The sequence below is a fragment of the Rhopalosiphum maidis genome, chromosome 2 (assembly GCF_003676215.2).
Source record: "Rhopalosiphum maidis isolate BTI-1 chromosome 2, ASM367621v3, whole genome shotgun sequence".
Lineage (NCBI taxonomy): Eukaryota > Metazoa > Arthropoda > Insecta > Hemiptera > Aphididae > Rhopalosiphum > Rhopalosiphum maidis.
In genome coordinates this window covers 31499441-31621723 of record NC_040878.1, presented here as the reverse complement: position 1 = coordinate 31621723, position 122283 = coordinate 31499441, and the positions used below count along the sequence as shown (strand labels likewise).

Genomic DNA, 122283 nt, shown 5'->3' with positions numbered 1-122283 from the left:
AAATTTATTTTTGAACACCGAAACTTAACACGCATCGTCACGCAGGTGTATCGCCTAAACAGTTTTCTAGCAAAAAAACACGATATTATCGATATTTATTTTTTATTAGTACGGCCCGCGGTCACTTTTTGACGATTTTCACCAAAAAACCTAAACATACGTAGTTTAAACGGTGAAGGGTGCTAAAAACGACTATAAAAACGTTGTAACATGCATAAGAGGCCGATGATCTATCTTATGATATCAAGAAAACAACGAAAATCCAAATACATCGTACTTAAATTCGATAAAAACCATTTTTTTGAAAAAAACTGGTATGTAAGTTTTCGTGAAGAAGAATTTATTTTTGGAATCCAAAACTTTACACGCATCATCAGGTGTATCGCCTAAACAGTTTTCTAGCAAAAAAACACGATATTATCGATATTTATTTTTTATTAGTACGGCCCGCGGTCACTTTTTGACGATTTTCACCAAAAAACCTAAACATACGTAGTTTAAACGGTGAAGGGTGCTAAAAACGACTATAAAAACGTTGTAACATGCATAAGAGGCCGATGATCTATCTTATGATATCAAGAAAACAACGAAAATCCAAATAATTCGTACTTAAATTCGATAAAAACCATTTTTTTAAAAAAACTGGTATGTAAGTTTTCGTGAAGAAGAATTTATTTTTGGAATCCAAAACTTTACACGCATCATCAGGTGTATCGCCTTAACAGTTTTCTAGCAAAAAAACACGATATTATCGATATTTATTTTTTATTAGTACGGCCCGCGGTCACTTTTTGACGATTTTCACCAAAAAACCTAAACATACGTAGTTTAAACGGTGAAGGGTGCTAAAAACGACTATAAAAACGTTGTAACATGCATAAGAGGCCGATGATCTATCTTATGATATCAAGAAAACAACGAAAATCCAAATACATCGTACTTAAATTCGATAAAAACCATTTTTTTGAAAAAAACTGGTATGTAAGTTTTCGTGAAGAAGAATTTATTTTTGGAATCCCAAACTTTACACGCATCATCAGGTGTATCGCCTAAACAGTTTTCTAGCAAAAAAACACGATATTATCGATATTTATTTTTTATTAGTACGGCCCGCGGTCACTTTTTGACGATTTTCACCAAAAAACCTAAACATACGTAGTTTAAACGGTGAAGGGTGCTAAAAACGACTATAAAAACGTTGTAACATGCATAAGAGGCCGATGATCTATCTTATGATATCAAGAAAACAACGAAAATCCAAATACATCGTACTTAAATTCGATAAAAACCATTTTTTTGAAAAAAACTGGTATGTAAGTTTTCGTGAAGAAGAATTTATTTTTGGAATCCCAAACTTTACACGCATCATCAGGTGTATCGCCTAAACAGTTTTCTAGCAAAAAAACACGATATTATCGATATTTATTTTTTATTAGTACGGCCCGCGGTCACTTTTTGACGATTTTCACCAAAAAACCTAAACATACGTAGTTTAAACGGTGAAGGGTGCTAAAAACGACTATAAAAACGTTGTAACATGCATAAGAGGCCGATGATCTATCTTATGATATCAAGAAAACAACGAAAATCCAAATACATCGTACTTAAATTCGATAAAAACCATTTTTTTGAAAAAAACTGGTATGTAAGTTTTCGTGAAGAAGAATTTATTTTTGGAATCCAAAACTTTACACGCATCATCAGGTGTATCGCCTAAACAGTTTTCTAGCAAAAAAACACGATATTATCGATATTTATTTTTTATTAGTACGGCCCGCGGTCACTTTTTGACGATTTTCACCAAAAAACCTAAACATACGTAGTTTAAACGGTGAAGGGTGCTAAAAACGACTATAAAAACGTTGTAACATGCATAAGAGGCCGATGATCTATCTTATGATATCAAGAAAACAACGAAAATCCAAATACATCGTACTTAAATTCGATAAAAAACCATTTTTTTGAAAAAAACTGGTATGTAAGTTTTCGTGAAGAAGAATTTATTTTTGGAATCCCAAACTTTACACGCATCATCAGGTGTATCGCCTAAACAGTTTTCTAGCAAAAAAACACGATATTATCGATATTTATTTTTTATTAGTACGGCCCGCGGTCACTTTTTGACGATTTTCACCAAAAAACCTAAACATACGTAGTTTAAACGGTGAAGGGTGCTAAAAACGACTATAAAAACGTTGTAACATGCATAAGAGGCCGATGATCTATCTTATGATATCAAGAAAACAACGAAAATCCAAATACATCGTACTTAAATTCGATAAAAACCATTTTTTTGAAAAAAACTGGTATGTAAGTTTTCGTGAAGAAGAATTTATTTTTGGAATCCAAAACTTTACACGCATCATCAGGTGTATCGCCTAAACAGTTTTCTAGCAAAAAAACACGATATTATCGATATTTATTTTTTATTAGTACGGCCCGCGGTCACTTTTTGACGATTTTCACCAAAAAACCTAAACATACGTAGTTTAAACGGTGAAGGGTGCTAAAAACGACTATAAAAACGTTGTAACATGCATAAGAGGCCGATGATCTATCTTATGATATCAAGAAAACAACGAAAATCCAAATACATCGTACTTAAATTCGATAAAAACCATTTTTTTGAAAAAAACTGGTATGTAAGTTTTCGTGAAGAAGAATTTATTTTTGGAATCCAAAACTTTACACGCATCATCAGGTGTATCGCCTAAACAGTTTTCTAGCAAAAAAACACGATATTATCGATATTTATTTTTTATTAGTACGGCCCGCGGTCACTTTTTGACGATTTTCACCAAAAAACCTAAACATACGTAGTTTAAACGGTGAAGGGTGCTAAAAACGACTATAAAAACGTTGTAACATGCATAAGAGGCCGATGATCTATCTTATGATATCAAGAAAACAACGAAAATCCAAATACATCGTACTTAAATTCGATAAAAACCATTTTTTTGAAAAAACTGGTATGTAAGTTTTCGTGAAGAAGAATTTATTTTTGGAATCCAAAACTTTACACGCATCATCAGGTGTATCGCCTAAACAGTTTTCTAGCAAAAAAACACGATATTATCGATATTTATTTTTTATTAGTACGGCCCGCGGTCACTTTTTGACGATTTTCACCAAAAAACCTAAACATACGTAGTTTAAACGGTGAAGGGTGCTAAAAACGACTATAAAAACGTTGTAACATGCATAAGAGGCCGATGATCTATCTTATGATATCAAGAAAACAACGAAAATCCAAATACATCGTACTTAAATTCGATAAAAACCATTTTTTTGAAAAAAACTGGTATGTAAGTTTTCGTGAAGAAGAATTTATTTTTGGAATCCAAAACTTTACACGCATCATCAGGTGTATCGCCTAAACAGTTTTCTAGCAAAAAAACACGATATTATCGATATTTATTTTTTATTAGTACGGCCCGCGGTCACTTTTTGACGATTTTCACCAAAAAACCTAAACATACGTAGTTTAAACGGTGAAGGGTGCTAAAAACGACTATAAAAACGTTGTAACATGCATAAGAGGCCGATGATCTATCTTATGATATCAAGAAAACAACGAAAATCCAAATACATCGTACTTAAATTCGATAAAAACCATTTTTTTGAAAAAAACTGGTATGTAAGTTTTCGTGAAGAAGAATTTATTTTTGGAATCCAAAACTTTACACGCATCATCAGGTGTATCGCCTAAACAGTTTTCTAGCAAAAAAACACGATATTATCGATATTTATTTTTTATTAGTACGGCCCGCGGTCACTTTTTGACGATTTTCACCAAAAAACCTAAACATACGTAGTTTAAACGGTGAAGGGTGCTAAAAACGACTATAAAAACGTTGTAACATGCATAAGAGGCCGATGATCTATCTTATGATATCAAGAAAACAACGAAAATCCAAATACATCGTACTTAAATTCGATAAAAACCATTTTTTTGAAAAAAACTGGTATGTAAGTTTTCGTGAAGAAGAATTTATTTTTGGAATCCAAAACTTTACACGCATCATCAGGTGTATCGCCTAAACAGTTTTCTAGCAAAAAAACACGATATTATCGATATTTATTTTTTATTAGTACGGCCCGCGGTCACTTTTTGACGATTTTCACCAAAAAACCTAAACATACGTAGTTTAAACGGTGAAGGGTGCTAAAAACGACTATAAAAACGTTGTAACATGCATAAGAGGCCGATGATCTATCTTATGATATCAAGAAAACAACGAAAATCCAAATACATCGTACTTAAATTCGATAAAAACCATTTTTTTGAAAAAAACTGGTATGTAAGTTTTCGTGAAGAAGAATTTATTTTTGGAATCCAAAACTTTACACGCATCATCAGGTGTATCGCCTAAACAGTTTTCTAGCAAAAAAACACGATATTATCGATATTTATTTTTTATTAGTACGGCCCGCGGTCACTTTTTGACGATTTTCACCAAAAAACCTAAACATACGTAGTTTAAACGGTGAAGGGTGCTAAAAACGACTATAAAAACGTTGTAACATGCATAAGAGGCCGATGATCTATCTTATGATATCAAGAAAACAACGAAAATCCAAATACATCGTACTTAAATTCGATAAAAACCATTTTTTTGAAAAAAACTGGTATGTAAGTTTTCGTGAAGAAGAATTTATTTTTGGAATCCAAACTTTACACGCATCATCAGGTGTATCGCCTAAACAGTTTTCTAGCAAAAAAACACGATATTATCGATATTTATTTTTTATTAGTACGGCCCGCGGTCACTTTTTGACGATTTTCACCAAAAAACCTAAACATACGTAGTTTAAACGGTGAAGGGTGCTAAAAACGACTATAAAAACGTTGTAACATGCATAAGAGGCCGATGATCTATCTTATGATATCAAGAAAACAACGAAAATCCAAATACATCGTACTTAAATTCGATAAAAACCATTTTTTTGAAAAAAACTGGTATGTAAGTTTTCGTGAAGAAGAATTTATTTTTGGAATCCAAAACTTTACACGCATCATCAGGTGTATCGCCTAAACAGTTTTCTAGCAAAAAAACACGATATTATCGATATTTATTTTTTATTAGTACGGCCCGCGGTCACTTTTTGACGATTTTCACCAAAAAACCTAAACATACGTAGTTTAAACGGTGAAGGGTGCTAAAAACGACTATAAAAACGTTGTAACATGCATAAGAGGCCGATGATCTATCTTATGATATCAAGAAAACAACGAAAATCCAAATACATCGTACTTAAATTCGATAAAAACCATTTTTTTGAAAAAAACTGGTATGTAAGTTTTCGTGAAGAAGAATTTATTTTTGGAATCCAAAACTTTACACGCATCATCAGGTGTATCGCCTAAACAGTTTTCTAGCAAAAAAACACGATATTATCGATATTTATTTTTTATTAGTACGGCCCGCGGTCACTTTTTGACGATTTTCACCAAAAAACCTAAACATACGTAGTTTAAACGGTGAAGGGTGCTAAAAACGACTATAAAAACGTTGTAACATGCATAAGAGGCCGATGATCTATCTTATGATATCAAGAAAACAACGAAAATCCAAATACATCGTACTTAAATTCGATAAAAACCATTTTTTTGAAAAAAACTGGTATGTAAGTTTTCGTGAAGAAGAATTTATTTTTGGAATCCAAAACTTTACACGCATCATCAGGTGTATCGCCTAAACAGTTTTCTAGCAAAAAAACACGATATTATCGATATTTATTTTTTATTAGTACGGCCCGCGGTCACTTTTTGACGATTTTCACCAAAAAACCTAAACATACGTAGTTTAAACGGTGAAGGGTGCTAAAAACGACTATAAAAACGTTGTAACATGCATAAGAGGCCGATGATCTATCTTATGATATCAAGAAAACAACGAAAATCCAAATACATCGTACTTAAATTCGATAAAAACCATTTTTTTGAAAAAAACTGGTATGTAAGTTTTCGTGAAGAAGAATTTATTTTTGGAATCCAAAACTTTACACGCATCATCAGGTGTATCGCCTAAACAGTTTTCTAGCAAAAAAACACGATATTATCGATATTTATTTTTTATTAGTACGGCCCGCGGTCACTTTTTGACGATTTTCACCAAAAAACCTAAACATACGTAGTTTAAACGGTGAAGGGTGCTAAAAACGACTATAAAAACGTTGTAACATGCATAAGAGGCCGATGATCTATCTTATGATATCAAGAAAACAACGAAAATCCAAATACATCGTACTTAAATTCGATAAAAACCATTTTTTTGAAAAAAACTGGTATGTAAGTTTTCGTGAAGAAGAATTTATTTTTGGAATCCAAAACTTTACACGCATCATCAGGTGTATCGCCTAAACAGTTTTCTAGCAAAAAAACACGATATTATCGATATTTATTTTTTATTAGTACGGCCCGCGGTCACTTTTTGACGATTTTCACCAAAAAACCTAAACATACGTAGTTTAAACGGTGAAGGGTGCTAAAAACGACTATAAAAACGTTGTAACATGCATAAGAGGCCGATGATCTATCTTATGATATCAAGAAAACAACGAAAATCCAAATACATCGTACTTAAATTCGATAAAAACCATTTTTTTGAAAAAAACTGGTATGTAAGTTTTCGTGAAGAAGAATTTATTTTTGGAATCCAAAACTTTACACGCATCATCAGGTGTATCGCCTAAACAGTTTTCTAGCAAAAAAACACGATATTATCGATATTTATTTTTTATTAGTACGGCCCGCGGTCACTTTTTGACGATTTTCACCAAAAAACCTAAACATACGTAGTTTAAACGGTGAAGGGTGCTAAAAACGACTATAAAAACGTTGTAACATGCATAAGAGGCCGATGATCTATCTTATGATATCAAGAAAACAACGAAAATCCAAATACATCGTACTTAAATTCGATAAAAACCATTTTTTTGAAAAAAACTGGTATGTAAGTTTTCGTGAAGAAGAATTTATTTTTGGAATCCAAAACTTTACACGCATCATCAGGTGTATCGCCTAAACAGTTTTCTAGCAAAAAAACACGATATTATCGATATTTATTTTTTATTAGTACGGCCCGCGGTCACTTTTTGACGATTTTCACCAAAAAACCTAAACATACGTAGTTTAAACGGTGAAGGGTGCTAAAAACGACTATAAAAACGTTGTAACATGCATAAGAGGCCGATGATCTATCTTATGATATCAAGAAAACAACGAAAATCCAAATACATCGTACTTAAATTCGATAAAAACCATTTTTTTAAAAAAACTGGTATGTAAGTTTTCGTGAAGAAGAATTTATTTTTGGAATCCAAAACTTTACACGCATCATCAGGTGTATCGCCTAAACAGTTTTCTAGCAAAAAAACACGATATTATCGATATTTATTTTTTATTAGTACGGCCCGCGGTCACTTTTTGACGATTTTCACCAAAAAACCTAAACATACGTAGTTTAAACGGTGAAGGGTGCTAAAAACGACTATAAAAACGTTGTAACATGCATAAGAGGCCGATGATCTATCTTATGATATCAAGAAAACAACGAAAATCCAAATACATCGTACTTAAATTCGATAAAAACCATTTTTTTGAAAAAAACTGGTATGTAAGTTTTCGTGAAGAAGAATTTATTTTTGGAATCCAAAACTTTACACGCATCATCAGGTGTATCGCCTAAACAGTTTTCTAGCAAAAAAACACGATATTATCGATATTTATTTTTTATTAGTACGGCCCGCGGTCACTTTTTGACGATTTTCACCAAAAAACCTAAACATACGTAGTTTAAACGGTGAAGGGTGCTAAAAACGACTATAAAAACGTTGTAACATGCATAAGAGGCCGATGATCTATCTTATGATATCAAGAAAACAACGAAAATCCAAATACATCGTACTTAAATTCGATAAAAACCATTTTTTTGAAAAAAACTGGTATGTAAGTTTTCGTGAAGAAGAATTTATTTTTGGAATCCAAAACTTTACACGCATCATCAGGTGTATCGCCTAAACAGTTTTCTAGCAAAAAAACACGATATTATCGATATTTATTTTTTATTAGTACGGCCCGCGGTCACTTTTTGACGATTTTCACCAAAAAACCTAAACATACGTAGTTTAAACGGTGAAGGGTGCTAAAAACGACTATAAAAACGTTGTAACATGCATAAGAGGCCGATGATCTATCTTATGATATCAAGAAAACAACGAAAATCCAAATACATCGTACTTAAATTCGATAAAAACCATTTTTTTGAAAAAAACTGGTATGTAAGTTTTCGTGAAGAAGAATTTATTTTTGGAATCCAAAACTTTACACGCATCATCAGGTGTATCGCCTAAACAGTTTTCTAGCAAAAAAACACGATATTATCGATATTTATTTTTTATTAGTACGGCCCGCGGTCACTTTTTGACGATTTTCACCAAAAAACCTAAACATACGTAGTTTAAACGGTGAAGGGTGCTAAAAACGACTATAAAAACGTTGTAACATGCATAAGAGGCCGATGATCTATCTTATGATATCAAGAAAACAACGAAAATCCAAATACATCGTACTTAAATTCGATAAAAACCATTTTTTTGAAAAAAACTGGTATGTAAGTTTTCGTGAAGAAGAATTTATTTTTGGAATCCAAAACTTTACACGCATCATCAGGTGTATCGCCTAAACAGTTTTCTAGCAAAAAAACACGATATTATCGATATTTATTTTTTATTAGTACGGCCCGCGGTCACTTTTTGACGATTTTCACCAAAAAACCTAAACATACGTAGTTTAAACGGTGAAGGGTGCTAAAAACGACTATAAAAACGTTGTAACATGCATAAGAGGCCGATGATCTATCTTATGATATCAAGAAAACAACGAAAATCCAAATACATCGTACTTAAATTCGATAAAAACCATTTTTTTGAAAAAAACTGGTATGTAAGTTTTCGTGAAGAAGAATTTATTTTTGGAATCCAAAACTTTACACGCATCATCAGGTGTATCGCCTAAACAGTTTTCTAGCAAAAAAACACGATATTATCGATATTTATTTTTTATTAGTACGGCCCGCGGTCACTTTTTGACGATTTTCACCAAAAAACCTAAACATACGTAGTTTAAACGGTGAAGGGTGCTAAAAACGACTATAAAAACGTTGTAACATGCATAAGAGGCCGATGATCTATCTTATGATATCAAGAAAACAACGAAAATCCAAATACATCGTACTTAAATTCGATAAAAACCATTTTTTTGAAAAAAACTGGTATGTAAGTTTTCGTGAAGAAGAATTTATTTTTGGAATCCAAAACTTTACACGCATCATCAGGTGTATCGCCTAAACAGTTTTCTAGCAAAAAAACACGATATTATCGATATTTATTTTTTATTAGTACGGCCCGCGGTCACTTTTTGACGATTTTCACCAAAAAACCTAAACATACGTAGTTTAAACGGTGAAGGGTGCTAAAAACGACTATAAAAACGTTGTAACATGCATAAGAGGCCGATGATCTATCTTATGATATCAAGAAAACAACGAAAATCCAAATACATCGTACTTAAATTCGATAAAAACCATTTTTTTTAAAAACACTGGTATGTAAGTTTTCGTGAAGAAGAATTTATTTTTGGAATCCGAAACTTTACACGCATCATCAGGTGTATCGCCTAAACAGTTTTCTAGCAAAAAAACACGATATTATCGATATTTATTTTTTATTAGTACGGCCCGCGGTCACTTTTTGACGATTTTCACCAAAAAACCTAAACATACGTAGTTTAAACGGTGAAGGGTGCTAAAAACGACTATAAAAACGTTGTAACATGCATAAGAGGCCGATGATCTATCTTATGATATCAAGAAAACAACGAAAATCCAAATACATCGTACTTAAATTCGATAAAAACCATTTTTTTGAAAAAAACTGGTATGTAAGTTTTCGTGAAGAAGAATTTATTTTTGGAATCCAAAACTTTACACGCATCATCAGGTGTATCGCCTAAACAGTTTTCTAGCAAAAAAACACGATATTATCGATATTTATTTTTTATTAGTACGGCCCGCGGTCACTTTTTGACGATTTTCACCAAAAAACCTAAACATACGTAGTTTAAACGGTGAAGGGTGCTAAAAACGACTATAAAAACGTTGTAACATGCATAAGAGGCCGATGATCTATCTTATGATATCAAGAAAACAACGAAAATCCAAATACATCGTACTTAAATTCGATAAAAACCATTTTTTTGAAAAAACTGGTATGTAAGTTTTCGTGAAGAAGAATTTATTTTTGGAATCCAAAACTTTACACGCATCATCAGGTGTATCGCCTAAACAGTTTTCTAGCAAAAAAACACGATATTATCGATATTTATTTTTTATTAGTACGGCCCGCGGTCACTTTTTGACGATTTTCACCAAAAAACCTAAACATACGTAGTTTAAACGGTGAAGGGTGCTAAAAACGACTATAAAAACGTTGTAACATGCATAAGAGGCCGATGATCTATCTTATGATATCAAGAAAACAACGAAAATCCAAATAATTCGTACTTAAATTCGATAAAAACCATTTTTTTAAAAAAACTGGTATGTAAGTTTTCGTGAAGAAGAATTTATTTTTGGAATCCAAAACTTTACACGCATCATCAGGTGTATCGCCTAAACAGTTTTCTAGCAAAAAAACACGATATTATCGATATTTATTTTTTATTAGTACGGCCCGCGGTCACTTTTTGACGATTTTCACCAAAAAACCTAAACATACGTAGTTTAAACGGTGAAGGGTGCTAAAAACGACTATAAAAACGTTGTAACATGCATAAGAGGCCGATGATCTATCTTATGATATCAAGAAAACAACGAAAATCCAAATACATCGTACTTAAATTCGATAAAAACCATTTTTTTGAAAAAAACTGGTATGTAAGTTTTCGTGAAGAAGAATTTATTTTTGGAATCCAAAACTTTACACGCATCATCAGGTGTATCGCCTAAACAGTTTTCTAGCAAAAAAACACGATATTATCGATATTTATTTTTTATTAGTACGGCCCGCGGTCACTTTTTGACGATTTTCACCAAAAAACCTAAACATACGTAGTTTAAACGGTGAAGGGTGCTAAAAACGACTATAAAAACGTTGTAACATGCATAAGAGGCCGATGATCTATCTTATGATATCAAGAAAACAACGAAAATCCAAATACATCGTACTTAAATTCGATAAAAACCATTTTTTTGAAAAAAACTGGTATGTAAGTTTTCGTGAAGAAGAATTTATTTTTGGAATCCAAAACTTTACACGCATCATCAGGTGTATCGCCTAAACAGTTTTCTAGCAAAAAAACACGATATTATCGATATTTATTTTTTATTAGTACGGCCCGCGGTCACTTTTTGACGATTTTCACCAAAAAACCTAAACATACGTAGTTTAAACGGTGAAGGGTGCTAAAAACGACTATAAAAACGTTGTAACATGCATAAGAGGCCGATGATCTATCTTATGATATCAAGAAAACAACGAAAATCCAAATACATCGTACTTAAATTCGATAAAAACCATTTTTTTGAAAAAAACTGGTATGTAAGTTTTCGTGAAGAAGAATTTATTTTTGGAATCCAAAACTTTACACGCATCATCAGGTGTATCGCCTAAACAGTTTTCTAGCAAAAAAACACGATATTATCGATATTTATTTTTTATTAGTACGGCCCGCGGTCACTTTTTGACGATTTTCACCAAAAAACCTAAACATACGTAGTTTAAACGGTGAAGGGTGCTAAAAACGACTATAAAAACGTTGTAACATGCATAAGAGGCCGATGATCTATCTTATGATATCAAGAAAACAACGAAAATCCAAATACATCGTACTTAAATTCGATAAAAACCATTTTTTTGAAAAAAACTGGTATGTAAGTTTTCGTGAAGAAGAATTTATTTTTGGAATCCAAAACTTTACACGCATCATCAGGTGTATCGCCTAAACAGTTTTCTAGCAAAAAAACACGATATTATCGATATTTATTTTTTATTAGTACGGCCCGCGGTCACTTTTTGACGATTTTCACCAAAAAACCTAAACATACGTAGTTTAAACGGTGAAGGGTGCTAAAAACGACTATAAAAACGTTGTAACATGCATAAGAGGCCGATGATCTATCTTATGATATCAAGAAAACAACGAAAATCCAAATACATCGTACTTAAATTCGATAAAAACCATTTTTTTGAAAAAAACTGGTATGTAAGTTTTCGTGAAGAAGAATTTATTTTTGGAATCCAAAACTTTACACGCATCATCAGGTGTATCGCCTAAACAGTTTTCTAGCAAAAAAACACGATATTATCGATATTTATTTTTTATTAGTACGGCCCGCGGTCACTTTTTGACGATTTTCACCAAAAAACCTAAACATACGTAGTTTAAACGGTGAAGGGTGCTAAAAACGACTATAAAAACGTTGTAACATGCATAAGAGGCCGATGATCTATCTTATGATATCAAGAAAACAACGAAAATCCAAATACATCGTACTTAAATTCGATAAAAACCATTTTTTTAAAAAAACTGGTATGTAAGTTTTCGTGAAGAAGAATTTATTTTTGGAATCCGAAACTTTACACGCATCATCAGGTGTATCGCCTAAACAGTTTTCTAGCAAAAAAACACGATATTATCGATATTTATTTTTTATTAGTACGGCCCGCGGTCACTTTTTGACGATTTTCACCAAAAAACCTAAACATACGTAGTTTAAACGGTGAAGGGTGCTAAAAACGACTATAAAAACGTTGTAACATGCATAAGAGGCCGATGATCTATCTTATGATATCAAGAAAACAACGAAAATCCAAATACATCGTACTTAAATTCGATAAAAACCATTTTTTTGAAAAAAACTGGTATGTAAGTTTTCGTGAAGAAGAATTTATTTTTGGAATCCAAAACTTTACACGCATCATCAGGTGTATCGCCTAAACAGTTTTCTAGCAAAAAAACACGATATTATCGATATTTATTTTTTATTAGTACGGCCCTGCGGTCACTTTTTGACGATTTTCACCAAAAAACCTAAACATACGTAGTTTAAACGGTGAAGGGTGCTAAAAACGACTATAAAAACGTTGTAACATGCATAAGAGGCCGATGATCTATCTTATGATATCAAGAAAACAACGAAAATCCAAATACATCGTACTTAAATTCGATAAAAACCATTTTTTTGAAAAAAACTGGTATGTAAGTTTTCGTGAAGAAGAATTTATTTTTGGAATCCAAAACTTTACACGCATCATCAGGTGTATCGCCTAAACAGTTTTCTAGCAAAAAAACACGATATTATCGATATTTATTTTTTATTAGTACGGCCCGCGGTCACTTTTTGACGATTTTCACCAAAAAACCTAAACATACGTAGTTTAAACGGTGAAGGGTGCTAAAAACGACTATAAAAACGTTGTAACATGCATAAGAGGCCGATGATCTATCTTATGATATCAAGAAAACAACGAAAATCCAAATACATCGTACTTAAATTCGATAAAAACCATTTTTTTGAAAAAAACTGGTATGTAAGTTTTCGTGAAGAAGAATTTATTTTTGGAATCCAAAACTTTACACGCATCATCAGGTGTATCGCCTAAACAGTTTTCTAGCAAAAAAACACGATATTATCGATATTTATTTTTTATTAGTACGGCCCGCGGTCACTTTTTGACGATTTTCACCAAAAAACCTAAACATACGTAGTTTAAACGGTGAAGGGTGCTAAAAACGACTATAAAAACGTTGTAACATGCATAAGAGGCCGATGATCTATCTTATGATATCAAGAAAACAACGAAAATCCAAATACATCGTACTTAAATTCGATAAAAACCATTTTTTTGAAAAAAACTGGTATGTAAGTTTTCGTGAAGAAGAATTTATTTTTGGAATCCAAAACTTTACACGCATCATCAGGTGTATCGCCTAAACAGTTTTCTAGCAAAAAAACACGATATTATCGATATTTATTTTTTATTAGTACGGCCCGCGGTCACTTTTTGACGATTTTCACCAAAAAACCTAAACATACGTAGTTTAAACGGTGAAGGGTGCTAAAAACGACTATAAAAACGTTGTAACATGCATAAGAGGCCGATGATCTATCTTATGATATCAAGAAAACAACGAAAATCCAAATACATCGTACTTAAATTCGATAAAAACCATTTTTTTTAAAAACACTGGTATGTAAGTTTTCGTGAAGAAGAATTTATTTTGGAATCCAAAACTTTACACGCATCATCAGGTGTATCGCCTAAACAGTTTTCTAGCAAAAAAACACGATATTATCGATATTTATTTTTTATTAGTACGGCCCGCGGTCACTTTTTGACGATTTTCACCAAAAAACCTAAACATACGTAGTTTAAACGGTGAAGGGTGCTAAAAACGACTATAAAAACGTTGTAACATGCATAAGAGGCCGATGATCTATCTTATGATATCAAGAAAACAACGAAAATCCAAATACATCGTACTTAAATTCGATAAAAACCATTTTTTTGAAAAAAACTGGTATGTAAGTTTTCGTGAAGAAGAATTTATTTTTGGAATCCCAAACTTTACACGCATCATCAGGTGTATCGCCTAAACAGTTTTCTAGCAAAAAAACACGATATTATCGATATTTATTTTTTATTAGTACGGCCCGCGGTCACTTTTTGACGATTTTCACCAAAAAACCTAAACATACGTAGTTTAAACGGTGAAGGGTGCTAAAAACGACTATAAAAACGTTGTAACATGCATAAGAGGCCGATGATCTATCTTATGATATCAAGAAAACAACGAAAATCCAAATACATCGTACTTAAATTCGATAAAAACCATTTTTTTGAAAAAAACTGGTATGTAAGTTTTCGTGAAGAAGAATTTATTTTTGGAATCCAAAACTTTACACGCATCATCAGGTGTATCGCCTAAACAGTTTTCTAGCAAAAAACACGATATTATCGATATTTATTTTTTATTAGTACGGCCCGCGGTCACTTTTTGACGATTTTCACCAAAAAACCTAAACATACGTAGTTTAAACGGTGAAGGGTGCTAAAAACGACTATAAAAACGTTGTAACATGCATAAGAGGCCGATGATCTATCTTATGATATCAAGAAAACAACGAAAATCCAAATACATCGTACTTAAATTCGATAAAAACCATTTTTTTTAAAAACACTGGTATGTAAGTTTTCGTGAAGAAGAATTTATTTTTGGAATCCGAAACTTTACACGCATCATCAGGTGTATCGCCTAAACAGTTTTCTAGCAAAAAAACACGATATTATCGATATTTATTTTTTATTAGTACGGCCCGCGGTCACTTTTTGACGATTTTCACCAAAAAACCTAAACATACGTAGTTTAAACGGTGAAGGGTGCTAAAAACGACTATAAAAACGTTGTAACATGCATAAGAGGCCGATGATCTATCTTATGATATCAAGAAAACAACGAAAATCCAAATACATCGTACTTAAATTCGATAAAAACCATTTTTTTGAAAAAAACTGGTATGTAAGTTTTCGTGAAGAAGAATTTATTTTTGGAATCCAAAACTTTACACGCATCATCAGGTGTATCGCCTAAACAGTTTTCTAGCAAAAAAACACGATATTATCGATATTTATTTTTATTAGTACGGCCTGCGGTCACTTTTTGACGATTTTCACCAAAAAACCTAAACATACGTAGTTTAAACGGTGAAGGGTGCTAAAAACGACTATAAAAACGTTGTAACATGCATAAGAGGCCGATGATCTATCTTATGATATCAAGAAAACAACGAAAATCCAAATACATCGTACTTAAATTCGATAAAAACCATTTTTTTGAAAAAAACTGGTATGTAAGTTTTCGTGAAGAAGAATTTATTTTTGGAATCCAAAACTTTACACGCATCATCAGGTGTATCGCCTAAACAGTTTTCTAGCAAAAAAACACGATATTATCGATATTTATTTTTTATTAGTACGGCCCGCGGTCACTTTTTGACGATTTTCACCAAAAAACCTAAACATACGTAGTTTAAACGGTGAAGGGTGCTAAAAACGACTATAAAAACGTTGTAACATGCATAAGAGGCCGATGATCTATCTTATGATATCAAGAAAACAACGAAAATCCAAATACATCGTACTTAAATTCGATAAAAACCATTTTTTTGAAAAAAACTGGTATGTAAGTTTTCGTGAAGAAGAATTTATTTTTGGAATCCCAAACTTTACACGCATCATCAGGTGTATCGCCTAAACAGTTTTCTAGCAAAAAAACACGATATTATCGATATTTATTTTTTATTAGTACGGCCCGCGGTCACTTTTTGACGATTTTCACCAAAAAACCTAAACATACGTAGTTTAAACGGTGAAGGGTGCTAAAAACGACTATAAAAACGTTGTAACATGCATAAGAGGCCGATGATCTATCTTATGATATCAAGAAAACAACGAAAATCCAAATACATCGTACTTAAATTCGATAAAAACCATTTTTTTGAAAAAAACTGGTATGTAAGTTTTCGTGAAGAAGAATTTATTTTTGGAATCCAAAACTTTACACGCATCATCAGGTGTATCGCCTAAACAGTTTTCTAGCAAAAAACACGATATTATCGATATTTATTTTTTATTAGTACGGCCCGCGGTCACTTTTTGACGATTTTCACCAAAAAACCTAAACATACGTAGTTTTAAACGGTGAAGGGTGCTAAAAACGACTATAAAAACGTTGTAACATGCATAAGAGGCCGATGATCTATCTTATGATATCAAGAAAACAACGAAAATCCAAATACATCGTACTTAAATTCGATAAAAACCATTTTTTTTAAAAAAACTGGTATGTAAGTTTTCGTGAAGAAGAATTTATTTTTGGAATCCGAAACTTTACACGCATCATCAGGTGTATCGCCTAAACAGTTTTCTAGCAAAAAAACACGATATTATCGATATTTATTTTTTATTAGTACGGCCCGCGGTCACTTTTTGACGATTTTCACCAAAAAACCTAAACATACGTAGTTTAAACGGTGAAGGGTGCTAAAAACGACTATAAAAACGTTGTAACATGCATAAGAGGCCGATGATCTATCTTATGATATCAAGAAAACAACGAAAATCCAAATAATCGTACTTAAATTCGATAAAAACCATTTTTTTAAAAAAACTGGTATGTAAGTTTTCGTGAAGAAGAATTTATTTTTGGAATCCAAAACTTTACACGCATCATCAGGTGTATCGCCTAAACAGTTTTCTAGCAAAAAAACACGATATTATCGATATTTATTTTTTATTAGTACGGCCCGCGGTCACTTTTTGACGATTTTCACCAAAAAACCTAAACATACGTAGTTTAAACGGTGAAGGGTGCTAAAAACGACTATAAAAACGTTGTAACATGCATAAGAGGCCGATGATCTATCTTATGATATCAAGAAAACAACGAAAATCCAAATACATCGTACTTAAATTCGATAAAAACCATTTTTTTGAAAAAAACTGGTATGTAAGTTTTCGTGAAGAAGAATTTATTTTTGGAATCCAAAACTTTACACGCATCATCAGGTGTATCGCCTAAACAGTTTTCTAGCAAAAAAACACGATATTATCGATATTTATTTTTTATTAGTACGGCCCGCGGTCACTTTTTGACGATTTTCACCAAAAAACCTAAACATACGTAGTTTAAACGGTGAAGGGTGCTAAAAACGACTATAAAAACGTTGTAACATGCATAAGAGGCCGATGATCTATCTTATGATATCAAGAAAACAACGAAAATCCAAATACATCGTACTTAAATTCGATAAAAACCATTTTTTTTAAAAACACTGGTATGTAAGTTTTCGTGAAGAAGAATTTATTTTTGGAATCCGAAACTTTACACGCATCATCAGGTGTATCGCCTAAACAGTTTTCTAGCAAAAAAACACGATATTATCGATATTTATTTTTTATTAGTACGGCCCGCGGTCACTTTTTGACGATTTTCACCAAAAAACCTAAACATACGTAGTTTAAACGGTGAAGGGTGCTAAAAACGACTATAAAAACGTTGTAACATGCATAAGAGGCCGATGATCTATCTTATGATATCAAGAAAACAACGAAAATCCAAATACATCGTACTTAAATTCGATAAAAACCATTTTTTTGAAAAAAACTGGTATGTAAGTTTTCGTGAAGAAGAATTTATTTTTGGAATCCAAAACTTTACACGCATCATCAGGTGTATCGCCTAAACAGTTTTCTAGCAAAAAAACACGATATTATCGATATTTATTTTTTATTAGTACGGCCCGCGGTCACTTTTTGACGATTTTCACCAAAAAACCTAAACATACGTAGTTTAAACGGTGAAGGGTGCTAAAAACGACTATAAAAACGTTGTAACATGCATAAGAGGCCGATGATCTATCTTATGATATCAAGAAAACAACGAAAATCCAAATAATTCGTACTTAAATTCGATAAAAACCATTTTTTTAAAAAAAACTGGTATGTAAGTTTTCGTGAAGAAGAATTTATTTTTGGAATCCAAAACTTTACACGCATCATCAGGTGTATCGCCTTAACAGTTTTCTAGCAAAAAAACACGATATTATCGATATTTATTTTTTATTAGTACGGCCCGCGGTCACTTTTTGACGATTTTCACCAAAAAACCTAAACATACGTAGTTTAAACGGTGAAGGGTGCTAAAAACGACTATAAAAACGTTGTAACATGCATAAGAGGCCGATGATCTATCTTATGATATCAAGAAAACAACGAAAATCCAAATACATCGTACTTAAATTCGATAAAAACCATTTTTTTGAAAAACACTGGTATGTAAGTTTTCGTGAAGAAGAATTTATTTTTGGAATCCGAAACTTTACACGCATCATCAGGTGTATCGCCTAAACAGTTTTCTAGCAAAAAAACACGATATTATCGTTGGCCTACCGTATTCGTGTGCGTAAATTATTTAGTCGGTGGACCTCCGTTCATGGCACGCAGATAGTCTACATAACATTATTGAGTATACGTCCCGATACCCGATTTATATATAGCTCTGACGCGCGGTGCACCACTGCTGACCGCGCCGTATAGCACTTTGTTTCGCACGACTAGATGACGCTGTGCCGCGGGGGTGACGTCTAATGTCGCTGCACCTGGCCCGTTTATTGAGCATCGTATATTGAGAACTCGTGGCGAAATGGCTCTTTTGCGTAACCCTGCAATATACCGTTGCTCGTGTGTCGACGAATGTGGATTTCAATATCTCCAACGGAACTCCGTCTTTTGGGCTATCCGGAATTTTCCTCCGCCTCACGCTATGCCGACAGTGGTCGCGGTAGCAACACTATTTTCGGTGCTATAGTCGCGGCCGGCCGCCGGTCATTGTTGGCCGTCATCGGTCTCCCGGCCTCGGCGTCTGACGGTCTGCGTTGTTGTTCGGTGATGTATTTTTGTAGCCGCGTGCCGGTGGCCATCGACCACACCACAGCCCGCGTTGGATTGTATTGCAATAACTGCGGTGACCTCTGAATTATTATATCGCGATGGTGGTGGTTTCTGTTTCGACGATATTATAATATATAGAGATCGAACCGTGACATCTGCGCTGCATAATATCACGTGACTTGTGTATAATATATATATTTTCTAAAATCTCGTTAAAAAGTATCCGCGATCGCCAAATACAATGGCCTCGTGTACTCGTGTGTGATTGATTTTGGTAGGTATAGGTAAATCTGTTAACTGGATTTTAGCTTTGATAATTTCGTCTCGTCTATCCGGTTAGTAATTATTTCCGTATCGTGTTCGTCCGTTAGCCATCAAACAAATGGTATATACTTATACGCGTAATCGCAGATGTGTATACTGCATGCATGTATTGTAATATTTTGACAACAGTTAATTTCGATTTTACCGGAAATTTATTCGTCTTGTACTTTTGGGTAGTCTATTAATATAATAATATTTTAATTATTTTAATTGTATGCTATATTGATGCCGCTACGGTATATTACGCGGGATATTGCCGAACCGGTGGCGTGATGGGATCGAAGCTATATAGGTTTAAGATTTAGGGGTCTTTCCAGCCTTTTCTTAGTATAAAATAACTTTTTTGAAGTTAGCTTTTGATGAGCATGCCTTTTCAATAAGTTTCAAAGTTAGGTTTTAAATTCACAAAACAAATTCTTCTTAACTATCAATCTCGATCATAGCCTACAAGTGAAACTAGATCACACCTCAACAGTTGAACCTACTACATGAAAAAGAAAAAAAATTATAAAGAATTGTTATTTGTTATAATAACAATATGGCGAAAACATTTAAAATGTAAAACGCAAATGTTTTGAAAATCATATTATTTACTATTTTTTTTATTTGAATAATTATATGAGTCTGTCATTATTATTTACTACTGATTTGTATATAGCCATAAAATTATGATAACAGTTTGATTAGGCATTAATTCAAATTTTTTTTCTGTAATTTTAAATTATACTTAAACGTTTTAAACACCGCATATCGTCAAATACTTTGAGTTTAGTAAGCCTATAGGGAATTATCCTATCCTATACTGGCTTGATTCATACCTATCAAAATATTAATTTATTAAAATCTCGTAAAATAATTATAACTTTGTATCAGTAATTTTCCTTTTATCATTTTACACTACATAAATATGTTTTATTTTATTAAATTATATTGTATTGCATTGTGTCACATTAATTACATTGTATTAATTTGTATTAGGTAGGTATATTAAAGTACGTTGAATTTTAAATTATCTAAAATTTTCAGTTAAATATGCCATGAATTCAATCTACGACAGTTGTAGAAAAATCTTTATTCTTAGTATCCGATTTGAGTCTCTAAAAAAAATTATATCCTAAAACCGAAGAAATAATAAAGGTTCCAAACCCTGCGACCGCACTGGCTTTACTATAGTACTGTACACAATTATATGAGCCTCTTCAACTTCAACATCTTTTACTAAATCGGTTCAATAAAAAATGGACTTGAATTTGACTTGTATACATTTATGCAATGCAAAACACTTCTCTAAAAAACTAAATATATAATGATACATTTTATAATATATATATATAGAAATAAAGGTATATTATTATAATTTCGTCTCATCACGGGCAGTTGTGGCAATTTAATAATAATTATGCGAACTGCAACGCTATAATACGGTCCGACGCGATTATAATGTATACATTTTTTTCTCTCGACATTCTGTCAGGGTCAACTCGGTAGCACAATCTAGGCGTTTTCCTTTCTTGTGGTTTAAGAAAAAAAATATATTCACATTGAACACGGACGTGCCACTCTCTCGTATTATACATGAAAAAATATAGTACATAACAATCAATCATATTATATATTAATATTGTGAACCGATCGGTAAGTTTAGTAATACACTTCTATATAATATTATTATTATTGTAATAAACAGGTATTATAGTAGTATTACTCATATTAAGTAGCAAGTACATAATATATTGTACAATGGTTTCCACATATCGAGCAATCAATTTCTGCTCAATTTTAACACACTTTTTTTAACAGTTTTAAAAACGAATGATAACAATTGTCTTCTTGAAAATTAAAAAAAAAAATGTTTAAACTTATGCCATTGAGTTGTAATTTTCCAACTATTTTATGAAAAAAAAAAAACATGATTAATATATTGATTTGCCACAGGCCCATAGTCCACCAATAAGATACTAAAGGTGATACGGCCGATACGGGACTTCTGAGACTACTCTGTATACTGCGTATAACTATTATTCATTTGCTCTACTCCTAGTAGTCGCATAGTACATACACAGAGGCCGCGAAAAAGTGTACTCAAAATATCAACATAAATACGCACTCTGAAACGCAATAGAATCTTCTCGAGTTAAATAATTAATAATAATAGTACTTACTGGTTATTGTCTAAATTATTATTTTGTCCTTAACGCGTATTTGTATGCCATATAGTTATTATTACAATAATTGTCACATGAGTCCAATCCACACGGATTTTAGTTGAATATATTATATACGATAAAGCATGCGTCAACGATCTAGCTTATGTAGATCATCTCAGTCTATAATTGATCCAGCTCTATAGTACCAGCCCTTATTCTTCAGTAAACCCCGATAGAAAATTCAGTGTAGTCCGAAATTGGAAGTGTGTGCTACAGATAATAAATAATAAATAAATAAGACTTTTTTTTTATTAAATACACCTAACCTTTTATTAAATATAAATAAATCAAAAATACATTTGGAGATTTTTATCAAATTATAATATTATTTTGAAAACTAGTAGAAGGTCATCGGACTCATCGTTATTATCAGAAACTTATACCCAAAATAATTTTTTATTAAAATGAGGATTTAAATTTATAATATAACGAATTTTACAATTTTTAGTATCAAAATTATTTTTGATAATAGTTTATTAATTTATTATTATTATTATTATTATTATTATTATCACTTCTATGGCCCTATATATATTTTTTGTAGTTTGCTTATTAATTAATTATAATATTATACTGTTCTTTGCCTATAATTTATTGTATATATATATTCTGTGGACTAGTAAGAATTAAAATATTTGTGTCGTTGAAAAGTAGCATTTAAAATATAATTAAGGTTGACAAGGGGGGTATGGGGGGCGAAGTCCCTCACGGACCTGTGTCAGGTAATTGTACACTTGGAACGCAGTTTTTAAATCGTTGGATTAAGCTCCTTTACTTAATTTTTCCCAATTCAAGCACTGCGTACAGTAATTACAAGTTACAAAATTATATTACGTTACATTGCTATTGTATGAAATTAGTAAGTGTGATATACTATAATATTTTCGTATAGTTTAGAAGATAAAAACGTGCCATTAATTGATTAATTTTATAATAATTAATATGGTATAAATGTAAAACATGACTCAAACAGATTACTTATTACCTATCAGTAGGTACGTGTTAAATCATATGGTTAGGTATTATACAATATATTTGTATAGAAAAAATAAATATTATAAATTGTGAGGTTCTTAAAAGATAATGTATATGTGTAAAAACGTATATTTTAATTGCCTATTTATATCATTTTTGAGCAAGAAGTTATTTAATTATATATATAAAAAAAAAATACTTGACAAATTTAAAAAAATACGGTATAATATGGCAACGTATAAAAATTTATATTTTAAGAGGACACCATACCCGCATGTGTTGTCTCTGTCTTACTAACGTACATCATAACAAATTTTCGTTCAGCAGAATACATTTTATGATGTTAACTTTAATATTACAGTAAATTTACCTATTATCAAATTTAAAGGTAAGAATATTTTAATACAATATATAAAGATAATAACATATGCTTTTATTGATATTATCATTTTAAAGTTAGTTATGAACATTTTATAGTTGTAATATTTTACATAGCTATAACTCACTTTAAAATAATAATATTAATAAAAGCATACGTCATTGTCTAGATAATATTCTTACCTTTAAATTTGATAATAGGTAAATTTACTCTAATATTAAAACTAACATCATAAAATGTATTCTGCTGAACGAAAATTTGTTATGATGTATGTTAGTAAGACAAAGACAACACATGCGAGCATGGCGTCCTCTTAATTCAAAATAAACATTTTACGTTTCATGTTTTCGTGATTTTGATGAATTTTACAAAAATTATTAAAATTATTATTTATTATTAAATATTACCAAAAAAAAAAAAAAACACCCTCTAAAAAAATCCTGGCTATATAAATTAATTATCTATTTTATTATAATATATATTTGTAGACGAAGAAACCTTTGACCTAGCCTTGTCGAGTCGATAAACTCGTTATCTTTATTCTTTATACGTTTAAAGTTTAAAAATGGATCATGAAAATCATAGACAATAATATTATGATTATTGTCGTTCGCACACAATAAACTACAATAATAATAAAATATAATATCTTTTGAATGTTTAATATTTACTAAAACAACGTCATAATTTAGGTACTGTCATTCTCATAGTATATGAATATGATTCAATAAATTCACATAAATGATTAATAATACAAATGTCATGATGTGTTATATTATTTTAACGTTATTAACTTACTCATAATAGGTAGCTATTTAGTATTTATTTTTTTTATTTAGTACAAATTACAGTGAGTTCGGCAGTAATGACGTTAATAAAGATCGACCTGTACAATAACAAAACACTTTCCCAATCCCCACCACAACCGCAGTACCAAAATATTGGAACAAGTTGACGAGACCTTGTCCATGACGTCGACCTGATATCGTTAACGCGGTTACGGTCGCGGTGGGGTGGTCGTTGAACATATGTTTAGATAACAAAGACCAGAGATAACGGCGATGTTATTGTTGTAGTAAATGATTTTCCCAGACTTGTGTGTACGCGTATAGTTATTATTATAGTTATTAGTAGTTCATGTAATGAACTAGCAAACGATATCAAATTATCAAGTCGTCTTCTTCATTTTAATGAATATTGAATAATAATCTTTATTAATAATATTCATAAAAATTCGTAAACTTTCGGCAGTGTCACCGTCGAATTGAAAATTTCCCGCCTCCGAAAACAGTTCATTAGGCGACGTTCTCGTGCTGATAAATTGGTGGACCCGTTGTCGGCCAGCTAGCAATCTCCGTGAGGTTATGCAACAGACGACCGACGTGGAATCCGTCTTCAATTGCTAAATAATATAACGTGACCGTCGCTATGTCCAAGACGTCCGGTTCGGCCGCGTCCGGCTCGTCATCGTCGTCGTCACAACAACAAACGTCTGGAGTCGCCGCTGTACCGGCCGAAGATAATTTTGATTTTCTGTTCAAAATCGTGCTTATCGGCGACTGCGGCACCGGAAAGACATGTGTCGTTCAGCGGTTCAAGAGTGGAACGTACGCCGAGAACCAGGGCAACACCATCGGTGTCGATTTTTCCATGAAAACCATCAAGATTGACGGCAAGAAAGTCAAGGTAATTTATTCGTTTCTCCTGTAACGCCGTTCATAGATGTCTGTAATAACAACAAAACCATATGTTGTACTTACCGTAGTTTTATGTTATAGCTTCAAATATGGGACACGGCCGGCCACGAAAGGTTTCGTACGATCACGCAGAGTTACTATCGCTCAGCTAATGGGGTTCTACTAGGTAAGTCTTGGTGATATCCACAGATATATAAACATACATATGTTTATTATATATTATAGTACGTTTTACCGCTTTTTCATCATTATATTATCATATTTTACAGTGTATGACATCACGAAACGTGCTACTTTCTTGAATCTACAAAGATGGGTTGAAGAAGTACGTCGATATACTTCGTCTAATGTCTTACTTGTGTTGATTGGTAAGTATTTACATCAAAGTCTAGTTCTTAAAAAGAATATTACACTTACAAGTAGTGTTTAATCATTTCATCATAAATCATTTACTACACAATAATATAATATTCATTGTTACTTTTAACAGTTTAGTAATTATTTAAAAAATTAGTAAAAACAAAAGAAATAATAATACAAAATTACCTAAGCGTATAAACTTTCAATAGTATATTACATATTTATATTTTATACTTAAAACTTATACTTGCAATGCTAATAATGTCTGTATACCTTGATTATGTCATTACATTACAAAAATAAATGGTTTCATTACTATGATAAGTTATTAATCTATAAAAACAATGAATTCTAGCAACTAACTCAGACAAGATATGATAGATTAGTCTTTGTGATAAATTGTCATTTGGTAAAATGATTGTAATTGATTGTTTAAGGTTAATTATTTATGATAAATTGACTCATATCTTTTGTAGATTTTCATAACAGTATTCTAACATTCTAACATTCTAACAATTAATGCAATGCTTTTAATTTTCAATTTATATAGGTAATAAATGTGACTTAGAGGAGAATCGTCAGGTAGAGTTGTCTGAAGCAGACGCCATGTGTGAATACTTTCCAGAACTATTGTCTGTTCTAGAAACGTCGGCTAAGGAAAATAAAAACATTGAAGAAGCGTTCGTCACGATTGCCTCTGAACTTAAGGTAAGTGTTAAGATTTTATTGTTTGTTAACAGTCTGCTCAATAAGAAATTTTACAGAGACGTCATGACCAAAGTGCTCATATTGAAGATGAACCTAATCCTGTCATTAACTTAAGTGAAGGTGAAAATGTTCAAAAATGTAAAGGCTGTACATTGTTATAAGGTAACATTGCAGCATGGTACAGTAGAACAAATCAATATTTGATCATTATTATTCTAAAACCTGATGACGAACATGTGTAATTAATTAATTATACGTTCATAATCCTATGGTAACACACTTGTTTAATGTGAAACATTTAAAGTTTTATTTAGATTGTATTAAAAAAAAAAAAAAATTATGTGGATAGGGACAGACCATCCCTGGATTTTTATACACGTTTATAATCCGCGTTAATACTGTATTTAATTTTATCTTTCGTAACTTGCAATAACTATATATGTACTTGAACCTCACTTTGTTAATCATTCAATCATGTACTATAATATAATATTAAATAAGATTCTCGAATAGTTTTATGGGGGACCATGTTTTTTTTTCAAGTATCTCCCCACATGGTCCATAGGTATATATTACTGAAATTATTTTTATCAGTTTAGAATATTATATTATAGAGTATCAATGATGTTTTTTATTAGCAGCTATTATATTTTACGATATTGTGTACATGATATTATTCATATGACATTCATGTATCCCTATTGATATTCTGTAAATAGATGTATGTCCATATCGAGAATTTTAGAAATTTTTTATTTTTCTTCTGTCTAATAATATCATTTCACAAGTGATTATTTGAATTGATTTTATTTATTATATACGTGTTTTTCTTCATAAATTTAGTTATATATATATATATATATATATATGTATGATAATTGATTATATGTATTTATACATACATAAATACATATACGAGTATACATACATTTGTATAACATTATTACCATCTTTTTTAAAAGCACCTCTAATAATATGGTGAAGGTATTTAAATATTATATAATTATTTTTTTTATTATTATTATTATGTGTAGTGAGAGTAGGGAAATATTAATAATTCTATTATAATATGCTTAATACTAATAACTAGTCACGTGAAAAATGTATGAAATATTTTATTGTAGCAGTTCCTTTCATTGGTTAACAATTGTTTATAATTATGATAATTTCCCCTCTACAAAAATTTGTGATTTTTAATGTTTTATATGAGATGTGTGGTGGAAAATTATATGTACTATATGTATCTAAAAGAAATTATTATTGTTTAACTTTTTCAACTTTATAGATATTTTATTATCAGTACCTAGCTATTTTTAATTCTAAAATATTTATTTATATATTTTTTTTTAATTATTTCAAATTTTAATTTTTTTTTAATTTTTTTAAATTTAATTAATTTTTTTTTTTACTTATGTCTACATCAATTGTATACCTGTAATAATTTTGTATGCTGTTTTGTTTTACTTGTACGGAAGTAATGGCTACCAATAACCATGATTTGGAGATCAAAAAACAAAGAATTCAAATAAGAGCTCGAGGCGGGAAATTATATGATATTATAATAATATTGTCTTTTTACATTGATATTACAATATTTAATATATTGTATGACTAACAACAATAAAGATTTCTTTTTTCGATATTAAATACTAGAATATCAGATTAATACCTAATTACTAAAACATTGAACATTTAGAAAAAGTTGGTCATTTATGATAATTCATTATTTTAAATATTCTTGTTCGCTTATGAAAACAAATGTTTATTTCTTTACCTACCTCACCTTATTGTGGAGGTCACTACAATACAGTCGTTATCTGTATAATGGCCAATCATCAACATTTTATTATTATAAGTATATGTTTTACACAATTTAGTATACATACAATCAATGAATATTAATATCCGTATCAATTAAACAAAATAATATCTTTTACTGTATTATTGGTATTATTATTATTAAATATTATTAATTCATAACAATAATTGCACAGCTTTGATGTTCTACATAGAATGACTACTATAAATGTTTTTTATGATTTTAAATCTCGTTTATAAATTGTTTGGAATAATATCATACTTAAAGCCAAACATTTAAAAACTACTTAAACATTAACTAATTTAACATGTTAATAGAGTATTATATTATATAAATAAAAAATAATTTACATAATAATATATTATAGACTATTGTAATGTGATATATTCATATCTTGTAATAATAATAACTAAAACTATTGTGGATAGACACAGTTTTTAGAAAACATATATAAATTGTAAACATAATAACATGACGAATGATATTATATTAATTATACCATAATATATTGTGTAACAGTTATAATAATACTATATTTTGATATTTTGTAAATCAAATTTGTTAACATTGGCAATATATTATACAGTTCGTTGATGATCATTCAAAATAAATTATGATGATAAGCCTATCTCCTTATTAATTGTGTACAGATGAGAAAACATAGTAACCAATCGAAAATGTATTAAATATGATATTTTATTAACCATAGTTAATACACGGACTTGAGAGTTAAAATACATTTTGTGCAAATGATATCAATGAACGGCATATGACACATCACTTTGTCACTAAAACTACATAACTATGCTCTACACCAATATCAATACATATATCAATCTTATTATATAAAATGTAAATATCGAGATCTGCTGGATGCGTATATAATATATTAAATATAATAATAGAAAACAATATGGAAAATATTTTAATCAGGTTGTGTAGTAGGTATCTTAGTTTTTTAACACGGTTTTTACAGATTATATTAAATGACATTTATTTTTAAATTTATTTCAATAATAATATTGTTATTAATAGAGTACACCCAATATTTTAATTTCAATTTTTAAAGCAGAATACTTTTCTTGACATTTATATGTAGTATGTACTTTAATAAAGTAATATTTCTAACCATTAATTATCTAAGGGTAGGTATAATATACAGTCTAAGTAGAATAAGTAGATGGACCAAGTAGGTGCAATTAGTTATGTAATATGCAGCATTGATTTTACTGGGCTTGGTTACCACTTACCTCTGACAATTTAGTTTTAAACTGTAAATATAATAATAAAAAAAAAAACGTAAATAACCTTGATTATATAAAAACAATAAATCGTATTTTTTAAAACTGGTTGTGTAACATGTATATTAATATTAGAATATTATAAATATTAAAATCGACCTATGTTTATACGTCGGTAGATAACGATAGAGTTGACCATCAAGAGAATCGTTCTGTACACGCATGTATTGGATGTAAGCGCGAACGCAGGGGACAATTTCGGGGGTAGGGGGGTTAAAAAAATGTTCTTAAATACCACACTATTCATTTTTAGTTCAGGTAATTTATTTTTTGTTCCTGATATTTCAAACACCCCCCCCCCCCTGCGTTCGCATTTGATTGGATGTATTTAGCCACACGAGTATGTACTATTATATAAACTTCCGACACGACTGCACGAGGAGAAGAAGAAGATTTCACAGTACCTTCACAAATTATGTGTATGATATTGAGTTTTCAAATCGCATATGATATATTAATATAGACAATAGGTAGGTAGGTACGCAGTAACGAGCGATTCGAAGTTTTGTAGATCTACGGAATTCCGCGCACACTAGACTGGCGTGATAATATAATGCGATTTAGATAATTTAATGTAAGTAGTTGGTAGTCGGTACTTAATAGGTAACTCATCATTAATGATTATAAAATAAATTATATTATCAAGACGAACGTACAATAATGTAAACGATTAATATGTAAATAAATACGATACTACGTGTTGTTTTCGAGACGGTACCTTGACCGGGCTTGGCTGCTGTTGTTACCTGCGCAAATTGTTGCAGCGCTGTTTGCTCATAGGTGCTTTTACCGTATATGTATTATAACCGTTGAAGAGTGGTGCAGGCGGAAGAACGACGTGTACTACTACCAGTTCTATCTACCAATGTCAACTCGATTACTCGAGTCCAAGCATATAATATTATGAACTTTGCGTGTTAATAAAAGCCAACCAAATATGCAATGAGAATAAAAAAATAATAGAAATAAACAATGCGGGGTAACGTAAAACCGTGGCTAATGGCTATAGACTTATAAGTTCTATGACGTATGAATCTATAAGGTATTGTAATACATTGGTGGAAAAACGCTGTGGAAAGGCGTTGACCAACATCTAAGTTTTTCCATAATGGCCGAATTTGAGCTCAGATTGAACCATCTGCTTATTGTGTCCTTACATTTTTCGTTTCTCTCGTTTTCGTAAGAACTCGCGCAGCAGTAATTAGAAATTATGCAGTTGACAAGACAGATGCAACAAAATATGTTCCTCCATTACTTTATACATTATTCAATATAGTTTATTGTTTGCCGTTCGCTCCCACATCAACAAATGTACATTTACGATTAAGCGTTAAAAACGCCTTATAATACGATAGAGGACAAATGTCCATAATATTATAATGCGTCATAATCTCAGAGTGAGAAGCACTTCGTAATAAACGGATGTTTTTTCCATGTGTCCGTAACCTGCAATACAGCGTAGGAAGTTCCATAAAATATTAATTCATTCGTTTAACTTGAAAAAATTCTGGCTTGGAATAGATGAAATATGTATTCTTAGTAGACGATTCCGCATTGCATCACATAGGTAGGTAGGTACCTATTATTAATAGGTATATGATTAAATCATTAGACAACCGTCATTGTATTGTGCAAGGGTGTATACGAGGGGGGTTTTGGGGGTCCAACCCCCCCCCTGAAATAAATTCGAGTAACGAGGAAAAAATTGTTTTGTTATGTTGCGGCATAATTTGTATTGCTATATTTTGTAAACCCCCCCGAAATTTTTTTTTTGTTTACGCGCCTGGTATTGTGCATTTTAAACTTTTATAAAAGTCCTCTATAGGGGAAACAGCTAATGATAAAAATTATATGATGCCCTACTGATAAATAAGTACCCATAGTCAAAAATTAAATTCGAATTGAAGTATTCACTACTCTTGAATCAAAGTAGGTAGGTCGAAAGACCCGACGTCCAGCTGAAGGCAGGGGCGTCATTTGGGGTGGGGGTTAGAGCGTGTGGTTTCTTCAATTGATTTTTACTATTTATGTTGATGCAATGATTAGGTGCATAATGTATGGAAATAATTGAAAACAGGATAATGTACATTGTACATATACGTATTTTATTTTTATATGGCTCGGTGAAATTTCAAAATGGCCTGCTTGAAAACTTGTACACCAGAAAAAAAAACTTGAAATTACGCACTGGCTGAAATTCTGACGAATCTGGCATTTCTGGCTCCTCGGGTTACTCGCAACAGACATAACTATTAGTCTATTAAACACTCATATTGAGTTATTTCTACGCTATTATAACAAATCATTTGTTATTTATGAAATGTTCACGGATCACACACTAATGTATAAATAATAGGTAATAATAATATTTATGGTAAATAATAAATATAAAATTATGTATTAATATTGTAAGCAAGTTTAAATTTGTCCAGTATTTTACATTTATAATAAAGCAGTTTGACATTTAAATTTAAACTTGATTTTTTTGATTCTTTTTAGAAATATTTATTATTTCAACATTATCGAAACCATTGTGTATAAAGCTAATATTTATTTTATTTTTTTAAAAATTAAAATAAGAAATATTTTTTCTATTTTACCTAAGATCTAGTTTTAACAACTAATTCTACTTCGGGCTCAATGCTACCTCCACAATTTGAATATCAAATCCTCTTTGATAAAATTTAAAATATAGCCAAACATATATAAGTTCATTCGAAAGTCATCATCGCAAAACTTGGTTGAACAATTTTTCTAAACTGCACACTTTTTTTAAATTCACCGTTATCATCAGATTGTCGTTAATATCTCTATATGTTTTCTATGATTTTATAATGGGACTTTAATAAAAAAAAAAAAAAATTCCATTCGTCCTATGAAAATCTATTATTTTCGCGATTAAATAATTTCATTGTTGAAATGTTGAATATACAATGTGTAAATGTCAACATTACAGTGGGTAGGTACCTACAACATAGTTTTATAGTAGTCATAGTACCTACCGTGAACTTTATACGTCGAAGGTTGGAAAAAGATTGCAAAAAAATACAAAACGTGGTTTCTTGTCGTCTATAATCATCTATTTATATGTCTATTAGTTCGAAACAAAACTTTCGGGACAACGGATCCCAAGGACGAGCTATACTTTATAAAATCTGTCCAGAGTATATTTCGGTTTGGTCGAATACTCCGGCGGGTCTAGTGTGTGCGTGGAAGATACCTAAAACCTAAATTTTAAAGAGTATTGTTTTTTTTTTTTTTTGACGGATTTTCAAAATATTGACGACATTCTGAGTGCGATCAGCTGATGTAATAAATTTTACGATTCCCGAACACAATTTGACCATCAAATATATTTTATTAAAAAGTACCTACATAGTACACCTGCAATCCGTATAGTAATCGCTTGCTGCATAGCAGTGATGCGATGTGATATTTAAATTTTAAGTTATTCGTGACGTATATTCGCCTTTATAAATAAATTATTGTTGTGTTGCTATGACTTATAACCGTATAAGTAGGTACAGGCACGAGGTATTTATAATACTTATATAATATTATTATATTGTTATTGTGTACTACCCCGGTTATTATAATTACTAAATTACTACGAGACGACGGACACGAGAGTACGACTAGTACGAGACCATCTACGACCTGTGTTGGTATTATTACTGGCATACACCCGTTTTGTATACACGTAGAGTCGAACCACCGCACATCACACACACACACACACACACACACATATATATATATATATATTATATAACTATATAAGTACCCAAAGTACCTACTAACTAGGTACCTATAGTCTATACAGAGCGCAGCGTAAGTAGTGTACCAAAAAGTCCAAAAATCTACATCATTAAACCGTACAACGACAAAAAATAATATTATATTGTCGTTTTACTTGCCGTTAATTCATAAAATTACTATAATACGTTATGAAAATATTATATCATGACGTAATACATAATGGCATTATAATGGTTATATTATGATGTAACCGTCGTGTACTCGTGTATCGTGTACGCCAAGACAAGTTTAAATGTTTAATAATATACATATCATACGACTATTATTTACATATATCGTGTGTGAAGTGAAAACAGTGCACTATATACAAGGATATAAAAACGTGAAATAAGTAGGCGAATAGCCCGAATAGGTACCTCCAAATCATTACCCTCAATGGCCTTAATACATTTAATATTTGTGTATAGAGTGGTCTCGCTGTGTTTGTTCCAACCTACTGAGGTCTGAGACCGAGACTCTGAAAATGTAATTTTTTTTTTTTTTTTGAATCGCGATTCTTAAGAATACGATTAGTAGGGAAAAACTATCAGCTTAAACACGATGATATAATACAGGAGACCGCCGCCCGCGCTATTGAAAATACTGAACAGTATACGCGTATGTGCGCGTCTCTGCACAGACAATCCGCGAAAATGTAATTTACCAACGGACAACAATTATTAATTTTTCGCGTTTTTTCGAAAATCGGAGAACTGCCTAGCTGCTGCAGTATAATACATGCAATATGAACTGCTGTAATGTACGTGTACATTCATAGTATACAGCACATTTCAAAGTACAATTATTCTGTTGGCGTGATCACACGACTGACGGACTCGGCGAAACGCTCTGTATATTATGGTATATCACATAATATATAATATGTAATGTTGGGACAACAACAACGGTAACAACAATACAATAATACGATGCGGACTGTGACCTTTGGGTGGACGTGCGGTGTACTGTATAGACACAATGCGTTATGCGATCGCGGTAATAATGACTATTATGATATATTATTACTATTACCACAACTGTATACAACAATCATAAAAATAATAACATCGTATTACGCTGCAGGATGACGTGTAATGTACGACATGTGTACGCGTCCGTCATAAAAATAACGGACAAGTCGTAAGTAGGGTGCCCTACTACATATTATGTCTAAATTAAATTATATAATTTCGAGAACGGTTAAAACGCGACGGAAGAGGAGTAAAAACGTATTTGACGGACGACGGCGACGTACGTTGAAATTTCATTCCTGCAGACGGTGTGCTTCGCAATTGACGTTTAATACCGATTGAGTCCGCAGTAGTGGAATGTCGCAGCGTATTCAATAATAATATGTAGGTAGTAGGTGTCTATTCGGAGCTATGCGGAAAAATTACGAAAAAATATATACACAAAAAGAGCAGATAAATACAGTTATTTACGACGATGTAATATAATATAATGTAGGGCATCTTCCCACATAGTTAATGACTTATAGCGATAATAATAGTAATTTATTAATGTAATTAATGCATAACGTAAATCTATTTTTATGTCGCGGAGATGCGTGGAAGTGTTTGCCGGAAGGATCTTACTATGATATTCAATCGCTCACGTATATATCAAAGGATAATATGCATTGTGTAGTCTGCACTCCGCAGCATATATAGCACACTATTATACACTATACACGTGTTGGTATTGTTATGAAAAACTCTGCGACGCTGCCTCCGTTATGTTATAGCTATTTTCAGTGCCACGTTAAGCTATGTTGCCGCCCAGGGCAAATTAAAATATACCGCCCTTAAGAGAATTACAATTCAAAAATTTGCCGCCCCGTCAAACATCATAAAATTCGCCGCCCCGGGGCGATTGCCTCCCGTTAAATGCGGCTCCGGCTATATTCTGCCATTTGATCGCGCACGTCACCGATATCGGGATCCTCGCGAGAATGTAACTAAACCACAAAATGTTTCTGTTATAATACATCGCATTATGTACGCAATCATTATTTTGACTTTATACGAGTTTGCCATAAAAATGTATGGTGTTTTTTTACCCGTGAGTGGTGACTAGTGAGTAACATTCTTTCAATGAATTCTGTATATACGATTGAGCTTGAGCCATTATCTTAGTCAGTAAATCATTATCTATACAGATATAGGTATTATAATCAAACTTAACTGATTAAACTTTGACTATAGTTAGAATTGCGCATAATATTTGTATAGCATGACACACGACAAAATGTAATCTACGAGTACTTAAATTAATATTATAAAGCAGTTTGTACGAGTTGAATACCCTAATCTCAGAAACTACTGGACCTATTTCATTATTCCAATATAAATTATATGAATAGATTCCTTGAGACTCGGAGGATGTTTTCTTATTTCAACCCCTATATAGGTCATTAAAGGGTGGTTCACTAATGAATTTCGTTTTAGCTCACGAAAATTCAATAATTTTTCGTTTATATTACAGGGTTGGCATATCTGAGAGTATCCTTTCACGTGGTAGAAATGAATTCTACTATAAGTGGAGGGAATACCGCCATAGCTGTTTTTAGTTTTTCCGCGCATAATAGTATGTGTGATGAGTTTTGGATGTCGACCAGAATACAACGATCTAGAACCAATACCCAAGAAAATATATAAATAATAAATACGATTATATTTACTAATCATAAATTCACTGAAATTATATTCGCGAATTTTGTACTCGTAAAGTCGTAAATTGACGACAAGGAAAATCTACATTTTCTCATTCATTTTAATATACGGCAAGACAATAATAATATTATTGTATCGCAATTGATCAACATTATATTTTTACACGATAAGTTAACAATATTAAGCACCTTAGGTTAGAACCATCCGATGAACTATGTGCATGTTGGATGAATATATATTTAATCTATCTAAATACCGGGTGCTAAAATCAAACACGCGGCTACAATGTTATGTGACTATCGGGTTTAAAAGTTCTGTTAAATATTTCTTGGATAATATGGTTAAACAGTCGTTAACGTAGACTTAGTTTCTAATTTCCGTAATAACATTCGATCAACCATTAACCAATATTAAATCTAGAAAATCGATGACGCGCCTTTCGAAAACTCGAAATAACACCCTCCTCCATTTTTGCCTAACACCCCTTTTTAAACAAGTTTTTTTGAAGTCATGATCTTATAAGAAACTACATTAATTTCATTTAATAATAGTATTATTAAATTTGTATCTATCGGTTCAACATAATTTCTACATCGAAATAATTTATATGATTTACGATACAAATACGATTAACCTAGCTAGTCTGAAACTACGATTCGGTGTATTATAATATTTTATATAATATTATGTGACGTACAATAATTTTCTGTATTACATGATAAAATAATTATAAGCATATTAGTGCTTTATTACTACTTATTATAATAAGCACTAATAGACTATACATATAATTATATAAATATTTTCTAAAATATATTTCGTTTATCGATGTATTAATAACCAGAAATACGACGCATCCCAAACGGCTCCCGTCCATTGTTACCTTATTCCAAAACGACTCCCGACGAAAAAAGTTTTCAAACTGGTGAATTCTCAAATTGTTAATGAATTTTACAATTTTTATTTCAAAAACAATAATTATTAATTTTGTCATCTATTTAGTATATTGAATAAATTATGCATGTTGATTGTTATTATTTTTTTACTGTAACATGTATGACGTAGACATTACTATCGAGCACTGTATACCGGTATATCGTATTTTTAAATTTAAAATATATAAAACTAAATACTGAAAAGATAAGATATATTGATAATATCGAAAATACCAAAACATTGAACATAATTTCTATACCGAAATTATATATTGTACGTACTTATTTACTCGGCAAAAATATTCGTATGGAGTATATTTTAAAAAAATTGTGCCAAAAAAATGTATCTATAATTTAAATTTTTGATTTTTTTAAATATTTTTATATATACTTACATGTTTTACATTTTTTTAACTTTTAGATTTAATTCAAAATAATACAATAGTATATGCTTTTTTATATAATTTGTATAATTTATTTAGTGTTCACCAACAAATTTTTAACCATTCCTCTTTTGAGACAGTCTGTATGAATAAATGAGGAGGAATTTATGTTATAAAATACCGGAGCCGTTTGGGAATTTACTTTTTTGTAAAACGGGAGCCGTTTAGAAAAATGGCTAAATGAGCCAAATGGGCTAAGTCCCTGAAATAATATCATATTTTTGATATCAATACAACAAAACAATATATATCCTTGTCTACAAATTTCAAAGAATTATAAAGGTTAACGAATAACACTTTATTATGTATTGGTCTAATTAGTATGAAGTATGAGTCTAAAGAAATATGTTGACTAGACATTTAATAATAATATAATAAAGAAAAAAATATATTAATACATATCGAAAAGAACTATAATATTGATTTTTGACGTATATTTGTTTGTTTGTTTTTTTTTGTAAAATACATAATAATACCTTTACTACTTAAAATGAATTTATAGTTAAACGTTACACATACAATATAATTCTAAGTAGGTTCTATGTAATATATATATATAATATAATATAGTATTATATATAACTACATGTACAGTATAATAATTATATATCTATGACCTATGTACATTGTACAGTTCGTTAAGTTAATTTATGTAATGATTCATAAGGACTTAGACAAAAAAAGAAAATATAAATACAAATATTCGCGTACCTATTAATTCTATGTCTTATATTAGATTATAAATTATTATAATAATACTATTCTACCGACTGTAATAATATTATATTATGTTACAATAATATTGATGTGGGTCGAATCCTTCATCTCATGACGATAACTCGCGAATAATAATGTAAATTTTATTCGATAAAATTCTGAATAAATAATATTTATCATTAAAATATTATATAATATAATATTAAATTACATAATGTATAGCATTACAGCCGGTATAGTTATATTTTACAAAAGTGTCTAATAAATATATTATAATATAATTGTTTTAGTCTGGACTTAAATACTTTCAGGGTATGATATTCAATTATTATATTATTATAATACTACTTCAGTTATAATTGTACTTAAAATGTATAGGTAATAATGTATTATACGTGACTGTACTTTTAGTAGATATAATATTATTATATATAGGTGTGTATATAAATCGCGTGATATTATATATGTAATATCGATAATTTAATTTCGCTAAAATATATATTATATTATAATATTTTAATATTAGCATATATGTGTATAATTATTATAGGTATGTATATAATATTATATGTTGTGCATTAAATTTTTCTAAAGGAATCATATCACGTTTCGATAGTCAATTTGTCTCGTTCAAATTCCATCGATGACTACGTTGGATGCGTTCACGTAATTCCAATTGCCGTTGAATACTTCTAGAAAAAAAAAAAATATTATTATAATAAATTAAATTTTGTTAAGTATCAATTGAAGCAAACTAAAAGCAGTTGAACAGCTGCTGCGGGTAGTTAGTTCGTTAAAAGGTATAAACTTTAGAAATACGCAATCATCGTATATTAGGTATATAATATTATCTATATTAAAAAAAAATGAACAATCTATGCATATATATAGCATAATTATGAAAATATTATGATACAACTAATATGAACGGTATGAGGGGCTATCCGGTGATAGAGCCACACAACTGGTATTCTATTATCCCTTATGTATTAGTTATTTAAAAGAAAAATATGCTTTTACAATTTGTTCATAATTCAATTAATTAGTATGATTTTATGTGCGGCTTATGAAATATACTACGGACAAACTAAATTATAAATTATTTCCTGTAATCGGTAACGGTAAGAAGTGTCAAGTGTTTCAGTGTTTGTCTTGAGAAGTTTTGTCATGAACAGATAAATTACTTAATATATTGCCTATACTAAACCCCTTAAAAAGGACCGATTTAAACCATTTTACAACCAATAGATTAATAAAACTTTCGAAATAAGCAATATATGAAACTACTAATATTAAAATAAAAAAAATACATAATTAAATAATATTGACAAGAAACGAAATTATGATCAAAATGTTAGAGTATGATATAAAACAATCAATGTACTGCAATGATTATGGTATGAACGACACACATTAAAATATATTATATATTTATATTACACATAATACATTGTGGTATTTTGTTTAAGGAAAAGCGGTGACAATAAAGTCTTCAGCCGAGTTTTGTTGGGTACGATGGTACGAAGCCAGTAAAAGTTATACTTTTTAAAATAACAATAAGTACTTATTAGTTATTGGTCAGTAACTACTTATATTGTGCATATAATCAATCTTTAGGCTTATTTATTTTCAATTATTTAACTTAGTAACTTTATGGTCCTAAAATCGAATTTGGCTAAATTAAAATTATTTAAACCTTTAAATTTATAATGTTAAATTTAATGTCATATTGAACAGTTCTAAATATTTTATAAAAATATTACTACTGTTGAATAATAACAATAATAATATTAATAATATAGAATTCTGTTCGTTGCGAACCGTTCATTTATAAACATTTAAATTAAATTAATGAAATGGTTCTCATTTATTCAATTTTGATTTTAGTTCCATTGTTGTTATTAAGTTAAAATGATTTTAAAAAAAAAATGTTTACCCAAGTATAATATAAAATAAGTGATGTTATTAATTATTATAATAGCAATATAAATATTAAAATAAAAATTCTTCGTTGCATGTGTATATCAAAAGAGTTAATCATTTGAAATTCTATGCTATTCTACGAATATTATGTATATTAATAAGGTACCCCCTAGCTAGCTTGTCAAAAGAGTTGATTTAGTTCAACGTAATTCGGCCATGAAAATAAATATAATATTACCTACCTAAAAAAACTAATCACACTATATATATATATATTATACCTATATAATATTATAATATATACATACATTGGCTATAAAAATGACTAAATTTACAACATCAAATTTTTATACTTCAAATGATTGAATTTATGCTGCGTTTAAAATTTTTGTTATTTGCGAACCATTCGTTCGGCAATAACAAGTAAAGACAAGCAAATTATGGCACAGAATATAAATTTTATGTCTAATAATATTACATTATTATAAGTTGTGTATAGACGAGAAGTGTATAATTATTTATTATAATACATTGTATATAGTTCGTTGTAAGTGCGAAACTTAAGAGGACGACACACCCGTATGTGTTGTTCCCGTCTTACAAAAGTAGGTACAACATAACAAATTTAAATCACTGATGTATTATTAAAGGTTATTAGACAAAATTGGAACTGCTGAACACAAATGTTCTATGTTTTACGATTGTAAGACGGAGACAATACGTGCGGGTGTTCCGTCCTCTTAACAGTCTTAAACTCTTAACCACCCACCATAATACCAACGCTGGTTGCCAGCGGCGGTTAATCGACTGCTACAGGCTGCAGCTTAAGGTATAATGTTTCACAAATATTTAACGTCCCCTCGAAGGAGTACGCTGTATAAGGTTCGTCTGTGTCTGAAAATACACGCCTCTGACCGGAAGTGAATAAATTTAAGATGCAAGGCGACACGGTAAATGACTATAATGGTGTATAAATAAATCATACAGTTTTGGTGGATAGATTATAATATATACATATTATCTATACATAATATATATCTATAGACTGTAAACCCTTAAGTTACGGTTGCATTACTCTTTTGGCTGTCGTCTTGATTTATAGTCAATACACACCAATAAATGGGTAAATGTTACGTATATATGCATAGTATGCGTCGATTGTTTATAAAACATTGAAATGATGGAAAGGGAACGAATAACAATTAGACTTATCGTAATCCTCGTATGATGATATATGTATAATATAATATGCTTACAGTACGTGGAAACTGGTGTGATCGTGTGGAGAGTAAAACAAATACATTTAGAACTTTTCGGTGGCGGCGGAGTTGAGTGAATAATTCATTTCTACAGAATTATACCCATATTCAGTAGCTCGACGATTAACAATTTAATAATTAATATCACCATAGGTTAGGTAGTATAAAGCTTTGCCATAAATAACAAAAATCGACGGTTTGAAATATGGTATACATTTGATGATCATGTATTATACATTATCGTGTCCATTTGTATTAGGTGTAATATTATTTCCTCCACTTATGTCTTTGTCTTATACTGTTTTAACTTTAACTCTTTTACGCCTTTTAGCATACAGCTTCCGGTTGAACAGTGGACCCTATCATAATATAGTAGGTTACATGGTTACATGTGGACTTAACCGTAAATACAATATATTGATAAATTTTAAAATAATCCTCGTAGTGCCCTATTAATTATAACTATTGAGTAGGTTAATACTTAGCTATTAGTTATTATGATGCTGTATGATGAAAATGTCGGTAATATATAAGTCGAGAACTTACCCGTTTCGCCTTCTGGGCACGGTCCCGATGCCTTGGTCTCGATCACTACACCCGTGGCGCACGCATCCATGAACATTTGACACCAAGAGTGGTATGTCTTATCGTTGCTACCGCACACCTTTCCGCTCGTATCCTTACGCTTTCCCGAAGTTTCCGGGTCTGGGCACGATAGGTTGCACGTCACACACCTCGGACGTCCGGTCTTTTTCTCGACTAGACATTTTTGACCGCTCTTGCAGCTTACCGTAGCACACGTGGCAGATTCTAATATAGAAACATAGAAACATATACTTGAGTTATTACCACACTACATACGCATTACATCATATATGTGTATAATAGTAAAATACGAAAAAGTCAAAAAGATGGAGAAGGCACAGACATATTACTTCAAATATAAATTAAGTTTGTTATTTATGTCCAGAGAAGTTTTCAGAAATTTGGCGCCCGAGTGTTAATGTTTTATCCCTCCCCCCTCCCAAAAATATGACTTTTTTCCTACCGAGAATACCGGAACTTACTTTCCGGTGACCACCCGTTATCGTTATTCTTTTTGAAACTTTCTAACATATTTGCTTTTAATGTATTCACTTTTTTAATTCTTGATGGAAAATTGACTATTAAATCAAAAATTTCCATTAAACAATTTTTAGTCATTAGATGAAACTACTCTTTCATATTCATTCCATAAGAGTAACTAAAGAATTAAATGGTTTATTGATGGTTATATATCAATGAAAAAATGAAATATCTCAGTTTATTTGTCTAAATTCACATACTACAATACATTTGAATTACAATTACACTTGAGGCTTTATACATCAAATAATTAAAAGAACTTATTGTTTCCACATTGAGTTAAACGAAAGTTAGTTAAAAAAGAAAGCAGATTTTAAACTTTAAAGTGTTTAAACATTATGTCATCTTTATAAATTAGTCACAATTAATATAAAGTATTTTATTTATTAACTACTAATTACAAAACAATAAATATTTACAGTTAACATTTTTTTTTGCGAGCTTTAGATGAACTATACTCATTGATTATGCCATCATATTCTAAACTTTTTGTAATGTCTGATTCAATATTTAATATAGCGATACTGTTTAGTCATTCATCAGTTATCCTCGACTGTAAATAATTTTTAATTTTTTTAGTTCACTAAATGATATCTCTGGAGAGTAGTTTGATACGGTACAACATAGATTTATTCTTAGGACAATATTTACATATGTGTATACGTCTTCAATCCTTCATTTTTGTGTGTTAGACACATATCTATAATTGATTTTGGCAAATGTTTCTTAGGTAAAGTATTAAGTAAGTAAATAACTATGAAAGTGTATATACATTCGTTTGAAAATGAGTAAATTTGCGTTCAACAGAACACATTTTATATTGTTAGCTTTTATATAGGAATCAATTTATCTATTATTAAACTGAAAGGTAAGAATATTATCCAGAACATGTGATATACTATTGATATTATTATTTTAAAGTGAGTTATAGCTATATAAAAATGTAAAATATTACAACTTTAAAATGTTCATAACTCATTTTAAAATTATTATATTAATAAAAGCAAATGACATTTCTTAGACAATATTCTTATCTTTAAATTTGATAATAGGTAAATTTACTCAAATATTAAAGTTAACAACACAAAATGAATTCTACTGAACGAAAATTTTCCATGTTGTATATATGTAACACAGAGACAACACATGTTGGTATAATTTTCTCTTAACTATTCAGCTTTTTCTCTAACTTCACTAATACTTAATTCGATTATATTAAAGAAGAATGAAAAAATTTCGTTAACTAGGTCATATGCAATTTTTCTTTTTCTCAATTCATGAAGTGCCAAGTATTATAATTTTGGAATATTGTTGATAAAAAAATATATATATTAGCCAATTTATATTATTGTTCATTAACAGAAGATGGGTTATGTAAAAACTTGATGCCACCCCTATAAAAATGACGCCCGGGGCGATCACCCCTTCTGGTCTTTTAGCCCCCCTAAATACGCCGCTGCTTATATTTGTATATAACATTATTATATTCATGAAAACATCTCTCGAACACCTGAAATTATAATTATTAGTGTTATTGGATTAATATATACAGTAATAATATACAGATCTGAAACTTAACTAACAGACATAATAATATGCAAGGAGTCAACAATTAAAATATTATTTTAAATCTGGTTACTTTTTTTAGTGATGAATAAGATGACGGGATACGGTTTTGGCGTATTATCAGCGCATGTATTATAGAAAATGTGTAGTAGTAAAAGTTATATTTGATTTATTGTTTTAAGAAAAATGACGGGCTTCTGGCAGTGTCATCGTGTTAAAAAAATATACACATATTAATATATTATTGTCGTGTAGTGAGCGCTCCATATATTAAATAACCGTAAACAACGTAGATATATAATTATGTATACGAAGTATTTTGAGTTTTGACGGATGTATAGTTTTGGCGACCAAAAAAAGTAGCAACGTCAAAATATATGACAGCTGTTATAATATATGATCATATTATTATACTCATTGCTGCTGCATGCAGGAGTATTTCTCAAAAACGTCACTATGATAATTATCGTCAAACACTAAATATGTGTTTCATTCGTGTTCGAGAATTTCACATTCAGGTGACCAAAGTATAGTCGTATAATATACAAGGTGTAGTCGACTCATGCAAATACTCGGCGGTTCGAAACATCTTAAAACCAGCGCACTTAAACTGGACACGAGTTTATCGAGTGATTACTAAAATACATATACCTATACTCAACCCGATGCCCGCAATAATTGTAGCGTTTTATTGCCCAGTTTGTGTGTAGAGTGGCTTATTGACTACCTATTATTTTTTTGCATTTACTCGCTCCGACGCGTTAAAATTCCCCGAGGTCAATAACGTATGGCTACGCATACGTTGTGCGCAAGTAAAATACTGTCCAATAATTATTATATTTTTCACGGAGACGACGACCGGTAAACGAGACGTCGATCGGCGCGACTGACTTACGTTGTACAACAATATATAACAATAACAAATCGCAGTTGAAAAAAAATCGCCTCACTACAATGTTTCGTGTGTACGGAGTGGTATTAGGAGGTATGCACACGCATACATACCTCCTAATAACGATAATAATAATAACGTACGCGCGTTATCTGCACGCGGGACGACTTGAACGAGTCGTCATCGTCGCGCAGTCTTGTAAGGTGTATATTATAATAATACATTATATAAACGCGCGTAGGTATACACATTATATTATAATGTATTAAACGTAATATCCGAACAATAATAATAATAACATTATAATAACGACAGTAATAATTGCCGTTTCTCCCGGACGAGACAGACTACGCGTACACGCTATTAAAAATGTCGATGGGACCGTTCCTTCCATCAGTTTAGCGGCATCAAAATACAAGAGTCCGGGTCAGAGTTTTTTAGTTTTTACGCGTCGCGCCGCCCGCCGTAGGTACTTTATATTATACACCCACCGCCACCGCCACAACCGCACTACTTCTTGTCGGCGCCGTCCGCCGTCCACCTACGCCTCCGCCGCGCGCCGGTTATGGTAATACGTCGGGGATGTATAATAATATTATAATACAATGTAATATAATGTTGTTATTATATAGGAAGTCGTCGAGCACATACGCCGCGGCGGCGGACGGCGTTAAATTTAACTCTTGGATGGCGGTCAACTGCAGCGCGGCTATTACGAGTCATTACCCGTGCATATATAATAGTAATAGTACTATAACACTTATAAGTAATAATATAACAACAACAACAATAACAATAATAATAAATAACTCCGGTATTACGCTCAACGTTGCCCGTAACTCGCGAGTAAATCTCCCAACTTGAATTCCCCCCCCTCCCAATCACCGCTGAAACACTTAAAAATATTCTATTTTTATACATATTGTATGATCGTTGAAAACTAACGCTGCGATACACGTGAGTCAAATCTTATAGTCACTGCGATCAGAGAGGAAGGGAGAGAGAGGAAGTAATGGGTTTAAAAGTACAGTCGCCCACCCATCTCATTTTAGATTTTTAATAGCATGAAAAATTAGATTTGAAAAACTCATCGAGTTATCGATTTGAAAACTTGATTTAGATTTTAAACTGTAATATATCATAAACGATTAATCAAATTTAGGGCTTTCAAGATGAGCATAAAAAAGTGTGTATGATGTATATACTTCAGAAATTTAACGATAAGGTTAATTGTCTAATGCATTGGCAGCCAGCCAGCAGATTCATGTGGATTATAAGCATTCAAATTTTAAAAAAAGTATCTTTAACTTTTTTTCAATGTGTTACTCATTATACTTCTAAATTATATATGATTACTAATTATTAGTTATTACTATATTTTAATTTACATGATTATATATTACTTTTTTAAAAATAATTATTTTTGATTCATACAAAATAAAGGTATTTATGACTTAGGTCTCAAACTAGACTTTGTTTTGTTTTTTTTAAATTACAATTTTGAATATTTTAATATCATTTTTATTTCTTGAATATGTTGAATTTATATTAACTATTAAGTACAAGTATATACCTACCTATATTGCTATAGGTATTAACTTAAAATTTGTTTTCATCTTCTCTCCCTCACAAACTTTAAATTTAAATATATAAGGATGATTCTAATAGGAAAACACTGATTTTCGAAAAGATAGAAAAAGTTGCGGAAACATTACTTAAACTGAGATACACATAATTTATTTAACAAAACATCAGTCAATGGTTAATATAACAATATTTATATGAGACATGTATATAATAATACACAATAATAGCATTATACAACGAGCCTTGCGCGAGTTTATGTTACTTTGTATTAAATTAAATAAAATGTCGAAGTATTAGAAAACTGAATTGATATAGGTTTTTCTGTCAGCGCATTTCAATATATTATTATTTATTATGTATAACGATTTTCATTGCGTATTAATTACAGAACGCATATATTTATATTTTAAACAGTCACACGTGACTGTACGAGTAAGTAAACTTTTTACGTACAACTGTACAATAATTCACAACTATTAGATACTACATTTTTTTTTAATTTGAATACATACTGTAAACTTTTTTAAGTGTGACATAATTTATTTCCGCCATAACGATAACGTTTATTTGATGAATTTTCTTCAACTATACGGGTAATATATAGGTAATAATAAATTATTAAAACAATATATAATATCTATAAAGAAGAGGCGGTCAGTCTGTGGAAATATTGTTACTCAGCCACTCAGGTTAATTGTGAACGAGTATTTAGCAAATTAAAAATTATCAATAATAATCGTCTACGCGCTTCACTATCTAATGATCGCTTGAATGCTTTTTTATTAATTTCTGTAAAAAAAGAAATATTAAATGATTTAAAGTTTGAAGATAATTTAGACATCATTAAAAACTCATCTCATACTTTATCTATATTATTATCGTACACATAATTACATAAATATATAAATATAAGATTTAATTTGTCATAATGCTACTTGGTGTTACTGATTTGTACCTATGTATTAATATATTTTACATTTTCTTTGTAATCATCACAGAAAAAGTTCCTAAATCCTAATTCTTATAAAATGTTGGTAAAGGTAGAAATACAATATTGAGAACAATTTAATATTTTGTTAGTGTAAGTTGGGCCATTAAATGTGGGAGAATGGACCGATTGCGAGAGAATAGTGGGCCGAAACCCTTCCAATCCAGCCCTGAAGAGACCTAATATTATATTAACATTTCACGTTAAGCAGATAGTTAAGTCAGCCGTATAGACATGTTGACATCCTATCGTCTAGATATTATACCTGTAATTATATGTTGGTAGGAAAACCGAAAAACATAACAGTTATTGTGATTATATGTAAATCATTAATTTTGATGAATAACATTTTTAATTTATGACTATGAGTGTTATGGCCATCCCATGTTGTATAAAATATAATATGTCCAAATGAACGGTTGTATTCAAAATTACTAATAGGCGATGAAATCACATATAGCAACAAAAAATTACCAAAATCAACGTTGAATTATAATATACCTATGCAGTATCGTCATCGTTGCATGACAATATAGTTGGCGGAAACGAATTATTATAGGACCAGATGACCAGTCGTTTGTAATTTGTATATAATAATATATACTACCTTAAAACTCGTAATATTACTGATAATTTTACCTACACATATAGGACACAGGACTATTTTAGTAATTGGATTTTTGGAAAAAAACTTGAAACGGATGTTGGAGTAAAACATGACATTGCAGCGATACAATCTACATGAAATTTTGTGATGTAAATAAAAACTCAATGTTAAATGTAAAGATCATCTTCAACTGTGCAGAAGGTGACTTGATAATAACTATAAATATGTATTTAATACTTGTTGTATAATAATTCATAGTTGTACAATGGATATTTTTATACAGAATATTTTTTTAAGCACGATCTTCAATAATGCAGTTATTCAAAATCTGATTATTAGAATTTTTAAACATACTTAAGATCATATTTTCATATTATTGAGATTGTTTTGTATCTACTTCTACAGTGATATCCCATAAAGATACAAACTTCTGTTTTCTAAATGAAAATTCGTCCTTTCTACTTTAAATTATTTGGCGGATCGTGTTTTCGAAAATGTTGAATATCGAAATTAAAATTGATCTATTGAATAATTTCAAAATTTAGTTTTCGAGCTATTCATATTGATTTACTAACAATAATAGGTTTTGAGGATCTTTACTATGTAGGTGAGATAAAAGTTTTATTTATTAATAAAAATGAACAGTTTGTAAAAATTTCCCGATTATACTAGATACAATATTACATCTGTTTTATATAATTTTAAAATAATTTTTAAGAACTTCTTTCGAATAAACTAATTAGTAACTGAAAAACTACTTGTTAGAATTTTGAATTAGGTGCATCGATATTTTCAAAACAAAAATACCCATTAACCCAATAAAAATATTCAGTAAAATTGATTTTAGTTTGAAAAACAAAAGTTTATATTACCACAAGACCCTCCTTAAGTAGAAGTAAATAGTAAAAAAATCTATAGAAAACTTTTAAATATAGTCCTAAAGTATATTTAAAAATTTAAAAATCAGAATTTTAATAAATAATTAATTAATTAAAAAAACGGAAGGGAGAGAACAATATATTCGATGAATCATTCTGAATAATATTAGGATAATTATTTTTAGTTTACTCTTTTGTCTTGGACACCGAAATAAATCGACTAAATTTTAATATTTTATCAAAGAGATTGGAGAGCATAATGCAGGTTGAATACTCGCGGTTAATAGCATTATAACACATTATCGCATCGTATATTGTAATATATATGTTGATATCTTAATCCTTTGGTAAATAATTCTCTAAGTGCAAACGTGCAGTAGTATAGTGCATAATACATTATGTTTTAATGGTATATATTGTGTCTTTAGGAATTAATACGCATCGTGATATTTTGATTATTTGTTTATAACTGTTATTAAATTAATATAAATATTGAACATTATTAATTATTTATTATGACTACAATTTGGGGCTACACTAAAGGTTAGAGAATTTCATAAATATTTATAAACCCCTAAACAATAAGATTTCTGCTTAAAATCACACTTGAAGACCCACTAATATAAAGTTGTTTTTGTTACGTGTTATAAGTTATAACTTAAAGATTCTAAGCATTATTGTGTTTTGTTTTCTTGTTTGGGAAACTGTACATTTCAGAATAATACGAACTACAAAGAGATAAAAGGTTTTAAGCAGCAGCATGTTAATATATGTAGATTAAAAGTCTATTTATTTTGCATTTTAGAAAGAAGATATTTCGAATACTCATATTCCTTAGTTTACTAAGGAAATTATCAACTTTTATAAAGTAATATATATTAGCAAGTAGAACACGTAATTTATTTTCATGACAATCTACTTATTTTTGATAAATCAACAGTGCACTTGTCGTATACACAATTTCAAACGTTTATTATCAAATGCATTTTAACCAAGACATATATAATATAAAATAAGTCAAAGTAGTACACTGCAACATTGAATTCAGGGATGTGGCGTATACGTCCAAAATTCGAGTATAATATGACGTATACTATTAAGTGTTGTAATCGTAGAGAAATTACGATCGACGACCGAACAACGATTGGCCGTCGACGATCGCTATGCAGCCAAAATTACGTCGTATGTAATGTACATCGTCCGGTGTCAGTGCATCTATATAATAATATAAAAATGTATATACTATGTACTGTGATACAGCTGAATATGTTTATACATATTATATTATTATGCACTTACACATCGACTCGTCGACGAAATTAATTTATTACACAACAACGACCGAAAACGAAAAACAACAGCTTCGTAATGTACATCACACGCATATACACACGCGCGTACAAACGGTGTATAGTCTGCGAAAAAACAGGTGGCGGCGGCGACGACAGCGGCGGGTAATATAGGCGACTGCGGCGGCGGGGTTGGCGCGAGTCGTGTTTATTATAATACTTAAGCGATATTAAAATATATACCTCACACACACACGCGCGCGTATATTTGCGTATGCGCGCACGTGTGTGTATCTTATAAAACGGGGCAAGTTTTGATGGGTAGTAAACGCCACGACGGTCGACGACGACGGTGTGCGCGCGCTTTTTTGTTGCTGCACCGGAGCGTCTAGACGGCTTAATGAAACCGACTGGTATATATAATACAGTGTTGTTGTGCACACACACACACACACGTATAATAATACAATAATAATAATAATAATAATAATAATATCGCAGCCGCCGCAGCACTATAAAAACGTCCATATAAAATGCGTACATAGTCTGCTGTTGCCGCTGCTGCTGCTGCTGCTGCTGCTGCTGTTGTTGTTGCCGCCGCAATAACAATAATAAAGTATGCTTGCATATATATATATATATATAATATGGTACGTTCTCGCCCGGGGAGGAGAAGCTGCGCGGTGAAACGTAATTATTATTAGCGCGCCCGTACACGTATACGAGTGCGATTCGGTAATAAATCCAAGCCGATACCAAATTCGTTTTTTTTTTTAGTTTTTATTTCGTTTTAATGCAGTACCGGCGTGTATATTACAAGTATATATATATATATATACACGTTATGTATACCTGCAGCCTAATATCTACCTGCTAATAACGCTATTTGTGCCGAAATGTACTGTATCGCTATATGGCCATGTACATATATGTATATATATATAGTATATATAGTGTATACCGTCTACAGGGCGCGGCATAGGTCACATTATATATACCGACGTATATTGTATATAATATGAAGTATGAACATTTATAATATATCTTCCATGCGCGCCCGTCGGCGAGCTTGTGATATTAATATTATGATACGACCGAATTCTCACGATATGATAATAATAATATTATGATGTTTGCGTGTTGTACCTATATACGCGTATTATGCATATTATTGCAGTGCTCCGCGTGTAATATATACGACTACGTCGTAATTATATTATCGTACACTGCGGCGGAGTGCGGACCGTCGTTTACGACTCGGAGATTGGCGACGATAGACCACATTAAATATATATATACATATATATATATATGTATATATGTATACTTATCGTTGCGAACAGTAAAAGAAAAAAACACTACTCCCTAATATTATTATACGGTATAGACATTATAGTGTGGTCTCTGCCAGCGGCGTCGGGTGTGTTCGAACACTAAAATGTATATAACATAATAATACGTCGTATACATACGTAACGTCTTATTTGTCGACGGTGAGATGCAAACGGTTCGTATTTTAAGCCATTTTAAGCCATTTGAAGTCGACGGTGATCTAGCTATACATTTATTTTGAACGATGTAAGATACAATAACAATATAATCACGCTACAGTGGATATGATTTATTTGTCAATATACTCGTGGACCGTGGTATAGAGCAGTGACCGAAATAAAATATAAAACAACCAGTTCTGAAACCCATATAACCTCTAAAAATGTTGGAAAATGGAATCTAAGCTAAATATTTTCAATTAAAACCGGAGATCACCGCCGACTACCAGAAACGAACAGACCAAATCTAGTAAAAGTACCCAAGTATCGGTTACGAAATAATCAACGGGTGTTGCAATAATATCTACTACAACTATACGACTTGGATGTAGTCCCAGCTGCAGGTTTAGTAACGCGCAATATTATTGACGAGTGATGACCATTCTTATACTCCTATATTATTATCTAAAATTCGATAGATTATGTTTGGTATATATTATTATGATTTTATATTACTACTCACTCTTGCAAAGTCCTTTGTAAGCTATTGGTATGGCCTTTCCCATCCGGCAGGCGGCTTCACGCAGATGACACGCGCTTTGGTATGTCCTGCCGTCGGATCCACACACAAGCCTAGACGGCGACATGCCTGGAGGACAGAAAGTGGCACACTTGACGCAATGTGGCATCAAGTTCTGATCTTGTAGACAGTATTTGCCTCCCGGGCAGGTGACTTTATTGCATGAACCTGCAAATAAGTAATGATGATTATTGTATAAAAATAACCACTTGTATAAACCCATATACAGAAATTAAATCTTAAAATAAATTTTACAAATTTTACTTGAAATAAACAATTATTTTCTTTACACACATAATATAATACATTACACGTACCTATATATTTCATTATTGAACTACTTACTCTGACACAGGCCATGGTAGTCGACTAACAACGATTGGTCTCTGGTACGACACGATCTCTTTTTCAGTCGGCAGTGTGACTTGTATGAAACGCCATCCGTACCGCACACCGGACCCTTAACAGTGAATCCGTCGCGTTGCTTGCAGTTGGGTGAACAGATGCACTTAGGCGTGCCGGATCGCATAACGCATTTCTTGCCAGGAACACATTCCACGTCCGTGCAAGATCCTGTGCAAAGTACATGCGAAGTTTGTTTTAATTTTAAGTCACGAATCAGTTTACAATGCATTATTATTTTACGGAATAACAGAATACAAACAATTATTTTCCAACGGTAGATCGTGATTTAAATACAACAGTTATAGAAGGGGGAAGTAAATTATTTCTAAATTTTAAGACGGATGAGTTAATGAACATAGTATAATATATCACAAAAAAAACCGGCAGCTATATTCAGCCTATACGGCCTACCTAACTTTTTTATGTAGCATCATTTCTTTTACGATCACTAATCAAGACAGTAAATTTATTCAATTGTAAAGATAAAATATAATTATATTATTTATCTCGATAAATTAATATTTTACATTTTGGAATATAATCGGTCGTTTCTTTATTTTTATTTTATCTTCACATAAGTGTAATGCTATTACTCGTATAATATATATTAACTTTATGTTCTCGACTGTTATACTACGTACAATTTAAGGCCCCACATTATATTATATTATATTATATTATATATTACATTATATTATAATGATTTTAATAAATAACCTATACATATAAGTATGAAAATGGACATTTTTGTCACGCATGTTCTGTGACACTATTCATCTGATTATCTTAATTTTTTTTAAATAAAATAGTATACTGTAGAGCAGGATTTAATGTTTTAAGCCTATTTATTCTTCTATAATTTAATGAAAAATCAAGTTATTAATTTGTTAAATAACCAGTAAATACGCAATGAAGATTTTTATTTGTATTACCAATTATTAGTTATTACTAGAAATTAGTATTTCAGTGAATAGTTAATGTATTATAACAAGACAAAACTTAATAATAATAAACACAATATTTAGATTGAAATGTATAAATTATTGCATCATAGATACAATATTAATTTAATATAATACACATATATTTTTTATATTTTTATTTATATATTTATTATATTTAATGTGCGTTATATTGATGCTTAAATAATAATAATAATAATAATAATAAAACCATAGAAAATTGATGTATGGTAGGTATATTAAACAATTCGGCGGTTAGTTGTAATTTATAATTAGGTATTACCTTTGCACTTTGCACATGGCACGCCATCGCCCAAGACGCGCCAGAAAAACAGCGCTCCGGGGTCCAAGTCTGTTGGGCTCCAGGATGTGGAAACGGAACTACCTCCCAACTTGCAGCATTGCTCTTTCGTCAAGCGTTCAGCCAACAAGTCTTTGCACAGACCATTTTTACCCATTGATGCCCAGCACATGCCACCTGCAGTAGAAATATAACATTTTAAAATTAAACCGTCAAACCCTAATTTTTGAAATATTAGACTTTCCGCCGGGACATAACCGTACACTCCACAGAACATTTCGTCATATCAATAATACCCGTTTTTACCTTAAAATCTAACTCTAATAGACGTTTAGTTTAAAACTATAATATCATTATTTATTTTTACTTTCGTTGTATTTAATTGTATAAGTTAATGTATAAAATACTGGCATTTAGAATTATAAATTTAAAAATATATATGTATTATATTATATTCGTGCATGTATGAGTGTGGATGTACCCGGCAGGAGTTCATAACTATATACAGAATATAATACATATATGGGTAACGAGATTAGTATATTATTTTTGTCAAATAATTAATATTAATTTACTATGTATAGTTGCGACATTTTTATGACAAAATACAAAATACTATTCGCACACGCGATTATTGTCGCGTACTAATAACTTTCAATTGTTATTTTATTCTCATAAGATTTCTAATGTGATGCTGTTATTATCAATACAGTTGATATTAATGACGTTTTTTAAATGAGTTTTTTTTTTATTAATCATATATTTCGTCTTATTTAAATTGTATTATACTTGTATTCTACTTGTGCGCTGGTTGTAGTCGTGGGTTCCCGAAATTTACATCAGTTTTAAACGACGAATCGTCGTTGTTAAAGTGATCATACGAAATCTAAATAAAAATATACTACACCGTACGACGCTGAATATCATAGAGTGTGCGTACGGACAAGCGTTGTATGACGGGTGATAATACCAGTAATTTAACATTTAAGGTTGTACAATTTAAAAAAAATTAGTACTACAACAATGTTTGATACATCATTATATTTTTTTCAATTTTTTTTTTTGTTATGTATTTATATATTTAATTGCTTATATTATTTAAAATAGTATAAGAATGTTCTTTCTAGTAATTGAACAAATATTTTATTTCTAGTAAGCGGACATAAGTTACAATTACAATTTAAAATAAGGCAATTTTGCCTATTATATACATACTCGTTATATACTCGTATATAGAAAATAATTATGCTCATTGTAACAAATAGAACGAAATGACTATAATATAACTTATAGCATTGGCTTATTACCATTTAAAACTAAACAGTAACCCAAATTTTGATGTAATAAACTAAATGTACAATCAGTGTGTAGTTCTCATTAATTTGCTTTCCTTAAGACATAGACACATCAAATAATAATCGTATATAAAACTACATTGGTCATTATATTGAAAAAAATCATGATAATTGGACTAAACATAAACTGGACCTTATGTATAGAACCAATATTTTTGTTATCGTTTAGTCACTCAGTGTACATTTGCAATTAAAAACTCCGCGAACCTATGCGATAGGGCGCATCACGGGCAACGTTCGTTCACGTGCCATCGTTTCTCATGCAGGTATACGAAACGTGTATCGCCGCAGAATTATGGGTATTTTCGCCAGGAAAATGAACCGTTGACGGTTAATGACTTAAAACTGAATTGCAAATGTATCGTTGCTTATTATAACGAATCACAGCCGGTTAAGTACATAAAACAATATTGTAATTACGCGAATAATCTACCTACTTATTAAAAAACTACATACATAATCAAAGATTTTATTATAATATAACACAGGCAATGAAAATAGACGATTTTAATTTTGATAAAAAATGCTTTGTTTGTCGATACGGCCGGAATATATGCCCAATACACCGTATAAGACATTGAATATTCCTGCACCGTTGCTTGCCTGTTTATTTAAAAACCAGTGCTATTGAAATCCTGGCAAATAACTGTATATTATTTTTTATTGAATTTGTTTTGTCTATTAATACGCGGTTAACGTATTGTATTTTTATTGTAATGTTTATCGCTTAGACTTATAAGGTATGGGCGGCAAAAAAAATAAATAGCACTTGGTTGTGAAAATTCTGAACATGGCTGAGGAGTTAGCTAACTTGCATAGATGTAAGTAGGTATGCCGCCAGACCGCGAATATCAATATTATAATTTCAAATGGCGTTAATTGTAGTACTTACTTTCTACTGATTACATTAGTAATATAATATCATATAATATACTTTTATACACGTACACTCTTAGCGATTTTTGAGTGAAATGTCCCACTCAATCTCAAGTCTTATAAAAATTAATTGCATTTCAATCCTATAGTTTTAAGCTCTCTCTACTTCAGACATGATCGTTTTCTGCTGAATACGAAAAACATACGATTCTCGTTTCCACCAAATCGTATTATTATAAAAACACGTATCGCTAACTATTGTTTGTGAACCCATGTACTTATAATAATATAATAGTATATGAACGTATAATAATGTTCTAAAATGTAATGGTAAACGTAACAATATTACCCGAATAACATAGTTAAATAATAGTTTTACGGAAATCACCTATTATTATAGTATATTATTCGTGTTTTGCTCGAAAATTATGATTATTGGTTTCGAAATTTATTTTAGCGTAATCGAGAATCGTACCTTTTTTGTCTTTAAAGAATTGGATTACGACAGAAACAGACGATATCAATGGAACTTATTTAATATTAAGTAAGACCGTTAGAAAGGTTTGATCGAAAATAAAACGGTCAGGCCTAGAAAGGCCGGAAAATGCCGACGACGGCGACCGCACATTCTTCATGCTATATAATATACTGACTATCGTCGACGATTAGGTATACGTAATTTACTATCGCGATTACCGATCTACGTGCACTGCAGTGGTCGTAGAATTTTAACCGCGATCAAATTTATATGATTATACATTTAAAAATACATTAAGTTCGCCGGGACCGTAAGATTTTTCCATAAAAATCAGGTTTCCATATTATTCAGGTTCCATATTACACAGTTTTTACTGTATTATATAAGTTACCGTCACCTGTGTTTGGTTTACGTTATTTGCAAGTGCGTAACCACGATATGTTATTACTTTATTAATATCGGTCAGTTGTAATTGTAAATTTGTGATGAAAAACGTTGACCACCGCGCCGATCGTTTTTCTTTCATTTACCGCGCGGCAATCAAATCTTAACATTCCTTATAATTGTGGCCCCGACCGGCAGAAAATAGAATCTATATATTTTTAGTTCATACAGTTTAGTTTAGAGCGGTCGACCACAATAATTCATTGTCGTCTATACACTATACGTGTTTTTGCCACTTGTTTAATTTTTTAAACATTATTATTCTTAATTTGTTAAGTTCAACTGTTAGTCATGTTTGTTGGACAGCGTGTACCAACAATGTCAGTTTTATACTTTTTTTTTTAAAAATATTTTCAACAAATTCTAGTTAAGGTTGTTGGGATGTTTTGGGAAAGTTTTTAGTAAGTTAAAAATGTACGTATGTACTTTATTGGGTACTTGCAAACTTGAACAGAATACTGTAGAAGCCATCAGTCAACACACAAGCTATAGAAAGCCATTTAATGAATAACGATGGGAGAGGCTACGACTCTACAGATGAAAAGTAATGCCAAACAATCTATTATGTTTATAATTCTTCTAATACATTATAGACGCATTATCAATGTAATATAAACTACAAAGTATATGCAGTAAATTCAGCATTACAACATGTATACAATATTGTTTAAGTAATAGATCAATATATATATATATATATACGTCCATGTAATGTACTGAGTGATTGTGAAACGTTAAACGAATCACTCCTTATAGTTTGTGTTACGACTGTGTCAAGATTTTTTTGTGTGTACCATAAGACATTATTCACCGTCTAAGTCGTGGTATCGGACGGGAAGCGTGATTCCTAACTGCTATAAATTCATATGAGAATCGATTTTTATTGGACTACTATATTATTTAGGTATAGATAGGTACTAGTATAATATGACACAACTGTTATCCACAAAAGTCGTATATTATGTGTATAAATATCTAATGAGAATATTGCAGGCAATTTTTTTGTTTAAGAAGCACAATATTATATTTTGAAATTATACAGGACTAAAAATATATTATATTGTTGGTTTATAATACGTATCACATTTTTTTTTCAACACATGATAAAATCCGAGACTTCGGTGTACAAATTTGAGGTCCACTGGATGGTGCACTGACCCTGTACACATATTATACTGTTAAATGTGTATACTAATAAACTATTAGGTATACAATATATTATTAAATAGGTATTGAAACTCGTAAAAAACCATTTGTTCGTACTGTTTTAAACAAACGATTAATGAACAATATTATAATATGCGATATGGTCTTATCGATCGCGGCATTGTCTACGAGTTTATTTAAATATTAGCACAATGCATTTTATGGCAATAATTATTATATTAGCGGGCTGTGCCTTTGCGTGTCCAATACACAATATAATATTATATTGTACGATGTGTATGATATTGACGTCTGTGTGTTTTATTCTGCTATTAAACTTTATATTATTATTTATTATTTATGGCAGAGTAAAGTTTAGTAATTATTGTTAATTTATTTTAAATCGTTTGCATTGTATCCGTTATGCTTATCATTAATGTAATATCAATTTCAATATTTCCGTTTTATTTAGAAAAAAACTACATAGTATTTTTAGGTACAACTTGTACTGAAATATTTAATACAAAGTAGACACATGAGATATAACATGGATCGCGGTTAAATAATAATAATTAATGATATATTAATCTGACGTAAACACACATTTTGCATTTTATGTTTTTTAATTTTTTTTTTTTTTTTTTACTTGTAGTTTGTTGTACAACATTTTTATTGTTTTATTGGTTAAATAAGCCATCACAAAGTTAGGAAATCAGTTTATAGCAACAAAATAAATATGTGCTTATTCGCCCTCTGTAACAAGCTCTACTCTACGAAAATTCCATACAAATTTACATAAGTTCGTTGGTAATTATATGTTCCACCTTAAACCATAAGCATTAACTACGCTATTAAGAAATTAAGATACAGTCAATATAAAAACGAATGCTTAATTATATTGAATAATTCTATAAGAAAAATATAAATAAAATACGTGTTTTTGTTTTTAATGCATTCAAAAATATGTAAAATTATATTAATCAAGATTGCCGTAAGCCTGCAAATATAAGACAGACATTAGTTTTTAAGAGGCAGTTTAAGTTCTCAAATACTACAGCAGGAATATTCAAAAATTGTCTCAGCTTACACACCCATACATGAAGTCGAGAGATAATGCTATATATTACATACCATTGTCGACCTTAATTTACTACCACAAAAAGCAAAGCGCTGTAGCACAGCCACTGTAAAACAAACTTATAAGCTACACACTGCAATGACCGGAATTTATAATGTAAATATGTTACATACATTCTACTTAAATAGATCTAACAGTAAGAATATGATATATTGTTGTAGGACAAAAAGGTCGATTATGTTTACATAGAATTGTGACTGTTTTTGTTTTTCAAATAATTATTATACAATCTGTAAATATACGTCTTAGCTTTTTTTTGTAATAAGTAAAACGATGTATGAGTAGTAATTGGTATATTTTTATAAACTCTTGAAGAAAGAGTCCATCCAGTGGTGGAATTTCATGATAATTTTGGCATATTACAACGTGTAGATTTAATTTATAATTATAATACGAGTACACAATACAGGTTATATATAGTATATTATATTATATTTTGTTTACGCGTTTGTCCACACATTCATCATTCTTAATTTCTACGTAACGATTACAATGTACGTGTACTGTCTACGTCCTATAATATACTTACAATCCACGTGCATTTAATGTAATATGTGAACGTTAAAAAATTACTAAAAAGAAAACATATGGTACTACCATAAGTGTAAAACATGAAACATGACACCGAAGCTCACTAATCATTAATCAACTACAATATAATAATAATATCAGGTGATCCATTTAATGTAAGACACTCATTACTCAAAACTATTTTCGTTTTTGAATATATTTTTGTTAGATAATTTTAAGTCGTTAAAAACATAATGTCTCTAAAAAAACATGTTACATTATTTTGTATTGTTATTATTTCAATTTTGTTTTGCAATAACATACTTTTTTAACTTCTCATTCTAAAACTGAATATGTTGTGGAGTAATTTGAAACACAAAAATCGAATTTTGGACGAGTATAATTTATATGAGTTACAACTTATAAGTACTTATTCTATTAAGAACACGGTACCTACGCATCAAAATAATAAGTAGTTATTAGGGATATAATATTATGTTGAAAAAAAAAATAATCAAACCAACGATGTATGTTGAAATATTATAAATGTATAACGTAAGAATCTATTCTAATGATAATATTATTAATATTAACAATAAAGTACCACAATGAAAGATAACGATACGATACGACATGACGGTGAGACGGACACGATGATTATGATGCACGGTAGTTTACTCTTTCGTAGATCCACAAATATAATATAGAATTATAAATTTATTAAATATTTTAATATTCCGTCTAAATGCAAATATAATCAAAACTATCCAATATGCACTGGTACATTGCGAATAACCGGTTGGGGGATAACACAGTCGGTCTGGGAGGTATTATATTTTATTCATTCGGATAGTGTTATTATATAAATATATAATAATAATACGTGTGTAAGTAGCGACAGACCCGACGGAAAACATAATGTCAAATCAGATACCCTGACACGTTCCAATAGTATGCGCCGACGAACACGCCATAAGTACATATATATCATAGGTATATATATATATATATATAATGTATATTGTATACGTTCGTGGTTTGTTTGTACAATGTACGCGAACCCCAAAACTGTTTGACATCGCATCGTATTATTATATTTTTTTCTTTTCAAAACTTGTATTACAAGTTACAATAATAATGACAATAAAGTGAGATAAAAAATAAATTTAAAACGCGTTCTTCAGAAACAATTATTGCTTGTAACAGAAAACTAGTTCATCCCAAGACCACACAATTATTATACGAATTTATATTAAACACGTCACGTGTGTTATATTTTTTCCATACGCTTAGCTTATAAGTTATGATATACAACATACGATACATGAGTTGTTGTGTAAAGTGCCTCAACGAATGTTTGCTCCAGTCAATTGTTTACTATTTTTAAAATAGAATTAAAAATGTTTTGAAAGTCAATTTACTGATTTTCATCAAAAGTGCATTCAAATGATAGTGAAGGTACGTGGTGTACGTTTTTGTCAAGTCTTTAGTCTGTTGTAGGTGGAGACGGGAATCCAGGCAGTACCAATCTAGTATAGTATACGCGGATACGAGGATGAATAATACATAGTGACATCCTGTATAACTCCATTACGTAGGTATCTGGTATACCTACATAAACATAATAAAATAATTATATTATACGTAATAAATGTGCCCGGACGCCCGGTTGTTGCACAGTGCGGTATAGATAATAATAAAACTCATTACGCTCGTATTGTATAATATCGTATATAATATTATATAGGTACGTCGGTATTGGCGCCTGGACGATAGGTATACGAACTACAATCGTATTGATATAATAATGATAATACGGTGTTGTGTATAATGCACCACGGGATGATCGAAAAGGTATTATATTGAGTTTGAAAACTTATTTCATTATAATAACTGTGGCTGTTTTCGCAGTTTAATATATTATACATAACATAACACACAAAAATTACAGTATTTAGCGAATAGGAATAGTGTTATATCGCATAATGCGTGTAAAATAATAATAATCAAATGCTGGACATTTTCACTCTTATAACATAATAATTAATTAGTACTTAAATGCACAAGCGACGACAATATTATGATAGTTGACGAAATGATATTGCTGCAATAGACCGTGGAATATAATACTGTACTATATACAAACTCTCAAAACATTATATTTCAAACTTGGTATTGTACATTGAAATTAAAACAATTCCACTAACAAATCTCTCGAGTGAGACGTATAGAACCATATTCATTGTATTTCTGAAGAAAATATAAAATAAAACTAATGACTCCAATTCTTTCAAGTTTCGTGTGAAATTTAATACAATCAGTAAAGTTGACTTATTTGAATTTAAGTAAGAACCATACCACAGTAGGTATATATATTCAATAATATGTTGTTAAATGATTTTTGAGTTGGCAATTCAATTACAACATGCATTATATTATTATTAAATTGAAACGAATTTTATATTATTAGAGCGGTCGCATTTTTTAGTATGCAATATTTTCTGAAAATATATATTATTAACTTATTACATGAAATATATTAAATGTGTTGTTTGTATAATATATAATTGAGACATTATATGGCACACACTAGACGTTTTTGCGCATTAGATAGGTCGATAGATTCTGATAGTGAATTCGAATGAATATAATAAAGATTATACTGGGTAAGTAGTATTTTATCCTTGTTGAATTATGTGGTAAGTAGTCTTTTACGGTAGTTTATTTTACTAATTCATGATGGAAAAAAATGTGCAATAATTCGTTTCTGCTGTATAATACATAGATTTCTAATATCATTGAATAAGGTCACTGTAATGTCTGTGCTAAATTTGAATTCAATGCTAAATCATTGTATGTGAATAAACGATTTTACGAAAAGAAGAACAGTTTTCATTGGGTAAGTATAAAAAATACTAATATTCATTATGGCATATTAAACTATTTCTATGATTAATATTTTTGAATAACGAAAAAATAACTAAAATCTTTGAGAAAAATCGTTCATATTTAAATATCCAATTTCTATAAATCTTGAATGCTAATTAAAAATTAAAAAAAACCTATATATTTCAAACGTCTATTAAATGCTAGTATTAATATGCAGTGAGCATTTTAAACCAGTATAGTTTTTATTTTCATAATAAAATTACAAAAATATTGATTTTTTTTGCCAGTTTTAAAACTGGTTTGCGTAAGTATTTACGATTTACCATTGTTTTTTTGATGTTTTTCAGAATATTACAAAAAAAAGTTCCTGTAAATTCTTAATTTTGATCCTATCCCAAATGTATAATGTTTCTACATCAAATTTGTTACTAGAATGCAAAAAAAAACATTAAAAATTACGAGAGATTAAACCAAATTTGCTATGAAATCACTCAAAAATAACCCACACATCAATGTAAAATCAATAAATTCTTTATTTTAACCAGAATTTAAAATTGGTTTTTAAAACAAAAAACTTCGCAGCGTATACACCTACGTATACACTATGGTCGATAAATACCCAAAAATAGATGACATTAGACGTTGTCACCTAAATCATATAGTGAGTATACAATAAACGAAACACGATGTATTGGCAAGCACATATAGTACCTACATATGTTTATCGACAAAAAAAAGCACGAAACACGTTCGATGAGAAATATAGACAACATGAACATAATAACATAATGTAATAGATATATAATATATCAAATGTACGTCAAACCACTGTCGTACGACCGAGAAAAAAACGCCGCTTCATAGTTATATGTATATAATAGTAATAATAATAACATAATTATGTTTCCATTTTTTCGAGTGACATTGTCTTTGTGATAAATTATATAGTTTTAAAAGCGTTTAAATTATTATTTTTATTGGACCGTGACACGTCTGCAAACATCATTACTAAAAAATCTGGTCTAAACACCAAACACGAATCGGAGTTGTAGGCGTGCGGTAGACGACATACTCGTACACTCGAACCGATTGTTAGGAGAAATAATAATATATATATATATATATATACTTATTACCTACGTGGCTACGTACATACTCATATATAGGAACTTTGAACACACCTGTAGTTCTGCGTTCATCTACAACATACATATAATATATAAATACATATCAATGTGCGAGTTCCTAACGGGATGTAGGTAATAACATTATAACCGTGGTGCATTATAATATACACAACGACGACGACGACAGAATCCGTTACCGTGATAGCGATCAAGTTCTACATAGAGGTATAGGTACCTCGCATACGGCATACCTGTATATAATTGCGTTTTCGTTATCAGGCAAAAACCCTAGTGACACCAAACGTTGTATCATATTAATTGTATTTTATGGAGGTATTGTATACTTTATATACGACATCACTGCAGCGATAAATATATATATATATATATATGTATACCTTAGTATACTTGGCGATTCACCAAGCATGTCCATCGTCCAATTTTTCATTAATTAACATTCGTGTGATGCATTTATTCGCGAATTCTGATTTTGGGATTTTTAATTATACTTAAAGATATTTATACTAACCATATAATAATCGCTTAGATTTTTATACCATTCATAAAAAACGTCTAAAGAATATTTTCGTTAATTAAACGTTAGAACGCGCGATTCACAAACGTCCTACCAAATGTTTACCTGTGGAATTGATAATAAGCAAACAGAAAAGCGGGTGAGTATTTTCTCAGTGAATCACCCCGCAGTACATAATATACTACATTGGTACGTGTAATTACAGCTGGTAATCAGAGATAATGGTAAACCGTGAGCGCCTTATTACTGTTGTTTTAACGACAACAATATTGGGTATAGTGTTGCGCAGTTACGGCGGTGGTATGGGAACTTAAACACGCGTGTACATGAAGAAACGGTGACGGCGTTTTTAATAGATGCCGCGCGTGGCACTTGCGAGGTCACGGCGTGCACCCGCGCTGGCTAGGAGGAGAACGGATCGCCGGCCGACATCGGAAAGCACCGAGTTCCATGTTACACGAGTGCAATATATAACTGGGACGAGTGCAGCATCAGTAATTACACTATAAATACAGTAAACACACACACACAACAAAAGACTGCCGTTTAGCCGAATAATACACACAGTTTTGCACATTGTTGTACAAATATATCGCGTGTGCAGTATACGACGGCGCACGTGACAATAGTAACAAAACTGATAATAATAATAATGTTACCCACCACACTCGTGCCACTTGCATATTATTGTGCATTTGCACGTAGTAATATAATGCAATATCGCGAGCCAACTGCAAATAATGAGACAAAATCTGACGGAAACGATGTCGTCCACGTGCAGTGCAGCGCGTGAATTTAGGTCAGGCACGCGATCCCTCGCGCGATTTCAACGGGTCCGCTAATGAGTTTGACACAGTTTTTGCACAGCCAACAAACAACAACTGCGACGTATTACTATTATTATCATTATTACTATTATGCACTATGTATAGCTGCATGTACCGCGCACGTGTGAATATCGATTATTATATTATTATTATTACCATCGTTGTATAATAGTAGGTAAATATAATATTATATTATAATGTACTCGTATATCGTACATTTCACAAAGAAACCGGCGCGCGTTGGTATTATTCGACGGTACAGAAAATGAGGTTATTGGATTTGTGGTGAAGGGGTGACCGAAATCGCATTTTTGAAGTTATTAATCTCACATCAGTGCATTACGCTATATTCTCTATTATCTACAATCTAGTGTAAACTAAAGGATTTGACTGTTTGAATAACGCATTGAATGAAAAATTCAAAACGTTATTTATATTATAACACATAAGTACGATTAGCCAAACTATTTTTCAGGAGTTTATCAAAAAATTAAATACATTTGTGTGTGTGACATTAAATTACCAATGAAGAGTATAAAAACAATTCAAAAAAATGTTTAACTCTTGTAAATTAATTTTATTCCGATTATTTCAACTAACACTATTAATTAATTTACTAAACTGTAGAGGACTGCAGTTAAACTAATGACGCATAATTGATAATTTGATGATAACAATTTTTAGAAAGAATCCATTAAAAATATATAGTTATTACCATTAAAAAAAAAAAAAAATAAGAGAATCTTGCTGTTAGTACAAATTGCGCGCTTAGAAATTTTGAAACTCCGATGAAAACATTGCCAGTTACAAATAAAGAAACACGCCTTTTTTTCTTTTATAGTTCCATATTATTATCATCAATAATGATTAAAAAAACCACACGTATAACGACAGTTATACCATGTTAATAATAAACGTCACTATATTATTATTATTAAGATACTACACAAATTTAATGAATATGTTTTAACTGTTTTATTTTTTATTCTTTTAACTGTCGTCGTTAAAATTTACGAGTTAAGAAAATCCAAAATAGTCGTGAAGTCATGAACCCGGTATAGCCATAATTTCATAACCTCTTCCCAAATAAGGTTTTAAGTGAGTATAGATTTTCGCGAACCGATAATTACGCCCCCGATAGTTATACTCGATGACCAAAATTGGCCGCTGGTATAATATTATAGTACGTCACAATTATCGTTGTTTATACCTACATACAATAATGTATACATATACATATAGTATAATATTTGCAAAAGGGTAGGTACATTGAAATTGTGTTTAATAATAGAAGGCGTTTATTCACAGTTAAGTGATAGGCGTATTAAAGAAATAGAAATAAAGATTTTTTTCATGAAGACATAGTGATAGACATTTACACCGCGTATGTATAATTTAATGGTGTTTTTTAAGCGGTGATAGTGGTTATATAGCTGCAGTGTCCGAGTGTAGTATTTTAAACCGATGATCGCATCGAAAACTTTCCAATGATAAAAATGAATAATGTTAAAAGATTAGTGGTACTGGTGTCAGAGAATTACATTTCGGCAGAGATTAATACTTAAAGCACGCGTAACGTGATATAGCGCGAAAATATAAGTAATGCATTTATTACACATTACACACTGCCATAAAATATAATATGACTAATAAATTCGTGGTAAATTAAAATTATACTATCTTTGTATTTTTGTATAATAATTTATTGACGAATGAATGATTGCGTAAATTTTTACAAAATTATGTCTCATAATTGATATGTTTAGCTGTGTGCATTACGTTCACATGTATGCAATATATAAATGGAACTTTGAGAGATTATAGAAGGAGTTGTGAAGGGTATATTTATTTGTGACTAAAGACACTTTTTATTATAAGAAAAATGTTTTGATTTTCAATTTCAGTATATTTTTTGTGTGTAAGTGTCTAATTTGTAGTTAGAATAGGAAAAGTGGAGTCAAAAATAAAAAATGAGCAGTAATTTTTTTTAATAATTGGGAAAAATAATAAATATGGAAAAACAGAAATTTTTACATAATACCAGTTAAGTTAGTTATATTTCAAATTAGATAAAAAAAACCAATTTTCTTATTTTGTTGTAATTTAAAAACGAATAACCATAGATACTTAAAATTTTCATATTTTTTGTATTAGAGTTTTTAGGTATTGTTTAGTCTTCATAATTTGAGCTTTGTTTTATAATTATGTATGATTTTTTTTCTTTTTTATATATACACATTAAAAATGTAAATTTGATCAAGATTGGATATTTAAAATTTTAAACAAAAAATAACAATATAATTATAGTTATTTTGTTGCAATTAGAAAATATTTATATAAAGTTTTAAAATTTTAACATGTATTATTATATTTTATAAACACAATGCCACAGTGATCTTTTCAAAACATTTAGATTAATTTTATGCTTTAAAATGATTGCCTATTTATACACCACGACCCTATTCATACAGTTCTACGGTGCCAGAGTTGACTTAAAAATTAATAACAATTAATATATTATAATATATAATATATAAATAACATTGATATGTAATATAATGTATCAATATATACAATTTTAATAATGAAATATTAATAACACAATAAATGTAACGTTTTTAGGAAAATTAATTCAACTAACGTTATCATACTGACTTTAAAATAAATTACAAACTATATTAGTTGTATAAATGTATCATTAAATAAACTTAGTAATTTTAGGCTAATAGATCGTCTTTGCAGTTAAATTTTCATAAGCAATAATTTATCATTGAATTCAAATTTATCACATGCCTACATTATAATATACAGTGACTTAATTAATTATGCGATTCGTTCAAATCTATTCTTCTCGTTTTTTCTTTTCTTTTCGGGTCCCCGGGAAATTAAGATAGATTTTCAATTTTATGGAGTAGATTTAATATGCACGCTGTGGATGAAAAATTAAATTTCTAGCTGTGTTATTATTTTCTTGCTTTCATGAACGTCGTTTCGTGACATTTAAGACTTTTTTGGCAAACGTGAATGATGGTTTTCGGTTGATTTAGGTCGATTTAAGTCGATTTATTATTTATTTTTTATGGTTTGAATATTTATGAGGATTCTTGTTGGAAAATCCGCCATTTCATTGTATGAAAATCATCACCTTATAAAGCAGCGTATATTGTATTATGTTTTACTAACCGGCTGAACCATAACCATAACCACCACTACCAGTCATTTTATCTGGGCTATTAATCTCGGACCGAACCTGAACACTACAACAGTCTCACGGTAAATCATAGGAGACATAATAACATAATAACCATTTTTTTTACCGTGTACATTTAGCGGAATACTGCTCTGTCGTTCGTTTTTGTGAAAAATGAGAATAAAAAACACGACTATACACATTGTACCTACTCCGAATCTTATTAATATGACGGCAACACATATTATATCCATGTTGCATTTAAGTGTCATTACTAGCATTAGGAAGTGTTGTAGACGGTGGTGGTGGTCTGACTGTTTGAAAGCCATGGTTTATCAGTTTATCACATTGATTATTCCATAATACTATACATTTTACACTCAGTAAAAGTCTCCTGTTCCGTACCTATAAATATATTTACATCAATGATTATATATAAAGTGAGGCTTCAAATATTTCAAAAAATTTTAATTTATACAGATGTCTTCTGCGATAATAACACTAAAATAAATTATTAGGCATTTGATTTAAAAACGGAAAATTAGTGAAAAAATAATATATTGTAATACGAATCGATGGAAAAAATTCATACATATAATATTTAATTTGAAGTTTGTGTACTGGTGTTTAATATACCTACTTAAAATAGGCTACATAAATGTTATTAACACTGTGGACAATATTATTATTAAGTAATATACTTTTTAAATAGTTTAACTATTACCAAATAAAATATATTGTAGGTTAATTTTTTTCCGAATTATTTTCCCATATTCTTTAATATAACTAATATTATTTAAGTATACTAAACACAGTTTTTATGTATATAGTGATTTATTTTTAATCTCTTTAAACTTATCTTCTACCCATATCATGGTGAACTTTATTTAAATTTAAACTTACTTAACGATTTATTTTTTTTTTATAATACAAATCGCTCTATAGTATTGGGCACTTGTGTGTATCATTTAGAAAACAATCTTCTCAGACATTTAAATTTATTTACTAATGCAGAAATGCTGTCACTATTAAATGGTTTTACTCGTTGAATATCATTAAAAATAAAATAACAATTAAAAATGTTTTTATTTCTATACTCAAAATGAAATTGTATGTTTAGCAATGCCACAAATAATTTATCAGAGAACACGTATTACACACAACGACTTTAACGCGTTTATTACACTCTGTGAGTTTACTCCTATTCTTACAATCCGTTAAAATGCAACAGCGGGTTTAGTAATGGAAAAAAAATAAGAAAATTACAGTAATATAAGTAATATAGTATTAAACATAAATAATAACTAACAACCAACAATGCGGCCATGAAACGTATACAAGTTATTTGTTCAAATAAAATATAAATGTAACAAAAATTATGTTATTTATTATAATTATACACAAAACAAAAAAAAGTGCCACAACTCAAACTATACCGCGTAGAATATGAGTTTTTACTATCCTAAGTATTTTTAAATGCTTGTAACTTAAAATGGACTTAGATAGTACCTATGAAGTAAATCAGTGTAACATAACAGTAAAAGTATAACCATACATATAATAGTATGCGTGTATGTTTTTGTTCATTCATTGAAACGTTGAGTGCATTGTACTTAAACAAAAATATTTTTAAATTCTTTCTTTGTAATTTGTCGAGTGAATATTTCAAAATACTTTGTTTTTGAATACAGAGTAATAATTATTGCTGTAAATGCTCAATATATCAAAAAATGCACAATAAAATTACACATTTGATTAGCCTGAGCTATCTCGATAAATTATCTATCTGACAATTATTAAAACATTATTTAATAATTGCATTTTTATTTTATGTACAGCAATCACTACGCAATCACATTCATAGAAAAGTAAAATATGAAGTAGATAACTGTATTTTTACTATTATAATTATTGTTTAATTTAATTAGCTATTCCACAAATAAATGTGTCAAGCCTATATTATTATAATTATTTTACTCACTATAAATAAAAATATATATTTATAAGAGACGCAATTAAATAAACTTAAGAATTATGACACAAAACAAAACATGAACACTGAAGTTTGATTTTTACTTCGAGGTTCTAGGTGAAAATAAAATTATAAAAATGACCAAAATTCATTTGAATGCTACCTACTAATTATTTGGGGAAGGTATTAAAAAATATGATATTCAGAAATCAATAACACATAAACGATTTAATTTAAGAATATTTTTTTATTCTAAAAATTTTTTATACTTTGAAAAAGTTATATTTATTGATATCCATGAAAACAGTGGAACTCACTCCACCAACATAATATTTCGTAAAATAATGCCAACAATTAAGTTAAAAACAAAAATATTCATATATTGCTTAAATAAAAAATAATTAACTACTAATAATGATGTGTATTTGATGCGAACAACTATAATATAACATACTAATGTTGACAACAATAATTAATGAAAAATTTACTGTAGTAATAATATAATATTCTCAGTATTATATTAAAATACGAGTATATTGATTTTATATTTTTTAGTATATCCTTCTTAAAAATATTTTACATGATATCAAAAAGGCTTAAACGTACAGTGTCATTGAAAAATGGATATTACTGATTATACTTAATACACAAACCATTAGTATCGTAGTGGAAGATTATACATGTACGAATGGACCGAACGAGGGAGACATTTTTGCTTCCATAGAACACATATTTTAATTAGATTAATTTTCTGAGACATAAAAATATAATGTGGAACATTTAGCAGGTATGCATGTAAATGCGCGATGACAGGAATTACCTATTGGTGAGTATTAATAATAATCCATGAATGGAATTTAATTAACCATACCTGAGGGATGGCCGTTAAAATGTTCAAAACGAATATAAAATAATATAATGTATACGGTTATTATACTTTAAGCAACTATTACTCGAATCAGGTTTGATAAATCATTACTGTCTACTCATATTCGAATATAACATGAAATAAAAAAATGTTAAAATTTACAAGGTGAAAGTTTGGTACGAATTAAGTTCCTGTATTAAATATTTTCACTGCAGAGACCTAGCTGCACTGATTAAAATGCACTGTCATACACACTCAAATTCTTCAATCACCTAGGTAATGATGCAAAACGCCAAAATACAAAATATATATTTATTAATATGCAATCTATATTTCGTATTTCTTTAAAAAATATTTAATGTCGGTATGAAGTTTACTCAACGTTACAGGAAAATGAAAATATTTAAGTTTTGCACTTTGTATTTTTTTCTCCGAAGGTCTTAAACGTAAATCTTGCATAAATATTATTAGACAATAACGGACTGGAATTAATATGTACTCCTATATATTTCAAGAAATCTGTATTTCGGAGAAAAATAATTTTAACTTTACAAATTGTACTTAATATTTATAGGTACATGTATAAACGATATTAATGATATATTTATGAGAATAATAATGAAAATTAGAATTACTACTATAAATTTGTAAGTATAAGCATACGTTTTATGTATATTATAGTAGGTGTTATATTTATCGTAAAAATGTTCGTTTTTTTATATTTTATTTTGCACGATAATGTTAATACATAAAATATTTAAACAATCATAACATTTTGGCAATGTAAATACCATCACGTAATTATTATTATAATAAACGTATGGTGAAAAGTTGGGCATTTCAATTAGTTATCTGCAATATTGCCACAAGTAATGTGACGTGTTATAGGTAATTGAACCGTGGCTAATAATAGCGTTGAACACACGTACTTTATTTGCACAAGAGTGCATTGGTGTATATTGTTAAGAAAAAATGTTAAAACCACGAAATCGATTATATATTATGATGACAAATAAAGTGTAGGTGTTTCCTCTTAAATTTCACGTGATAAGACTGCCCAAATAATAAATTTTCTATCATCAAATCTTACGCATTACGTGTAATATAATCTGGGTTTTGCGCAATTACAGCAGTAGGTTTTTGCCGAAACCGCTTTTTATAGTAATGTCTATTTCCTATTTCCTTTGCGGGCTTACATTCGCGTGGTCGGGTCTGGAAAAATGAACAAACCCTTTATATATTTATAGCCATTGCGTAGGTAACAATCTTCTATAACATATTATTGCTACCGCGTAATTATTTTAATATATTTGCTGTATTTTTTTTTTTTGATTGATGAAATAATAATACTTCTATATATTAACATTTTGCGTTTTTAAATGATATTTATAACGTGTATAGTAATAATGGTATGCTGTATATTACAGTCTTCGTAGGTGGACGACCGCGACCGCGTACCTACACGCATGAACAGCGTCGAATTACGAATGACGTATATACATCATATTATTATGCCAACATTCTTCAATCTTCCACCTCATTCCTATAATACTTATAAGACGCCAAAAAATCTTATCCCGGACGTGTCCCCTAAAAGCCCAATCTAATAATTGTTTTCTAAGATAATAAAATATATACAACAACACGTGTGATAAATGCAGATACGCATCATGTCCTTAATATTATATTTTATACATTTGTATAAAACCCAATTGACCTAACCTAATCACTGTCACAAAATTATTACAAAATTATTACAAAATTATTTAATCCAGATTAATATACAATAATATTTGATGATTTGTACGTTGTTTGCCCAAAAAAAGAAAAATGTAGGTACTATTGTAAATTAATATTTATATATAATTTAAGATGTAAGTTGACCTTCGCTAGGTTAGGTTCGCCATTTAGATAGTAATAATTATTAAATATATTTATTGTTATATTATTTATTAATTAAGTTTAGTTTGAAAAACACACTATACACAATATAGGTATATATAATATTTTATATATAAATGTCTAGACTGCCCATGGCTGTGGTTTTGTAGTGAATATGTCGGAGAAATGCAAAATTACATAAATATATCAAAACGTACGCAAAATTATGCATTGCCACCGGGTGCAACCGATGCAATTTTCGTCGACGGTATAGCAGTATATATACACGATTTATAAATTGAGACGAGAATTGCAGTGTGTCGGTGTATATTACTATAGTATATAATGTATAATACATAAAAGCAATAATTTTCAACTCGAATAAATAATATAAATCGATCATAAAAAAATAACTACAGGTCTGTGTAAGTATACCTATAGTGTATTATATACGTGGTTATTATCTTACATAGGTATAGACTTGCGAAACCGACGATTTCATATTATCTATACTATAATATAATGACGATACAACGATAACGACAGTGGTTTGTGAGCAATTCGGTGGAACATTTTTTTATTTTAGTTTTGATTTTTTATACGAGGAAATACAAAAACAGTTTAATATATATATATAGGTACCAATAGAAAAAAATGTCTAAAAATATAATTATATGAGAGTATACACTTACGTGAAGTATGTATCGATATTTATTACTTGCACGTAACACGTTAATGAATACTATATGATGTGCGATCGAAACGAACTGTATTTTTTACACTATTAACCCGGTTAATTTAATAACAGTAATAACAATAATTACATACAGATATCATATTATGCATCATCGCAACGATAGCCACCAAGAACCACGTCGGCATGACCAGTACAAATTATATATATCCTCTATATTATATGTATATGTGTATAATATATACAAATACTAAACGAATTTATGCGCCGATCACTGTGATAATAATAATGATAAAATTGTTGACTACACAATTATAAATTTATAACCGACATCTATTCGAATTATAAGTACGTTTCTTGTACTTGTTTATCAAAGAACTAATTTCCATATCGATTTCCTTCCAATACTAACCTACCTATATATATATATATATATATATACATAGTTCGCACATCAATAAAATAACAATCAATATATAAATACATTTTTAAAAAAATTATTTGAAGTCGAAATAAATTATAATAATACATTTATCACTCAAGATCTGATTTTTTTTTTTGACTTGCATACTGCAGCTGTAAGTGCATGCATATATTAAACAAATTCAATAATATATTGTGAAATACGTACCTATCGAGTTTAACTGTAAGCCATAATTATATATGTACAGAGCATATGATATATTATGGTGCATTCATTTTTAAAACCTTAATCCGTACGTGTATACATTATACATTATACTTCTTATAAGTTGATATACATAAATGTATATATCTATATGTAAATTTTGGTTATTTTTAAATTTTTAAATTAAATCGCGTATTTTTAAATTAATTGTTGTGATTTATCTTTTATGTCAAAGTTCCTCCAGTGGGAGTATTCTTCATTTGGAAAAACATATCTTTATTTCTTCATTATAGATATTACATTCACTTATTGTTCTGGAATAGTATATATATATATGTGTGTGTAACGGATTGTGTAAGTAATAAAACAAATTAAATAAGAATGTAAACTACATTCTACGAATAGTCATTGGCCCCTAAGCAATTTATTTTATATGTATTAAATTTTAGATAATTTACAAAGTCAACAATAATTATTACTTAACGTCAACACATACATATAAGACCTACCTAATATAATAATTTTTGTAAATTTTTTTTATACAATTAAAAATAATGTGCGAGTTAAAAAAGTCTGACAAGCTATATTTATTATTTTGAGTAAATATTAAATAACAATAACCATTTTATAATATTTATATGGTTAAACTTTATATTAACATGTTTGCTTTTAAAAATTGTTGTTTGTGTACTATTTAATTTCTTAGTTTCCGAGTAAAAAACAACTTGACCCTATTCATGGAGATATTTTCATAAATAATATTTTAGAAAAAAACGTTATACAGTTAACAATAGTAGGTAAACAAGCGAAATTAGAATTCACATTTTGGCAAGTTACCATGGTTCACCATACTAAAATATACTAAAGAGGGTAGAATTACCATATATTTATAATATTCCATTTTTGGCAATAAATAATAGAAATATATATAATAATAATAATAATAGGAATGAGTGAAAATAGTTTACTACGTTTTTGTAAACGAGTAGTCTTCGAAAGACAAATATTTAAAAAATAAAAATGTACATTTATCATAAAAAAAAAAAAAAATAATGTTTATTTTGAATGCAAATGTAGGTTAAAAATATTGTAGATTTATGTGATAGTTTAAAAGGTTAGATATAACTAAGAATTCATTACAAAATAAAAACATTTAAAAAACAAGAAATTATTTATCATTAATTACAATTTGTTTTTAAATTAATTACAATTTTAGTCAATGCTACATCGCCACTATTACAAGATTACTTGTAATATTTTGAAATTGAAATTATTACTGTACATTTTTAAATTTTATTAAAGCATATCTTTTCAATGTTAAAAAACTTTTTTTGCTTAGCAATACGTATTTCAACTATAAAGTTGCAATCATCAGCACTTAAAAATCGTAAACTTAACAAGGTATTCAATTCTTATCTATCAGTGACCTCCTTTTAAATTTTTCTTTTAAAAAGACCTAACGTCTTGCATTTTTTGTAGTTGTTTAGTTAAGATTTTGGAAATTAAATTTTTACTCAAACATAACGAAGCTCAACAATCTAAAAGTTTAAAATAACAGTATTTCCAACTAATGTTAGATAACAGAACAGAATAATATCTTAATGATGCTAAGTATATAATAATATTTCAAAAAAAGAAAAAAAAGTGAATTCTTTCCATTTAGGAATATTGCTCAATAAGATGGTTATCATTACTGTCAACTATACATTGTATTACAAGGCTGAATATAAGTGATTGTTATAAAGAGATAGAATTTATTTTTATCTTAATACCTATTTACATCGGTGAATTTTAAATTCAAATTCATAACAAATTAATCATTTTTATAAGTTAAAAATTTAACCCTTATACAATTAAATTAAATGAAAATTATTTAAAATTAAATTTGTATATTAATATTAAAATATTTTAAAAAGTTTAAATTTATCTATTAAATTAAAATGATATACATAGTAATTGCATAAGATAATGAATAGATACTTCTTTTAATTATTTTAAAATAATAATAACTTCAAAATTTAATTTTGAGTGTATGATATTTAAAACTATATACTTATTTTAGTTATACAAAAATTAATACAGTGTTTATTGTGTTTGTGTTGTAACGATGTTAGATTCATATACGTTATTCGCAAAGCACAAATTAAAAAAAAAAAAAAAAAACTACTCGTTTATCGTATTATCGTTACTATACAACTAAAATTCTAGATGGTAAGATGGTGAAATAATTTTGATATAGGTACTTTCATCGGGAAATCTAAATAAAACACAACAATATATTGACAAAGCCATAAAATTCCTTCAAAATCCTCATTGCCATATTAATTCTTTGACACAGTTATGTAACATTTCCGTGACACGATTTATTTTCAGTATCACTAATTTTTCTACACTCAATAACATATATTAAACACAGGTACATGGGCGCCACTATAGAGCATATAATTCCGTTATACCTATTGATTGGATAATTAACATTGTGTTATAGTACAATAACCACTATTCCCACTATTTAAAGCTTTATATACGACGACAGTAGCTCAAAAAGTAATCCAAACATAACCAATATTTTTAAAGAAATTATTAATCGCTATGTCCACAATCGATTAACTACCATATAATAGTCAATCGAATAGAATTTCGAGTAAATTAATTTTATAAAATATTTTTAAACATTGATGTACTGACATTTACACACGGTACAACGTGGTACTTATAGATTTCTATAGTCACACAAAGTCAAATAACTTAATTTGAACAACAAAAAAAAACGGTATTAATAATAATTATTAAGCAATTTATTGTTAAATGCACTTAATGATGCAGTCGACTTCATTGCCATCCGCAAAATAACGACGGCGGCGTAACGCATTCAATAATATTATACGTGATAAATAATAACATTACTTAATATACCGGACAAAACTTTTGAAACTATATCCTTCTGCATGCTATATTCTATTGCCTAGGTTCTAGATAGTTTGTAAGTTTCAGTGGTAAGTCCATCAACAAATATGTTTAACAATGACAACATCATGTTTCTTTTTGGTTATATTTATTATAATATTAATATTGTTTTTCCATTTAACAATATGATGATATACTTAAACTAGTCATAATTGTTTGCAAGACATAATTTGCACCAAAATAATATTTATTATTTTTATTACTTTTGCTAATTTGTTTTTAACTATTGATTTTAATTCCAAATGAAGTATATTTGTTTAGTATTTTTTTAATTATCTACTTGTTAATTATAATTTAATGTCTGTAGATTATTATGATTTATAGATAAAAATATAGTGAAGTTTAATACACGATAACGATTAAAATAATTTATCTCATAATTTATTATAAAAATTTTTGGAGGTCGTAAAAATACATGATTTAAGAATTCATTACCAAATATATAGCAATATATACACAAAATACCAATCAGATTATATAATAATATTTAAATATTATAAATTATAATTGAATATTATCAATGGATATGATGATAATAATAATAAAAAACAATAATTATTGTTTCAATACAACAAAATAATTGAAAATAATTATTGTTTATTAACGATAGAAATGTATTATTCTTGTATTATAATATTATATATAACGTTATGTTTGTTATATTATAATATTGTATATTACATTTTGAGTTCTACATAAAAAAATCAATTTTTTATAATAATATTTAATAAGAATTTAATGGATAAAATATTAATTATCTCTGTAAAATAATTTATTTATATACCCTATAGATCAAATGTTGTCTGTTTGAATGCGCAGTTGTTTACTTAAAAATAATTCTCATAAATTATAACTCACCTGAAAACACAGGTTTTATTTTTAATGGTTATATAGTGTTATATTTATAAAATTATTGAATTTTAAAATGACATTAAATAGTACAGTCGTTACATCAAGGTCTAAACAATTAGTCTACACCATTAATTATTTTAAATGTTAATATACGTGAAAAACATATAATATACGAGTAGGTACACTTTATTTAATATATGACTAAGTTTTACATAAAGATGTTCTATACCACGTTAGGTAGTTTTATATGTAAACGTTAAAATAAATTAACCAAGGTATATAATTTGTTTAACAGTGACATTTATTTTCCACGTGTTTAGTTCGATTATACACCGATTATTATACAGTACCATATTTCTTATATAATAAATCGTTCATATTAGAAGAAGACGAAGTACACAAGCTTACATTTTTGTAGAATAAAAAAAAACACTTTTTTTTCTTTCAATCATGTTTAAAAATAATAGGAATCGTATTTTTTAATGGATGTATAATTTATAATGATGTACTCACTGGATTTTACAAATTATTAATAGTAAATAAAATATAGTAGGTACTGTGTGATTTTAATTTTAATCCAAAATTAACAAAAATAGTAAACTACTAGTCTTTATTTTCAATAATCAAGGAAAAATAACCATTTGTGAAAAGTGTAATGCTATGACTTTATTATTTCAATATAATAATTAAAACTATTCAACCTATAAAAATATTTTCTAGGTGTAGTTAATAAACAAAATTTTGATTTCTTTTAAGTATATATGGTTTAGTTAGATATTTTGCTAAAAAATATGAATTTTTTTAAACTACTTTTTTTTTATAAAGTATTCACTTATAATACCTCAAAAATATTTTCGAAAAATACCTACTTTACAAAAAACAATAATAATGTAGAGATTATATTATTCAGTTGTTATTTAAATAGGGTGGTTTTCATGAAAAGTTATGAACTTTTTTGGTTTTGTTTAATCAATTTATATCCAATTTATGAAAACATTATATAATAGCATTAGTTAGAATTTGTATACAAATGTAAAATACAAACCCGTATACATAGTATACACAGTTTGCGAGTGACTACAATAACCCTGTAAAAATGAATAATATAATATTTTTTAATATATAGGATAATTACCAAGAAAACAACTGTTTCGATATATAAGAATCAAACTGTATAACACATAATACTTTTAGTTAGTTTTAGAGTTTGGGCAAGTAAAATATGTGTAATCGTCGTAAACAAGAGATGAATCGTTTCCGGTAAAATGTTGGTCGCTTGACATTTTACAATGATAACATGGTTTTTTTATTGGGTGCGTCTCCCCGCTGCGAAGTCAACATACCGCAGTTGACTTTGGCTAGACGGATCCTGTACGTCTGATACACCTCTCTTCATTGATGTCTTGAAGCGTCTCCGTTGAATCTATTGTTGTCGGCACCAATTCAGATTCGATATAATGTAACCACGACCTTGATGCAAATAAACCTTCGTCCGAAGATATTTTCCCATATAATATCTACTCACCATTGGATGGTTGTTTTTATCGTAACGACGTAGGTTCACATATTATACCACATCATAACTTGGAAATAACCGATAGACATCTATTCAATATTCTGTACATATTATGTATACAATGTAGATATAGGATATGTACATTCAAACAAAAATTAATTGATCAAAATAATGATATAACAATACCTATATAGACCGTTAAATTACTTTTTGAAAAACTTTGTAACATATTAATGGTATTACATGCACACATGTAGTATTTTATTGTGTCAACGCACTGTTTCAACTTGGGTCAACTGAACTATTGAAATTATACTTAATAACATTCCAGATATTATTTTTTTTTTTTGATATATTATGTTTGCTAAGTAAATTTCTACCAATATTTGATCATAGTTAGAAAGACTAGTAGGTATTAAATTGTTATTTGATTTTCCTAATGATAAATAGTATCTTAATTATTATTATAAATATTATTTATACAAAGTAATTATTTTAATAGTAAATAGTCATTATCACGAAAATATTTCTTTTGCATATTTTGAGTTCACTATAAAAATCTATTTATTTTTATTATTTTTTAAGATTTTGAATTTTTTGAATGAATATGCGTTTTTATTTCACATTCCAAAGCTACATATTTTCAAAGAATTGTTATGCATACAAATCAACATTTGATGTTAATTAATTATAAGTATTTAATAATAAGCTTATGTTAAATGTTGAGTATTTTAAGTTATGGTGAGTAAAATAGAATACTCAAGGGTCCACGAAAAATGTTACACCACTTAAATTTAAACTCTTAATACTTAAAATAAGTTATAAATAATTAACTACTCATTCAAAATTCCATTTTATACCAATAAATTCCTAGAAAAATATTCTCCTGCTTAATAATATAAAATTAAAAATGTATGTTATCGTTTAAAATTGTTAATACTTTAAAAATAATAACAATACAAATAGTAAAAAGTTGATTTCAAAATATTTCAAATATTTTCAAAACCAACAATACTTTTCAAATTATAAGTGTTTATAGATCAAATAATCAATCAGTATAGTTAGATTATTGTACCTCAAAATAGTATTATTCATATTCCGTCTAAACAAATTTCAATTAAATAGTGTAAGTGCGAATTTGTAAATTTTCATTTATTTATAAATTGTATATTGTAAACTGATTATTATTTTAATAATGAAATAATTAATATAAATAATAAAATAAAATTGTGTAAAAAAAGTTTGGTTCAATACCAGAGTTGGGTGGTATTTTCTTGACTAGGATTCGGTAGGTTTTATTGACAAATAATTCTTTTATGAACTTAAAAAAAGAATTATACTCGTTTAAAATCATAAAAAAACAATATAATCGTCTTTAATTTATATCATAAAGTAAATTGTAATAATAGTTAATTTATCTGGAAATATTCCATTAGTTAAATAAATAAAAAAAAAACTAACATCATGAGTAAGAATAAGAAATAAAATAATTTAAATTCAAATATTTTTAGAATGAAAAATAATTGACTGTGGGACGTATACAAATAAAAGCAACATTCTGGAAAAATATAATCATTTTATGAACTTTTAAAATTAATTGCGGTTCCGTTTTAAAAAAACGTCTAAAAAAAATATTATCTAATAAAAAAAATCATGTTTACACTCTTAAAGGTAGGTAGTTACATAGTTATACTCGAATCGTCCGTCAAAACAGCAAATGGGATTAAATATGAAAAATTAATGTGTCTGGGAAGCCAGACGGCGTTGACACTATATTCGTCATATATCTATTGTTCGATAAGACATCATGTGAATGGCAAAAAAAGAATTATTAATAATAAAATCCTTTTGAATATGCGAATCGTTGTTAACAAAATATACGAAACACTGAACGCATATTGTGGTTATCACAAAAAGCGTCAGTGAGTGTTGGGTGCTTTATTGCGCACACAGACGTGTTTTCCTTACAGAGACACTAATGATTTATATACGCAATAAATAAGCTTCTATTAAAGTGAACGCAAAAAAAAAAACAAGAATGTTGCTCACAGTAACAAATTATTCGTTTATAATTTTAAAATTCATTATAAACACCTGGTACCTAATGGAAAAAAAATATTCCCTAAGTATTATCTTTTTTTAATTCCAAGATTCATATAATTCTACTTAACTTTTTATCCTAGTTTATTTCTTTCATTTACGAAATAAATAGTCAATGTAATTAAAAAAAATTATATGAATATAATAATATGATGGATATTACGCATATAATTGTTTATACTCAATACGAAATACTAATTATGTGGGTATACACTAATAATTAATAAGTAATAAGAATGGTATTAATAATATAAAATATTTATATTATTATTAACATTATTAATCTTAAATGATCTGAGAAATTTCATAATAAGAACCATTCTATTCTATATTTTTTTCCATATATATATATATTTATCATAAAAATACTTTATAAGTGTTTTATGGTTTTCAATAAGTTAGATGTTTTAAAAATATATTCATCACTGATCACTGTCAAACAAATGAAAGTGTCAGCTCACATTGTTTATTTCACTTCGTATTTTGGCTCGCAAGTTTCCTCAAATGAACCAAAAAACTGGAAATTAAAAATTATAAATACTATTTTTTACACGTACAATTTTAGTAATTTCTTATTTTTGTTTTATACTAGTACAGTTGTATGATATTGTTTGAAACAAATATTGTATTTCTAAATCTAAAATAATAGTATAAAAGAACATTATATTTTAACTGTGATTTTTATTATTATAACCAAAATCGAATACAAATATTAATTATTTGTAAATTATTTTACACGATTAAAAAATATGTCAACTTTTCTTATTTTATAAAACATTAATAACAATTTTTTTCTGTTACTGATATTTATTGATTTACTTGTCTGACTTTTTATTGCAAATACATATTATAATATGATCTATGAAAATTATTTATTTTAAAAATAATATACGCATTAACAATTAGAATTCCAAATGGTTAGAAAACTGAAGATAGAAGTAAACATAAAAATTTTATTTCATTGACTTAATTGAGTACGTTTCTAAAAAAAGCTATAAGTTTTCGTTACATAGTGCATATGCGGTCATTAAAACATAAAAACTTAAATTTCAATGGCAAATAACTTCTAGTATTATTTGTAATAGTTAATAATTGAACAGACCTAAATAACATAATTTAGTTTAATTTTCAGTGTATTTGATTAATTAATTTACTATTTAAAATAACATTTATAAAAATAAAATATTGAATATTATAATATAAGATACGTATTTACTAGTCTCATCATATAAATGACTACAGAAAACAGAATCATTAATTTGGCTATATAACAATTAGTTTTAAAATACTTGAAAAATTAATTATATATTATGTTCAAACGCTCAAAATAATTTGCCCTGAATTTGAGTTAGTAAATAAAAAAACACCTCATGATTGTATATTTTTTAGCATTACCACATGTAGAAGAAATTTAAATTTAATGCATGCAAATCTGTATGAAAAATTAGTTAATCACCATATCTTAGAAATTTAATTAACAAATAATTTATAAATTTGCAGCCGATTAGACATATTTGAGAACAGACGAAATAACAGTAAAAATTGTTTATGTATACAACACTTGAACTTGCAATTTCAATAAAAAGTTATAAACTGTATATTTTCATATAATGGTTATAATATAATATTCAATTTAAACATAAAAATATAACTAATTTAATTTTTTATTTAATTGGTGTGTTGTGTGTACCTAACTTAATCTAATCTAACCTAGCCCAGCATGCTAAAAACTATATCTATACTAAAATATAATTGTAATGTATTATTATGAAATAATTAGTTTGATAATGAAAATTATCATATTTTTTATTACCTTTCTATCTCCTAAAACTAACATTTAGAACTGATGTATAATGCATATACAAAAAAAAAGTATTAAGCATTAATTCCAGTTCTATACCGAAGGGGATTTGAACAAGGGGAAGATTATTGAAATACTATGGTCAGTGTCCGATTTGATCAGTCTCGATAATGTTTTGATGAAAAATAACGTATAGGTGGTAATAATCTATGGTGATGATCTGCTATAGTAATCAGTCAAAAGGATTTGACTTGTACCGCCACTACCATGGCGGTCTGAGGAGACGATGCGGAATTAACTAAAAACGTAATAATAATCGCCAACAACTGCGGTGGTGCAGGCGGAATACCGTTAATGGCACCACGCCGGGCAAGGTCATCTGATTTGCGTGCGCGCGCGTGTGCATAATATTATTATGTCTGGAAGTGTATAAAATAAACAGCAAAAATAAAAATTAGACGAGACACATTTATTTTATTTTTTTAATATTAGTATTTACGCAGATAGTAATAATAAGAAACGTGAAATAAAGAATCACGGACACAAGAACAAACATTTGTAATTGCGTAATGATATGTCTATAGGAGCGTCTGTCTGGAGGATACGTACATGTAACTTCTAAGAAGTATGACTCGTGGTACCGATTACTACGTTAAACAACAATTTTACAGTGCCTCATAACAATAATAATTAAATTATCGAAGTCTAGATTCTTAGTTCATGATATGTACAGACGTACAGTAAAAATACAACTGTTTGATTGCAAAAAAATGTCAACAATTTCAAACCGTTCCTCGGTTCATACATCAATTCTTTTCAATCGACTTTTTATAGGTTTCATGTTTATAATCGTAGTAAAAAAATATTATTCTATGAATTTATTATAATTCATGCATTCTTATTTGTTTTTACAAATACAACAATTATAATAAATAAAGAATCTATGCTCTATAGTATAGTAGTTAACCATATTAATTTATTATAATGTAATAGCAAACAAGAATTAGAAGATTATCCTCAATCGTTCTTTATCAGCTTTAAACTTAAATTAATTAAAAATGTACTATTATAGACTATATTTTAACTATATACAATATGCAATGTATACATATATATTATACATTTGTAAAATGCTTATATATAGAATCTAGAAAAATCTTATAAATATTATTTAACCAAACCAAACATGTACCTATTATGTTTATATTATATAATCACAAAACAATAGTCTACTTAAACAATCGTGTCTGCATGAACGATTCATGAATTATTGTTAATAAATTAGTGCACTGTGAGAGTTGTAAACTCTAACTTAAATTTTATGATATAATATTACATTTATAACGTACCAACTATTATACACAATATAAATAAATACTTATAATCAATGATAATATTATTGAAAAAAAAAATGATGTTATATATAAATAATAATTTATACTTAACTAAACATTATAAGTGATTGATTTATTTAATAGTTGATAAACATTCACAAATAATGATCATACTAATCTTCTATAACCAGTTTAAACTTTAAATAAAATAATATACCTAATATTCATTTTATTGAGTTTAACTTTTTAAGTATTCAGTAGCAAACATTTTACTGTCCTCTTTATTTTGTCACATTTAACAACGTAGTTATTTTATACAAAGCTTTATCTAAGATCGTTTATGTTCTATCGTCAACTGGGGTTAGAAAAAAATATTATAACGTTGGATCTAGTCGTTTAGATCATTTATGGTCTTCCTGTATAGAAGGAAAAAAAATAATGAAAAATGGTAGACAACAATTGCTACGTAGTTTTATAGCATTTTTATAGTTAAAAAGTCAACGCAATGACTACTAAGTAGCTGAATGTAATAACGATATAAATCCATTTAAACGAATTAATCTTAATTTTACATTTTAATTAAAAATAATAATATTAATATTTAAGTTAAAAGAATTTAATTTTTCTAGACTACAAAAGACAAACCACTAGTTAAACTAAAAAAATAATACATAAAATCCTAAAGTTGAACGAATTTTAAAAATTATTTGTAATATAAGAAAAACTATACTAAAGTTTTGATTCTGATAATATTTTGATATTGAAAAAACTAATGATGATACTTGTTACAAGTCCAGCTCTCGAATACGATTTTAAAATGAATTACATAATAATATTATAAACGTGTAGATAGTAAGTATAACATGTATAATGTATATTGTACACTTATTATTATATGCCATTAAAATTATATGGGAAATACGTAGAATGGTCAACTGTTACCTATATATATATATATATATATGTACGGCATTATCTTAGGAACTACCTACAATAAATGTTTGTATTATTTAAACTATTTTAGGCTTTGATATATATTGATTTAAACGTTGCAATAATGTTTCTATTTAAAATGTATTTATATCTTATATGTTCCAAAGAACTTTGGGATTTAAATACAAATACATAAGCATCTATAGTAACTATTACAAGTAGATATAATATTATAAAAATTAGATACTATATTACTGTCATTTCGATACATATGGATGTACTTAATTTACAGAGAATCTTTATAAAGCCAATCGTTAAAATAATTTTTCGTCTTTACCATCGATCATAAACCACCGTATATGTTGTGATATTTACGAGAGGCCCTCCTAGGTGAATTCGCATTGTATTTACAAATTATTGATGAACATCAAAACGATTGTAAAACATATTATAATATTTATATGCACTATTATTGCAATTTGCAACGCGTTTATATAACAACCTTCGTAGCTATGTTTAGCTGCGTTTTCCTTGATTAAAGAAAATTTAAATACTTACTACAAATATTATAACAAACAAGGTTACACTTACCCAACACCAAGTCTAAACTGCACACGTGTAGGATGGCAGAGAACAAAAAGTATTTGGGTTTCCAAGCCACCGGGTACATGCTCTTCATGGAGGCCACACCACAGATCGTCATAGAGTGAACGTGCTCCGTGATAAATTGAGGACACCATTCTGCTGATGTGCATGAATCACCATTTTTGAAACGGTCGTCGCCTATAAAAATAAAATACAAATATATTAAACAAACAACAATCCATGAACGCTCGTCGTTTTGACAATTTTTTAATTTTACAATATGTATTTTTATTTTCTATAGATTTATTAATAAATAATAATGCATATTATGTACAATATTTTCGATGAAAACTACTGTTATAGGGAAACGATAAAAATATCGTAAGGACTTTTATTAGTATATTTCTATTTAATATTCTTACTATATTGTTTTGGACAAGCGCATTCAACATAAAAAGTATGAATAGAAAATATTCTATAGAAAAAATATACTTCTACCATCGGTTTCATTTATAGGTGTTTACATTTTTTTTTTTTATCGTACATCATTAATCAGTCGCCGTCTTTCATTAAAAAAAATTCTAACTAATTTTTAGTATTGTGTTCGTGCACACACACACTCACACGCTTCCCGGCACACACGGGAAATGCGCTTTTCGGCCTTGAACTGCTATCGACGGCTAGTCAAGTAGGCGGAGGCAACCGTTTCACTTGGAACCGCACCAACCGCTGCGATCCGCCGGGCAGTCGGTTCACGAAAAACGTTACGTCTACCTTTAGCGCACACATATATGCACCTGTGACTTATGTCTGCACCGCACAACCACTGTAATATAGGTGTCTCTGTGATAAAAATAACCAGATATGTCGGCAAAAATTCATTATCACGACTGATAAAAATATTCTCATGGGACTTGGCACGTGACGTCAGCCTCCGAAGATTACGCGATTGGTTTGCAACTGACATACGAGTACCTAATTACTTAGCCACGGATGTTTTGTATTTATTTGCAATAAGAGTTTCACGGTAACAATATTAATGTACGTAGGAAAAAATATATATTTTATATATATCATATAAGTGGTAAACATATACACTTTCTTTTATTTTTAATTTTTTTTTGAAAAAGACTGTCTGGCCGAGTCATCCTATTAACACCATTCGAGCCTATTACAACTTAAGTGACATTTACCATATTTTTAAATATTTTACTATAGGTACGTAGTTATATAAATTATTAGATACTTGAACACATTTCAAAATCACTTCAATGGGTCACTTTATATACAAACCTATTTCACTGAAAATTAATAAGAAACGAGATTAATTATATTTTGTATAGAGTACAGACCGTTATTTACATTGGCCATAATATACACTTCAGTTTTTAAATATTATAATATTACTTTCTTATATCTAAGTATGTGATTATTTTTATTTGTACCTTTCTCTGATCAACTCCAATTACAAATATAAATAATGTATAAAAAATATTATTTCATATTAATATAATCTGTTATTACATTAAATTTTTTATTATATTTAGTGTATTCTATTTTTTTACTTTAAAAACTATTTATAAATATTAAAATCTAAATACTAAGTAAAATTCAATTCTAACAATTAGACATTTAAAATATTACTAAATTAAGTTTGAAAAACAGATTAAAATATCGCTATATGTATAAATGTATAAAACACATTTATTGTGTTTGTGTAAATGTATATCGAATCTTTTAATCTATTTACATAATATAGTGATTGGAATAAAACTAATCTCAAAGTTGTCAAATAATTAATAAGCACAGATTATTTATCTTGAATTTTACTAAATATAAGTACTGCTTATTTAAAAATAACTATTCTTCATTTATTAATCTTTTAATTGAATTGATTTATCTTAGCTGCTTAACATTACTAATTTTGGAAGATATGTTCAACGATAAATAAGTTATATGCTTGTACATATAATATTTTTTTTTTTTTGTAATCTTTGGAAAAAAAATATTCGTAATTATTGTCTTTACTATTAAAATTAAATTTCTAAAAAGAAGAAAAGCATTTAAAACACTTTTAAGAGTCTTATGAATATTTTTATAAGAACCTGTGTAAAGGTAAAAATAATAAATTAATTTAATGTTAATAAAAATAAATATTATTATTAATATATAGATAAAAATAAGATGAAAAACAAAGAAATAATTGTGATATAAAATGTAATTTATTATATTCTTGTAAAAAAAAATCGTTCAATGTCATACCTTCCGAAAGTTCAAAGTTTTATAAAAAAGACGAAAATATTCTAGTGGTTATGAATCCAACGTGTTCAATATATTATAATAATCGTTCCCGTTACTAAACGCTTTTTAATAATTAATATTGTAGTAAATATTTCGAATTAAAATTATTCAACCATGGAACACACAAAATGTAAACTACGCGGACTTCCGTGCCATTCGGCACCGTCAATTTCGGACTGTTAACCGTCTCGGCACAAGCAGGTACAGAGAATGTACATGGGACCGTTCCCGCCATGTGAAATGCACTGACACTATCGAACGTGGAAACCATCGATTTACTAACGCTCACCGCTACTACTACTAGTACTTCACGATTGCGGCGATTTGTATCCCATATTATTATACAAATGAGCCCCAAAACATAATTATTATAGATTGGATTTTATTATTAACATACAATCCCACACTTTATAACTTATATTTAATTGTTTTATAGTATATAATATTATACTGTAATATGTATTGAACGCGATAAATAGTTTTTATTTAAAATGCAATTATGGTGTATATTAAAAATACACAATTAACTTCAACAAAATGATTAATAATACTTTTACAGTATATGCGTTATAATAAGTCGTTAGTGTTAATCAATCATGTAAAAATAATATTCATTTAATTACTTATTATTCATATTTACATCCAATAATAATTTTGCAAAAAATGTTGTAATATTATATGATACAAATAAAATGAATGTGTTAATAATAATTATATTACATAGGCAAAAAAGTTTAGTTCAGTGATTAATGTTAATTAATCTTAAATAATAAAACTTGAAAAACAATAGTCTTGTATGGAATTATAAATAGGTTCCGTATTTAAATATTAGTTATTAAAGAAACATAATTTTTTTCAGAGCTTATCAATTCGAATAAATGAAAAAACCAAGTACACAGAATTTCTCGAGATAACAGTTTGTTGAAAACTGGTTATTATAAAAACCCAAATTTAACCAAATTATAATTTTTAAATTATAAATTATTAATGAATTTATTCTAATTAAAATTTTTTTTTTCATTAAAATTATGTTTATTATCATTCATTTGCTATTCATATATATTCTATTAAAACATTATTTTATATTATTAATGTAAATTTTACTATTAAAAACCCGACTTATATAAGATAAATGTATATCATAAGCCAATAAGTCATAACCCTGGTTTTATAGTATTATATACTATTTATAATGAATAATATAATAAAACTTAATAGAATTTTGTTTACTATATAGTATATGTATACGTACTTTTTATATAAATAAGAAGGTAATATTTCACTGAATAATAAAATATGTAAAAATTAAGAATTTTATAATTTATTGTATATATTATTAATTAGTCCATGTTATGTATTCATGTTTTGTGTGTTATGTGATCTCAATTCATTTATCAGGTAAATTCCTGCCATTGAAATTGAAAGTGTGGCGCAGATTACATATTAATATTTTATATCGCTCTATCGTGTCGCAGAATACCGAAATTAATATTAAGATGTGGCACAAATAATATAATTGTTGTTTTATATTTTAGTGCAGATTACATATCTACATACTTAAATATACTTTTTAGTGGTGCAAATTACAATTGTTGAAATTGGCTTAAAATACTTTCTTCAATATTATAGGTTTTTCGTCATGTTCAGTTTATTTGACGATTTATTAACATCTCTCTATGTCATACAATATGAAAGTTGTTCCACATTAAGTTATCTAATTAAAACAGCTAGTTAAAAGAAATAACTGTCTGATTAAATCATTTATAATTGGCTATGACAACTGTACAATAATTTATTTTATTTATTAAAATGTAATATTTGTTAGTACATTAGTACACATATACTGGCTATACCCATAATCCATATTATAGTTGTATTATTAATATTATATTTAAAACCAATCGTCAAGCATATTTATACGTAAATAAAAAAATCATTATTGTTTATATTCCAAACCTTGTAATTTATATAAATAATTTTAAAACAAAGATGTATAAACACATAATGCATAATACCAGCTAAGGGATTAAGTCAATTTAGATTAATCTAAATTCTAGCTTAAAAATAAAATAGCTAATTACTTATTTAGTTATATTTTATAATTATGTACGAGAAGACGAAAGGGGGTATATAAATTATTAACTTACATAGTACAAATACATTAGTATGCATTTTTAAATTCCAATATCGGAAAATACCAATACCATACATTGAATATTGATTGCCGAAAATAATTTAAAAATCTTTAAATATTAGTTTTGATTATTCTTATTTAATAATAAGTTATATAATATAAAACTTCTCGATATTCTTACTTAATACAATTATAATTAAACATATTATAAGAAAAATATTATTCTGACTTAACGCACCAACAGTGTGTAATTTAATAATATTAAAATTGTAAGAAATAATTTATTGTTATGAATATCATTGAGTACTACAATAGGTACAATATTTAATTTCTGGTAAATTTTGATTAAATATAGATTATACATTATTGTTTATAAATTGTATTGTTTATAATCGTCCTCCTCTACCTTAGTTTGAATACTTCATAAAATTACTCCATACATATACATTTTAAAATATGTAATAATTATGCTAATTTCTCTACTATATATTCAACATTGCTAGTATTAAATTTAATACAAAATAACAGAAAATAAAATGTATTATATATTGTATTATATGTGCTGATAATATACATATACATCATCCTGTATTGTTTGTATGTAAAATGACTAATGCTATCAGAATTCAGTCTAAACTATAGAATAACTATACTATATCATAGAAAGAATATAAAAATATATAATAGAGGATTAAGCTTAATGTGTAATCATTGTTTATGATATTACAGTCCTTCAGTATGATTTTTTACGACGGAAACCATCATAAAATTGTTCAACAACAGAAATAATAAAAGTGTCTATAAATATTTCTAACGCAAATCGAGCCTAACAACAGTACATAATCCTTAAAAGTATGAAATTGTACATCAACAACCCAACAGAAGAAAAAGACTTAACCGGCAAACATGATCAAAAATCGACACATACACATATACCTATATAATCGAAACGTGGTAAAATAATAAACATGACCGAAATACCAAAACTCTTTCACCGTTCTACACTATTTGCACATAGACTAATGAAGTAAAAAAAAACAAAGACACATAAGAAACTTTGATAATTTGAAAATTTGGCGACAGTTTATAAACACAGTATTTAACACCAATAAATCATTTATAAGTTCTTTTATAGCTTTCACAGATGAAAATGAAACAGAAATTAGCAGTGCAGACATTTTTATTGTAAAAGCCGTAAAAGTTTTTTTCTCCGCCGAAATTGTAGAGTGGTTTTTTGCGTACAGTTATTGATGATTATAAATTTGTGGATGCATAATATATAGGGTGACCATCCGCCTCGTTTAAAGTAGGGTTGTTGCTGTTTTCAGCATTGTGTACCGTTTAACGAAAAAATTCCAATTGAACTATGGAACCGTTTTGTTTTGTCCCGTTTTATTTCTCGTATTTTTATTTGAGTGTATATTGCGATCCAAAATTGTTTTTATTTTAGTCAACAAAAATATAACGGTTTTTTGAACGACATTAATAAACTATCTTAATCTAAAACTAATTGATAAATTAAAAATCACGAGTACAAACATAATTTAACTTTTTACTTTCGCGGTGTGACTATTATTTTATTATACATATTTTGAAACAAATATTTAGATTTAAAATGCTTTGAGAAGGTGTGTTACAACTTGTAAGTCGTAATTTTAAATTTAAGTTTCCAAAATGGGCAAAATGTATGAAAATATTACGATATTTAGAGGATTAAATCGTGATCACATAGCAGACGTATTATAGTGATATCGTTTCTTATTGGATAGATATGTGGAAGGGGGTTTAAAAATCCCGTTTTTAAAACTAAAACCTCGGTTATCCTATATATAGTATATTATAATCTATATTCGTGTTAATGTCTATATAGATTATAGAGGTACGTCTGGTCGTCGCAGCTGGTTACCGCTGGTCGAGTCTCCGTATATACATATTATTATAATATAGTAAACAACTATAGGAGACCGCGCGTGGGCAAGAGGGGCGCCGGTGGCGGTGGAGAATATAATAACATCTCCAGCGCACGGGGCAGCGGCAGCTGCAGACGGCCCCGCCGACTGACTTACGACGGTAGACCGCCGTCTCTCGGCGGTGCGAGCGCGGTGGTGCGGCGTTTCTCATTTAGTCGGAAATATTATAGTGACCACTCAGAAAATGCACTCGGGCGGGCGAGCGCACGCCAACGGCGGCGGAGGCCACGGGGCAAGAATATTACACAGCATCCGGTGGTGGCGGCGGAACGGTTCGTGCAGGTGCAGCTATATAGCTGGTGTCCGACAGACGTCGTACTTGCGGTCGACGATGTTTAGGACGCCGCCGCCGCTTACTCTTCAACAGTATATCTCGAGAAGTTCATCGGTCTGTTTATTGCAACTACACGAAGAACGGGCCGCCACGGTAAACTGCACTCGCGGTCGTCGCAACAGTCGTCGTCGTCGTCTTGGTCGTCTTCAGTCGTCTTGGCCGTCGTCGGACAATGCTGCGAAATGTCTCTCATTTGAATAAATACGGAATATAATATGTATACGTGTGTGTGTGCTTATATAGAAACACTAGCGGTGACAAAGGGAACGGGTAGAGGGGTGAGATGACGACGACGAGATGGAGGCAAAAAAGCACTCCAACAACAGTAATGATGGGCGCAGTGACCGCCGGCCGTTGACGATACGACCGTTCAGTCGCGCGCGCGCGCGTACGCGCACACGTTCTGAGTTTGTGTGTGTGTGTGTGTGTGTGTGTGTGTGTGTGTGTCGAGGGTCTCTGCGTGCGCGTTGACGAGACCTAACAGCAGAGCGATCGAGAGAAGGATTTGCTTATTTACCGTCTAGACACCTGTATAAACCAGACGCTCTCTCTCTCCTCTCCGCCCACCGCCATCCCGAACACCCTATCGTCGGCGGTCATGTCGGCGACGGCGGCAGCAGCAACCCAAGCCGTATGTGTGTGTTAGGAATATGTGCGTATTTTTCTCGTTCCATCTCTTTTTCTTTATCTATCTAAATATAAATATATATATATATATATATATATATATCAGTATTAAATCTCTCGCTCCCTCCGCAGTATACACAATATACAAGTATCGGTTGAATAGAAATACCACGCGAGTTCGTGTGTTTTTCGATGCGATAGGCCACACAGCAGAGAACACTCCAAAGGATGGCGCGTCGATAAGCTCCGTTATCGAACATTTACCAAAAATTATGATTTTGGTTTTTTCAGGAGACAACAGGTATCAAAATTTGGGTACGGTTTGGCCGGAATTCATCGTTTTATGCATTGTTCACATCATCCGATATACTATCCAAACGCTGATTAATATATGTGTGTACTATGTGCAATGTGCATAGATTTCCTCCTTGGTATTTTTTATACGATTTTCTGTTCATACTTAACATTTTCCATCATTGTCCCTTCTTAGATAGATAAATAAATAAAAAAGTATTCTTTATCGTTGTTTTTGTAGCACATTTAATTCATTCTGGGACCGCTGGTTTTACATAATAATGTATAATACTATTTTTCAGTTAATTAAACGTCATGCATAAAAAATTATTAATTTTCTCTTCAAGATAAACCAAACTTGTTCTTCAATATTTGCAGTTTACTTCACAAAAACTTGTTTTTTAATATCTTTTTAGTCTGAGTCATATATATATTTATTATATTAAGGATTATCAAATATACTGATGTATATTATTAAATTATTATTACAATATATGTTAGGTACACCTACTTTTAAATATCCTTGTATTATAATTTACACCATAATTAATTATTAACGCCAGTTAATTTTTTTCTTTTTACCTAATTCATTATTAATAACTTAACTTTTGAAAGAATTATAATTAGCCAACAAATTATAAATGAATCATAAAATGTGTTATTTTAAACGGCTTCAGTAGTTTGAGTATTAAATTAATGAAAATGTAAATTTTTTTAAATTCTGTGAAGAGCGTATGTTTGTTATTTGTTATTTTATATTTTATTGTGTCTATCTTTGTCGCCTTTACGAGCTTTAAAAAGTTTAAATATTCAATTTTTAGAATGTTTCTTATAGAAAATTTTATTTAGTTTGTAATTTAAAAAGTATTAAAAAACTAAAAATAGGATACAATTCCCATTGTTTTGCAAAAGAATCAGGAAAACTAATATAAAATTACGAAAAAAATACTATCTGTTTTTTGTAAAAAATAATTAATGATTTATCATTTAATTCAAATTTAACACATCCATTAAAGTAACTTTTCTGGATTTTAAAATCATATTTCCATAAGTTAGGTTTTTCATATACAGATTCCAGAATTGAAAAATTCAACAGGTTTGTTATAAATTGTGAGTAGTTTAGGGGGTTAAAATGCATACACTATAAGTAGTCTTTAATATATATAATACACATCTAACAATCTTATTGTAATTCTGTCTTTGAGAATTTAACTATTTTGTTGTGAAATATTTACAATAATCTAGTACATTTTCTCATACTAAAGAAATATAAAAAAATGTTGACTTTAGATTGTTTATTCTTTAAAATAAGAGTAACTTATCGTTAAGAACATTATGATAAATTCTTATTGATTATTTAAACATTATTTAATTCTATTATACTTCTACTTTTACTAATACCTAAATATATTTGTCCATAGTTGTATTACTTATTATCTAGTTGAACTTATACAGATAATTACAATTTTCGAATTATCTTTTTTGTTTTATTTTTAATTATACCATTGTCCGGGTCGTATATATACTTGTTGTGAGTACTGTATATTTTTTAGTTAGCTTATAGTCATAAGTCATAACTTAAGTCAATAAAGCTAGCCAGAATAATTTTTATTATTAATTAAATTCATATGGCCACGAAATATTTCATTAGTATTTTTATGGCTTTAATTTAATGTGCACAGCGTATATAAGATGTTATAAATCAAAAAATAAATAACTTTAACAAACTCTCAAGTAATAAATTATAAGAAGTCTTTTTAAGAGTTTGTAGGACGGTAAGATAAAACTAAACCATGGACTGCTACCGAATTACAGGTAATAACCCGTTTGCTTGAAAATAATTTTTTTTCTATAATGTATTTATAATATTCCCAGATAAGCAAATGTTTTAAATAATAATTATATACATTGAATTTTTAAAATAAAAGAAGCAACCCATTTATCTTGATGAAATCACCTTTTTTAATTAAGTAAGAATTGTTTATTGAATTTAATGTTATAATAATCGTTATAATTAATGTTATTTTAATCATTTAGAAGATTGCAATACAACTTATGCTTTAAGCGTCTTGGAGGATTATTTGGAATGGAAAAGTACTATTATATTTTTTATAAGCTGGTTCGAATGGTAATGTAGTAAAGGGTTATTATGAAAATGTTTACAAAAATAATTAGCTTTATTGTGTATTTAAATTATTCATAGATCTTTATAAAATGTATAGTTAAACATTAAATATTTGTCTGAGGATAATATTTTTGAAAATCTAAGTTTCATTAACATACGTTGTTACAACTTCCCTATAATTAAAGACCATAGGTCCATATATATTTTGTAAATCAATAGTTTAATCTTGAGGTTTGTATCTTGTATGTATATTTTTATTTTAATGTGGGATTTATAGGTGAAATTATTAATTATAATTATAAAATTCTCTCTTACTTTATATCTTTTAATGGGTGTTATCAGTGGGCATTTCGGTAATAGTACTTTAACAATATAATTCCCACTTAAATCCTTCAGATAAAATTGTTTCGGTTAAAAAATACTTGAACTTTAAACATTGTAAATTTAACTTAAGTCTTAAAGTTTAAAAAATATTCTATCTATGTCATAGTTATTTCATATACCAGTACTTATGATGCAGGCATTCTCTGAAAATTCCATACACTGGTTTATTCAAGGAACTTACATCCAACCTATCAAAAACAGGTATTTAAATATATATATAATAATCAGCTTGAGAATAATATTTCAAGTTAATGGCAATATTTATAATGTGTTTATGCAACATTTCTCATTAGTGCATTTATTTTTACCGTGACTTCTTGAAACACATAATAAAAACATTAGTTTTATACAGGGCCGTCCCTAGGGCAGGGCGAGCGGGGCCCTCGCCCCAGGCCCCGCGCTCTCGCCACAATTGGAAAGGCCCCGCTTCATAGATACAATAAAAAAAAGTCAAGTTAATGAGCAAAAAAAAAAATGTAAAATTGTAAAAGAAAATGTCACCAACTTAGCTATAATCTCTATAGAAAAAGAAATTGCTGACCAATTAAAATATGGTGATATTATTGATCAATTCACGGATTTAAAAAGTAGAAAAATTAATTTTTAATACATTTTTATATTCTTCCTATTACTATATTTTATATTTATTGTCTTATTTTTTCAATATTATTATTTATTATATTAAGTTTGGTTATATTATGACATCTTGCGTTATTAATTTATTTACTTATTCATAAAATTGTAGGACTGTAGGTGCAAAGTACTTAATTTGCTAAGACTATTTGCGCACATTTGAGTTTCAAATTTGAAGAGTTATACAGGGTATTTTATCATCAAACACTCATTATTTTGTCAAGTATTAACTTTTTCAATTTTTTTTTTCAAAATATTTTGTTTCATACTTTTCTCAAACTGTATGAAATTTTTATTTTTGTCACCCTTTTATTTAATATGTAAGCCACTATCAACTTTTTATTTTCAAATGGAAACCTTTAAAATATACACAATTAATAGGGCTATTTTTTTTTATAAATTTTAACGTTGAAATTATTATTTTTCGTTAATTTTTTAGCAAGATATAGCTTTTCAAAGTTTGTTGGTTTTAAGATTTTATAATACTTCTTGTTTCATATCTCATGTGCAATAAACTCGTTTGTACCTGTAGTTACCTATGCCTAAAAACCGTAATAATCTGTAGGAAATACACCTATAAACCTCAAACTACCCAACTTTGAGTAGTTATAGTCACGGTTAAATTAAAAATAATAATTTTAACGTTAAAATTCAAAAAAAATAGCCCTACTATTTTATGAAATTTTAAATATAGATTGCTATTTATAAATCAAAAGTCAATAATGATTTCACTATTGAATATAAGGGTAAAAAAATAAAAATGGTTTTATATAATTATAGAAAAGCATGAAACTAAAAAATTTTGAAAAAAAAATTGAAAGAAGTTAACACTTTTTGATATAATAAGTGTTTAATGATAAAAGAATCAGCCTATATATGCAACTGACGCCCAGCAGTGATATTATAGTCATTTTAGGCCCCGCAATTTTACTCTGCCCTGAGCCCCGCAAATTATCAGGACGGCCTTGGTTTTATATCCAATACGAATATTATGTAATATATACATAATATGCTTCCATATTCTCTATTCAGTTCCGAATTCCAGATTATAATATTTCTTAATCCAAATAATCGATATTATTGATAATGAATAAATATATAAGTTTGTTATACAAATGTATACTTATAGTTTATTATAAATGTTACTTGGAATTTAGAATTTATGTATTTTATATATAAATTGTAATAAAATTGTCTATATTAGTCAATTTATGGTCTAGTAAATTTATTTTTAATTATCTGTGAAAAAATGTATACATTTAATTAAAAAAATTCATAATAAATTAGCGAAATCAAAAATATCTAAAACCATTTATATCATATACCACCTATAAAATCTAAATAGTCGTTATCTGCAATACAAATACAATTAAATATTTCAACTTTTTAACAACAGTTATTTCATCACAATAAATACCTAATGAATTATTTGGTTTCTTAATATTTTAATTGTAATAAATAAATTGTATCAAAATTTCAAGTAAACATCACTTATTAAATAAATTTAACTGCTAAATAAACACTTCTCAATTAATGAAAAACAGAACTTTAATTTACTAGTGTATGAATTGTGGTCCATTATGGGATGTTAATTTAAAATTATGTTTAACCCTAATTTAGATAAATTAATTATGTTATAATTTTTTTTTTGTAATGTATGATGATTGATAAGCCTCGATCATTGTGAAGGTTAGCAATCTCGCACTGTCTGACATCAAATATCCGAATAGAGATTTATTCCTTAGCAGCGTAACCCTATCAACACGTGGATACAAACACTTTGAGTGTAAGGCGTACAAAGTCGGTGAAATAATATACTGGGTGAACAGTTAACATTAATATCATGAAAAGCATTAGCGTTTAAGAATGTATTTTATTATAGCTTATATTATTTGAAATAATTACAAAACAACATTTTTTGAAAAAAAAACTATATTTCTTATCATTTTATAAGTTTTGATTTTTTTTTAATGACAACGTAGGTTTTTAATTTAATATCTTTAAACAAAATAATTTTCTAAAATGTTTATGTATAAAAATTGAATTTATGTTATTTTTAAAATGCGTAGATATGAGTGATATATAAAAGAATACTCCTATGAACTTTAAATATTTATAATTAACTACTTATTTAAAATTTAATTTATATACCTAAAAAATATTCAGCTTATACTTTAAAAATATGTGTTTTTGCTTGAAAAAGTAAGACTTTAAAATTATAACGATTATAATATATTTAGTTAAAAATATAATGATTTTGTAATGTAAGTAGTTATATAACTCATAATTACTGTTATGATTTTAATAATTTTTAATTCAACCGTAGACGATGCAGTACCTACAGACAATATGTTATTTGTTAATAAAAAAAGTGGTTTTTATTTGAAAAAAAAAAAATTTTTATTGAAACAAAACACTTTATAATAAATGGTATAATAATTTAAGTATTTGCAAACACAATGGTCTTAAAATTTTCTAAAATCAGAATTATTTGAATAAAAAAGAGGTGAGTAGTCTAAATAAGTAAATCACCCTCTATGTAATACACTAACTAGTATATTTATTATGCATAGTTTTATCTATTATTTTAATTGTATTGCTTTAAAAATGATAAATTTAATTGAAACGGATTTTGAATTTTGATTTTATTAGGTATTTAATTTCTACTTAGACCCTATACCATCCAATTATTACGGAAAGGTACACAGACGAAAACGAAAATAAACTATGACATTCTAATAAAAAATATTTTGAAAAACAACTTTTTAAACAGAGATGTATTTAAGGATATTTAAAATGTCTGCAGCTCATCCCTTCAAAATATCTGGGAACATATTTTTAAAAAGTGTTTTATAAATATTGGTATTATGTCTTAGCTATTTTTTTTCTATTAATATTCTTGGATATTATTATCAACGAATAAACTACAAGAACCTTTTTTGAAAACGTAAACGATGTTGATTAAGTTTTTGTAGAATTATTATTTTATAATTACTTTAATATTAGTTTATCATCAATACAAAAACAAAACATAATTTATTTTCAGTTATCTTATTGTAGGTACTAATTTTAGTTCTGCAAAAATAAAGTAAAAGTTTTTACGATAAAATTAGACCATTATAAGTAGTAAGTAGTCAAAATACTACTAATACATAATATGTTTCTATTCGTTAATACTTAATTATAATATATCATTTCATATCAGTACAATATACAGTGGATTCCACTAAATTTGGTCCCAATGTGACCACATTGGGATCAGCCCTGTTTGCCAACATTAAGCGATTGCTCATAAAAACCGAAATTAGTTGTTTTTTTTACTTTTATTAATTATTTGTATTGTGACCAAACCAATTTGCCCATATTAAGTGGATGCCCATATTAACCAGTGCCCACATTAAGCGTAATCCACTGTACATGTTTATAAATTTTAATGATTTTCCAATTTAATTCTAAAAATATATCATATTTTGTTAAAGTATAAGCTAAACAAATATTTTTATACTGGTACCATATTAAGATATTAATCTGTGATCCATAGTTAATAACTTAAGAAAAAAAAATTAAAATTAAATGAACAATTAGTTTTATTTAAATTAAGTAAAATATTAAATTTATCTTTCCACCCAAATTACTAAATAATTTTATACGCATTTTCTAATTTAAATAGATATCAGATATTATATACGTTTTATAAAATTCTAAATAAACACCCTACCTTAAAGTCTTCAGTAATAGTAGTCCACTATACCTTATTTCATGTATTTAATAAACTAAAAGTTAAAAGTTGTAAAATTGTATTTATTTATCATTTTTATTACAAAAATAAAAAATAGTTCAATTTTTCATTGTATATGATATTGATGTCCAAAAATGTGTCTTATAAAAAGTTGATTATTCATCATAAGTGTATGCAATTAGGTAAGAACTAAGTACCCATATGTAATGCATATTACAATAAATATAAATTTACCATACTGCACTATATTTATAATATATCAACGATTAAAATAAGTGCGTATTTACAATTAGACGCTTCGTATATACAGTACAAACTGTGACATGCGGACCCTGAATAAAACGTAAAAGTATACAATACGGAATTTTTCTATGGTCCCGACATGTTCCTATAGTTTTATATAGACGTTGAACCTCAATAAAACGGAACCTTCCTAACGCGGAAATGGAACGATTCTGTAGATCCCATGTGAATAAAAACCTTGCATAAGCCGGAAATATTGCACTTGTCACGTTACGTTGATATGAGTAATAATATGTAGGTACATCGTTTAACGATAATTAGAATAGAACTGCACTACATATATCAGTTAGGTAATTTGTATTTTTGGTTATCGTATCTACGATACAAACTTATCTCAAACTTATCTATAACGCGAAGTCGCCTATTTATAGTTATGTACCAATAGTCTCACACTGAACAGTTTTCTTTGTATATACAAAGTGACGTCCGTTCAAATCAGTGGTGGTCAAATGATTTTGTCATGAGGGGGGGCTAATTTTTTAATATGCTCAACTTAATCATTAAAGTATAATTTATGATTATGCACTTAGTACTTATGCCTAATATCAATTTTTTAAATTAAGGTAAATTAGTAGGTAATTTATTCATAACAACTAACAAGTGAGGAGTGTGTGGTTATTGAATATTCACGATAATTGAACGAGGTAATTCCCATATATTCTGTATAAATAACTTAATATTAATAATAATAACAGTCTTATTCCTAAAATGAGTTTAGAATCTAGATAATAATCGGGGACGTTATTTTAAGAAAAAAATAAAAAACAATTTAATACATTAACGTTATGGTGCAATATACATAAATTTAATTTGTTATAAATATTAAAGAAAAAAAGTCATGGGGGATCTACCCCCACTCACACGCGTTTGACCGCCACGATTCAAATACATAAAAACAATTCCAAAGTATACTTGTCAATCATTAAATGAAAAATATCAACTTATTTATAAAAAAAATTGATATGAATTTATAAGCCGGAATTTTTCCGTTTTATTCAATAATGCGGAAAACTGTTTAAAGCGGAATTTTTGGTTGGTCCCATGCTATTTCGCATTAGACAGTTTTCACTGTATACATATATATATATATATGCACATAACTTTAACAATAAAAATTGATTATACAGTGGATTTGAGTAATTTAATTATAATAATAATTGTAAAACATAAATAGAAAAAATTAAAAATATATACGCTTTATAAAATTCAACTATATTATTTACAGTTTAGTAAATACAAAATAATTATTATTTTACGGTTAAACATTAATGGAATGTCATTCGTGGTTCTTAACTCCTTCATCAAGTCTACCTACTTAGTTTTTTAAACCATCTATTATAATTTATAATATATTTAAACAAATATAAAATAAAACCTGTTAAAAAAAATAGAACGAATAACTTCTATATGTAATTTTTAATGGTAATTCCTACTTAATTTTTTTTTACGATATTGTAAATACTATAGAAAGCAGACTAAACTACTATTATAAAATGGTAGTTACTAGTTTACTACTAATGTTTGTTGTACGATATAATATTTTAAAAGCAATGATAATCATTACATTTAAAAACGACAAAAAACAGAGTTCAAATATTTATATCTTCTTCTTCGCCTGGCTCACACTCTTTAAGAGTTTTCATCACCATCACAAAATCTTTCTATTTTTTCTCAATCCCGGGCTAATTCTTCCCATTCTTGTACTTCCATTGTGTCAATTTCTTCTCCCACTACATCTAAAATTTTTTTTCTTGGTCACCCCTGGGTTTTTTTCCGTAGGCTACCACTCCAGGACTACTCTACTTATTTCATCCTCATTTCTCCGCTGTATGACGTGCTCTAACCAATGAATCATTTATCTTCTTATGAAGATTACTAGTTACTACTGATGCCATTTCCATTTCTTCCTTTAATTCTTTGTTAAATTTTCTTCTCTACGTCCCTTTTTCATTATTATATACTGGTTTACATATTAATATTAGGGTAAATCTTATTATTGCTGCGTACAGCCTTGCTTGAATTTTTTTCAAAAATATTTAGGATTTTAAGAACTTTCTTAGAGCAAATAATTCTGTTTCCGCTTTTTTTATCCTTAAACCTATCTACCTAGCCCGCAATGTTTTTTTAAACTCGGTAAGTATACCTCCTAAACACCGAAATTCATTGACCTTTTTGAAGGTTACGGATCCCATACAACTGTTGTCTAGCTCCCGCTCCCCCGTCTAGAAATTCCATTATTTAGGTATTATCCGCATTCATTTTTAATACGTTTACTTATACAAATATTATAAAATGTGATTTAACTTTTTTAAATTTTAAATTGTTAAAATTTATTTTCAAACACGATACGATATAAGATAAATTTATTTAAATAACAAGTCCTAATTGATATCTAAAATTCTAAATTGTAATTTCTTATTGGTACTTTATATGTATGTATTTCACTATTAAATAACGTAGACACATCCCTTAAAATCTATCACTCAACATTTTAATTTGTACACTATTTAATAATTTACTCCGATGAATCATTACGTACGACACATTAACAAATAAAACTTCAATGGACAAAATATAATTAATTTATGTATAAATTAATGAGCAAATAAAATCAGTCAAATATCTTAACTTCAAGCCCATATTAGACAATATATTAGACCACTATATGCAAAAATATCTTTAATTTTCTTTGTACTTCCTATCATAATAATACTATAGATTAAAAAAAAACGTATAATTTTTATGTACTTATCAAATTTATTTTCAAAGTGAATTATTGGACTATATATACGTCAGTAAAGTAAATTTCAATATAATTTATTTATTATTAATAATTGAATATGATATCTACTAGTAAAACATCATTTTATAAAACACACCGACAGATATTTAATCGTTTTGCTATTTAATATTTAATTGTATAAATTCAGGTATACAACTAATGGCAGGCACGTATACAAAATAAAATGTAGGAAGGGGGGTATAAAAAAGCAATACAAATTATACTGCAACATAATGAAACAATTTCTTCCTCGTTAGTCGAAATTATTCCGGTGGGGGGGGCGAACCCCAAACTTACCTCTGTATACGCGCCTGTGTAATGTATTAATTATTGATTAGATACTGTTATATTATCTTCTTAACTAGAAACAATTTCCATTGATTTTTTATTGCACAAATGTGAGTTGATTTTATTAACATGGCTAACTAATTATAACGACTATAATATATTTATTACATCCCTATATATATAATATATGACTATATATTATGTATATAAATTAAATAAAGATTCTGTATAATTATCTGTTATAAAACGAAAATTTAATATCAAATTAACAATTTTAAATCTAGGCAGTATACAATATTAATTAAAAAACTTGTTAACAAATAAATCCATAAAAATAAAATTTGAAATAGAGATATAAAAAATATATACATTATATTTTGTTCAGATGGTTTATGAATTAAATCAAGTTCAAAAATGGTAAATAAAAATCTAGTTAACTGGATAAATATGTTAATATTTTAAAATAACAAAATGAAACTTTAATCTTTGATCAATGCAATTCGCATTATTACCACACAATCATTAACCTTTAATTGTAAAATAGAGAATAATAACAAGAAATTCAAAATTATTTGGCAGTAACCAAAATATATATATTGTGTGTGTGTGTGTGTGTGGAAGCTTGCATGATAAATGAGGTAAGAAGTGTTTGGATTGCTAAATCAGGGACAGTACAAAGCTGATTACTAAATATAAACAAACTTTTCTTGAAAGCATGAAGGGGATGAAAATTGTACATAATTATATAACATGTTACAAAATCAAAACATAAGCAAAGACAAAAGTAAAGATCAACCAAACTTGCACAAAATTAAGATTTACATAATTTTCAGCACAATTTGTGTGAGTGCGAAGGTAATTAGTTAGTGTAGTTTAAGCACAATATACGACTTATGTTTTAGTAACTAGTAAGGTAGTAACTATAATAAATATCTAACAGATTATCAAATTTAAATTTAAAAGCTAAATTAAAAATTTATAAGATCTATACTTTGCATGTAAAATGTAATACCTAGCTTTCATTTTTCTCATAGGTGGAAATTTTAGTGAACATAAAGAAAGGTTTAAAAATTATTGGTTTGAATTTAGAACCCATTACGAGTATATGTATAAATAAATCCTAACCTATGGTCCCTGCAGCTCTGAGGTAATACTAAAAAATCAAACTGCCAAAATTCAAATGTTTCAAAATAATTTCCTTCGTAAAATTAAAAATTCACCACTTTATATGTCAAACCTAACATACATCGATTTAAAAATCAAAACTGTCTATGAAAAAGCTGCTATCTTTAATAAAAAATTCCAATCCAGACTCTCGTCTAATATCAACCTTCTCTTATCTAACTTTGCCACTTTCGCAATCACTGGCTCAAACATTTTTGGTGTCGTGACCTACAAAGGTTTGATGATTAAAAATTGTAATTAACAAAAAAATAAAAATAACAAGTTAAGGTAGTTTTAACACTAGGGGACTCCTTAATCCTTCTATCATGTATTTATATAAAAAATAAATATTGATATCACGTCATATGCTTATTGTTCCTTAAGTAACAGGTTATTTATACTTATAAATAAAATAATAATAAAAAAATAATAATTTCATTAAAAACATAACGAAATAACGAAATATACTTAGTGATATAGTCTGACAGACCGTCTCCGCTCATAATTGTTTTTCGTTTATAATGATTTATCATTGAATTCAAATTTAATACGCCCATTATGATATTATATTGAGTATTATATTCATAATAGTGATCTACTCAATGCCTAAGACATAGTAGAGCGGTACCCATTTGCTTACTTTTTTAAATTTAAAAGATTATTATTTTGTTAGTAGATAAAGGTAAACAGTATACAAATAATTATATCTAGTTTTATTAATACTTTGTACTTAGTAGGTATAGTTCTAAATATTCTAATATTAAAGTTAACCGTAAATATAATTCAATAAGCAGTAATAACTATTGATTTTGTATGTACCCCCTCAGATTTTCACTTATGATATACTTGTTTGAGTAATTATATAACTATAATTAGTTAGCCAATGTTAGAATGAATTCTACAATCTTTTAAATGTACAATTTTATTTTTGGTTACCTATACATTTTATTGTAAATATACTTTAAAGCTTATTATGTTGCCTATCATTTTAATAATCAAGAAAATAAATATTGACATTATAATATAATATGATAAAATAATTTTTGTTTCTAATAAATACACCATATAATGTTATATAAATAAATAATATTATTCGTTGAATTCGGTGTTTGAATTAAGAAGGACACAAGAAACGGAGTCTTTCTTCTTTTTAAAAGATATTTATAAGTACCCTTACCCCTTTCTATTTATATCCTAATAAATAAGACATTTAAATATTAGATAAGTACACACATTTTTTTTACAACTTTGCATCTCTCTTTTAATTTTTTCCCAATTCAAGCACTTGTCAAATATATACTATACTATACTTGGTAGTATTCTATATTTAACATAGTTGAATTTAAAAAATCAAGTATCTTATATTCTATAAAAGAAAAAAAAATCTTTGGAAATTAATACTTGTATTAAATACAAAATACTGTAAAAATAATTATCATATACATTGTGTACTACTAGTAAAAATTAAATAGGTACTTGAAATGTATTTCATGATTATTCTTCGAAATAGGTACACAGTAATTAAAATAACATTTAAATAAAATATATATTACCTAGATAATTTTTCAAATTGAATTAATAATGTTAAACTTTTTACATAATTGAAGATCAATTAGATTAAGACAGTAAAACTAAAAAGAAAATTTCATTATAAGAAGCTGTAAATATTAGAATTTTTTTTTTTCTTCATAAATCTAAACTTTTATGTTATTAACATATTATATATTCTCACTTGATCATATATATATTTTTTTTAACTAATTAAATACTATAATATATATATATACTATTATATATATATGGAATAATGGACAAAATAGAATAAAAATAAAATCATTCTAAAAATTGAAATTTTTTCTATAAAATAAATACATATAAGTTATATACTTGTATATTTGTATCTTGTATGTATATCATATTGAGTATTACACTTATATTAGTTAGGTATATTTATATTATTTCTTTTAAATTATATAAGTCTATTATTAGTATTATAATTTTTTTAATATAAATAAATAATTATGAACACAATTCAAAAGTAATTCATGTACTAGCAAATTTAAACCGTTATACCATGTTTTTTAACTATCGTAAAGAACTTATCTAAACTCTAAACCCTATGACAGTTAGTTTATTCATATCATAAATATTTTAACTGAAAACTTATTCTAAAATCTATAAAATTAATAAAGTTTTTAGAATAAGTTTTCAATCACATATATTTACCTATATTACTTATATATACGTCTATATTGAACAAAAAATAATAATAATATTATGATTACCTACCAACAGAAAATAAAATACTTTATGAATGACTTATTAGAATACAATTATTTATATTAGTTATCAAAATAAGTATATGTGTAGGTATACTGTATGTTATAACTTATATAACTTATAATCATACATATACATCTTAAATAATTATATTATGTATATATTTCATAAAATTTAAAAAAAACTTACCAACTCAGATAAATGTTAATACAATTTTAAAAAAATTTGCTATTGACCATTGTAACTAATAAATGTTTAAATGTATGCACATACCTTTTATTTGTTTCATTAGATAAGATATTCTATTCTAGATAATTTAGACAATATTTTTAAAAAACTTATTTTAAAGAAAAACGACAGATTTCGTATAGCGTTTTATAGTATGTTACACAAATGATAATTTGGTTTAGGTCAATCAGTCTTTTATAGGTTCATAACTGAGTGAGAGGAAACAAGCTAATAATGGTAATGCGAGTTTTTTGTGTGCATTAAAACCGGCTATATTTTATTCTATAAATTGTATTAAATGCACTCTTCCCTGTAAGAAACATCTTCCCCCTCTCAAGTAAATTTCAGGGTGTTTTCTATGACCATTGACCACTGAATATTTTAAATTAATTATACTGAAACTGTTTATAGTACCGTTCTACAAGAAAAATATATTACTTCAACAACTGAAATATCTTGATCATATTTTTTTATCATTCTGTATCTATTTATATTTATTCCATTCAGTCACGGTACAGATATCATTAACGTTAAAAAGACGTTATGCCTACAAGTGTTATCTCTGTCTTATATACATAATACCATTGGTTATAAATACTATTATAATATATAATCAATGATAATACATACAATATGGACAATTTTCGTTCAGCAAAATTCATATTGTGATGTTAACTATAATATAATATATTAAAGTAAATATTCCAATTATTAAATTTAAATGTAAGAATATTATCTAGGAAATATTCTTTTATTGATATTATCATTTTAAAGTGAGCTATACCTATGTAAAATATTACAACTTTAAAATGATAATATCAAAAATGCATATAACATAATATTCTTATCTTTAAATTTGATGATTGGTAAATTTACTCTAATATTAAAGCTAACGTCACAAAATTTTTCTCCTGAACACGAATTTGCTATGATGTACTTTAGTGAGACAGAGACGACACATGTGGTTATAACGTCCTCTTAAATCATATAAAAATATAACTTACAAAATAAACAAATATAAAAATAATATATAAACCCCTAAATTAATTTCAACTAAAAAATGAAGAGTCTTGAGATCATATAGTTTTTAATTTAAAATTTCATGAAACATAATATTATTTTCATATTTTAATGTACAGGTACATATTAAAGTACTTGAGTGTGTTATTTATTAGTTGTTTTACATTTGTTTAATAAAATATGTTTGTGTGATTAATTAAATAGATACTATATAAATATTACTAAATATTACATCTTAATTCGAAATTTATTCAAAAAATCTAAAAATAAGAAATCTACTATTAAAATGCGTTGGTAAAAAAACTTTATTTTATACTCTTTGAAAATAATAGAAGAATTATTACAGATTTTTCAATCTATATTATAATAATAAAGGTTAAGAATTTGTTTTTTGTTTGAACTCACTAATTTTTGATACTATCAGTCAGATATTAAAATTGATTATGCCTTTGATAGCCTAATTTTTGAGAATTTAACAACACTCTACGGCCTTTAGAAACCAAGCGAAAATTAAAAATACTCTGAAAAAACTCCAATTGAAAACTAAGTAAAAGTGTGGATGCGGGCGATGCGACGTGGTGGGTCAGGGGCTAACAAATGTCCACAATTTTAGTTATAGATAAAATACATTTTAAAAATTCTTATATAAAATGTGCTGTTTTTTTTATAGACAACGACGTACGCACAAAAATAGCTAATTAATTATGGATGGATTAAAAATTTCAACATTATAACAGTATAATTTAGGCATTATACGATTATCTTCATCCATTATAAATTAAAGGTAAATTTTATTGATTCAAGAAGTTGTCTACTTCAAACGAAATTATGAATATTTAAAGATTAAAGTGTTACACAATTTTTACGTTTCATAATATACCAGATTTTTTTTCTTAATTTAAATTACTAATGAAATTATACTAATCACTGGCTAGTTACAAGATGAGCATTGCAAGATGAGTAGTTTCACATTAACATAATATTATCCATTGACTGCAGTCCCTATATTATTTGAGCTGATTTGTTTACCCAGTAATTTCTAAACTATATTTTGCTAATTTCCGTTAATGGATATTGATCTTTTAAAATTTTTAATATAAGAAATAACAGAAAAATGTACGATTACTGTAACTAAAAAGTTTCAAATACATTAATTTTACTACTTTTTATATATGGAAAATTAAATAACATACTATTACTCATAAATTAAATAGAACCTAAATAATAAAAATATACTGCATAATTTAATATTTAATCACTGAAGAATTAAAAAATAACATAAATATACAAATAAATGAATATACACATAAACATTGTCATTCAAACTAAAATTGTTATTAAACTTTTATAGATATTTGAAGTTAAAATGTTGACAAAATTAAATATTTAAGCAAAACATAGCGATTATAGTTATGTTGTTGTAATTAAAAAATATTATTGATACTTTTTCATTTAATAGGTATTACTAAACATAATGACATTTCAAAACTATATAGTATTATAATAATTTATAATATAATAAATATTATGTTTTCGACAAAAATTAATTTAACCTTCTTACTGTTAGTAACATACTAAAAGCAAAATAAAATACTATAATAACAATATAAATATACTATAAAATATATTAAGCAAAATATACTTATAGTTATTATAGACCATCTCCGCGCAGAATCGTTTTTGTATGCAATAGTTTAATCATTGAATTCAAACTTAATACGACCATTTCAGTGACGTGAGATTCACTTGATACAGCAGAACGGTTTCCTACTTGTCCACTTTCTTTTTAATTTAACGGTTCATTAAAATATAATATACCAATCTAACCAAATCTATTAAAAGATTTTTTTTTAAATGAGTAAGCTTACATTAAACTAACAAGTTACCAAATGTAATCTGATTATGGAATATAGATACTGTATAAAAATAAATAGACATTTACACTTACAACGTTTTTTAAAAACTATAAAAAATTAACTGCTCGTTACACATAGAATAATATACAAAAAAAAATTAAATTTATATCTACAATATTTATATTTATAGTTGTATCATTTGAATACTTCATATTTTAAAAGATAAAGAAGAAACATAGAGACTTCAACGTCCGTTCCATAAAAATATTATTTGAAAAATGCAAACATTATACGTATATCTATAAAGTTAAAAATTAATGACAATTTAAATATTCCTAAAATTTTCTGCTTAAGAGTTTGAACTTAAACTGCTTTAATTATTCATTTAACTTGCTTTACCTTTAAATATTTTGAATAGTAATTATTTTTCATGATAAACCCTTTTATTTAAAAAAAAACTAAATTGAGTTAAACCCTTTAAAACTCAATGTACATGCTATATGCTATATGCTACATGTACTGCTAATAAAGCATCAAGGTCTTCTACAACATTGGGATAGTAAAAAAATATAACGTTCATTGTTTTACCTATTTTTTCCGCATCTACAATAATAATATCCACCACGTGCATAGTGCATACATTGTAAACAAGGTAAGCCAATGACCTTTATTATTGAAGTCTTAAGCTATAATACAAAAAAACAGTTCATGGTTTATACACACACATTCACGCACATATATATATACACCAATAATCTTTTCAGTTGAATAATCTCTTAAGAATTTGTTGATATAATAGCCAATATGCACACATGAAATATTTATCGATATACATTTTGACCGAGCACCGAGATCGTACATTTTAAGTTTAGAATAATTTATTCAACTGGTTTTATATTATAGTTATCAGGAAAAAAAACAAAAATGTTTTCTATTCATTGATTTAATATTTAAAAAAAAAATGTACATAGTTTCTTTCCGTTTTACAATTACCTATCCACCTAATGTGAATTTATCGCATTTTTTTTCTATTAATATTATTTAAAGATCAAGGACTAACTTGTTTTATTCCCAATTTTGTTTATAATTCCTTTAAAACTAAGCGCAACATTACTCATATTATGTGCATTTTATTATGATCTTCACAAAACTATACATAATACCCTATCTAATTCATACAACTTTTGGTAATTTATTGTTAATACAATTTTTTTTTGTTTTATTAAGCTACAGTAATTCCAATTTAAATTTATTAATTGGTTATTTTAAAATAAATCCATAAATAGTATAGGTAGTGCACGTATAATGTAGTGAACAAAAAATATGAAAAATATGATATAATTATTGATAGAACGAAATGAGGTTAAATTTGAATAACATCCGACTGTACATAATAATATTTGTATGCAATTTAGACTTCCTTTGAACAAATTATATAGTATAAGTATATAGTTTCTAAACATCTTATTGTTTTTTTTTTTCAATTTATTATTTAAAATGTAACCATTTAAACTACAAAGTATTATAGCGAGAGTAACTGATTCCTTTTCCCTATTTTAAGACACACCCAAAGTAACTATTAATAAAATAGTAACTAATAAGTTAAATTTTAATTCAAAGATAATGATTATTATCAAAAAAAATATTGTATTAAGGAAACAGAAGGATCAGCAACTATTTCTAAAGATATTTTATTTAACATCATAAGTACTTATATTATTATTTATAGAATTAGGATATTTATGCACTAAAAATGCTCTAATATGTATGCACTTATGCACTAAAAAACAGTTAAATATGCACGAAAAGTTGCATTAAAAAATAATGAAATGTGGACAAAAAAAAAATGCAATAAATATATAGATAAATTTAATTCTTAGTAGAATTTAAACGAATTGGGTGGGTACTATTGTTATGTGCTCGTTATATTAACTATTGTCTATTAGATTTTTGAATTTCCTTATTTAATATACAAAATTAAATATAAAAAAATACATTTTAAAAAGAGTTACATTAAATAATTATTGTTTGTTAATGTTTCATTGTAAACCTTTGTCTATTTTGTGCTAATACGTTTTTGAATTTATTAGAAGAAAAATCTCTAAAACAAAACTCGCAGTATAGGTACTCTACATTGGTCGTAGACTAGACTCAGTGTTTCCCAACTTCTTTTACTCGTAGAACCTTTGCAGGAACTTGAACGTTTTGTGGAACCCCTATATAATTTTTGGGGCTGTTCAATGTTCAAATCATAATTCAAATCAAAAATATAATTAATTAATTAATCACGGAACCCTCGACACCAACTGACGGAACCCTTAGGTTCCGCGGAACGTCAGTTGGGAAACACTGAACTAGACGGCAGCTAACTTCAAATTATTAAATGTTCTATTAAAATATTTGATAAAATTGCAATGGCTCGCAGTTTTAAAATAAGTTTTGACTGTGAAAATTAACGAGGTTTATTGAAATTATATTTCAGTAGGTTTATTAATTTATTTATTCGTTTATTTTATTTATTAATATTATAACTACTTGATAAAAGTTGATATCTATAATTTTTGTAAAAAATGTTTAGTTTAACTTATAATTTTAAGTTATAAATCAATACCGATATACCGTAAAATGATGTGTAAATCTAAATATTTTTCAAAAATGTCATTGTGTATAAAAAATAATAATATATGGATTTATAATGAATAAAAATTTCAGTCTATTCAGTTAAAATTGTTATTTCACGTTTGAATATCCATTTGGTTTCATAATTTAAAATTTCATGATTTATGAAAAAAAATGTGACTGTATTTTCGATATTTATAAATCACTGTAAGACAAATTATGGAAGAACCTTGTATTAAATGTTTAAGCCTTAAGTAACCGTAGTGCTCATGGGTTATCCATGAATCAATTCAGTTATAAATGTATGCCCTCCTCCGCCTCAAAATTAATTTTAGATCCTTGACGCTGTCAACCAATAGAAATTCATCAAATTTTAATTTATCTAAACTAAAAAAAATTGATAAAACATTCCTCAACAGACAATCGCCAAATGTATAAGCTTTGGGAGCCATGTTAAACCAGTAAAATTACTACAAATTAAAGTTGCACTACTTGGTACCCTAAATGGCTGCCACTGTTGGGTACGAAATCGAAAACCATTGAACTATTTGAATTAAGTTTTTTTGACAATTCAAATGTCTATAAATAGTTTTAAAATTGGTATATTTTAAATATTTTAACATATCTATAAAATGTTAATTGTGAATATTAAGCAAAATATTTCAATCTCTCAGCAGTAATTTTTTTTTCTTAATTAAATGATTTTTTTTTAATTATAAAAAAAACTAAATCGATTTTATCGAAAATTAGTGTTACTATTACACATTTTCCTCTTCCGACTGTGCGTTGATAATGTTTCTCAATATCAAGAAAAATTTAAAAAGTTTTCTAATTTTGATTTTTAAAGGTACCAACTATATTAAATTTTCTACCAAAAACCATAATAAAGTTTGAAAATTGATGTAAATTTTCTGTTCGAAAATATGATAACATACAATTTTTTTTTAAAAACTCGCTTTATTCAAAAACCAATATATTCTAGCTCCATTTAAAACGAAGAAATCTAAAATTATGTGAATCCGTAAAATAAAATAATACAAATATTAGCTACCTACCTCTTAAGATTACACTGTTTATATATTGAAACTCAATCAATAATAATGTATGTTAATAATGTAATATCATTACAGTTCCATAAAATAACAAATACTTGTAATGAGATTTTTGTTTAATTTATTATAAACGTATAATAATAACGTAAAATACACACTTAAATTTATAAATATATCATATATATAATGAACATAACTTAGTATCTATAAAAATAAACAACTTTGGTTATATTAATTTATTCTATTGGTTCTCGGTAACTTTGAGTTTAAAAACTCTTCATTATTTAGAATTTGAAATTGCCAAAACACAAGTTCTTATAAGTTGTAAAATTAAATGTAAATTATTTTAAAAATATTGAGAATTTTGTGTATCAATATAGATTATTAAACGATAGTTACCGAGAAGAAATTTTATTAATAATTTGATTAGAAATAAAAAATAATAATTTGAAGGTATGCAATCATTAAGTTAAATAAATAGTAATATTTTTAGATGTATAAAGGGTGATTCTTTTATCATTAAACAATCATTATTTCAAAAAATAATAATTTTTAATTTCATGCTTTTCTACGACTATAAAATATTTTATTTTTTTCTCCTTTATGTTTAATAATTAAATCAATCAACTTTTGATTTTCAAATTGCAACCTATGTTTAAAATATTATAAATTCATAAAATAGTAATGCTATTTTTTTTATGAATTTTAACGTTAAAATAATTGTTTTCATTTAACCGATAATGAGTTATAGCTGCTCAAAGTTGAATGTGGTTTAAGGTTTTTAGGTGTTTTTTCCTACAGGTTATTATGGCTGTACTAAGATACAAACTTCATAACTGCGTCGATAGTCGATAACGAGTTAAAGCTTATAATTATATGAAACAATAAGTTTTATAAAAACAAAACCTGCCCAAATTTTAAAAGTTATATCTCGCTAAAAAATTAACAAAAAATAAATTGAACGACAAAATTCATAAAAAAAATAGCCCTATTAATTTAGTTTATTTTAAATATATATATTAGTATTTGAAAATCAAAAGTTAGTGGTTTTACTATTAAATAAAAGGGTTAAAAATATAAAAATTACATATAGTTTGAGAAAAACATGAAACAAAATATTTTGAATAAAAAGAAAATGGTTGGATAATGAGTGTTTAATGATAAAATAATCACTCAGTAAATATTTTAATTTGAAGACCTATATTTAATTTAATGATTGCATATACATTATTTTTTTTATAATTCAATTATATATACCTCTAAAAATATTATTATTTAGTATTTATACTTCTTTGATAATTAGTGCATGTACATACAACTATAATTTTACATGGTTATATAAAATTTAGTTAATAATTGTTTTTTTTTTTATCAAAAGTTTTTTATATTGAGTTCAATAGTTTAGAAATAAATTTTAATTAATTAAAATATTAATCAGTTATAAAAATGCCATGCAATACAATTAACGTTAAACTTAATAATTTATTCTCAAAACTTGATTTGCTAAATTATTTTATGCTTTAATCAAATATGACAAAATTAAATATTATTAGAATAATTTTATTTAATAATAAGAATTTATAACATATTAATATTATTCATGACAGTAAGTTTAGAAATTACAAAAAATAAAATAAAATAATAATCTTGTATTTATAAAAACAAGAAAAACAATTATATATTTATACCATAATCAATATATGTATGACTTAAATTTAGGTTTTTTTTACTTAATGTAAATTAAAAATACAATGTACAGTATACATAATAAATAGTTTACTTACAACTGACGAATATAAAACTATAATTTAATGAAGATTTATATCAAGGTGTTATATTCAATACACATACTTCTTCATGAATATACCTAGTATTAACTGAATAGACCAAGAAGCTCGCTACTAGATAATAAAAATAACGCCACAAAATAATGAAAAGAAGTGGGAAAAACATTAAAAAAAAAAAAACCCAAGACTATTATAAAATTTTGATTCATTTTAATAGACAGGTAGTACTAGATACGTGTATTTTTTTTTTATCAATGCATTGATTTCAACCGTGAATAATTTTAATGTCACTTAAAAAGTTATATGTACTATTTTTATAAACCTATATTTATATATATATATGTATTTATTTATAAATATAAATGTTTGATGTTTAATAATTTATTTATGTTAAAAATTAAGTACACTTAAACTTAACACTAATCATATAATACGCATGTATTAGCATATGTGCAGATAATAACATAACTTATTGATGGATTTATTGCTGATCCTGGTCAGTAAAATGGCAATAAATTTACGAGTAGCATGTAAAATATTCAGATTAAAATTCTTAATTACGGAGTACCTATACGTAATAATTATAAACCAACCAGAACAATTTAAATTAAAAAAATGTATTCTAATAATTTATAAAAATCCTCAAACATTGATAGATTAATAGAAATAATAATACAATAACCTCATCGTAAAAATTGGAGGAGACTTAAATAATTTCAAAACTCCTACTGTCCGATAACTCTATAAAGAAATAGAAAAAATTTAATCTTGAAATTAAAAATGTATTCATAAAAATGTCAGTCTACTATAACTTCACAACTCATCTAACTTTAATACTCAAGATTATTTATGTATCGCTAAAAATCAAAATGTTTTACTCTAAAACTTTCAAAAAATTATTCTACTCCAGAATATGAAATCAAAAATGTGTATCATTATTCAAAAAATAAAAAATTATATTTTCTTTAAACTGTTGTTTGGTAATTACTTCAAATTATGTAACAAGATATATCCAAAAACTTTAATATTTTTTTATAAAATAATGACCATTTTCTGTTAAAAACACCATTCTTCAATATGCTACAAAGGTTTTGATCGACCAAACGATCCAACTGGACGAAGTTTTGGAGTTTCTAATTTTTACGGTTATACTGATTTATTATAATATTATGTTAAGATCGTAGGTGTTTCGAAAATGTTACGACTTATAAATATTTCAGTTGAATATAATATATATATATTAGCTATAAAACTACTACCAACCTAACACATATTATTACATATTATTACATATTATATCATAATAATATATCAATGAAAAAGGTAAAAAAAATAACAGTGATAATACTTCGTTAATTGAAATAAACCTATCAATCAAATAATAATTTAAGCCTTTGTTTCTAAAATTATTAAATCATTCTCCATTCTATGAAATTAATTGCTTATAAACATAATATATTATATCCATTATCGTTATAACTTTGATATTGAACACCGTTGCATAGTGAGTTTAGATTATTTAAATTACATATGTAAATCAAGAATATTAACTTTTCAATTTTCCAACGACATTATTTCTTCAAAAAAAAATATAAAATATAATTTATAATCTATTTAATTATTTTAGCATTGAATAACGGTACATTCAATTTTTAAAAAATATAATGTTTATAATAATTATATATTTTGTTTCGTATTATTTTTACCGTTGGTATTGAACACGTTATATTTTAATACAACATACAGTACAAATCCTGGACGATTTAAAAAGAAAAGAAATACTTTTTTATAATGTTAATATAGATAAAAGATACTTATAAATTATCTAAACAGTTTGGGGGTCCTTAAATTATTTTTATTTTTATGTACTGATTTTCTGGATTCTAGATTTTAATTATTTTAGTAACTATATACACTATACAAGGCAAGCAGCTAAGGTCGCTCAGGATACGTCTAAGTGAGCAATTCTGCATACGAAATAAATCAGATGTTTATAATAACTGTTGGCACTATTCCAATCATTTGTTGTTGTTTTTTTTTAACAAAATCAATTAATGAAAAAGGATAACGAACTTGTTATTATTCTAGTGCATTGTATAAGTTTTAAAATGTTTGAAACCAAATATGGATTCAAAAAGAAACAATAAGTGGTGTGTGTGGATAGGTCAGTGCCGTCAAGAACGCAACGTATACAATGAATAGCAAATAAAAATAATTAACATTTTTTTCTTTTACAACCAAAATATAATAAATTCAAAACAGCCAAAATAATATTTTTTATATAAGTTCTTGATTGTTAACTGTTATTATAGCAAAACTATATTAAAGCAATAAATCTCTAAAATAAATTTTGATGAACCACTTTTTACGTTTAATTTATGCAACTTTCAACTTAATTAAATTCTGTCAGTTTAAAATTTCAAAACTTTCAAGTTTTTAAAATATAAAATATTATCTTATACAATTATTTCTCTAGTTATTCTATAATACAATACGATATTATTCATAACATATTTTATAAAAATATCTTAAATATCCTTGGATGTACAATCGTGTAACATAATTCAAGATAATTATGTTTCTGTGAAATTATTGTGTCAAAACACTCAGTGAAATACAGATATTCACTATGCGTTTGAGCAAAATATATCAACTTACAATATCATAAAATATTTTTCCAAAAGGAGTCAATTCTACACATAACTACATAAGTAATAAGTAGATGTATTAGATATTGGACACTCAAACCTCGTTTAATCTTAAACCATAAACCTTTAAATATAGATATGAACTGCAGACTGCAGTGTATAGATAGATAAAACCAATACCTACTTATATCAAATTAAAGAAAAAGACTATACCTCTCAGTTGCATGCCCAGAGGAGGGAGGTTAGGGTTTATATCCTCCCCCCCATAGACTTTTTTTTGCTGACTTTCGAAAAACAAATTATTAGATATTAGAGTTGTTACTTGTTATAAAGTCATTGCTTTTTATTATAAGTAATAAGTTATTGATTATAAATTATATATTTATTATAAATTATAATATATACATTTTATTATAATTATATATACTTTATGTTCTCTCATTCTCTGCCTATTTAATTTTATAATGCAATTTTTTGCAATTTTTCACGTTTTTGGATATTTTTATTTTTTTAAATATGGTATTTTAATGAACAAAATACTTAACTAAACTAAATTAATTATTACATAAATAGATTATTTAACAGCGGAAGTTAATTTAATATATAAAATTTAAATACATATGTAACTTATTTCGTTTATTTTAGGAAAAAAAGCTTTCTTAAAAGTAATACCATCAAAAATAAATAAATACAGAAAAAATATACCTCCCGATTCCCGAACCTATTATTACAAGGTCGGAAACATGGTTATTGTTGCAATTTGCTATGCAAATTAATTTTGAAATTTTTTTAATTGTGTTTAAAAGTTTAAAAAACGATGTTAATCCTCATCAGTGTGAAAAAGCTGAAACAACTTATACAATATAATGCAGCCAAATGTGGTTTATAGTATTCATACATTTACACTTATCTGAGTTATCCATTAATCTTACAAACTTGGAAGAATCGAATTGTGAGCTACTCAATAGTATGAATAGGTTTAGAAAAGCTGAAGATATTTTAACAAATATTCCGGATACAAACAGGACAACAAAACTATAGACAAATGTATGTATAATGTATACATAATTGAAAAAAAATAAATCATATAACTACTAAATAGGATGTATATCTATTAAATCTTACTATAAAGTCATGTCGGATAAAGTAGATGTTTATTTAGATATAACGCCTAAATTATTGAGGTTTTTTTAATATGCACTAATAACTAGAGTAGTAGAAGTAAAACGTGTTTTTTCTTTGTACAAACATATTTTAAGTAATAAAAGATTTAATTTTAATAAACATAATTTGGAAATATATTTAATTATTAATTTTAATTCAAAAAAGTAATACATTCATCAATTTTTTTTTTAATTGATTTAATTATAATTAAGAATTTAAAGTTTTTTTTTTATATGACTTGTATTTTTATTATGCAATTTATTATGTGATTTCTATGTATTTTTTGGTATAACTATACAGTTTTTGTGTGTTTTTAATGGAATTAAATCCTGTCTTTTTTTATAACATATATCCCCCCATCGAAAATTCCTGGGCATGCCACTGATACCTCTCATCTATTCGTCTATTTAAATTATTAAAAATTATTAATATAACAATTTCTAAACAATAAAAGTCACAATAAGAACATACCTACAAGTACTTTAAAGAACACAAACAAACGTTGAATCACCAGCACGCTCTTTTATACAAAATGTCCCTCCCTTTGCCGACTATGTTATTGGCAAGTATAACACAGCAATCTAAACAATGCATCTGATGATGTTCAAGGATTTTTTTAAACATCGTATTGTTTCCGTCACTATTATCAGAAATTGATAACAATAATCCATTATCTAGTGAATTATTTTCAAATAATTCGCTGATATTTGTTTCAGGTTATGTTAGCGGATATTTAGTACATCGTAGTCAGTTGCAATTTTATGAATATTGTCTGACTCATTTCCATTTTCTGCATTATTTTTAATTTATTTTACACCAAAACCAAATAATGATGATTGATCTTTACTTTTTTCATTTTTAAATACATTTTTTTAACTAATAATTACATTTTAAAATTCACTGTTAAATCACAAGTCACAAACTCACAACGCATGAGAATAATGATTTAATAAATCATAGTGTACTATCAATATCGTACACGACGCACACAATAAAATATCTAACGACGAATACAGTCTAAACAAATGTTTCTGAATTTTTCTACTTTATATGTAATGAGATAATAAGACAGTATGTTAGTATATAATCTTTATTATACCTAGTAAATATAAAATAACTTTAAGTCATAATTGCTTATAATCACGTCAATATTTTATCGACGCCATTAATCCAGAAAATCGGTCACCGTCCCATCGTTGTAGTTATCAATGATTGATATAAATTAATTACACAACTACCTCTTCATTTTCGGTGGGAGGGGGTGAAACCCCTCAAAATGTATACGATACGTACCTCTAATTAGGACAGTGGTAAACTTTCCCGATTTTTAAAAATAGTAAACTCTCCCGGGACAAAATTATGGTTATATCTACGTATCACAAATGAAATTCGGTCATTTTTATTAAGTAATCGATAACATAAGATTTAGGGTTAGTCTCCAGAAACCAATATAGGATTATGATTTATTATAACTTAAGCCTTGAACTCTTAATTTTATTCGATATTCAAAAATAAATTTAATTTTCTGTTGCAATAATATTATAGGAAATTCTAAACAGATATGGAAAAAAATTGTATGACTTACTCACACATAATATTTACAATAATTGTACTTATTCTATACCATTTTGCAACCACAAGGTTTAAAATAATGATAAAAAGTTACACTTTAAAGTTTAAATGTATTTCATTACTGCAGAAGTATGAAATCAACAAGTTGAATAGCTTAAGTTCTCCTATACAATATTTTTACTTCATTTAAATTATATCAACGATGATAAACATTTTGCTTTCGATTTGTCGAGTACAAAATAATTTACAATAATGAAATACGTTTATTACACGGATAAATAATACCGACATACCGTTGTGTTCAAACGTGGGTCTTAGACGGGTCAAAAGTACAACATTCACAAATACTCAAATATTAAACCCATATCAAATACAATATATAATAATGTAGGCTCTTGCGATTCTGATTTACGAGTATTGTATTAAATTTCCTATGGGTAGTATCATATATAGAAAAAAGCTACCGAATTCGACCGTTTCCGCGTCATCGGCCGCGGGCCGCCGCAAACGCTCAATATAATTTAATGTGAGTCGCCTAATAATATATTATATTGTATATATAAAACATTCCGTCAAGAGCGTCGGTGACGGGGATTTCGACCACTTTCTGCGGGGTGGGTTGAAATGTACG

At 28.1% G+C, this 122283-nt stretch overlaps 2 protein-coding genes across 5 annotated transcripts; one reads left to right on the top strand and one right to left on the bottom strand.

The window, feature by feature from the left end:
• The first annotated feature begins 24489 nt into the window (after positions 1 to 24489).
• On the top strand, positions 24490 to 26904 carry LOC113552765 (ras-related protein Rab-43). The gene is made up of 5 exons (XM_026955680.1): positions 24490 to 25086; positions 25179 to 25263; positions 25367 to 25465; positions 26008 to 26165; positions 26222 to 26904. The coding sequence occupies exons 1-5, from the start codon at positions 24829 to 24831 to the stop codon at positions 26324 to 26326; spliced, it is 705 nt and encodes a 234-aa protein (XP_026811481.1). The 5' UTR covers positions 24490 to 24828; the 3' UTR covers positions 26327 to 26904.
• An 11425-nt stretch (positions 26905 to 38329) lies between these two features.
• LOC113553026 (follistatin-A) lies at positions 38330 to 116284 on the bottom strand. 4 transcript variants are annotated; one of them, XM_026956134.1, is made up of 7 exons: positions 86771 to 86887; positions 86355 to 86546; positions 53685 to 53879; positions 52380 to 52607; positions 51978 to 52202; positions 41579 to 41842; positions 38330 to 38542 (listed from the first exon to the last, which is right to left on the bottom strand). In XM_026956134.1, the coding sequence occupies exons 1-7, from the start codon at positions 86856 to 86858 to the stop codon at positions 38481 to 38483; spliced, it is 1254 nt and encodes a 417-aa protein (XP_026811935.1). In that variant the 5' UTR covers positions 86859 to 86887; the 3' UTR covers positions 38330 to 38480. The 4 variants fall into 4 exon arrangements, with proteins under 4 accessions (XP_026811935.1, XP_026811938.1, XP_026811937.1 ...); XM_026956137.1 differs by lacking the exon at positions 86771 to 86887 and adding an exon at positions 116266 to 116284 and having other exon boundaries at positions 38404 to 38542; XM_026956136.1 differs by lacking the exon at positions 86771 to 86887 and adding an exon at positions 88611 to 88878 and having other exon boundaries at positions 38404 to 38542.
• Between the last annotated feature and the right edge of the window lie 5999 nt (positions 116285 to 122283).

What these genes read in the sequence shown, in the direction of transcription:
- LOC113552765 (XM_026955680.1), top strand. Translation starts at nt 24,829, where the DNA reads ATGTCCAAGACGTCCGGTTCGGCCGCGTCCGGCTCGTCATCGTCGTCG. An exon ending in TTGACGGCAAGAAAGTCAAG is followed by an intron (nt 25,087 to 25,178) that starts GTAATTTATTCG and finishes TTTATGTTATAG; the next exon opens with CTTCAAATATGGGACACGGC. An exon ending in TGTCTTACTTGTGTTGATTG is followed by an intron (nt 25,466 to 26,007) that starts GTAAGTATTTAC and finishes CAATTTATATAG; the next exon opens with GTAATAAATGTGACTTAGAG.
- LOC113553026 (XM_026956134.1), bottom strand. Translation starts at nt 86,858, where the DNA reads ATGAAACCGATGGTAGAAGTATATTTTTTCTATAGAATATTTTCTATT. An exon ending in GCCATGTGCAAAGTGCAAAG is followed by an intron (nt 52,608 to 53,684) that starts GTAATACCTAAT and finishes TACTTTGCACAG; the next exon opens with GATCTTGCACGGACGTGGAA. An exon ending in TTACAAAGGACTTTGCAAGA is followed by an intron (nt 41,843 to 51,977) that starts GTGAGTAGTAAT and finishes TTTCTATATTAG; the next exon opens with AATCTGCCACGTGTGCTACG.